The 116,904-nt window shown below is 41.1% G+C and overlaps 1 protein-coding gene across 1 annotated transcript; it reads right to left on the minus strand.

Moving 5' to 3' along the window:
• Positions 1 to 24,073: 24,073 nt before the first annotated feature.
• PTN (pleiotrophin) lies at positions 24,074 to 102,352 on the minus strand. The gene is made up of 5 exons (XM_030960616.1): positions 102,027 to 102,352; positions 48,810 to 48,919; positions 47,153 to 47,326; positions 45,941 to 46,102; positions 24,074 to 30,756 (listed from the first exon to the last, which is right to left on the minus strand). The coding sequence occupies exons 2-5, from the start codon at positions 48,916 to 48,918 to the stop codon at positions 30,704 to 30,706; spliced, it is 498 nt and encodes a 165-aa protein (XP_030816476.1). The 5' UTR covers position 48,919; positions 102,027 to 102,352; the 3' UTR covers positions 24,074 to 30,703.
• Positions 102,353 to 116,904: the final 14,552 nt, after the last annotated feature.

Below are 116,904 nucleotides of genomic sequence, written 5' to 3' on the forward strand. Positions count from 1 at the left end.
ATAGAGTGAACAAGACCTCTTGGAACTCTGACTCCCATCTCCTGTCATCACAGAGTTCATGTTCTTAAACTCCTTTAGCAACTTTATCAAACTAACTTGAAAGTTAGCATGGCAGTCTCACAGAAGAAGCAACGGTGTCTTCTTGAGTTAGGAATTCAAATATCTTCCCAGAAGGGGACAAGAGACGTAGGTGGTATATTAATGAAATCAACGTATAAATATACTTACATTTTAAAAGAAAGTTTTCCTTTTCCTCACCTAAAGATGGGGCGTTCCATAGCCTAAAATGTATTTTTCAGTGAGTTTTTGAAAGCATTCTGAAATGTTCTCACATAGGTGAGCTTGTTTATCTGCAATAAGAAGCAATTCTTGCCATCTAAATGTATAAACATTTAGTCTTGCTGAATTGTCTCTGGAGAGAAAACAGAGGTGCATTATAGAAGAATTTTGTGCAAAACAACTTGTCCTGTGTTTGTGAGGTGGCAGCATGTTAGAAAATTGGTGCCACAGTTTGATGGGTTTCCATGGAAACTGCTAGACTTGAATGCATGGGTGCACAAGCAGGCTTGCCAGGTGCCCAGGATTGGTTCAGAGGAAGGAAAAATCACATTTCCATGACAGCTATAGATTAGCTGAGCAAGTCTCTTTCCAAAGTGATGTACTTGCTGAAATAGATAAGCACCAACCAGACTAAAATTTGTTTGTGCTTTATACAGCAAACTGTGTAATTTGATCCCCCCTTGAAAATGACCAGATTGCAGTTTCTGCCCATTGAATGTTTGACCCAAGAGGCTATGGTCTTCTGCTGCAAGGTAATTTTATGGGAAAAAAAATTAATAACCCAGCAGGTAGAATGAAGAAACCAAAACTGAAATGGAAGAATTATTCCCTCAAAGATAGCCACACAAGCATTTCTAACACCAGTGAGATATGTAATAGAATAACCAAAAATAGGGCTTATTTGATATTCCTTTACATTCATTGCACTTGTCTGCTGGGCTGTTTCTAAAAATCTGAACATAACTAGGCCATCAGCTACTGCAAATCACTATTGCTTTGATGAAATGAGTGTAATACTGAAAGCTTCTTTAAACTGGAGATATAACAGAGTATTTTTCAATGGGCAGATATAGCTTAGGACCAGGGAAAAGGCTGAACTGTACCTGGTGCCCCCTTTGTGCTTTCTCATTGTGAGTCTGCTGGCTTTTTCATTTACTCTCTGAGCACAACTTTTGACTAAGCAATGCAAGTACCAGAATGTCACTGTTACACCAAGAGAGAGGTGATGAACAGTTCAGGAGATAATGGCAAGGAGGCTTAGAGTCCTGAAAAATTATGTAGGAATATACTTTGGGATCCAAAAGGTAAGAAGCCTTTCAGATACCTCTTTAAAAAGATTAGTGGTATCTGAACAAAATCTCACAGAAATCAATTCACCAGTTTCAGCTGACAAGGAATTTAGTTTTATATGCAGGGCAATACTCAGGGAGGAGAAAAAAGGGCTGTATAGAAGACATGTAAGAGGAATTATAGAGATCTTGAAGCACCTGGACTAAGTCCAAAGAACACAGTGCAAGGGTAAAAACTCAGATGTTTTGCTGTTTTGCCTAGATCCATGAGTTTCTTGCACAGTTGGAAGTGAAAACCTTGCCAGTACAAAAGATTCTTCTAGTACTCAGAGTTTCTGAGAAAACCAACTTCTCAACAGACTGCCTTCAGGTATTGTGCTCTGGGAAACAGCTCTTGTGTGTGCACACACCTGGAGGATGGAATTACATCCTTGAAGTTTGCTTCTCTGAAGGGAGTCTGCACTCAGGGAAGTTACAAAGACAACTCGGTAACTTACTGAGACCAAAGAAACCTTACAACTACTTAGCCTTATTCCTACAGGAGCCAGGACAGCCTAGTAAGTCACCAAGGTGTCCATCAAGGCATCCCTGAACAAAGCTAAAGAATTTTATGAATGGACCCTCTGAGCTCTGTCATTGCCCAGAAGGGCTACACTCACACAGCTGTTAGATAATGAGATCAGATTTTGGATCACTATAACTATCAATTAAAGCCTCACCTATAACAAGTCCAACAATTTGGAAAAATTTTTTTAATGGATAACTAGGCATATACATAAAATGGCTCTGTACCCTCCTCAGCTACAGTGAAGTCTATTCTTCAGTCACTTCGATTATTGATTACACTCAAATTCAGAGGTCTGAAGTACCACCTATATGGATTTACCTGTGGTTCAGATGTCTAAACTCCCAACACAGTCACTGGAGGGCTTTTCCATTTGTCCACACACTGCTGTTTCAGTTATCCTATGGTATCTTTCCCAACTTTCATTTATATGCTGAACAGCCCAGGGCTCCTTTGTGTCATGTGTCATACCTGCCAGTGCAATTCAAGTACCTTAAAAGAATTTCTGCTGGCTAGATATTTATAAAAAAGCTAAATAAAACACTGATTCTCCTCTGATTAGGATGGATACTCATGCACCCAATTCATACAAGACCTCTCATATTCCTAGTGCAGATGTCTACAATCTGAGCTGAATATCATCCTCACCTCTGTCACTGTGATATTTTCTGGAAAAATCCCTTCACCAGGATTTCTTCTCCTGGGAAGTTGAGAAGCCTCAGATAAAAATGTAAATAATAATTATCTCATTTGCTTCTCCTGTGTTTGGCTGCCTTGGAATGTGGTTTGGAGCTTGTTTACCAACAGGTGCATGTTGATGGTTTAATGAGAATTGTTTTAACTTAATGACAAATCACCATCAATGCTGGACTCTGGAGAGTCACAAGCTTCCATTATCATTCTTGTTAAGGCTTTTGTCTGTATCCTTTCTCTTTCTTTAGTATAGTTTTAGTATATTATATTATATTATATTATATTATATTATATTATATTATATTATATTATATTATATTATATTATATTATATTATATTATATTATATTATATTATATTATATTATATTATATTATATTATATTATTATATATCAGTCTTCTGAAAACATTGAGTCAGATTTCTCATCTCTCACCTCGTCCTGGGGACCTCACAAACACAACACACTTCCAGCCTCTCTTTCTAAACCATGCATAATCCTTATGGGTCTTTATCCTTGGCCACACACCAAATGGTATCTCCAGCATCAAGTGTTCATGTCAATAATAAGTAATTGTTTAAAGAAAAAATGTATTCCACACAGTAGTCTCCTAATTTTATGTGCATATGGCTTTATACTAATTCAATGACACCTGTGTAAAAAGACCAGGAGCAAAAAGATTAACAGCAATACTCAATGGAAGCCTCTCAGTGGGCTGAACACAGGGCAATGTAACAGCTTAAAAAAAGGCACAAGGAAGTGTTTGCTACACAATTCCAGTATTGCACGTCGTACTTTTCCATTCTTTGGTTTGACTAAATCACAGCTTCAGGATAAAATGATGTGACAAAAAGAACCTTGTACAAATTTATTTAGTATAATGGCTGAATGCAGCTGACTCTAGGAGAATCTTGCATGTTCGAGCAATGTTTTATTTCTGGCTTTTCTTGACACTAATTCTGTCTCTGGCTTCCTATAACACATAAATGATATGGAAATTAAAGTGTGAGTGAAGATCAAACAAAAAGTCACAGTATTTGAACGCTGTTATTTTTACTTTCCCGGATGAAGTAATTTGTATTAAATTATGCCAACTAAGTTACCTAAACAAATGTCAATGTTGAAAACTAAAGACACAATATTGGACAACAAGATGCTGGCTAAAGGATTTGCAGGACATTTTTCAGTTAATAAGACATATAAATATTTCCATATTTAGAAGACAAAGTTCAAATCAGGAAGCCTCAAGGTACAATATTTTTGAAAGGGAGCAAATATAGAAGCTTTCAGTGGCACCCCATAACTTCCCTTTTGTTTACACGCATGTAACGTTCACTATAGTTCTTATCTCTCTACTGATAAGAAGCCTTTGCCAAGTAGAAGACACTAACTTACCTGCTCTTAGCTGCAAACGACATCCTGCAACCCTTTCAAACTTATCAGAAATTGGTTGTCCCATAATGAGGTTTGAATATAATAAGGGCTTGTTCTATGCTGGGTATAATCATTCCCTTTGTGGAGTAAGAGTATCATAAAAGTATATGAACATAAAAATTATGAAAACAAGTAGAGAAACATGAAACGATTTTGGAAAAGGACATTGAACTGGGCAGTGGGCATCTGAGTTTCACACATTCTTACAAAATATTATCCAAATACTGCAGTCAAATGAGAATATCTCAATATATAATACCATTCCCTCAAGTTTTGTACAAGGTTACTCAAAAAAGACCCTTAGAAAAGGTTTCCACAGGCCTGGAACATGCTTTGAATTTAGGTTCTACACTTTTCACTCATACTGAAACAAGATACTGTGAAAAAATAACTTTTGGCCATGTGACAGCAAACTAATGAGTCCTATGAATAATGCATGAACCAGAGTGATAACATTCTTGGCTTTAGTGGAACAAGACAGGAATCTGGTGAAGAGCTAAAGCATGTCATGGACTACTTGCAAGCCCTCTTTACTTTCTAAAATGTTCCTCAGCTGTTTTGGGTGTATTTCACAAGGAACAGTAAACACTCCCAGATGAAATAGTTATCACTTCTGCAGATGTTGGGGGATTTTCCTTCTGGGAAGAAGTGGACACATAAGGTAGGAACAGCTTGTATTTTCATGGAAATTTCACTTGGAATGCAGATATGCTATTTGTGAACTGGTAACCTGAATAAGGGACACAGATGTGCTCAGTGTAAAATGTACGTTCAGTTTGTCTGACCTAATTCTCCAGTGTCAGCCACAGCTGAGGTACCTCTGGAACAGAACAGCCATCACACCAGGAGCCAGCTAAGGACTTGCAAATCCTCTTCATTATTCATTATAGAATGATGCACATACTTTTGGAGTTTAACCAAGCAACAAATAGATGCAATGGTTTAAAACAAAATGTATACTTACATGTTGGCATGTTCTACAAGTCTTCCAGAACTGGGCCAGAAGCCAGCAAGAAAAGTTGCCCTCACCAGAGACTCATGCTCTGGTGCAGCTTTTATAAACATGTGTAGCATGAGTTGGGAAAATAGATTTCTCATTGTCCATGAAGACAGGGCTCACTTCTCAGTTACGCTTCATAACTGCAGGCTGTTCAATTAAAGCTTGACTGCAACAGGATTCTTTTAGATTGGCTCACTGCATCCCTCAAATTCACACAAGCATTGGAGTGCTGGCTGGAAGGGATCTCTGGATGCCTCTGGTCCTGTTCCACATAAGAGGCAGGGCTGTGTCCAGCACTAGATCAGATCAGCTGTTGCTTTGCCTGGCTGAGTCCCAGGAACTTCCAAGGACACAGAGTTCCTGGCCACTCTGGGTAACCTGTTCCAGTGCAGCACCAGCCTCACTGGTGTGGAAACCCAGGGCACAGGGAATATTTTTCTGTCTGCTCTGGGGTGCCCTGACCCCCAGGGGAGGCACTGACTTTGATCCTCATTCATGGAGAAAGTTTCCTAGACTTCAAGATAGACTGGAACCCACAAAAGTGTGAAATAGATTATAGAGAGCAGTGTAGGTGTATCACTTGGTGAGAAATTTAGGGTTTGGGATTTTTAGTATGTTGTGGATGGAAGCAAGATGGAGGGCACAGGGTGTTGTCCTGGGTTTCTTCTTCATGGGTTTGGTGCCATTTTGTAATTGGGCAGAAAAGTCCGCATTGCAGCTCTTTGGGATCAGTTATTGGGTTAAAAGGGAAAATAATCCAGGTGTCAGTTCTTAATTGGATAGTTTAGTCTTAAAAGACCTTGCAACCAAGAGATGGTTGGCCATTTTGTGCCTTGTAATGAAAAGCTGCCAAACTCACAGTAGTGAGACTGTTTTACTGATAAGAAATAATAAACACCTGAGTCTGAACATGAAATACCATCTCAGGTGCCTTCAATCCAGACCCAGAAAAACGAACAACTAAAACCCTACACACAGTGAAGAAGTTTTTCCTAATGTTCAACCTGAACCTGCCAAGCTGCAGCATGTGACTTCTGTCCCTTTTTATACCGCTTGCACTGTTGAGAAGAGTTTGTCTCAGACAAGTTTCTTTGGATTGGAACTTTGCTGTTCAGCATGTTAAGCATTCCCCCAGTTTAGCATCATCTGCAAATTTGCTAAGGGTATGTTCTGTCCCCAAAGTTGAGAAATTAATGTTAATACAAGCTACAGGAATTAGTACTGATTAGAGTACTGATTTGAGCTCCCATAGCTCATGTGAGAAAAATGAAATGTCCCAGTCAGGATTTCTAGTTCTCAGGAAACATCCAAGTATGGAATGCCAGAGTCCCCAAAGCAGAAACATCTGCTGAAGAGTTCTTGCTTGTTGCAGCACATGTACTCAGGATGAGTGCAAAATGAAAAGAGAAAAAGACATGCTTAAAAGGAATTAGTGCCAGCAGAACACTAAACTGGCTAATAAAATGTGGATGAGAATCAGCAGAGTAGACAGCATTTGCCATTTTCATTTGTCTATATCAATTTTATTTATCTCCCCAATGAACAACATATCTTTTGGTACCTCAGACATAGAAACTGAAAACAAAAGTTTGCAGCATCTCCTACTTTAGCCATAGGTTTCTACACATGTGTAAGGAATCAGTTTTTCACTACCAGGACAATGCAGGTGAGTGATAGCTGATGATCTCCTGCTGGAGAAAGTGAGATTTCTAGGGACCAGGCTTACTCTGCACTCAGATGAAAAAGAAAGCAAACCACCTCTCATGCTGTGTGCAGCCTAATGTTTTCTTAGAGCAGTTTTCCTGATTCATTCTTCTTTTCTCCTCTAGAAAAGGCATCCAGCAGACTATTTTCACTTCTCACAGGGGATTGAATTACATTGGATTAGAAGATATCTTCCTTTTGCTTGACCCTACCTTTCGCATATTTTTCCTGAGGACAAGAAAGCTTCAGTGTGCACATCTTTGTTGCAGTTTGACCGTGGCAAGGGAAAGGAATATTTGAGATCCACAAGAGGGCAGTTCCTTTTGATAGAACTGAAAACTTACATGTCTCCAGAAACAAACTCATACATTTTTTTCTTCTGAAAGAGTGCATTAAAACTTAAAAAACAGGTCCCTCAAGAATGAGAACTTGGTAAGTGACCAGGATTTATTAAAAAGATTAGGGAACACGTTGATCCTAACAGAGCAAACTTCTTCTGTGCCAAAGTCCATCAGAAGGTACATAGCTTTACCACCAAGAGGCTCCCATGCATTCTTTAACAACCCCTAGGACTTGAAAATCAGTTTTTCTGATGTTATATGTTAGCCTGTGACTCTGCAGGACCACTGAGGAAGGACTGTCTGTTCCTCTGGTGACACAGTATCAGATGTTTCCCCGGTCCACCACTGTCCACTCTGCGCTTGCATGCTCAGAGCAGTGGCATAATCAGCCCTCCTTGCACTAATAAACAGTGAATTCACAGAACTGGAATAGCTACAGCCCTTGAGATTGTTTCTCTATTCAAATAATCTGATGCATGCAGAAAAACAGTTCACTCTCTGCTGTTAATCAAGCTTGTTTAGGCTCACACATGCTGGTGTTATAAATCACCTGACAACAATTTGCAGGGAAAAATACTTCCTTTCCCTTTCCCTTTCCCTTCCTCTGGTTTAGTTGCTCACTAAACCTGAAATACCTTTTGTGAAACATGTCCACTCAAGTTATGTTAAAAGGCTCAGTGAGCACCTGGAGGGAGAAGAAGCATGAAGTGATCACAGTAATTTAGCCTTCTATGTTAAAATTTGGCCTTCAATATAAAGCTTTTGACTACCCTTGAGCCCTACACATTTTCCATCAGAAATAGAACTACAAAAGCATTTTACCACAAAGAGCAAACCCAGCAAGTTTCTCTCCTCAGGATGATGTTTTTCCTTGCAATTCTGAGTTGAGGAGAACCTGAGAAGTTCTCCTTGGCACCAGGAATGCACAGATATTTACTCTCCCCACATATGGTGTCTTCACTCATTTTTCGTCCTCTCATCCCACAGAGTGGTGCTAAGCTGAGCAATCCTCCCTTGAAGAGAAGAGCATTTACTCAGGTGGGAATTGCACATGCAAGCAAGAGCTCACTACCAGAACCAGCTGTGCCAAAGGGTTGGTTTACACTTGTTTTCACTGCAGGCTCAGCTGGAAGAGCAGAGCCCCTCGTGCACTCCAGCTTGAAGGGCAGGGGGAATTCACCTACGTCCTCCAGGCCTGTGCCTCACCAGCTGCTGCCAGAGCAGGCTTTGTGTGTTTGATTTGGCCTTTGCCACCAATTTGTACAAATGGTTCCTGAGCGGAGTCTCAGTAATGCATGAACTCACTGGTCCATTTCCTTGCAGAGACTGGTCTCTAAAAGCTGCCATCAGCTATTGTCAAATCAGAAACCAGAAATGTTATTAGTGAGAATTGTGGTTCTTTTTTCAACTAGCTATCAATCAATGCTCCGTTGCTTGTTTATTGAGTTAGAGGATATTGGCAAAATGATGCCATTATGGCCAAGGAATGTTCTTTTTTTCCTTTTTTTTTTCCTATAATGGCACTGCATGCACTGTTATTTTGAAACCTCACTTCCTCTGGATTAAGATAACGTGCACTGCAGGGCATCTCACAGTTTAGGAACTAAAGTGATGAGAGTGTCTCAATACAATGGCCAGGCAGAAGGGAGAAATGTCCTGCTCTGAGAAGCTCCTGGAAGAACTGGTCCTTGTACAATGTCTGCCCTGCCACCAACAGCTCCAGGAGCTCTGAGCTCCTGGCAAAAGAAAACCAGAGCTCAGGAGCTGGGGACAAGCTTAGGGAATGTAGAAGAAAGGGAAGGCAGCGCTCATCTGGACACTAATTGACGAGAAGAAACTGTAGCTGATGAGGAGCCAAAACAAATTCTCCTGGTGGCTGTTCATCCAGTGACATGAAGGCTGCGTAAATGTTTGCCAGAAAACTGCAAAAAAATCTCTGGAGCAAGATGGCTCCTGAGTGATTTCCTGCTCCTAAGTGAATCTGATATAACCTAGGAGAAAGAGGAGTTCCTACAGCAGCTGTTTAAGAAACAGAGCTTGGCAGCTACTGAAAATAAGCTTGGCTCCTATCTGCCATCTAGAAAGGTACCAACTGAGAAAAAAGATAAAAGAAGAGACATTTTTCCAGCTGTGAACTCAATTGCTGATCCAGATAGTGGCAGAAGAAAGTCCCAGTTTAATCACAGTGCATTTGTATTCCCAGGTATTCTGATGATTAAATGCTACTTATTACTTGCTACCTTTGGCAAAATAAAAGGTGTCACAACCAAAGAGGCAAATAAGCTGAAATTTTGCTGTAACAAAAGCAGATTGCTTTCTGCAGATCTCTCTTTTCATCGTGTCTCTGCTCCCCACCTTGGTTGCATAGCCCATAAAACACCATCTTTCATCCTAAATATGCCAACAGTTGTAATTGCACCTGGCAGGGAGCTGGAGACCTGCACAAGGCAGTAACAAATCCAGAATGCCTCTACAAATATCTTCAGAGAATTTCCTAAGTTATATGAAAAGGTAAAAGTGACAAGGCACTGTCCTGATCTAGAGCTGTCCTGATGCACTGAACGCCTCAAAGACATCACTGGTGTAGAGAGGTCTGGTTCTGTTGCTGAGCACTGACCAACAAAACTTTCCAGCTACCAGGGCTTTGCATCTTGCATGGCAAAGGAGAGAAGCTCCCTTTCCTTCACTCACCCTGCAAATGGGAGTTTTTAGACTTGTTAAAATATTTTTATCTCAGAACAGAGCAGTCTCTGGTAGCGCCTGTTTACCAGGCAGATCAGGCAGACGATGCAGAGGAGCAGGCCAGCTGGAGCCATGGTATTAATAGTGGTGGAGAAAAGAACATGATCATGTCTAATACAGTTATGGACAGATGGCCTGCTTGTAGCACAGTAATCCTCCAATCCAGTTTCAGTCAGTAAAGTAAGTCCTCTGCCTCAAAATAAAACACCCCAAAGAATGACTCAAGGACCTCCTGCTTCCTTTCCAGGGGCAAGCCTCATTACCAAAATAAGTTTTCACTTTTTTGACTGTTTAAATCAGCAGCTTTTCTTACATTGAAGTGTATCAGTTTCTCTGAGTCTGGATTGAAGGCACTTGAGACAGTATTTCACGTTCAGACTCAGGTGTTGATTATTTCTTATCAGTAAAACAGTCTCACTACTGTGAGTTCGGCAGCTTTTCATTAGAAGGCACAAAATGGCCAACAATCTCTTGTTACAAGGCCTTTTAAGGCTAAACTATCCAATTAAGAACTGACACCTGGATTATTTTCCCTTTTAACCCAATAACTGATCCCAAAGAGCTGCAATGCAGGCGTTTCTGCCTAATTACAAAATGGCACCCCAACCCATGAAGAGGAAGGAAGAAGAAGCATGAAGAAACCCAGGACAACACCCTGTGCCCTCCATCTTGCTTCCATCCACAACATACTAAAAATCCCAAACCCTAAATTTCTCACCAAGTGATACACCTACACTGCTCTCTATAATCTATTTCACACTTTTGTGGATTCTAGTCTATCTTGAAGTGTAGGAAACTTTCTCCATGAATGAGGGTCAAAGTCAGTGCTCCCCTGGGGGTCAGGGCACCCCGGAGCAGACAGAGAAATATTCCCTGTGCTCTGGGTTTTCACAGAAGTATGCAATTTACCAGCATATTTTTCTACGGCTACACTGCTTTGCTGTTGAATGTGACTCCCTCTGCTCCATTTTAGCTGCCTGCCCTGCCTCAGTTGCAAGGTGTCTGAGAGAACCTCTGCAGAATGCAGCAAAACCCTCACAGGAAAAATTCCCCTGCTCCCTCCCACCATCATTCCCCCAGTGTCTGTGAAATCTCAGCAGTAAGGACTTGTCAGGCTGCACTAGAGCTTCACATAGCTCAGTTTGAAAGAAGACAGACGAGGTTAAAAAAGGGGAAAATTTTACCTGGTACTCTCTTTTTTGACAAGTTGATGGTTTTATATGGGAAAGATAAGAACACAATATTTTTTTTTTAAAGGAAGCAATAATTAGAGAGAATGTATGGGGGGGGTAATCACATGGCAGCTGAGAGGCAGTGAATCACTGCTGGCATGTGTCATGACAGCATCTTTGGACTGTGCTAAAATGCCTCACATTTAAAAGCTCTGTGTACCACCCAGTTGCTTGGTGATGGGCTGGGCACACTGGACATTCTGAGACAGGGCTGAAGGCAGCTTGAATGTTTTTAGACTGCTTTTAAATCTCACTGGCTTCCTAGCAAGTGCATTCACACTGCACAGTTTTAAATATGACCTTGGAAGGGCAAAATGTGAGGCACACAGTGGCAGGGTGCCCTCCCAAACTGGTACAGCTCCAAGTTCCTCCATGCATTCAAATCTGACAAACCAGACCCTGAATTCCCTGCTCTCCCTGCTCCACCTCTACAATGATTAATAAGAGCAAAAGCTTCTGTGCTGTTGTCTCTTTTATCTCTCACACAGACTTGTATTTAGATTGTTGCTAATGGCTGTGGCTGCTGTTTCCTCAGAGTCTTAGAAATCTCTGTAGCATCCAAAACTCACTTTTTCCTTTCTCTGCCTACTGCCAAATCCTCTTATTACTGCTTTTTTTGGCTGATACTGCACTGTAATTCAGTGACCTACTGTTTAGAGCAGGCTCACACCTGCATGGACTATAACATCTCTCAGGTAACCTCTAAATTGTGTAGTTCAGGTACCAGCAGCAGCCTTGCTATTATAAACAGAGTAAAATAATCAATACAATAATGTAGCTGAAGAACTGCATGATTCTTTGGCCAGTCTATATGATACTATGATTAAAATTATCTCAAATATCCACATGATATTTTCAAAGTACCAAACAAATATAATCCTAATTTACAAGGGAGCACCACTCACATGTATTCCCTCCTTCCCATTTTGTTTGGAAATAAAACAAAAATTCAGTATGTTAGAGCTGAAAAGCTAAAAACACTACATCAGAAACAGAAGCTATTCATCCCTTGACAAGCTGTGTCCATCTATGAAGAAAAATAGAGGTTTCATGTGCTGAAAAGTGCATGAGACTGAACTCTGCACTAAGATGGCTCATTTTCCTCTTTGCACCATCTCCTGGTGTGTTCTGGATTCATGGCTGGTGTGAGGATTATCATTTCAATCTCTTCATTTTATGACTACCACTTTTTTAAATCCTCATCTGGGAGGCTGCACACAACTTCATCTCTGCTCAAAAGCACAGCCCTTGCCTGCTGCCACCCAGAGCAGCAGAGTGAGGCAGTGGGGATGAAAAGCAGTGGGGACTCAGTGGGGACCAGCCCAGCCCTGTGCAGCTGCCATGCTCAGCCAGGTTGCTGCTGACAGGGCTCTGAAAGAGCTGCCTGGAGCTGGGACTAGAAGGCAGTCCAGTTGTCTGATAAAGCAAGTGGATGTGCTGCATGTTCCTGTAATCTGTGATGCTGGATTCCCCATCTTTCATGATTCAATCAATTTTTTGTTGCAGAGAAAAGCAGGTGGAGAACAGGAGGGAAGAGCCTTGATAAAAAAGCTCTTTCATTCTTCCCTTCTTTGGACAGTCTGGTTTGAGTTTTTTTATCTTGACTGTAGGAAAGGATAGAATAACCTGCTTTGGGACTTGTGTAAACATTATGAGCAAAAAGGTTTTGTTTGCTCTTTCCTTCATGATTGAAAGCTACAAGCCATTAAAATCAGCTGTCCATTTTAGAAATGCTCTCAACAGTACATTTTAGATACAGCTGTACCTAACAGTTGTCACTGTTCAGAAAAACAGGCACCAGCAACAACCTGGCCAAAGTGTACAAGAGTAACACTAAGCAGCAAATAAAATACTGCTGATTGACCCACACCACCCTTTTCCTTCCCTCTTTTCTTCTTTGTTCCACCTGGAGCTGGGCTCATTCCTGTTCCCTCCCTGGTAGCACTGAGAATCCCTTCCTCCCTAGAGATGCCCAGTTCCTCTCCTGTTGAGATCTCTGAGACTCTAGATTTTGTACTAAAAGTCACCAGTGACTTCTAGCTGTCACTGTGGTCTCTTTCCCAGCTAGTGGGACACTGACCTTCTTCATGCACAGCGTGTTTGCTTGACTATGGATGCTGCAGCCTCTGTTTCTGCCCCCATATAAAAATTACAAGAGGGCATTAGATACAGAATTAGAATTATTCCAGAATAATTCCACTGACAGAATATTTCTGGAGCATCACTTAGATCCCAGAACATTTGCTATTTAACTAAAGCAAGTTTTCCTGGAGTTAGTTTGTGCAGATGTAAACCTTTCCTCTATCCTTGAACAGTTATTGCACAAGTACTTTTTCTCAGTAACCGTTCTTTCAGTCACCCCACACCATCATGAAATAGAAAAAAAAAAAAAAGAATAAAATTGACCACATGAGGGAACTGTGGTCAGACTATTCCTAGGGGAGGTTGGATTAATGAAAAGGCCCTGCTCCAGCTTCTTTTTGCTTTGCTGCTCTTTGGAGAAAACTTCCAAATCAGAAAGTGTTTTATGGATGGCTTTCACTGCCTTGCTGCCAGGCTTGTAACTGATTCTACCACCTCATTAGCTAATCCATTGCCAAATTAAATATGGACTGCATTCAACAGGCACATATACAGGAAGGGGTAAAGTAGATGAGTGTAATGGAAGTGTAATTGGTTTTAATGTGATGTAATGTCAGTAAATGCTCTGCATTAATTAGTGTCCCAGGGCAATCTGTCTGGTCTCCAACCTAACTGCTCACAGATGATGGAGCTTGGGGAGAAATATATACAGAAAAAGCTTTTATGCTATTCCTCTGGTATAAATGACAAATCAAATGACATTGGGTTGGAAAAATGACACTGAATAAAGCAAAATGCCTAGAATGATAGTCTAGGGCTTTTCTACATAGTCCATAAGGTAGATTTGCCCTCACTTGCCTAAGGTTTTATCAGCTCAAAACAATGACTTGCAGCCCTGTTTTTCCCCAACACACTCTCTCAATCTTCACTTGATCCTTCAGTAAAGATGGCAAGGGCTATAACTGTGACAGATGCAAAAATGGGATGTAGGTCACCACATCACATGATGGCAAGGACAGCAGGAATTTCCTGAGGAAATTCCTGAGGGAAATTCCTGTGGCCAAGCAGAAGAGCTCAGCCACAGGTGCTGCCAGATTAGGGAGGACCAGAAAGGATAAAAGCAACCATGAAGTTGTCCCAGCTAAAAGTTTACCCTGCAAAGCACTGCACCATGTGGCAGGGACCCTTTGGAAAATCAAAATTAAGGTCTGGTGCCTGCACAACAGCCACAGTCTGTCTGGCACCAAAACATCTTCTCTAGTAAATGATCTTTTCTAGCCTTTTTCTTCTGTGGAGGAGAAGATGGCTGTGCTGGGAGAGCCAGTCAGCCCTTGGGATTCCTGCTGGATGCCTGGGAAATCACAGCAGAATGTCCTGGTGTCACTGTGTTTGCAAAAGGGACCATCTCCAACAGCAGAGACAGCTAAAAGCTGGAAATGTGTTCTCACAACTACAGCAGTGAGAGGGGATAAATTCATGGAGTTCACTCTGTCTTGAAAATTGCATGACAATGTAAAGAAAGAGAATAATTTAAAAAAAATCAGTAATGATATATTCAAGATGGAAATAAGTGAAGACCAAATCATTTCATTATAAGCTAATGATGTGTCTTTTGGTCGAGTTCACTTGCATCATTGGCCAACTGTGTATATTTTTAACCATAACTGAAGAGAAAAGCTTCAGGTTATTGCAAGTCCCCTGGATTGCCTGGATTTTTCATTTTTCTAGAAGGCTTTTGTTCTCTTCAGCAATGTATGGACACAGTAGTACAATTTTATGGTCTGCTCATGGGGTCACAGCACACACCAAGCCATCAGCAATGGCGGGTTTGCATTCAGAGTACACACCAGCACCTTACCAACAAGTTCAAATTGCAACTGCACTACAGGAAAAAAAATAGATAAGCACATTCCCTTGTCAGAAAGACATCCTTCCCATTTATGTTTCAGAGTATGAAAAATAATTATCTGTGCAGGAGTGTTCACCTGTTACTGAAATTTCACAGCTTCAAATAAAGAATTTTGTAACTGTTGAAAATGATGGCATGATGGTTCAATTCCTCTGATTCTCAGGCTTCCATGTAGCTCAGTGGAAATTTAGCCAAAAGCAAAAAGACATGGAGTCTCAGATAAAACCAAAAACTCATTAAATCAACTGTAAAATGTTTTCCACTAATAGTAATTCAGAATTTAAGTGGGCTCCCTCTGAATGCACAGATGCCCTTTTTCTGTTAGCTCTCTGGAAAGAACCCAGCAGTGTGGTTTGCTGACAAAAAATGTCAGAATAAATAGCTCATCTATGTCAATTTTTGAATCTGAAAATGTTATAATTTCTGCCAGCAAGGCAATTCTAATAGTTTCACAGACTCACTTAGGGACAGAGGCTTAGTTCATGCCATACTGCCAGTGCACAGCTGAAAAGCCACCAAGAAGTCACACGACAAATCCCTGCAGGAAAATGCTTGCAATTAATTTCCAGTAATGAAAGCACCCATGTAGAACATCATGTAGGAACTGTCCAGGAACAACAGACTTATAGAAGAATGGGACCAAAGGAAAAAAAAAAGTGAGAATTATTTGCTCATTTAAAAAATATTAGTGAGTATAGGATAAATATGACAGCTTAAAAGCATTAATATAGGACTGGTTCATGACATTTCAGGCTTTGCTCAATTCTGTGACAGGGTTCCAGAGTAGAGGAGGGAAGAAGACATGAAAGGATGGCAGCAGCCCTCACCTCTTGTATTTGCTGGGACCCCATGGCTGGAGGAAGGAATGATGAATCTGACTCCATGTTCTCAGAAGGCTAATTTATTATTTTATGATACAATATTATATTAAAGAATGCTATACTAAACTATACTAAAGAATACAGAAAGGATACTTGCAGAGGGCTAAAAAGATATTAATGAAAACTCGTGACTCTTTTCCAGAGTCCTGACACAGCTTGGCCCCAATTGGCCAATGAGTGAAAACAACTCACACCAGAATCCAATGAAACAATCACCTGTGAGTAAACAATCTCCAAACACATTCCACACATGAGCACAACACGGGAGAAGCAAATGAGATAAGAATTTGTTTTCCTTTTTCTCTGAGGCTTCTCAGCTTCCCAGGAGAAAAATCCTGGGAGAAGGGATTTTCCCAGAAAATGTGAATGCCACACTCACCTTCATGATGTGTAGCAGCAGGACACACTGCCAGGCTCCCTGGAGTGCCTCTGAGTGCTGAGTCCCTCGGGGCTCTCTGCTCTCTTTGCTCTCTCCTTGAGCTCTGTTCCACTGTGCTCACTGACACCAGATTGCTGGCAGGGAAACAGAAGGAAATGTTGTTTAATAGGAGTTGCAGTATGAGTACTATTACAGTTAAACACTGGAAACATTACAGAAAACACGAGGGCAAACAACCAGGTAGGTGGTGAACTCCAGCAAGCTCTGTGTGCTGCATCTCCATGGCCAGAAAGTTTTGTGGTCTCATCCCTTTCTCTTTTTCTGGTTGTTGTTCCACAACACTTTAGGTTTATCTGCTGTTTTTTGCCTTGTTTTGCCTGGTATTGTGAGGCAGTTTTAGAGGTCAAGCACCATCCCAGCCTTATGAGTTGTCAATACAGACAGGAACCAGTGGCATCAGGGAAAAGAACAAATTCAGGGCAAGGAAAGCAACCTCTGAACTCCTAATTAATTTGTACTGCCAACTTAACAGCTACCTCTTCCAGGTTTCTTAACTTACAGACAACAGCTCTGTATTTATCAGTCCAGAAAGTTTTGGGGTACTTTTCCTATTAATTTGTCCAATCATTATTTGAACCTGTTTAGATTTTTAACTACGATGGCAACCTGAATAGAAACAGTTCCACAACTTAAGCATACACTGGAGTTTTAACAGACAACCCACAGAATTCACATATAAGCCATGTAAAAATACATTTAGATATAGGCTATATGTTGAAATCCATGTATGTATATTAAAAAAAGTATGACTGGCATAAACATAGCGTAAAACAGTTGTCTCCAATGCATTCTCTACCTGGGACAGATAGAAAATGAACTTTGCAGGGCATCATTAACACAAAGAGTGGATAAGGGAATAAAGCAGGCTGAGAGCATCAACTGTGTTTCTCTTCACCATCCCACCTCATTTCTTTACAGCCCACTCTTGGGGGGAAGTGGAGATAAAAGCTGCTCCAAATGATGCTCGTAAACATGATGCCTCTTGCAGAGCATCCTGCCCTGGGATGCTGCAGTTGGGTAAAGGATATTCAGGATTAGGCCAAACCCAAGCATTTCCCAGAGGGCCAAGAGGGAAGATATCCATCTGAAGCAGGGCTCGGGGCTCTTCCAGACCAGCTCTTTTAAAAAGCAGCTAGTGCTAACTCTTCCTTCACTGAGTTTGCTTTCAGTTGCATAGAAAAGAAGTCGAGATTTCTTTCTAAATATTTCCAACATTCAAGCAATTAAAAAAGGAGTATGGAAGGTTCTAATTAAAAGAATTCACACACAGAAAGCTAATGCATGGAGAAAAGCCTTTAGCTCTATCCCATGACTGTTAAATATGTGTTTTGGAGCCAGCCCTTCTAATGAGGTGAAGATTAGAAAGCAAGTAGCTTGAAAAGGCATAATGTGCTCTGACAGAGAGCAGAGAGCCCAGGCAGAGGTCTCTCACCACAGAGGTGAGCTCAAGTCCCTAAGCTCTTGGCAAGATATGAGCATGGCATGTTGACATCTCGCTGAGTGTTTGCAGTGATGAATGATGCTAAGCAAGAGAGTTTATTTCAGCCTCTCATTCCAAGCCAAAAGGTACCTGCAATCCATTCTCCTGCCCTTTGGAACCTCTTGATGCAGAGCTGTTGACTGCTTTGAGCCACAGTCTGCCTGACTTTGTGAGCGCTGTTTTGCAAGCCTACCTGGCAGACTAGGGGAAGAAAACTTCTCTTTTCCTGGCAAGAGGCCAGGGTGTGCACTGCAAGAACTAGATACACGTAGGAAGAAAACTTATCCTGTCATCTCTCCAACTTGCCAGGCAAAACCTCCTCCAAACTGTAAACAAAGCTTAAAAGTTCAGTTTACTTGTGGCTCGTATTCTTTGCACACTTCACTGTGAACCTGCTGCCTTTCTTATCCTGTATTTATTCATAATTTCTCATTTTGTCCTTTCCTCATATAGTTCAAGCTGATTTTCTGGTGTAGAGAGTGGCTATCCCTTTTGGTCTCTGGGGTGGAATGACTGAAAATGACCAATCACATCCATGAATTGTCCAACTCTGTTCCCACAGCATGGCTGTGGTTCAATGCCAAAGACTTTCTTGTGAATAGAAAGTTGGGACTTGTAGGAATGTCGGTTTAGTAGCTCCTAAATTACAAGCTGGTTGGCAATACAAAAAATCAGATTCTTACACACACAGTTGTTTTTTTCCCCCATGGATATGTACAAAGTGTCTCTGCATGTCTAAATGCAGCTTCTTTTAGTTTAGAATCATTCCCACTTGACCTATCACTATCTGCCTGCATAAAAAGTCACCCTCTCTCTTTTTTATAAACCTACTGGGAGTATTAAAAGCACGAGGCAAATTCAGCACCCCAAGCCTTCTGCTCCAACTCATGGATGTGGCATTTCCAGATTAAACGGTTGGATTTGGTGATATAAAAGGTCTTTTCTAGCCTCAATGATTCTCTGGTTCTCTGTGCCTAATTCTGTTTTTCCAAGGCTCTCTGACACTGGCTGACCCTCTGGATCAATAGCACGGCCAGCCAGCTGCAGCCCCTGACTGCTCTCTCTGGTGTTCACACCTCCCAGCTGGCACTGGCACAGAGAGCTAAATATGTGATTTTGTGCTGGCAGAGGCTCCCACACGCCAGGCACTTGGCTGAGGGCTCCTGTCAGTGCAGCTGCTGATATGGGAGCAGGGGGAAGAGCATCGGGCTGGCGACAGCTCACCCGCCTCAAACAGAGAGCAAGTGAGGAACTGAGCTGTGCAGAAGAGGGGCCTGTGGGTGCCAGGATAATTGTGCTTAAGTTTATGTAGCTCCTTGCAACTGAAGAATTTAAAAGGTGTCCAGATGAGGTTTTGACAGAGAAAAGTAGTTCAGGTGCTAGTTTGAGGTCTTAGGAGATGTTGATCCCTTGTGGGACAAAGCCCTAAATCTGTCAGCGGGAAAAGCCAGATAAGGAGTGGTCCTGCAGAGCTATTCCCAAGCCATCCCCATTCTCACTCCATGGCCCCTTCCTGTGCTCATTTGTTTCCATGAATTCCTGGCCTGCTCTTGAGAAATGTGGCTTTGCCCCGGTTCCCAGCAGGGCCATGAAAGGGAGCAGGGTATCCATGTCCAGCCGCACATTCATCGGGACAGGAGCTGCCCTGGCACCTGCTGCGTGCCACAGAGTGCCTGCAGCTCACCGGGGACACGGCTCTCCCTCCCTCAGCTGGGCCAAGGGGAACAAAAGCAGGGACTTTGTCTCCCCTCTCCTCCATACCAACACCAAGAAGGAGGCAGTGAGCTCTCCACTGTCACCTCTGTCCCACTCTCTGGTCCCTCTCTGCTGTGCTGTGAGGGCAGTCCTTCCATCTGGCAGTGGGACTTCAGATAAATTCACTCACTGCTGTAATGCACACCTGTAATCCACTTGTCTTACATATATTTGGGTCCCTGTATTCAGAGCTATTAAGACACTTTAGTTTTTAAATTCCTAAACACTTTCAAAGTGTTGCCTTCCAGTTTAGCATCTTGCAACCCTATTGGAAGGGCAAACTACCAAGCAAAACTCCAGTCAGCCTCATACACTTCATTTCCCTAAGCTCCCTCAGCATCTAGCAAGGAAAGAGGCCCTTTGTGACATCTTTCAGATTTGCTAAACTAGCCCTCTAGTGTGAATCACCTTCTGAATGGACTTGTCATGCTCCATTGACTACAGAGGGAGCTTAAGGACAGCCTCTGAGATTAACCTCTGACCCCACACACCGGGGTGGTGGGTGCTGAGCGCTGCCAAACTGCATGAAAGCCTCTGAATCAAAGGTGTTAACTGAGAGTGTATCACTAAACTGCAGCATAAATCACAATAGTGGCTGTTACATCGTTGTTGTAATTGCTGCTAACAACAACAGCAAGCATATTTCTGGATTTTAGACTCTTTTTCATCTCCCTTGATGAAGTCTCTAGAGACCTGTAGCATAAATGTTACAAAGTAGGAAGGTGGTTGCCTTTTCCAGTGCCTTTTTCTTACTCTGTTGTACCAGTTTATTGTGACCCTTATGTGAAAGGTTGCAGGGCACCCTGCACTGAAAGAAAATTGACTGGTCTTTTTCCTTTGCATGTGAACAGATAGAGCAGTAGCTTATTTAGGGAGCTTTCCTGATAAGACAGCAAGCAGCAATTGTGATAACCCAGGCCCAGTTCAAATTCAGCTGCTTACAAAACAGTGTTTATCAGAGGGAGTGCATGCTTTGTCTCTGAGACACTCAGTTATACAGGGGGTGTGATGGACCCCTGTCAGCAAAGGAGGACAGCAGCAAAGAGAACAAACGTGGCACTTCATTCCCAGCTAAGGATAAATGGAGACCTGCTCTTGCCACCTCTTTTGGCACTGGGAAGTGTCCTGTTGAGTCAGTAGGACTACGTGCACAGCACTCTTGTAAATTGTTACAGGACTGAGATATTACATATTTTAGGATCTTTGCATATTATATCATGAGTCTCAACACATTTTTCCATGCTGAAAATGGGCCAGTTCACATTTGGAATATATCCAAAATCAGGTCCTGAATTCAACATAAATCCTTTTTAGTATATGTTGTCAGATACACTAAATAGATGTGTGTATATATATATTTATATATTACCTATATATTTTTATATGTCAGATATACTTGGCTTACCTTGCAGCCAGTTCCAGCAACCACCCAGGCAAACCTATATTTGGGACAGGTTTCTTCAGCGCCCCAGTCTGTGTCCTTTCTTGTGTCTTTTTCTAACACATGCACCCAGTTTTCTGTTGTGTTGATTTTTACACCAGGGATTCTATTCCCGCTTTTCAAAACCACTTCTCTCCAGAATTTCTTCCCATATCTTCTAGCCCCACAGAAGTTTTAAGACTATTTACAACAGTGTCTCCATGTAATTGCAGACATCATGGACACGTTTCTTCTCAGGTAATCACTTCAACCCTGAATTCCAGGTCAGCACTGTGAGTCCTAAGCCCAAGGAAAAAGTGGAGGAAAGGAAGAAAGCAAACAAGTAAGAGAGAAATGAAAAGAAAGAAAGGGGAAAACAACACAAGGGATAATGTTGCCTTGTTTTACATCTCTTTCACTACTACCTCCACCATAAATGCTTTGAGGAGGAATTGGAAGCTGGTTCACCCTTCCAGCTGGAGATTCCCACTGCATCAAGCACATCCCTAGGCAGCCACTTCATGCTACTGAGCCCCACTGTGCACCCTGGAGCAGCACCCACTGCACTTGGCCAAGGTTGAACATCTTAGATCCCATGAGCATCTCTAGTGAATTGTAATGAGTCATAAAAATTTTAAAAATCAATGGAATAAAAAAGCTTTCAGCCAGAAAGCCCCCACATAATTATACAGGTGCAGAGCGCTTTTATTAGGAATAGTAGGATTTTAAAATTGTATATCAGGGGAAAAAAATCTGTATCTCAAAATGCAAGGGTATTCAAGGTAATTATCATTATTGAAAGATCTTTACTTCTCCTGCATTCCCAACATAAAACACTTTTCTCTTGCTCTGCCTCCAGAAATTCCAGTAGTAAACATCAGTAATTAAAAACTCTTAAATAGCTGTTGATTAATTGAAAACAATATTTTTAAGACAGATTTTTTTGGTGTGTTTTGGTCTTGCAAGGCTGTATGTACTGAAGAGAACAAAAAAAAAATTGTTACTGACCTTTTCAGATCCAAGATCTCATCTTTTGCTCCTGTGGTAGAAATGGTGTAAAGCAGCAAATGAAAAGTGTTAACTAAGAAAGATACTAAATAAACACAAACAAAAAACATTCTTTGCCAATGGAGACAATAATTTCAGTGATGATTGTGTGGCAACAAAGCCTTCTGTAACTCAGGGTATCCAGTAAGGATGGAGATATTTTTCTGTAAAAGATATTCTCTGTGTGTATGCATATTTGTATTTAATGTCAAATCTCATTTGACTACAAATGTAATAATCTTTCTTCAGAAATGCTCCCAGTGAAGATTTTATAACAGAATTGTGTTTTACTACAAGATTACAGGGTTTTTTTTCTTCCTTTTGGGTTTCACTGGAGACAATTAATACCAGCTAACTAAGAAAAACAGAGAGAATCTCATGTAGGCAAATTCCCATATCACCATAAAAGATAACAATGGACAAAAACCTGGATTACTACTTTGTGAGAAGGTTTCATCCTGAACTTGAGGAGTTCATTTTGCAAATTCTCTGTTCTCAGTGAAAATCAGGTGCTGCTGCATCATCTACAAGGCAAGGGATGAAGTGAGTGTGTCTCTGCGTCTGTGTGAGGGCAACTATCACACATTTGAGTTTTAATTACAAGTCCATTCTGTGCAAGGGCAGAGGGATGACGAAGTGCAAAAAGGTTTTGAACTGCAGCTGTGGTAGTGCACCAGATTAGCTCTGGGGTCTTAAAGGCCCCAAAGAGGCTTTGTGCTGCTAGCAGATATCTGCCTGCAGACATCTCACCCCACTCACCGCTGGTGGTCCTCCCTCCATCCAGACCCACCTAATGAACCACCATTCCCAAAAGCTTGGAGCACGAAGTGGTAGTAGAACTTGGGCCTCTTCTGCATGAAGTCCTCTCTATTCATCCACTCCATACATAACAAACCAAAAAGGTCCTAAGACCCTGCTCCAGGAAAGCAACCCAACCAAAAAGAATGGGTGTAAAAGCTCTGTTCCATGTTCACAGCTCAGTCAGTATCTGAGCACAGAGGTGGGAAGGACATGAGAAATCCAGAACTGTGTCTCCAGCACGATGGAGCTTAGGGAAGCTAACCATGACTTGACACACTCCTCAAGCAGCTAACATTTCCTGACAGGATCAGATACTTCACATGGAAGTACAAGACCATCTTAAAACTCTCTCACTACCCTCTAAGCTAAAAATATGCCAAGCAGCATACTATAAAGGAATTCACATTTTTCTTTTGTAATTAAACAATAGCGAGTACTTGGTCTCCTTTCCAAGGATAGGATTTAGGTTTCTGAGTCCATTAGTGCTTTGAAGAATGTACTGTCAGTTTTTATACCTTACAATACTTAATTTTCTTCCAAACAATTTTAGAAGCCTATATCAATCTCCTTGTCTTGTAAAAAATGGGAAGCATCTCCCTCTTTTGGCAGTGACTGATGGAATAGTTTTCATGGAGTAATTAATTAATTATTCTAAGGTTTTAACTAATAGTTGGACACAGAAAAAAACACCCAGAGAAATTGGAATGTGGCTTCTTTGTTCTACTCTTGAGTCTTAATCACCTCTCAACAAACACACACCCACACCCACACATATTAAAGTGACTATTAAAGTAAAACAGCTGAGCATGACAGATCTAGGAATGAGGGTTTACCGCTGCTTACCTGATAGTGTAATTTTTTAAAAAATCAAACTCTTCATCTGTAATCCATCATTGTGTCACTATCAAACAGGTTGAAATAACTGTATACTGAAACAAGCTGCTTAAAAAACCGAAAAGTGCCAGGAAATTGGGACAGACAGGCTTTAGTGAGCACAAACCAAAGAAATGTTTCCTGCTAGATTCACTGTCTGGTATACCTCTCTTTACAGACTAAAACTTTTTCTGAATTTACAGATCTGTTTGTGTGACAAGCCACACCTACAGCCAAGAAAATCTAATAAAGATACACCATTAAATATTTAGAAATATTTTAAGAAACTCCAGAAACAGTTTCCACAACCAAATGAGAACACCATGTGTCTGTGTATTAGTTTATTTAATTCTTTATCGCCACTAAGAGCAAGTAAATTACGCTGATACAATTGGTAAACATATACATTCACTAGAGCCCCCCAAAATCCCATAGAGCTAAGGGAAACATCAAGGGATGTTACAGGATTAATGCTTTTGTTCTACAATATGGATATATGGCTTTCATACAAGTTTTAAAAAATTGAAAAGGTAACACACTGCTAGCTTACAAAATCAATATACAAACTGGAAAAAGAAAGGAAAAGGAACAGGAAAAGAAAGTAACCCATACGAAGATATCATATAGCACTGGTTTAATAGATATATACAGAATTAGAAATCCATTGAACATGATATTCAGGCTTTGTTATTTTGACTTTCATTTCTCCTTTCGGTTTATCACTCAAACTACAAGAATTAATATGATTTCTCTCTTACTTTTATTTTTCCATCTTATTTTACCCATTTTCCTCACTTTTTATTGGCAGAGAAAAAGACTTTTCCTGTCTGTGTTTATATGTTCACACTTAACTGAAGCAGTTCATCCACTTTGAACAAAGCCCTTGTGTGTACTTGGTGTGACAGAAGAGAACATCACTGTGACATTAAGTCCTTTTGGCCATTACATTGGCATGTGTTTTGCATTTCCCTTGGACACAGCTATCCTTAAACTGTAGTGCTGGCAAGTGGGAAGAAATCTAGCTCTTCATCCTACTTGTGTATCCTCACTTAAACAACAGCACAGGACAAAAAGCTCTTTCAATTCAACCACAGCCTGAAAACGTGGTAGCACTGGTTGTGGTTCACATTTAGAGTTATGCATGCACCTTTCTAGAGTTTTCCCCCATGTATGAATGTATATATAGTGTGTGTATATATATGCAATATGCATATGTGTGTACTTAGAGAGCTGCTGTGTCTGATGCTGACACCTGCATTAAGGTGAATTCTAGCTCCAAGCTGCAGCCTGTCTCTGCTTCAGGCCACCTCAGCAACCACAACACACTCTGGACTATCACAACCATTTCCTCCAGCTGTAAAAGTCTAGATGAACTACATGATTGTAATATGGGGAGTGCAATGAATGATCTAATAAGAAAAGTTAAATAATGTCTTCTTGTCAGATAGAATAGAGCGAGGGAGTTCAAACAGCAAAATTAATTGAATGAAACTTGCTGTAGGTAAAGCAGCCCTGCAGAGGCTACCCATTTTCCTAGGTTTCCATCACTGAATTCAGGGTTAAAGGTTTTGTACAGTCTTTAACTTTCAATGCAACGGGAACAGTTGTGTGCCTCTGTTTTTAACTCACTGATAAATCCAAATCCACTCTCTGGACATGTTTCCAGTTTTGTTGGAGGGTGGTTTTTTTTGGTGTTTTTCTTTTGTTTTTGTTTTTGTTATGGGTTTTTTAAGAAAGGAGTAAAATCTGTAGGTACAGCTTTTACATATAAAACTCACCCAAAGCCCAAGTGGTTTAAAGGCTAGGAGATACTTACAGAGTTCTTTAGCCATCTGGGACTCCAAGACACCAAATTTAAATAGCAAACTGCAGAAAGGGCTAAAGGCTTGTACAACCCCACCAATGAGATGATAGTAGCTGAATATAGCCAAATTCTCATGCTTTCCCAGATTCTTGCTCAGTTCAGAGTGATGAGGCCACAAGACAGACAGCCATTTGTGAAGAGTGGCAGAAAGAGGCCATTAGGAAAATGATTTGATTTTAGCATTGTTGTTTTGGTCCAAAAGCAAAGTTTGATGCTGCTATGATTGAGACTACCTACATCTTCTCCAAATGCAAACACCCATGGGTGGATGATGCTCTCTCCATGCTCTACACCTGCTTAGGCAAGTCTTTCACTATCCCTGAAACTCTATGAACCACAATAATTTGATGATAAAAGAGGACAGTGGTAAAGGATACAGCTGCTTGCCACTATTTATCCAGTCAAGGTAGTTTTCTGTTTTCTCTGGTTTTTTGTTTGACGACAGACACTCCTGCATCAATGTCTCTAATTTTTGAGATGATCATTTGATAATTTCTGCCCTCTGGGAAGCCATGACAAGGTCAAGTTATGAGCAAAGTTTTACCAGCAATCCATCCTCCCAGCAAATCCAGGGACTCTCTTTGCTCATTATTATACTTCCTTGTTCATTGTCATACAGTGATTAAAAAGTAGCTACTGTGTCTTAATTTCAGAAGGACACAGTTGGAGGAAATTTGTGGTATGGGCTTCCTGAGGCTGTTCTGCAACAATCCAGGAAGAAATGGAGAATATAGTCTCAATGATGAGGAAAGATCATCAACATCCACAGAAGTTTAACTGAGAAGTAGAGTGCCTTAGCAGAATTGACAGAATAAATGCCATCAAAATTATGGGTAAGTGTGGGAAGGCAGGCAACAGGTACAATCTGTCTCTGCAAAGGAGAGAACTCAGTCTCAACTTCAGAGAAGTGCTGTCCTAGAGAATTAAAACTGACTGAATACAAGACACCTACCCCCACTGACATACTGTTTCTCCTCAGGAGGATTTGGGAGACATTTTTCATGTGGAGACAGGAAATCCCATTGCTGTGGGATATCAAAAAGGTGTCCACCTCACCAATATATTGCTTTAGAAAAGTGGTGAGTTTAAATTGTTAGTGTTGCTGCAGTTCCTAGACTTGAGAGAAAATTAGGTTGTTGTCCCACCCTCAGCATTGACATTAGCCTGTGTACTATTGTCTCCTTTTGACTTTGTTTCCACTTGAACTCTTTCTTTTGAGGCTGAAGTGGGACTTCTCTGTAATGCTTTACATTTGATTTGTTTTCATTAAGGCACAAATCAGGGAAAGCATAAAAACAAATGTGCCAACCTGTAGTTCTGCCTTTTGCATATAAGGAAGAGGCAATAGAAATTTGTATAAAATGCTCCTGATTTCCTATCTTTCTCTTCTTAACTGACTCTCCAAAGCTGCCTGTTTATACATTTTGTAATTGTTATTCTTTCATTTCTTCTAACTTTTCTCCTTTGAAAAGCAGTTCAGCCCAGAATGTCATTATGGAATTAGAAGATGAAAATCAGTAAATTACAATTTAGTATCTACCTGCATGTACAACAAACATTTTCCCTTCCTGGAGCCTTGCCCAGAAATTTTGCTGCACTTAACAGACTGTTAAATAGGCCAGGCTGACCTGGGCATTTCTGTCAGAAGACATGTCTAGTCCAGAAAATGTCCCAATCCTCAAATACTGTTTTAAATCAAGATATAGACAGGCCTAACTGAAAGCAGCATTGCCTCAGCTTAGTTAGAGAAAGAGAAGGGAGATATACCCAAATATACCCAAATATATTCAGGTTTAAACTCACTGGAATCCAGAATCTGGATGCCAATTCATCCGTAGCTGATGTTCAGCAACTCACCCATCTCTTTTGGATGGATTTGAGCATTCAGAAAAAGGCTGTCATTTGGGGTTTTTTATCATCTCCCCATACTACATTACAGCTGTAGCAAATGAAGATGTAAACCACTCCTCGAGAGGGACATTTATGAAACAAATTTCTGTCCGTTAAACTAGGTAAGCAACACATCTATGCTAAGTCATTTTTCATTGTAATAGGATAGCACCAAGAGGGTAAACATGTTTTTCATCTGAAGTAGCTGCTCCCACAGCACTGTCGGACCAGCCTGCCCTCCCAAAGCAGGGAGGGTAGAAGATTAGAAAGCAAATACAGAGAAGTTTCAGAATGACTGAAGTAGAAACTGATCAGGATGAGTGGGAAGAGGTTTTGTTCAGAATCTTTCCTTTTGCTTTCTCGATAATGTCACTAGTGAAACAAGGGCTCCTTTTAGGTACTGGGAGCCTCCTTTTAGAGCTGACCTGACTGACCAATCTTCCTCTATGTTCTGCCATAAATTACTTTATCACCTCCTGCATAGCTAGACTTGCCACTGCATGTTTTCTTCTGGCTTATTGGAAATTTTCTTCATTCTGAGTTTATGAACTATTACTCTAATTGCTGTCAACAATAAGATGCCAATATTGATCTGAACATATTGGATGAGTCGCACATAAGAAATGTTCTCCTATTTCACACCCTTTGCTGAATTTTCATCTGGTCCTAACATGATATTTTTTGTTTTGTTTCTTGGTTTTCTGTAAACTCTCTCCATGAAGGCCCTATGCCACCACAGGAACCTGACTGGCTTCCTTCAAAATCTATTAGGAATGTTCCTTTAACAAGCCAGATGGGCAGTTAAACAGAGGGACCATGAGGTGTCAGAGGAAACATGGGGGAATTTATTTTCTTTATACTCACGGATGTGGAAATAAGAAGTCACATCTAAGTTTTGCTAAACGACAATCAAAGCATTGGTCTCAACATCATTCCCAATTCCTGCCAGCTCCCTATGAAACATGGACTAGATTAACCAGTGTGAGACAATGGTGCAACAGTGTTGGCACTCAAAGTTGAGCCACTTCAAGTGAACTGATGCAGTAGGTAGACAGACAAACCTTTGGTGAGTGAAAAAAAGTTTCCTTCTCCCTTTGCTTTCAACCAGACCTACCAAACCATTAGTTTAAGTCTGAGGCACAAGCACAGGTAGACCTGATTAGACCATGAATAAACCAAATAGCACCCAGAACCACCTAGATATGAGCCTTTATGATTTTAGATTTGGTCATTGCACCTCCACCATGTGTGGGGGACATTTTTAACTATCCCACAGACTCAGGTATGTCAAACAGCATGGTCAAAATAACGAGGACATCAACACAGACTGCAAAACACACCCAAGGAGTCTGGGAAAGAATTGTGAGGCTAGTCTACCTTAAGCTATGTGCAGCCCTGGCTAGGAGGCTTCAGGAGTGATTGGGAACAGAAGGAGTTGCCTCGCTGTGAGTCCAGATCAGCCACGCCCTCCGTGTGAGAAAAAAGAGGGCAAGCCCTACAATTGTTACAATTCTTTCTCATAATAAAGGGGAGTGATGTTAGTATGGAAAGAAAAAGACTCTCTGCTTGTCTACAAGCTAATCCCAAGAGAGAAATGTGATTTACTCAGGTGAACACAGCCTGCTGCAGCTTCACTGAAGTCAGTGGGTACCACGCAGGAGTACAGGGGAGACTGTTCCTCTTGACCAGCCTGCAGCCCACCCAAATGGCAAAGCTTATTTCTTGCTGCTGAGTTTTAAGATTTAGAATTCTGAAGCAATGATTTTGAACTTAACCTGGGCACTGAAATCCCTTATGTTTCCTCTAAAAAATTTGATCTGCTTGTTGTCAGCTCGTTAAACAACCCTTTACTTTGAGACAGACCAGCCATTTGTCAGAACTTTTTTCTACTTTGTGACTTCCCTCAGGATTCAGAATCATTTAGATTAGGTAAAACTGAACAAACTAAAAAACAGCTGGTTGTAATTTTTCTTTTTTTTCTCCTGCAGACTATATTTAAAAAAAAATTCACAACTAATTTTAGGTTGACTGAGCTTTTTCCAAGGTTTTTTGCATACATAAAAATGGAAGAAAGCAAAATATACTGGTTTTGTATTTCCCTTCTGTTTTACTGAAAGATAAACCCAAAGTTATTTCATTCCTATTGGTTTCAGGTCCCACAAATTGTCCCTTTTTTGGTCAAATATATGAACTATCTCTGGTGGTTTTCAAAAAGATTTCTGCTTTTATTTCCCACCAGACATACTATTTTTTAACCAGCTATAATTAAGATTAACAGGAATATTGCCACTGATACAAAAGAGAGCTGAGTTAGGCAGAACCACAACAATTTCAACTAGATCTTTTATGAAAATTATTTTCCCCCTTCTGTCAAAATTAACAAATAAAATACAGCATTTTTCAGCTTTGATAGGTGAAATGGAGGACACCATCCACCAACACTGATATGCTGAAAAGTGGAAAGTTTTGTCATCATTCCACTTTGAAAAATCATTGCTAGAAAATCATTAAAAATTAGGACTCTTTTATGACCAGTTCTTGAAAGATTTTAGATTTACTGCCAACATTCAAAATATGGTTAAGGAAAGGAGTGTTACTGGTTTTTACCTGTAGATGGTGACATTTTGGAATGAACATTAAGCACACATCCAAGAAAATCCCATACTTGCAAATACTCAACAAAATGCCCCCATCCTTTCCTTAAACAAACAGTTTCATACAGTTATGCGGATGTAATCAGATATTAAGAAACAGGCCTCAATTTTTCAGATATAAGGTCCCAATCTTAAATATAAATGCATCCAGCCAGAGTGCTATGTTCACACAGGGTACCACTGGCTTCAGCAGAGCCCCACACAGGCTCAGGTTCTGCTTGCATGCACTAATTACCAGACTGAGACCTATGGCAAGACTTGAGAAAAAAAAATTTAAAAGCTCTACATTTTCAATATACAATAGACATAATTTTCTAAATGAGTTTGGAGTCCTTTATTACAGGCCTCTAAAAATTGTTGTTAGGGTTATACATTAAAAATACTAAAGTAATATAAAAAAAAAGGATTTTTTTTCTGTGTTTGCTTTTTCCTTCTATGGTACCATTAAGCTATAAATAATTTTAGGATAAGATGCCTAGGTATAAATGAAACTGTTAACTGATCATGTTTGCTGATGTCCTTTTCTCACACTGCCCAAGTTGACTCCATTAATCCAGCATCTTCTCTTGTTTCTTGCCTTCCTTTTTCTTCTTCTTGGATTCTGTCAAGATATAACAAAAACAATAAAAAATTAGTGTCTAGCAGGCACTGCAATAAATTTCATTTATTTCATTCATGGAAGTTTTTTTTTCTCTCCATGCACTTAGGAATTGTCTCCTCATTTTGAACAATGGGAAAAGAGAAGAAAAAGAAGAAAAATAACAGGAAAAGTCGAGGCAGTAGAGAAGATGGAGAGGGAGTTGCATGTTCAGTTCAGAACCCTCCCTATCTGACGGGCTGACCCTGTTTGGCATGCAAAGCATTGTCTCAGGAACTTGCTTGGAAAATAAGAAAACAGCAGGCATCTCCTGGAGAAACCGGGTCATGGCTCAGCGGAGAGCAGGAAGAAAGCATTGCACACACTACCCACACATATACCCTTCCCCTGCTTCCTTTCTGTCTCATTGTGAGCCTTTGGCTTTCTCTGAATGTGTGAGCAGCTCCAGAGCAGGAGGAGAAAGCTCTCTTGTTTCTCCAGCTCCTCCACTGCCAACCCTTCCCCATTCCCCTGGGACAGACACCTATGTGCACTTGGGAGGCAACGGGAGCACGGCCTGTGTGGGATTCACATTCTCTGAAGCAGCAAAAGAAGCAGAAAAACGAATAATCAAAACAATTCTTATCTCATTTGCTGCTCCTGTGTTGTGCCAAAGTAGAATGCAATATGGAGATTGTTTACCCAGGGATGGTGTTTTGTTTCCTTGGCCTGTCAGGGCCAAGCGCGTGTGCAGACTGCCGGTCAGGGGACAGTCGCCAGATCCTGTGCAGTTGGGTGCTTGTGCAGATTCAGTTTAAACGTAGTCTAATATAGCATAAAATAATATAACAAAGTAATTAATTAACCTTCTGATATTATAGAATCCTCCTTGTCATTTTCTCCCCATCGTCGGGATTACCCTGCTTTTACCACAGGCCTGGGGCCCTGGGAGCATGGCCTGTCCAGCCAGCTGAGACTGATGGGATGAGCAAAGGAATAAGGAGCACCTGCTTCTCTAATTAATTTGGGGTACATAAGGGAAGGATGGGAAGGCACAAGCGAAAATTTGTGTGTTGCTCTACCACCTGCAGTAACTTTCACTGTACTCTAGCGTAGCGTGGTGTTTGACAGGTAAAGGAAATTCACAGAGGGACCTTGGAAATGAAAACAAATTAAGAGGATTAGGTACTCTTGTGTCACATGTCACCTTGTAATAGGGAAAATAAGAGCTTTCACTGGGAACATGAGTAAATCCCTGTTGATACCAGCACAAAACAGCACAACAGGTAGCACAGAGGGATGGAAACTAAGCTTCTGTGAAGCATCTCTCCTGGAACCAGAACATCAAGCAAGCAGACTCAGGTTTGCCTAAACCCAGATATCATTAACCAAACCAAGCAAAACTATCATAGAATCATAGAATATGGTGAGTTAGAAGGGATCCAGAAGGATCACTGAGTCAAACTCCTGACCCTGCACAGGACCACCCAAAAAAATCATGTCACGTTGCCTGAGAGGGCTGCCCAAGGACTCCTTGAACTCTGTCAACCTTGTTGCCATGAACACCACCTCTGGTTAAATAACAGCTATCACCTTGAATGAGAAGAAAAGCACTTGGCCCTTAAGGTGGAATTGTTATTTTTGAATATGATTCTTTTGCCTCTGACTCATTTACATAACATAGTCTACGAATCACCAGTTGTGGTAAAACCAGCTTGTTTTCATTAAAGCCAAGGCAACTACACCAACTTCTTTCAGGTATGGATAGGGCCAGGTACCTCCAGCAGAAGGCAAATTAGGCTACCACATTTCTCTGATGCTTGTCTTCCCTTTTTCCTAGTATTGCAAACCAACATTTTTTCTTCACCTGTTATAACAAAACAAAAATTACTTCCAATAGTCCTTTAGTCAAAGCAAAATAAAATACTTGTTTAGTCATATAACCTGCTCTAAAATCTCTTTCCCTTAAAAACTTTGCTTAAATTTCAAAGGAATAATAATAATTTAATTGCAAAGAGATAATTTAAAAGAAGAAGAAAATTTTTTATTTGGAAACTAATTTCTCCCCCCTGCTTTTGCATGTGTGTGTGTGCTTGCATGTGCATCTGAATGTCTGTAGTCACAGAATCTGAGACTATTTCATAACCTGTCATTAGAAAAAGTAATCTTTCATTGACTTAGTATCTAATTTGCTTTCAGCTACAGCTTTCCCCTCCACAAATTTCCTGTATCCCCCCTCAACCCCTTTTACCCATATCCTCCATTTCCTTTAATTTTGCCTCTCTATAAGACTGACCCTCCTGGATTCTGCACTGATTGCACTCTCCCTCATACTTTTTATTCCCCACACAACACCACTTTCTCTGAAAGAAACAGTGGCATTTTATCAATCAGACCAGCACTGGAATCTGCAACATTTATTTAGACCCAGCACAAGCAGCAGGGCACTATGCAGACTTGAACCACATTTACTAAGGGCAAAGGAGACACATAAATGCAGGCAGACTGCTAACAGGACTCTGCAGAAGAGTCCAGGAGAAGACTGTGATCTGCAGTCACATGAATGCACCAGCTCCCCATCCTCACTTGACCTGAGGTACCAGACAACCCACTGTTTATTCATCTGCACTTAAGGCCTGTAGGTCCACATCTCTTCCTTTCTCAATTCTTCCCCCTTTTTTGCCTTGTGGTAACTTGCACATCATCCAAACTGGCAAACCCATCTACCTCCAAAGACAAGTGACTCTGCTTTGGGCCTCAGCAGAGTAAAACTGTCATGAGCCAGATGGAATTCCTCCCTTATTAAAAGCACTCACACCACCACAGCTTCATGTTTCAGACAGGTATTCTGGATTGATGCATTGATGCACAGCGTAACTGCTCCATAAAATGACATGCATACACAAAATTGTGAGAATATTAAAAAAAAAAAAAAAAAAAAAAGGAAACTGCCCAAAATTTCCCAGCCCTTAGGCTCTTTTATAATTCCCACCACAGACACCAATACCCATGTATTGGAGACCTCTTAAAATGTTGATGTTCACATGCTCACGCACAAGTCTGCTCAGAGCTGCATTGTACCTGTTTTGATTACGATCAGGCTATGGTATGTCCATGGCTAACAATGTATAAAGTTGCTTTAAGATGCACTTTCCTCATGTTTTTTCATTTCTCTTCATACTCTTTGCATTTGTGTCATTCAGGCTTTTATTGTCCTCACCTCTGCTCACCCTACGCAACGATTTCCACTTTCATGACAACTGCTGTGTCACAGCCACACCGGGAACCACATCACCCTTAATCACCCTGACAGTGCTACCCTACCCAGAGTAACCAGGAATGACTGAAATCACCAAGCTCAAAAGGCTGACAAGTTCAAACAATGAGTTATCTGCCAGCTCATCAGTCCCAAATTCCAGCATTTGCCAGTTAAGTTAGGGGAAGATCCCCTAGGCACACTGTCCAAAGTCCCCTTCGGTTTCCTGTTCCATACATGAAAATGATCAAAATTCAATTCAGGTTAGCACAGACTGGATGTTGAGACCTTCAGTTCAGCTATTTCCTACCAGGCATCTTACTGTGGTCCCATCAGAAGTTCCAGTGCCTAAGCAGAGCCCACTGAGACTGCCTGTCTGATGGAGGAGCCACAAAGCTGATTCCACATCTCACTGGCACTGCAAAGCAGTGGGACCCCAGCAACACTCACCACTGAGCCAGAGGGGAGCAGGAAAAGCTGCCCAGTAAGCAGGGACTATTCTGAGCAGAACCTTGCCATTTTCAGGAGCTTTGGGCCTACAGCAGCCTCCTTCTCCTCACCCACCCCACTGAGTGCAGTATTTCCACAGGCAGAGCCACAGAGCTGTGCACCAGCTGTCCTTTGCCTCCAGGGAATGTGTTTGTTGCAGACAAGCACTACCAAAAATATAGAGAGACACTATGGTAAAAACACTTAACCAGATGAAACTCAGGTTCACACCAGCCCACACAGCATTTGAATCTAAATCTACTCACTGCCCTATTTGCTTTCAAGTTAGGTGGCCCACTTGTGCCAGACACCAGTTGGTGGTATCTTTATGAGCTATGTATGGTAGAATTCAGGGTCCAGAGAGGCAGAAGCAAAGCAAAAAGAAGGATGAAAATCCTGGATTTCAGAAGAGCAGATTTTGCTCAGTTCAGGGACCTGCTCAGTCAGGCTAAATACCCTGGAGCAGGGCACATGTAGAGAGCAAATTCCAAATGCCTGGTAGTCCCCGCAGTGTGCAACACCCAAGCATTGCACAGCCACTCTGCTGCCCCCTGGAACCAGGGCACTTCCAGCAAGATCAAAAACCAAACAGCCCTGCAGGAGCAAACTGTGTCAATGCACAGACAATGGATTATCCTACTCCTTCATTACCAGAATAACCCTACTAATAGTCACAAGACTTGGAACTATTCACAGGATTAAAAACTGGTCATGGATTAGCACTGGACCCACTTTCTGTGGGCCCAAGATAATCAGTAACAAAAATTCCAGTCAGGTTCTTAGTGAGTAAACAAGTTAATTTGATTAGCAGAACTTTCTCTATGCAATTTGGAATTGCAGCAGTCCTCTTTAAACAGTCATCTTTATTCCAGAATCTCATTCTTACTATGCAAGCAGCAAATGAAAGTAATTCAGTTGAGCAGGAGCCACACACCATTTGAAGCCACTCTTAATGCATAAGGCACAAAAGGGAGGTAATTACATTTTAATGGAAGTCAAGCTTTGTAAGCCAAGATTTGCAGGTCTTAATTTTCATTTGTTGAAAAGAAGGTAACTATTCACTCATGGCACTATTGAACTTCTGTGCATAAAAGTCAAGCAGTGTCCCCAAAAGCAATATAAATCATACAAAATAGCAAAAGCTATGCTGATAGAAGGTTAGAGTAAAAAAGTTGCACATCAGATTTTCAGGATACAATTTTCTCAGGGCCTAGTATTCACTCAGTCTTACCAAGCTCAGAGCATGTTACCAAGCATGTTTTAGAAATTCCTCTCTACCTCTCAATTGGAGCAAATTTTCCAAAGAACTAGGTTTCTATGGTGGTCAAGGGCAATGGTGCCATGGGGTTGCAGGGAGCTTCTGAATTTTGGGGGTGAAATGCCTGTCCCTGTGGAATGGAGAAGTCCTAGCTATGGTATAATCAAGGATTTTATACCTTGGGAAAAAAAATCTCACAGAGAGATTCACACTCCTGTTTAGGAACATAAACTCTAATATTTTGTGATTTCCAGGACTGTAAAAGGACTTGGATTTCTGAAAACCCTTTAAATGTAGTATTTCTTTTTCTTGTAGAGGAAGAGAACTTTTCATGGCTATCTAAATCCCTTTCTTCCTTTTTTCCTGTACTATATACAGCATTTATGTATTCCAAATGGTTTAAGAAAGAAAAACTATATTATGGTAGCAACTTTGCTCCCTAATGAATTCTTCTGAAAAGCCTCTTTAAGAAAAACAGCTCTACTGGGTGAGGGAGAAAAGCAATAATCCACCAGCTGAACAGCAGCAGAAGGCACCTCTCCAATCAATGACCCTGATGTAACTTTTACTTCATTAACAGATTAAAATTCATTGCATCCCTTATATTTTAACCTGTGCTCCTTACCAGCTTTCTCTAGTTCCTGTGTTCCTCAATTTCTTCACACTTGTGCTCACTCCCCTCCATCAGGTTTTGTTCTGCTTCTCAATTTGCTAAAGTTTTGTTTTGGATAGACTTTCATTTGTTCCCAGTTGAACACAAGAATTACTAGATTTAGACCTTAAGGCTGCAGCTGCCCCATTTAAGTCAGAAAGTGCAAAATGTGTTAGGAATGGGGAATAGTCAGATTTATGCTTATAACAAAAACTAACATATCTGACAAAGGAATGGAACCAAGTCACCACTCAGAGAAAAAAAAAATTATTTTCCTTTCTCATTAGAATTGCAAGAAAAAATAAATGTAGAGGAAAAATAATCCAATTTGTTCTAAAATGAGCCACAAAACCCTGAAATTATCTTAGACAGTCAGAAGCCGCTTCTTGAATCTGACATATTGATATAAGACATTTAAACCCTTTCCTTTAACATCCCAACTTAAACTGGTCAGGAATTACAAGGAGCTTTTTATTTAAGAGATAATTTGCTGAAACCAAGGATTTTCATCAGAAAGGTTTCCCTTTGATGATTTTCTTCCGTCAAATATTTGGGAGAAAAAGTTTCAGAGCTGCCTATGCAGAGGCACTCAAAAGACCACAAAGACACACTCAACTTCTGACACTGTTCAATGGTCTAACAGCCCGGAGGCAAAGAACATGAAAGTGTCATCTCATTTTCTTTACATCTATGTTAGACCTTAAGATGTTAGATCTTAAGAGTAAGTATTCAGAAGATTGCAATGGATAAACTTTTCAAACCAAGGCTGTTTTGCAACTGGAGCCTGCTACAGGGGTCTGGCTAACACCTTCAGAAGTAGCTCACTTTGCTCTTCCAGTTGGCTTCTCATCAGCCCCGGGTACATTCACACTGCTGCTTCTGTAGGGCAGGGACTTCCTCAGTGCTCTTCATCATGTTCTGAGCTCAGCACGAGAGGGACACAGTCCCAGCTGGCTCTTCAGCCCCCTCCCTGTCTACGCTGCACACAAGATCCCTCTTAGTGCCAGCAAGACAGGTGCAGGCACAGGCTGATACATTAAGGGTTTACTCGCTGCCTTCACATGTCTGCAGGAGACTGCTGGAGACAGAAAGCTTTAATAATCCATTGGGACTTTAGTATATACCTATAGAGAAAGTTATTTATGGTATAAATAGAGCACCTATTTTATTCAGTTAGCTCTTGAAAACCAGGCACATGGCCTGCTCAGCTGTGCTTTCTGCATCTGCCCCAGATGAGCTCTACCCTTGGGGCACAGGACACGGGGTTGGCTTTGATCAGTGCTCCCCACTCTGCAGAGTCACGTGCAAAAGTCTGGCAGTGAGCACAGACAGAAGGAAAGATAGAGAGATGGCAATGTGGAAAATGAAATGGAGGGATAAAAAAAGTGGGGGAAGAGAGCTTGAAAGGAAAGGAAGTGAAGAAATAGAAAAGGAAAAGAACAGAATGGAAGGAACAGGACTTTCTCTCTGTGTCACTGCTAGGAACAGTAATGAGGGTGAGCATTTGCTCATGGCATACCTTTTATCACAGCAAATCCCATAGCTTAAGGCATTTTCATGGCTCGAGGGCACTAACTAATGCCAAGGAGGTTGGGCTGCTCTTACAAGCCAAGAAAGTGAGGCAATGAGCACATAACAGAATTGACACACACAAGGCTATTTAAAGTTTCACCCACAAAGGTCTTCATTAAACCCTAAAAGAAACTCCTGCAGGTACAACAGTGTTAAATGAGAATTTGTCAAATCCAGTTTTTTATCTTTTGGGGCAACATAGAAAAAGAAAAAATGATCTGAAATGCAAACCAGGGGGTCAGAAAAACATGGAGACTAAGGTTTCCATGAAACATCCCAGTGTTTTTCTTTTCAAAGACACAAATGAAAGCTGCAGAACAACTAAAACTTGCAAAATATTTAGTTTAAAAATATATACCTTCTCTCCCTCTCCTACATGCATTTCCTTCTCCCTGGAATTACAGTTGTGTCAATCAGATTGATATTATGCTATGATCTAACAAGGCATTCAAATTATTTATTCAAACAGTAAAATTCTTCACCAGTACAAAAGCAATCTCAAGGGAAACTACAGCACAAAGCCTCCAAGAAACATAAGGAAATGGAAGCAGAAAAGCAACCATTAAAAGACATCCAAACTTTATTAGTCATGGGCTGCACCAGCAGCTTATAAGCAGCTTGAGGCTTGTCCACAGCGTAAGGACCTTTGTGTTCTGTTTTTCTCATATAGCTTATTCTCATTCCCACTGAAATTGAGAAACATCATATTTCCTCCTGTCACAGCAGCAAGGAGCCAAATGACAGAGTCATGTCTCAGAGCCTAAAGTTTCCAGGGAGTTTTACTTCACCTTGAAACATGAGCCTTGTCCTCAGACTGGCACTGGGAAACACAACCAAGCATTTAGTGCCCAGTCTCGCCCCTCTGGACCACTGTTTCTTCCCTTGGTTTTCACATTTCCCAGCACCATAAGGCATAAATTATTCATGGCAAAACTGCCTCTCACACTGTTTATGCAGTGCTTAGTACAATGGCACCCTTTTTCAGCTAGGGCCTCAGGGCACTCATGCAATACAAATAATCATGATGATAGCAACAATAATAACAGCCAGCTATGCTTCTCCCACTGGGCACACACTCCAGTGTCCTGTCCCACAGAGCTCAGATCACTGTATTCCTCTACAGGCTCCTGGTCAGTGCCAGGGGCCATTCTTCAGTAAACCTGTCTCACCCTTTAGAACAAGAGAAAAACCTCCCAGTTTTACCTTTCAGGTTTTTCTTTATCTATCACAGCTGTTTCCTAATATGAGAAAATCCCTCATTTTTATAACTAATTAGTTTGAGCAGATTCTATTATTCTGCCTCCTGTAATACTAATTATTACACTAGCTGCATGCCTGCATGACTAATGAGTTACATTAAAGCTGGGGAATTCTAAAACCTACAGAGGGAGATACAGCATGACTGCAAAGCCAAAACAGGAGACACCAGCATCTTTCAAACAATACAAAATCACAGCCCTAACAAGTCATTTCCTCCCAACAAGTCTGTGTCCCCTCCAGTTGGTTTGTGCTGTTGAACAAAGGCAAAGTTGAGGGAAGGGCACCCCAGAAAATGCAACTTGTCCAACATGCAAAATGAAGTTGTCCAATGTCATCAGTGCAGCACCCAGTTTGTCTGAGGAACTAATGGCTCAGGAGAGCAAGTCACTCATACACCACTGTCAGCTCCTTGTAGCAACCAGTAGCCAAGCCATCCTGCCAAAGTCCTGGTCAGTCTGCTCTGGCAGCACACTGCAAGTAAGATGTTCCCCCAACAGGTAGGAATCTGCCACTGGAGTGCTCAAAAACCACAGGCTGTTTTCTGTTCCTGCCAGCAAAGTAAAGACAGGAATACACCTTAACACAAGTCCACCTCTATGGGTTGACAAGAAGGTTCCTAAGAAGACCCAAGGTAAAATGGTGTTTAACACTGATGGGAGTCCACTGAGATGACTGACATAAAACCAAGGACCCTGACTAAAGACTGCAGTACAGCACTCACCTTGAAGTCAATTGTCACATTCTGATAATTTTATTTACATGATAAAAGTGATCAGCAGCTCCTGATAATTTTACTCGCACGATAAAAGGGAGCAGCAGCTACTAGCTACATGCCCGGACTGGCCAATGATACTTAGTCAATCTGGGAAATCATTTAGCCTTTCTGACTTTCAATTACTACTTTTCTTCTAATTAGACTTCCTGAGCTCTAAGGAGTGATAGCAAGATTAGCTAATTGCTGCCTGTAAATATATACAGATAAAAAAACCAAGGTAGGGCAGATTATTTATACTTCACTCAACTCTGAAGTAAAACTCTTCAAATTATATGAAATTATTAAAAATACAGAGTGCAGTCATTTTCTCCATGCAGTAGCATGCACGCTGTGCCAAACACAGGGATCTGTACAGACACCTTGCTAGGCTCTCAAATGCTAAACCTGATCAGAATTACACAGAAGAGATTACAGCCAGTAACAGCTCAGTTAGGTCTTGCCTTTATGTGGGAAATCTTTTCCAAACACTGCATGTTGGAGGATGTGATCTTTGGTTGGCACCCCAATTACTAAAGACAACAGTGGTGTGAGCAGTGTTAATATTTGCCAACCTTAGCACATATTTTTCTTTTGTGGCAAGGACTGAGCTGAGCCATGACAAAGTAACTCATAGATGTGATATACTGTAAATTGATAAAGAGTTGGGAAGGGAGAGTCATTAAAAAGAGCTAAATACAGCCAGATGAAAAAGTTATCGGAAAGGAGCACAATTCAAAAAAAATGAAGGGCACGTTGCAGAAAGGGCAAGCAAACTGCTTATTCTATTTAACTTTATCTTAATCAGAAGAATAAATATCTGAAGGTACAACAGTTATGGGGGGAGAGAGAGAAAGAGTGAGAGTGACGGAAAGAGTGTAGGAAGAAATAAAGCCCATCAGGCAACCCAGCTCAATGAAAAGAAATTCCTCCTCTCTTAGCAGTTCAAGCCAAACGTTTCCTGAATCCTGACAATCCTCCATTCTTCTGCTTTCTGGCTGGCTGGAACCTGAACAAGCATCAATCAAGTCTGGGTGGGTGTGGAGCTGGCCAGATGGAGGATGTCGGAAGCATTTTGTGCTCCTCAGCATAAGTTGGCCATTAGAGCAGCCACTCGACAGAAGCGCCTGAGTCTGTCACATCTGTCAGGACAGTTTAGGGAGACCTTCAACATCACCAGCCTTGCAGACACTGATTAGAATACGCAATTGTGTGTGCTAGAGAAGAGGTGCCTGCCTCCACTGGGATTTTTTGATGAAAATCATCCTTTCATCCTTTCTAGACTTCGTGACAGGTTTTCTCATGACCTCATTTGTGGACTAAATACACCACAAACTGTGGTGCCTGGGACATCACTATCACATTGCTGACAATCTGTCTGCCTAAATGCACAGTATTCAAGAAGGAAAGATGTTTTTCATCCCGTGTTACCTACACTTCAACCCAGAAGCCCAGGACCAAGCCACTGTCTTGCAGTCTGAGAACATGTGAGCAAAGCTATGGGGAAAAGAGCTTGTCAGGAAGCCAAGTAAGATTAAAATTCCTGGTTCATCATCTGTTCTCATCCTTAAATAAAGTTGTAATCCATAAAACAGCTGCTAAGAAGTAGAAAGTACTGACAAAGACCAGTTGCTAAGAAGAAAATATTTATTTTTTTAGTTTCCAAAATAATCGAGAGTGCTTAAAAAGGTCTTAAGCTTTTCTATGGATGCTTATTAAAGACAAAAGAAATCCATAAAAAGACTTAAGTTACAAGTTTATGAGGAAGAAATTGATTCCAAAAATTTATGAGCATCGCCTGCTTTAACTTGGCACAAGTTTTGTCAGAGATCATAGAAGTCCTGGAAAACCAAACTATATTTTATCAACAAATCTGTAAAATTATAAATCCTTAGATTTTTTTGCAGGCATGATTTTCCTTTCTGTTAAGAATAGATCCAACTCCTATGAACAACAGTTGTTCTTGAAATCATTAAGTGAGAGGAGTAAGACTCATCCTCTCAGCACAGCTGCCATATGTCGATGGGCTGGAAAGGTGGATAAACAACAGCAGAGCAGCATCTACACTTAAGATCCATCAACTGGCATTTCCTCAAAGAGCAGGGATGTCGCAGACATCTCTTCATGAAAAATCTTTTCTTTAGGATTTTTCCTTCTGAGAAGCTGAGGCCTCAGAAAGAGAATGTAAACAATGGTTATCTGCTGCTGTGGAATGCAACAAGTGTGTCTGTGATTGGGCCATCTTGAATGTTTACAATTAATGGCCAACCACAGACCAGATAGCTTGGACTCTCTGTCCGAGACACAGATCTTTGTTATTCATTCTTTTCTATTCTTAGCTTAGCTAGCTTCTGAGAAAACCTTTCCTTCTATTTCTTTTTAGTATAGTTATATAATATATATATATCATCAAATAATAAATCAAGCCTTCTGAACATGGAGTCAACGTTCTCATCTCTTCCCTCACCCAAGAACCCTTGTGACCACTGTCACACAGGGAAGATGAGGAGGAACTTCAGACACCACATCCCATGAAGGAAATGTGTCAGGTGGAATTTGATGCACAACGCTTCATTGGTCAGGCCTAGAAAAGATATCCTCTCTTACCCACACAATTCCTGGGGTTCTTAAATAATCACATTAATCAATTTTTTTTTAATTAGGGAGAATTTTGAAGGTCTCAGATACTCCCCATGAAAGCAATGATCAAAATTAAAATGCTATTTAGCTAATTTAGTGGGTGTAATGGACAATAAGAACAATGAACAATAAGTGGGTGAACAATATGAACAATGAAGTGGGTGTCCTCTGTAGAGGACATGCTTGGAATACTGTTTACATTCCAGTCTCTCCATAACAAAAACCCTTTTGCAATAATAGAAGGAATTTAGGTAAGCCCAGTAGTGAGTATTCTTATTGTGGATAAATTCTTACACCAAGAAATACTTAAGTCAGAAGCTTTAAAAGACGGCAAGTGACAAAAAATTAAAAGAAGATATATAAAAGTACCATTGACTGGAGAAGCTAAACAGGGGCTTTTACTGACCTCATTTACAGTATGAAATCAAAAGGAGAATGGATGTAATAGAGAAGTTACAAATACAACCTAATAGAATAAAAAAAAATCACCTCACTGGAAAGGGGCTAGTCAGGAAAATAAAGAAAAGAACACTTTTTTTTGAATATATCAGTATTTTTCAGTACAATGTTTTCTGTCTGCCTTTGGTGCTCTCAGCCTGTTGCTGTCAGAGAGGCATTCACTGGTGCACCTCTCGAAGCAAAGACCAGTCAGACAGGCGACTATTCACAGTAAAACAGATTGCTGAGCTGCTGAGCCACTGGCTGACTGCTCTGCTGCCAGAGCACCCAAATGCCAGCAAGCCCCTGCCCTGCTCGGCCAGGCAATCTCAGTAGGAATGGCCAGTCCTTGATCAGCACCCACAGATCTAGCTGGATACCAGTACAGACCTTCCACACTTCAGAAAATGACCTGCTGCTTCCAAATAATGCATCATGGGCTTTCTTTGTTACACTCTTGAGGCACTGATGCAAAGTTAGGGGTGAAAAAGGAGCCTAACGTGTAACTTTAGACTATTTGAAGTGCTCAGGCCATAATCCAGTTCTTGCCATTTCCAAATAAAGAAATTCATTAGTATTCTAGCTACAGATTGAATGCAGTTTAAATATTTTCCTTTATCTTAGTTGTGGGTTTGGACTTACCTCCAACCTGTCATTTCCTTCACCTCAGGAAGAAAACAAATACTCTCATTCCAGCCAACATGCCAGCACTCTGATTTTTAACTCAGAAATAAAGTTCAGTGGGGCAAAACTCCTCACACGGTACTAATCTGCTTGACCTAATTTCTTCCTCTAGTTCCTCCTCCTGGTGCCAACACACAGCCCAGTGTAGCTCCCGTGTAGTTATACCCACAGATCTGCAATATGGACTTAGCTGTGAGCCCAGGCAGGCTGTGTGTGTGCGACTCCCATGCCTGCTGCTCCTACTAATGCCAAGAGCAGATGAGTGAGCAGGTGGCATGCAGGAAGATTTCTAATGCAGATCAGGAGAGCAGAAACTGCCCACAGTTATTATGATTAAAAACCCACATTTGTACCCATTTCTCTTTTTGCATTCCTTCAAATCAAATAAAGCCGGGTTTCGTAATTAAGTCAAACCCCGTAACTGGTTGCTGCAGTCAGTCCCAATCCAATTTTCAGTCTCAGCTATAACTCATTCCTAGACTCTAGAATCAGTTAAAGTTGACTCCAATCCAGCAATTTCTCAAGCTCTGCCTTTAAAACTCTAACTTGAAAATGAGCCTGTACCACCCAAGAGCAGTGCTCTCACAAAACAATGCTGCATCAATGCTCTGCTTTGTCCCCCTCTCCCCCTGCTCTGACAGCCACTGACAGGATATAGATATATGACTCAGTGGCAGCAGGACAAGACAGAGGCTCCAGGGGCAGAGGCCTTCTGGCAGTACAATAGGAAGCCTCATTCAGTAAACTCCCAAAGGCTACTTAGGCATGGAAACTTAGTGAAATAAAGAAAACAGCAAAAACATGGAAAAAAATCCTGCCCCTCGAAGTGCTAAACAATAAAATCACACACCTCAAAGCCCTTCCTGCATTCCCATCCAATCACTTCAATCCCTAAATGATGTTTATTGCCACCAGCTCAACCAGATCAGGTGGTCTCTGAAAATCTGAAAATCTAGTTGTAACTTTGCTGCTCCACAGCCTGTCACTGTCTGCACAGGTTCTGGACTTGGCTGATAACTCCATGGATGGTGTGCAAGTAAAACCAGGCACATGGATGGATGGATGGATGGATGGATGGATGGATGGATGGATGGATGGATGGATGGATGGATGGATGGATGGATGGATGGATGGATGGATGGATGGATGGATGGATGGATGGATACACATAAACACACATAAACACACACACACACACACACACACTGCCTGCAACTTCTCTGGTTGCTCAAGCAGAGCAGGCCACCTGCAGGTACTCCTCTATCACTGGTGCACCACAGCCCACAGTATGAAAATTGCTTGTCCCAGGTGCACCTGTCACACTTAATCACATTTATTTGTATTGCTATCCAAGTATTCAGAGCCTGGAATGTGTCAAACCCTGCTGGTTTTAAGTAAACAAATGTCAGGGTAGCATAGCTTTTATAATCTACTTAAAACATATTACTTTTGTATCTCAAACAAGATCTCACAGTTTTAGCTCCCACTATAAATCATCCTATACACATAACACCTGCTCTTCCAACAAAAGAGTACATTAAAAGGTTTTAATGATTAGAAAGAAAATAAGTTTTCCTAAGGGCCACCTGGAAACACAAATGCAAGGCATATGTCTTTCTGTGTACCAGGAATTATACTGTCAGTCACATTTAAATATGACATATACATTCTGTACTGTTCTTCCTGCTATGTTTGAATAAAGAATAAACAGCCCCAAGGGTGCACAATATTTTCATATTTCAGCATGCAGTGAGAAGAATATCCTTTCAATGTTACTTGTCCAGAAGGAAAGCAGTCCTTTTTTCAACTAGTCATTATTCAATACCAAACAAAACCTATATAAAAGATGTCTTATCAAGGGATATTTTTTCATGCTATAATTATTATTCCGTTAACATCGATGAGTGAGTTACAAAAAGAATCTTTACTCTGGAAGTCTGTGTAAGCAAACTGATAACAGTACAGGTGGTCTAAAGTTAAAATGGGAGCTCTAATCTTCAGCTTACTTTTCAAGTGTGAGACAGCCTTGGCTGTGCAGCTCAGGAATATTCCCTGCCTGAGCCCTGACAGACAGGAGCAGTGCAGAGCTGAGGGAAGGCCATGAGAGTGCAATATCCTGTACAACTGTGCTCCCACTGAAGCATGCAGGACACCACAAACCAATGATATAAGTGAGCTATCATGCAGCTTTCAGCAAATGGAATTTACCTTGAGGTTTGGGTTTGGTAAGCTTCCCACAGGGCTTTGAGATTGTGACAGTCTTCTGGCAGTCAGCGTTATGAAGGGCTCTCTTTAGGTTCCCGGTCCGAGTCTTCAGGGCCGTGTTCAAGTCACATTCTCCCCAGGCCTGGAACTGGTACTTGCACTCCGCTGCAGCAAGGAAAAAAAGGGCAAAACTTAAAACACAAGGACTGACCGTGAAAACAAAAATGTTGTGACTCTAATAGGCTACCAGACGCAACTGGTGTTTACATACAAAAAGATGTGCAACTGAAGAAAAGAATCCCAAGAAAACTTTAAAGATTATTTGTGGGGGTAATTGCAGTCTCCCCCCTCTCCCCAGTGCTTTAAAATTTAATCCTCTTGCTTTCCCATGGATATTGCATTTTTTGGCAAATAAAGAGAAATCCATTCAGCTATGAGTATGAACAGCAACAACAACAACAACAAAACACAGAAACAGCAGAACAGCCGTTTGAAATGTCATTTACATTCCATATGGTTGTTTCTCCATTTGTGTGACACCAGAGGTTACCAAATAAAGCTTGAATTGTTTCTAGAATGTATGTGCACCCATAAACTTCTCAAGTCTAAAAGTGTAGCACTGATTGTGTTGGTAAGGTCACAATAATTTAAAAATCATGCAAGCTGTTTACTAGAAAGGAAAGCCAAGTTTGCAAGAGTAATCAAATTCGAGTTTTGGACAGACACCTTGTCCAGGACAGATCTGACCTATCTTCCCAAACTGGTACATACAAACCTTCTGAACTGAATGGTAAAAATGAAATACACTGGTCTGGAATGATAAAAATACACTGGTCTTCAGTCCCTCCTTTCACTGCACACATGGACAGCCAGCCCCCCATGCTCCACATCACAGGTTGTAAATCTGTGATAGCCACCGCAGAGGTTCACAGCTGTGAACTTGCACTGCTGCCCTGAACAGGGCTGAACACTACAGAGAGCAGATTCCAGCATGCAGCAAGACAGAGTTTGTAATAAGTAAGTTTTGGGACTCTCTGCAGAGGAACTCTGAGTAAGCTGCCTTCTGATGCCCTGCATGTTCTAGCTCTGATGAACCTGAAATGCAGGACTAACGCCCTCACCAAGACATCTGCAGAACTAAGCAGGAAAAACAGGCTTCCTGCTCCATACTCAAAATAAAAACCAAAGTAAATCCCTTAAGAGGGCGATACTGACCTCCAAATTGCTTCTTCCAGTTGCAGGGAATCTTACACTTCTGAGTCTTGGTGGTTTGTTTGCACTCAGCTCCAGTGCGGGTGCCCTCGCGTGTCCCCAGGCCGCAGTCACCGCTGGTGGGCACGCAGACACTCCACTGCCATTCCCCACAGTCAGACTTCTTCGCCTTTTTCTCTGGATGAAGACAAGAAACCAAGCCAGAGAAGTTCTCAGTACCCAAAGCATACAGAGAAGTTGCCTAAACTTAACCAAAGTCACAGCACCTGGAAGGGTGAGTAAGGAAGACATTTGTTACACAATGGCCTTAAAAGCAAAAGGTTTGACATCCTCTTCACAGTTCTGCAGAGGCAGGTCAGTCCCTTTGAGTCCAAAGCAGGATGATTACTCAAACTCAGTCCCACTGCCATGTTTGCTAGTCCATTCAGATATTCTCAAGTGGATTCTCATCTTCAGAAATGCAAAAACCCACAGGGATCACTGACCAAAACATGCAGCATGGATCTCACTCAAAGAGCTCTGCCTCCAGTAGCTGGCGGGATGCAAATATCCTCAGTTCCAGCTGAAGCTCTATACACTAAACAATGAGAAATCTATGTGCTGAAATTGTGTATCAGAGGATTTGAGCACCTCCAGGAAACAGCTGTGGGATGCAAATTTTTGATTTGTCACGTCACATTTTATAACAGAATACTTCAAAGGCAAAGGCGCTACAGAGAGAAGTTTACTCAAAGTGCTGTTAATTCAGGTGGGTTCGTTGCTCAAGGAAAAACGTAAGCATCATGATTTTATTTAGATCCTTAAACAAAAGTCCTATGAGAAAAGACAGCAATGTTATCAAACCCAAGGATTCACAAAAATAATTACTTAGGTCCCTAAATCATCACAAGTAACTGTAAATATATAAAATTTTTTTTCTTCTAGATCTTGCATGTTTATGCTTCCATTTTCTCATGTTTCCACAAAGCCAAAATGGTTAAAAAGTTCCTTTTTTTTACTGGGAACACTAATTCTGATGGACTCACAGTTCATATTATCTGGTATGTAATTAATAAATTTATGTAATTTATTATCTGAAAATAATAAAACCTTAAGAAAAATACTGAAAAATACGTTTTTTAAAAAATGTCAAAACTGAGTTTGACAGATATGAATTTTCCACTCTGGGCCAGTTTCTCTTATAATGAGGTCTGAGTTCATCACTGACAGAAAGCAACTACTGCTGGATGTCTGGCTGTCTGTGCAACAGCGAGTTAGTACAATTCTTTGTCAGAGGATTTCCACATCACCCAGCATTAGTGTAGCACTGTCATATATAACACTGAGCAAGTGACATAACTGCTCTTTCATCGCTCCTGTTTGGTTCCCCCTAAGTCAAGCATGAAACTATTCACAGAGCACATTTTAAGCTGCTTTGCACTATCCACTGCATGATAAACCACGGACTCCAGTCTCTAGGGCTGTCAAGCTGCCACTTGACATGGAAACCCCTTTCTGCTTCCCTATTTAACACAGAACAGCATGTCACAGCCAAAAATCCTACCCTGATGTCAAAAGGCTAACGAATGACCTGATTTCATAACAAAACCAGAAGCATTTGACATTCTCACACGCATGCAACCTATCTTGGGGATTTACTCTGAATCAGACTGGACCTTACCTGGTTTCTCTTTCTTGCCAGCCTCAGTGGTACTCACGGCTGCCAGAAGGAAAATGAATGCCAGGAGGGCAGCTGTGAGCATTCGACGTTGCTGCTGTTGCTGTTGCATTCTGCAGATCAATGACAGAGAGGAAAAAAAATGGTTAGTGAGACTGTAAAAAGTGGGACTCGAACTAAAGCATTTTTGAGAAGCTCTGCTTCAGGACCACAAAATACAAGCAGATAATTAGCTATTGCCATAATGGGCAACTATCTCCACTGCAGAGAGAATACGGAGATTTTTAACTATTTTCCAGCTTGTGTAACCAAATCCTTGATCTACAGCACTGATGTTATTGGAGGAGTTTTGCCACAGGAGGTTCTGTAACTGTTGCTTGTCTTCTAGGAACCTGTTAGAGAAACAAGAATCCTGACAGGTCTGGAAGTCCTCTCTTCTTTTCTGACCTCTGACTGTGTAAAAATAAGCAGAACATACACTTCATTTTTCAGTTTACCAATTCGTATGAAGTAGGGAACACTCTACTGTCCCCCTTGCAAGGGTTGAAGTTCTATTAGGCTTAGGTAACATCTGAAAAGAGCTTCTTTCACAAAAACTTATATAGGTGATACGTGATGCATTATCTTAATTGTCATTGGCATGTCGCTACATACCTCTTCCTTCTCCTCCAATTAGTGTCTCTTCATAATATAAATTAAGCTAATTGTTTGAAATGCAAAATAGGCACAGAGATAGGACTTGCACACACTGCTAGAGGCTATCCACAGCATGCTAATAAACCCGAAATCTGGATTTGGGAAGCAAATATTCAAATACAAAAAGGTATTAAATACATTTGCTTGGGATTGAAGCATCTGTCATTAACCAGTCATCAAAAGTCATTCTGAGCTTTCCCTTTCCCGTTTCTATAATTTGCATTGTCTCATTTTGGCGCTGTTTAACATAACACAGGGCCTTCAATACATATGTTAAAAATCAGAAACCTTCCCCTTTCCTAGAGACATCTCTCCAGTAGGCAGCCAGGTACCAAGATAGTGGACTAGAGATTGCTTGGATGAAAGGAAGTTTTCTCCAATATTTTTGTTTTGTTTTTCTTCAAACCAGGACCCATGATGTTCATGTTACACCAACCTCCAGAGGAGGGGTAACAGTGCCACTAAGACAGTCTTTAAAACTCAGCTAGACTGATATTTACAGAGAGTTTAATGGCAGGCTGATCTCATTCTGCTGAGCACAGCAGCTGTGGAGGAGAAATATTTCTCAACACGAACAAAGAACAAAATGTATTTGAAATTTAATTTGGCACTCCTCAGTATTCTCTGCTGGCAACCTCTTGGTCAAATGCAACATAATTATAACTGACATGGAAAACAGGAGAGGAATCTCAAACATGAAGACTTTTAAGTTTCTGGCTTTAATATCATTTGAGAAGTCAGATGAGACAACTTAATAGCTGTGTTGAAATAAAGTTCATTTGAAGACTGCAAGAGGCCTGGCATTCAAATGTCTGAAAGAGCTGTCATTAGGACCAGTTTCATTTACTTCAAAAGAAAGTATCATTTCCCATGAAGAAGAAGAAGAAAGCACCACCATTGTTTCCAGCAAACTAAGAGCCCAGAGTAGAGCACGTGAGTTGCCAGAGAGCTTGGGTTTGTTTTTCCTTTTCTTCTGCTGCATGTTTCTACTCAGAGCCTCTCATGTTTCACAGAAAAGTAATAAAATAAATGAAATAGATACATAAATAAATACATTAAAAAAGCAATTAAAAACTAAATATGCAACCTGCCTTTTAGCTCAGCTTACTTCAAATTGCTTTTCCATAATCAAATGAGCACCTCTATCATGAGGAAAGGCTGAGAGAATTGTGTTTGTGCAGCCTGAAAAAGAAAAGGCTTGGGGTGACCTAATTGCAGCCTTCCAGGACCTAAAGAGAGCTCCTGAGAAAGATGAAGAGAGGAGCTTGTAGTGACAGAACAAAGAGGAATTAATTCAAATTGAGAGTAAGGTTAGATTTGATATTAGGAAAAAAAAATCTTTACTGTGACCATGGTGAGGCACTGGAACTGGTTACCCAAGGAAGTTGTGAAAGCCTTATCCCTGGAAGTGTTCAAGGCTAAGCTGGATGGACTGCTGAGCAAGTGATCTGGTAAAAAGGTGTCCCTACCCATGGCAGGGGGTTGGAATTAAATGATCTTCAAGGTCCCTTCCAATCCAAACCATTCTATGACTCAAACACAGTTGCATACAATTTAAAAATGAAACTCCACACTCAGTTCCTTGTCCCTTTCTTTTGGGGGAGCTTCCCCTCCAGTAACACTGCACATCCCCTAACACCCCATTTTCACTATAATTTGTCTTCTCAGTTCATCTCTTCCAGTCAGCTTCCCAGAATCCTTTGTTGAAGGAGAGAGTTAATTTCATGGAAGCACATATAGCAGGAGATACAAACACTCTCATATCTCAAGTCACTGTCTGCTGGGTGTCAGAAGCTGAAGCAAAGGCAGCACTAGTGGTTTTACTCTGCAGGATGCCACCAAATACAAGAGATGGTCACAGTTTTGGGGCTGCCTCTACATCCCTGCTGCCCATCCCAGGGACCTGGGATGTGGTCACACACACCCCAGAGGCTCCCCAGTCACTGGGAGTCTTGGACGATTGTTACTAGGGAAGCTGCCTCATATTAAGTTGAAAGGGACTCAAATTTAAATCAGACTGACACTCTTTTCAGCAAAACAGATGGGGAAAATAGTTAGCTTTTGGAGTCTGAAACATTCCAGAAGCCCTATAAACAAAACCCCACAGAGCCTTAATATAGCATGTTTTCCTAAGACTCAAGACTCCCCTACAGCCAAAACACTTGCCAAATGTCTAATGCAAACACTAAACCTGCAGAGATATAGATATTTTGTCTCTCTGCAGAGACCCAGGCTGCTTCCTGAAGTGCCTTTCCTCTACCCACAAGTGAAAAGCCACGTTGTACAAATGGAGACTTTGCCTCACACCACACCAACACTTGAATATGATGTAACCAGTACAACAACAGAAAACCATTTAACTGTTTTGCAATTGTAAACAGCAAAGGTGGGTGCTCTCACAAAATTACAAGCAGCCCATATGTAGTACTCACAAAATAGTAGGGTTTTTTTCCCAAAAGGCTAGAAAATGCCATCTACCAGCAAGTATGAGAGTCCAATGTTCAGTTTTTCTTGCAAATATTTTAGTTGGCAGTTAAAAGATAGATTAGGATAAAAACTCACCAGACCAGACTTGTTTCTGCAAACAATATATTCTACTGACAATAACTCTGTCTTTTTTGGTTTACTTTTTCAAAATTCAAAGGCGACAGTTCTTCCTTTTTATTAGATTCTTTGATAATGTTTTCTGTTCAACCATTGATTTAAAGAACTGCCAGAACTGGTAACAGCAATGATATAAAAAAAAATAAATGATATAAAGTCCCACTATAGATAAAATGGACTCCTCCTGGATATTTTGATTTTTGTAATGAGCCTTCTGGCTACACCAAGGGTAACAAGTAAATCATGTGCATGAGAGGAAAGCATCTCAAAATCCCATATGACAGCCCCTAAACAGAGCAAGGTAGCAACACTTAAACAAATGGCAGGGGTATTTACAACCACAGAAAGACAAAGATAAAAGTGAAAGAAAGGAGATTTTTGAAGCGTGGGCTGCTACAGGAAACTTCAGAAGAGAGAAAAGGTAGAGAGAAAGAAAGAGATTTACAACAGTTTAAATGGGAAGTTGGAACAACACGAAGAAAAGAGAGTGAGCAATCACATAAAGAGCACCAAAACAGGAAAGAGAGAACAGAGAAGTGGTTAATGAGAGTTAAACACTAAACCAGAGAGTGTTAAAAAAGCATGAAGTGTAAAATGAAGGGAGATTTGAAGACCAGTTGAGAGACACCATAGCAAGCAGCTTCTTGCAGCAGCAGTAAGGCATAGGAATTACTTCAGGCTTACAGTTGATTTCACAGTCAATCTCTGCTTGGGAGTAAAAAATGAAAGGAAAATTTTAAAATGGCAGGCAATCAGAGAATTAATGGCTTAATCAACCATCCATCCATCCATGGTTTCAATTACATGTTGAGCCTCAGAATCAGGCAGAAATCACTCCATGGCTGCAGTTTAAGGGACTTTTTGAGCAGAGCTTGAGCCTCCCACTCTAAATCCCACACTAGCCCCAGCCTGATTTTACAAACCCACTGAAGTGGGCAACCCAAGGCAGCACAGGCATTTCCATGCTGTTCTTCTTAGACCTCTGGATCTCTGCTAGAGCCAGTCAAGCTTGCCAGAGTGACTCAATCTGCACTTAGACAATTAACTCACACCCAGGTACTCCTGAATCCGAACAAGTCTTTCCTGAACACAAGCATTCAGAACAAAGCAGACAGCTTTGGATGAAGCTCTATTGGTGAGCAAAAGTTTATTTTTCCTAGCCTGACTGAAGCTGGCATATGCAACACTTCCCAGGATCACATACGCCTTTTACAGGTGGCTTTTTTTGCTGTTAGTAACTTTTATGCACAAATCCTTCCCTTCATCTGTTCTTTCCAAAGAAACTGGCAAGGTCTCAGATTATAGATGAAAATATTTCATTATTAATCCATATGAATGCAATCTACTACTCTGAACAATCAGGTCTTCTTACTTTATTATAACAACCTGTCCATATCCTCCAGCTTTTCCAGTATAACGTTCCAAACACCAGCTGTGTTGATGATATTGTTAAGCTGCATCTATAGCAAGACTGAAGGTATTTCCATTGCTAATGATGGGCCATGGGCTTTGGAGTGAGTTTGCCAGGGCTCTGGACCAAGGCTTGATGGGATTTGCCCTTTCTGAGCATTCCTTGGCCTGTCCACAGCTTTGTCACGTTTGATTTAGCTGCAACAGCATTTCTTCCAATTGACCAACCAGCTGTGGCTGATTTGATTTGCTTTTCTCTGTCATTGTATGGAGCCACACAGGTTTTGTGACTCTATTATGATAGTATCTCATAAAGAAATGCAGGGCTGGTATGTTAGCAAAGGCCTTGAGAAGTGGAGATACAGGATACAGTGCAGAGGAATGCAGACATGGAAGATATGAGATGGGGCACCAGCTTATCAACAGAGACACAAACACTTGCTATAAACATCTGTCCCAAGGTCAGATAAAGAAATTCAAACATGGACCTGGGAAAAACTGGGTATCACACAGAATCACAGAATCACAGAATAATGAGGTTGGAAGAGACCTCTAAGAGTGCAACCTATACCCTAACACCTCAACTAGACTATAGCACCAAGTGCCATGTCCAGTCTTTTTTTAAACACATCCAGAGATGGTGATTCTACCACTTGCCTGGGAAGAGCATTCCAGTACTTTATTATTATTTTGGTGAAAATTTTTTTTTCCTAAAAAATATATAAAAGATATAGGGGTAAGAAAGAGAAAGCAGAAATAGTTTCCAATATACCTAAAAGGTGCAATCTCTAGGAAGTTTGGATATAACAAGACTGCAGACCAATGAAGACAGAGAAAGGTATCAAAGCATGCGAGCAAACATTAAAAAAAACCTCAACCCCACGTTGATCCTAGAGCAAGGAAAAAGAAACCAGCAACATGAACATCCTCCTGGACAAGGACCCCAGAGGATAGCAGGTCACCATAACAATCTCTACCACCCACACAATGAAATCACCAGCCTGAGGGCTAAGAAGAGCTGGGGAAGGGTCAGCATAACATCAGGAAAAGCAGTTGAATCTAAGTGTATTTATAACAATTTAACTGGTGGTGGCATTGTTGTTAACATTATTATAACACCTGCATAGATATAATCTTTTTCTGCAATAATTACATCCACACTAATAACAATCCTTGGATTAAACCATTAAGATTTAAATTATGCTAACAATAAATCTTTGGCTTAATATAACTATATAAAAAAGATATGGTTCCTCTTTTGCAGTAAACAATGTTTTGAGCTATGACTCCCAGCTTCACACACTATTATTTTCATCCCATGACCACAAATAAAAATGCATCCCAGGTGCAGACTTAAGAAGTTCCTGCAACCCATTATTTTTCTTCAAAACACTGTTCAATTTGAGTCCTCTTTAAACTCCCTGTCCACTTTAGAACTAACTTTTGCATTAATCCTTCTTTTTCCCTGCTTGAATGAATAATTTCTCATCAAGTCCCACAACAAATACTTTAATAAATTACAGTTTGATTAGTGCCGGATTAGTCACATCTACAAAATCAGTTTTTAAATAAGCTAGTTTGGGATATCAATCTCCTTTCAGTAAACACATGCTGTGTTTAATGAAACTTAATATTTAATTCCAGTTCTTAAATTATTCTCCTATTCAAAATGTGCTCTACTTTGCAGTCCATTGAGGGCAGATGTCTGCAGCTACCTGGATCTGCTTCTTTCCCTCTTCTTAAATGTAAATATTTCATTTGCTAAACTGCAGTTGTACAACAGCGGCAAATAAAATTTGATGCATGGTTTGATGGTCTTAATGAATCTGAAATATCACATGCCATTTTTTATAGTAGTCAGAGATGGAAACACAAGTTTTCTCTGTAAAAGAGAAATTAAGAGCAGCTGGCTCTTGGGAGTTTTACCACAGAAACACTTGAAGAATCTCACTTGAAGAGTCTTTTGCTTCTCCAGGTCTTTATCTCATTCACCACCCACTGCATGCCCCTATGTCCCACCTGATCCCCCATATGGAGAACTGAGGCAAAAGCTAGCATGCTTCTGGAGCCAGACCTTTATGAGCCATAATCTTACTGTTGTAGCACGCTCCCTCTTCCTTCACACTCATACACATTTCCTTTGTTGTCTTTATTTGCACTAGTAGGGAAATATAATTAAAAAGCTAGATTTGTTCTTCGCTGCCCTTGCAAGATTTAAGCCAGCTTAGTTTTTGGTGAGTCTCAGCAATCTTCTGTGTCTGGACTTCCAAGACACTACTTTATAGGATGATCACTGCCATTTTTTTTAATTTCTGCAAGCTCACAATAGCACTCCAGTGGGCTGATCCCCATTTAGATATGGAATTCTGCTCTACAGCTTTTTTTCAATAAAAAGCTGTAGAGCAGAAATAAAACTGAAATTGAATAAGCAGAGCAAGAATAAATTTGAAATTTGTTTTCTTGAAACAAATTTCAATTTTATTTCTAGCTTGATACAAATAAATTTTAATCAGTCCTTTATAAAAAATTTGCATCAGTCCAACATACCTCTGTGTTGAAATTCACAAAAGCCAACTTTTAAAATTTAAAACTTTAATCAGATCTATATTCATGCTCCTATGCAACTTAAAGCAAGTCAGCTTGCTAATACTTGATAAAAATGGTTATTTTTAGGGATAAACTTTAAGATTAGCTATAAGATCATATTGAATCAAATTCTAAAATAGCTCAGAGTTACAGAGTTCTATATTAGGTAGTAAAGAAATCACATCAACGCATTTTAGCACCTATTACTATTAGCACTTTTTACCTTCTAATTTAAATTTTGAAAGATAGATCTTTCTGTTATGAAAGATCTCCTTCTATTTCACCTCTGCATAATCACACAAGGGCTTCTAACTAGTTATCCACACCCAGCTTTGGGAGACACAAAATTAGTAGATGTTTTCCCATACTCCTCCAAGATAAGATTCACGTGACTGCCTTATGTGTCACAGAATCACAGAGTGTGCTGAGTTGGGAAGGCCCATCAGGACCATCAAATTCACCCGGCCCTGCACAGCACACCCAAGAACGACACCGTGTGCCCAAGAACATCCTCCAAACACTTCCTGAGCTCTGTCAGGTTTGGTGCTGACACCTCTTCCCTGGGAGCCTGCTCAGTGTCCAACCACCCTCTGAGGGAAAAACTTCATCCTGATTATCCAACCTAAACCTCTTCCAACCAACTTGAGGCTGTTTTGTCGAGTCCTGTCCCTGATCATGAGAGGGAAGACACATGAGGTATCTTGTCTCAGTACCTGCCCCTCCACTGCCCCTCATGGAAGACCACAGTGAGGTCTCCCCTCAGTTTCTTCTCCAGGCTGAACAAAACAAGTATACCAATAGCTTGCTTTTAATAATTTATTTAGTGTATATCATTAATTTCCAGCTATATTTCCTTTGCTGTGGTTTCTCTATTTTTGGAACCTTTTCTGGACCTTCAAGTTCTGTTAACCAGTCATGACTACCACTACAGAGTGTGTGGGGGCTAACCCAATAATTTTCATTTGCAACTATTACACCTCTTTCCAGCTTCTCCAACTAATTTCCCAGGCCACCCACACCTGATATTTCTCTCTGTTCTCACCCAAATGTATTTCAGTTTCCAACTTCTCCTTAACTGCTTTCTACTGTGGTTTATAATCTAATTTAGTTCTTTGCCTTGTCTACCCTGCCATTGTAGTGTAATTCCTTTATCCAATGCAAAATCTTTATTTACCTTATTTTTCCTTCCCTGAATATGAAAAGCAGACACAGCATCACATACATTTCTCTGTATACTTTTTGTAAGGGTAAAGCTCACCAAACTCTTCTCAGAGCTCAAAATCTTGAGTCTTCATCATTTTATCACACCTGCATGGACCAAAGAAATGCTGTGTTCATTTCAAACTATTACTATAGCCTTAGTGATCCAAGTCCAAGACTGAGCCAAGATTTAAAGAAAGAAAGAATCTTAAATTATAATAATTGACTGTTCAGCCAAATGGTCTCTCTCTGGCTAAAATAAAACACGTCTTAATCTCATTTATAACAATGGTGATCTTTCAGAATGATTTTGTCAAAGAAAACCTACTATGAAAATGATGAAACACTGAGTTTTCTTCTTTTGACGAAGTAATTAATGAAATTATATTTTACACTTGGGTAGGTAGGGGTGAATGGGTTGGTCAGTGTATCAAACACTCCCCCATCTTAATTCAGCCCCTGCACTTCTGCCCAAAGCAAAACCTGTGTGCTCATTTCTCATACTTCTGTGACTTTTCTGAGAGGGCTTGGTTTCCTCTTGGTCCATAGCAATGAAAATTTGGCAGCTCCATCGCTAACTCCAAACACTGGGTGCCAGTACTCTGAACCTGTGCGCTAACAAGACAGTTCAAAGCCATGCAGGAAACTGAAAATAAGCTCCCTGCGCTTCAGCTCTGGAGCAGAGCCAGCACCCAACAACAGCCTCCAGGTCCCCATTTCAAAACACACAACCCAGTGCAGCTGACTGGTCATCCTGCCTGGGAAAATGGTAAGAGAATTAATTAGAGAAATTCAACTAGCAGCCACTTTTCAGCTCTTCTTCTTCTTTCCTTCCTCTACCTTGCTTCCAGCTAGGGGTTGAGAGAGAGACCATCACACATGGAAGCAGCTCCAGCAATGCTCTCCCTCCACCCAGGAGGGGAAAAGCTGGCAAGCAGCAGCTGGCAGGGAAGAGGCAATTGCTTCAAGGTGAGCCAGTGCTGGAAAGAGTTGGGTAAGCAGCAATTTATTCTGCAGTACAGTGGCAAATTTGAACATAAAATTGAGTGTAAATATCTGTTTGTGGCTACAGATCAGCCAGGGAGATGTGAGAAAGCTCTAGAAGGCTGAAATTATATTTGGCAAACTTTCTGTATTTTTTAAACTAGCATTTATGCTCAGCTACAGCACAGAGTACCATAAGAACAAACAAGAATTAAACAGTTACCTAAAAAGGAAAAAAAAAATCATAGCATGACCCTTCTGATAAGCCCAAGTCAAACACTTCATTTCAAAAATTGCAGTGTGAAACTCAGGGACAACATTTTTCAGCATGTAACCAATTCTATGTCCTCTTTTCAACATGGACATTATTAAGGGCCAGAAAAACGAGCAATGAGGCCAGGGAACTATGCCAATGCCATAAAAAGAAGTAGGGAACCTAGAGTTACATGCCTGAAGAAAATTAGTAACATGCAAACAAAAAAAAAAAAAAAAAAAAAAACAAGGACCTATTAACACATCCCATCTAGTTTTGTTCAGGTAAACTAAAGTAATTAGTTCATCTGTGGATAACAGTTCCCCTAGTCTTTGATATTTGCTTAGCTGATTGCATATTTGTCTCTCACATCAGGCTAAGGCAAATACACACACTGTGGATATTTTATATTTCTAGTTCCCCAGACACAAGTGAATAGTTCAAGTTGATAACAGACACCCCTATGTACATGAGTTCTGCCTTTAAATGTTAAGCATCATTTAGACTGGTGCAAGACTCAAGAAAATGGACAGTACAAACAAATACAGATGGAACATTTCTTTCATTTTTCCAAAATGTTCCATGGGAGAGCATCAGTTTCCACAGGATAGTAAATCTTTGAAAGCATTCTTATGAATTAAAACAAATTTATGTGTGTTTTTAGAAGCTCACTACTATACAACTGCATTCCCTTCCATTAAAAAAATTAAACAAATTATAAATGTGTAAATAATTTTACACAAGCTATACAGAGGACCCTACTGCTTCTTTTAGCCGATCAAAGAATAATGAATCACCTATAAAAGGTGTCATTTTCAGGGGTCAAAATTTAGCACTCATGCAGTACAGTTGTGAACAAGACATAATGGTAGCAAATAGTTTCTTCCTCAAAGGAAAAGTGTAATAAGTGGAAACATAGTGCTAAACAAACACAACAGGCAGCATCTAGATTGAAAGGCCAAAGAATTAAAAATCTGGAGTGGAAATGGTCAAAACTTCCAAGGGGATTAAAAATGTTAGGCTTCTCTCTTTTCCAGACCTCCAACATGAGATTTTTAAAAAGTGATTTTATTTTTCAGAAAGCCTAGGGAACACATCTAATATTTCTGAACAGTAATAACAGAGAAAATACCCAATTAACAACAACAAAAAAACCCCCATTCAGTATCAGTTTATGATCATAAACTGATGTTAAACCAGCCATGTCTATAAAGGGATGAAAAAACATGCTGTGCTTTGAAAAAAAACATTACATTCCTTTAATGCAAAAGGGATGGTTGCTATTTTTTCTGCTGATCCACAGCGAGTGTACAGAGATCATTTTCTTAGCCCTGGACTTCAAAAATTGTCTTAGAAATGAGATTTTTGAAATGGACATTGCTGTTGAAATCAGTTTCCTCTCATTCCCTGAGCTCTTATTTTGTTCTCATCCACAACCCACACATTTTCTTTCTCTCTTTTGCTCTCTGTGGGTCTGAGCAACTCTGAATTGATAACTAATACAGTTCTGCAACTTCCTCTTCTATTAACCTTCCACTCCTACTGCTCCAGCTGCGAGGCTGGAGAAACAAAACAAAAACTCAAACTGACTCATATTTCAGTTCATTCTACTATATTTCCAAATCTTAACTGAAAAAGACATTTTAAGCCCTTGTTACTGCAATTTTTTCCCCTCCCCGCCCTTCCCACAACAATCACGGCTGCCGTCTCAGTACTGACAAAATCACAGTGGGTTTCTTAGACTTTCATTTCTCCAGGACTATAGATTAGACACTCCTGGACCTGCTCACCAGGAAGGCCACAGGACCTCCATTCCCTCCAAAGGTTTTTGTTTCAGTTACAGAGAGGCCAAGTTTCTGACTGAACTCTCCTGTGCATCCTCTGCATCAGTTTCTCTCCTCATGCTGTGGTCAGGAATACCACAGCGACTTGTAAATTCTCCCTCTATTCCTTTTCAACTCTGCTCTCCCAAGGTGCAAAAGATGTAATTGCTTGATGATACCAGAAGGAAAACAGGCTCTTAGTAGTTATTCTTTCTGCCTCTTTTCACACCTCAAACTACCAGTGGTTTTGCTCTTCCTAATGATCTTCTGGTTGGCTAAGACTGTTAAAATGCAAAGAATTTCTTCACGGTTTTTCAAGCTCTGATAAGTGACCAGATCTCAACTACTCCACTACCATGACACTACAAGACCAGAAAAGGGCAAATAAATACTATTACAGAGAGCCTTCTGATATAAAGAATATTGCTGACACCTCGTTGACTACCTAATGTGTTTTCATCGACTAGAGATTAATTTGGGTACCTTCTGAAAAATGTTAGAAAAAGGAGGGGCATATTCCCATTAACTTGCTGAACAGAATGTAGAAAAGAGTCTCTCACTCTCCTTGTCTATCCAAAAGAAAGTTTTCTTTACTCATATAAATTCATTTATTGAAACAGAGCAAGCTTATGAAGCCCCATTTTCCCATCCATTGCAGTTGTAACAATGCCCTGTGGGTATCACAGTCAGGAAGGGGAAAAAAAAGGAGCAATCAAGGAGCAATTTTTGTAACTTGGTCTAGAGCCAAAGATTATTACTGATACTGTGAGGACACAAACCATGTGCAGATATGCTTTGATGTCACCACAGTCCCAGTGGTCACACCAGCATTGTGAATAAATCATGGTTTGAGAGCTGTTTAAGCTGTGACATGATTTGCATAATGAACAGCTGTACTGTACAAGCCAAACAGATGCCTCCACTGTATTTTTATTTTCATTTTCTCGCTCTGCCCCAATGAAGACATTTTCAGCTCAATGGCAGTAGGCAAATCACAGCATCTGTCACTATCCTCACTTCTGCATCCATGGAACAGGGATAATAGCACTTGCCTCCCTTAAAAGAACACTGAGAAACCCATAATAAAAATGATTATGTGAAGAGGGGATAATTTTATTAGCCAGCATCAGCTGCAGCTTGCTCTATTTTCCTGCATCTCATGCCTCCATGGTTCCAGGTTCTGAGCAGGGTAGCCAGACTCCCTCAAGCAGAGGAGAGCAGCAGGAACACTGTGAAACTCCCAGTGGCTCAGCATGCTGCTAAAGGAAAGCTGCCAGACTCAGCAGAACCCCCTTATCTTTGTAACTACCTTTCCTCAAAAGTAAACAAATTTTGGCAAATATTTGAGTTTTGATTTGCCTGAGATGACTGTCAGGTTGGAGAATTTTTGTTTTTTTTTTTTTTTAATCTTCAAATCCGGCTCTGGGAAATAAGGCCATGCCCATAAAGAAAATAACCCATTTTATTTCATTTATTCAATATGACTCTGCCTTCTTTGCTGTTTGTCCCTTCAGATGACATTCCCAAATATGCAGTACAGTCAGAAAACTATCTAACCTGAAAGCACAGAGCCTCTCCCCAATGCTCTCTATTAATCTTCCCAAGGGACTCTATTTATACCTTTTTTTTCAGAGAAATTGTCTCTTTGCTTCAAGTGACAAACATCAGGGCATTGGGACAGCTATGCAAAGATGAATTAGGAAAAAATTAAATAAACTGAAACAGAGGCTATGTGAAATGAAATCTGTGTTTCAGCCTTGTTGTGACACTGGGCTAGAATGTATATTTAAATCCCTCTCTTCCAAAAACAGTGAGCAGAGGGCAGCAGCTGTGTGGCATGTTATCTCATCTCTGCCAGTCAGCAAACAGCATCTCCAAAGCACAAAGGCCCTCCAGTGTGACACCACTCAGCAAATAAAGCCAAAAGCCCAGACCCCATGTTCTGCAATTAATTCACAGAAACATTGAATATTTTAGGTTGGAAATACATTTAAGATCATCAAGTTCAACCACCAACCTAGACTGCCAAGACCACCACTAATCCATGACTCTCAGTGTCACATCTTCACATTACAGGGATGATGACTCAACCACTTCCCTGGGCAGCCTCTTCCAGTGCTTGACAGCCCCTTCAGTGAAGAAATATTTTGTAATATTCCATCTAAAGCTCCCCTGGTGCAACTTGAGGCCATTTCTGTTCATCCTATCACCTGTTACTTGGGAAAAGAGACTGACCCTGACCTTGTCACAACCTCCTGTCAGGTACCTCACAGCCCTTCCCATTTAGCTAGAATGTCAGGGACTGCCTGACTTAGTGCAATTTTAGCAACTAAGTTGGACCCTCCCTCAAATACATGAAAGATCATTCATCATATAATTTAATAGCAGCAAAAATGAGTTGGGATGCAGTGCCATTTCCTTTTCGGTTATTGGAGACAGGCCAATGCTCACTGTGACCTTATCAGGGCTAGAAAGAACCAATCTTTTCACAGCTGCAGTGAAGCAGCTTCAGGATGTTCACTGATGGTGTCAGCACCACAAGGTAGTGCCTCCATCCATAGGAGACTTCTTGTGTCCTAGAAACAAGCAAGCCAGTGGAAGGAAGGAAAGTACAATCAACACCACTTGGCAGATTTATGTCTATAAATCGACTTGCTTGTAATTATCCAAAGGATGAGTGTGACAGAGAGAACTTTTTCCAAAGAAAATAGTCTTTCACCTTAATGAGGGAAACATCCTAGACAGAAAATCCCACTTTCAAATATGCCCAGGAAGACAGAGTTGTCCCTGTCCAGTCTCTTACCTTATTGGAATAAGCTTCATTTTTCTATCCAAGGTAAAAAATGTCAAATGATACTGTAGCTATATAATTTCAGATGATGGAGGATGAAGTTGTACAGCATGCAACTTACCTGAGGTGAGACTTCAGTGCAGCCTTTTTGGCTTTTGGACAGTTGAGCTATTTTGTTACCTTCTATAAAAACCTTTTTATTTTGGAAGTCAATACAGAGCTGCATACTTCCAGCAAAATTTTGGTAGCTACAGAGTAAGGCTGCAGTCTGTATTACTATTGAAAGGACACTGTGCCTCAGCTACATTCCAGCAATGCAACAGGTCAAAATACATTCAATTCTTTAAAAGTCTATTTTCATCTACCCAAGCAGGGTGAAAACACATCTTCATGGCTGATTTGTCTTCTCTGTTAAAATCCTTATCTGATAGAAAGTTGTGGAAAAATTAAGAAATTTCATTCAAATGAGAAATTCTTGTTATCTGACATTCCTGCTCTTAACTGAAGGACACCAATTCACTCTGTCCTTTCAATTACCCTTCCAAGTCTCATCTTCTCTAATCACAGAAGTGCTCCCTTCCTCTTTGTTCCTTTATCCTTGTACACACATTTTTAAAGAGAATTTCCTTATCAGTTCTTCTGCACCTCATGGCTGCTTTAGGATGCAAAGTTCTCTCAAGACTACTCAAATAACCCTTTTAAAACAAATAAAATAAAATAAAATAAAATAAAATAAAATAAAATAAAATAAAATAAAATAAAATAAAATAAAAAAAAAAAAAGTCCTCGCTCTAAACTGGAAGGTAGCATTTACCAAACCACTGGAAGGTGAGAGCTCCTAAGTTCTTCCAAAACCAGACACATTCTATTCCATCTATGTCTCCGATACTAAGAATAATTTCTAGCATTGGGAGAACATAAAACAACACCACAAAGGGAAAAAAATTGCAGGAGTTATTTATGCTGTTATGTATTTAACAAATTCTTTGATAGGAAGATCATACAACAATAATCAGAAAACTGAAATTTCTTGCTAATGCGAAATTTGCAACACAAAGGTGAAACTCCTCTTAACATGTGGGCAGGCAAATACACATTTCACACTGCTCCCATTGTCTTCATTTTGCATCTGCCACAGATCTCAGTATTCAATGTGCAAGTAGGAGACAGAAAATCTCAGGGAGACAACTGGAGACTTTGGCAGATAACAGGGGGAGAACCAGACCCATTGTTACCCTGAGAGTCCAAACAGGAGAATAGATACTCAAAAAAGAAAGAAAAAAAGTATTAAACAGCGACATTTAAGACCACTATCTTTGGTGGAGAGAGTTGATAGCAAGCTGAGAATAACCAAATGACCCCAGAACTACTTTTCATTTTACTTAAGATTCACTTAAATAAAAATGCAACAGGTCACATGTGAAAAGCTTTCTACAGAGTTGTCTTTCCAAACCATAATGGCTAAAGAGATATTTTAGTTCATTTTTTCCTTTTTTTTTTTTTTGAATGATGTCCAGATTCTGCACAGACCTGTACAAGTCATACTAATGATATAGTGTGTCACCACAGTATTACAGAATCAGCCAGGAGATGCCAGAAAGATAAGGTTGCATTTAGGAAGGAAGAAGTTGGCATTTTTAATCTCCAAAGTGAGGCTACAGCCTGAAGGATGTTGATAATACTGCTGAAAGGCAGGTTTCATTCAAATTGAGTTCTTATTAACATATAAATAATGTAATTTTTTAAAGTTGCATCTATGCTACATATCCAAATGCAGTAATAACTAAAAGTAAAAAAGAGAAAAATACAGGCTGAGAAAAGCTCAGATTTCTTGATGATCTATTGATTGACTTTTTTTTCCCAGACAATATAATTTTCCACATCTTTCCAAACCAGACTGGTTTTCAGCAACCAGCTCTTGATGAAGCTCTTTGAGAACCACCCCTTTGGCACTTTGAACAATCACTTGGTTACACAAACTTCGTGCTAATTTGCTAGCAGAAAGTAAGACAAAAATCATTCATGGCTATGCTTAATTTAAAAACAAAATTTTAAAGCTTGGAATATCTGTCTTCTGTAATTAATAGCTGTAGTTTTGATTACTGTTTCCTGCCCCTCAAAACAGCCCCAGCTACAGCTCAACGATTTTTCAGGCAGGTATCTCAATCACCCATATAGAGAACTTGTTTTACTACAGATATTTCTGATGGCCTCCAAGGCATTTTCCTGGAAGGTGAGGTTATTATGCCCTAGAGAATACTGAAGTATTTTACACCACATGTTTAGCTTGCACAGGAGATATGGGAAACTACCATTATAAAGTGCCTCATAGGACAATATTTATGGCATTCATATATGCCAGTTTTGGGCTGAAAAGAAAAATATTTCCCAGCCCAATAGAGAAGTAATGTGAATCAGGACTCCCTCACTAAATATCATATTCAAAAGACTCCTAGAAAAGGGCAAGGCAGTATGATATAGAGCAGCCTCTCTTCCTTCTTGTATGAACAGCAGATATTCCATAAACTTTTAAATTTAACCTGCAGTCATGTGTAGCTACACTGTGTAACTGCATTTCTCAGTGAATAAAATATTTGCCGAGTGTTGATCAACAGAGTTTTCTTCAGAATGCATCTCCCAGCAGAGCTGCAAAACAGTCCTCTTTGTCATGAGTGAAAGAAACTGCTTGTAAGCACTTCAACAATCACAGAGGCAGGATTTTTAGGAAAAAAGTTCCGAAATTTTTCTGCTCTCTGCATGATGCATGCGGGGATACTTAAGAGATTCAAGTGGTAAAACTCCGTAGCCAAATCCATGTTTTTCAGACCACGTTCCTAAAGCTGAAACCCAGGTGGTCTCTTTAGAGCCTGCTGCTGAGTGGAGCTCTAGGGATCACAGTGTTTACACCATTTGGGATGTACAATTTTTTCCCTTCCTCATGCAAACTGCCACTTCTCCTCCCAGTCTTCTGCACTGCTAATACGTGCAGAAATTCAGTACTGTATTTCCCCATATGAAGAACTTGGCAAGGAAAGACCCTGTGCTCTTGGCAGAAGTTTATCCTGGGATTATGCCAATAAACAATCATTTTCTGGTTGCCACAAGCATCCCATTATTTCGGTTCAGCCATTCAGTCCACTCCAGTTCAGCTCTGTTAGTGCTTCCTTAATAAACCCTTATTATCAGGGGCTTAGGCCTCAGTCATTTGAATTCATGCTCAGCCGGGACTCGGTATTCAGAGACCCAGTCCCAATGTCCTTAAAAAAATATATAATTAAAACCCTTACTTGGCCACAGAGCAGAGACAATGAAATTTCGTTGGCTGCAAGCTATATTTGCACTCTTAAAGACTTGAGAAAAGCTGGATATTGAGACTTGTTTTATAAACAACACTTGGAGGTTTTAGTTCTCACTGAACAGAAATGCCATGGCAGTCTTTTCACCTTCAGCTCCTTTGTATGTATAGCTTTTGCATCTATGTTGTTTACTACACAAATAAATATTTTTTTCTCATCAATTTTAACACCTGTTCCTGGGGCTAGATTTGGTAGGAACAAACAGGACCCAAAAGCCAAAAGCACTTTGAAGCTCTCACTGGGGTAGGTACAGACTGGGGACAGCACCTGAGACAGCTCCTCCTCCTCCTGGGACACAACTTGGCTGCTCCAGGGGTTTGGTGCCTACTGAGGAGGTAGCTCGAGACACTCATCTGTACAGCATGGGATTTACAGCTCTGATCCAGGAACCCCAGTTCTCCTGGAAAGCAGGAGGCAGTCTGTCTCACTCAGGGCGCCACACACACACACACTGAATTTGTGAGGGGACTTGCTCCAGACTTTGAATTTTAGGTCATCTTCATTTCTGCACAGGTCAATTAAGAAAAACAGTTTGTCTGGAGACTGCAAGGTTTGTCGCTGAAAAACTCACAACTACCTCCCTCATGTAATCCACTGTCCTAAACCCCTTAAAATTTAATTTCTTCGTGAATTTCTATTCTTTACAATAATGGTGTATAAACCATCAATCACAGTGTTTTCCTGGTCCCAGGCTGGATGTCTCTGCGTGGTGCCTGCCCAGGACAGGAACAGCAGCATGAATCCCTCAGACAAAGCAAGGGGAGAATCTGTCTGCTCCTCTCCAGCAAGTTCTCTTTGTGCAAGCTGGATCCTCCAAGACACAATATTTAAATGCAAAAAGGTGTATCACCCATGGTTCAAATTAGTAAGGCATTACTGTGTTCCTTCCCTTCCAGTATATCCTCCCTCAATATCACACCATCCTTACCACCCTAGAGGTAAGCACCAGTGAAACAAATCCTCATCCCCTCCACCCTCTCCTCTCCTTTGCTCTCTGCAATTATAATCAAATATGCAAACCACAGAAAATGGATTCTCTGCCCTGCATCCTAATAAGGGTGCCTAGGTCTCCAGAACAAACTGGCTTGCAAGATGTGGAATTCACTGATGACTTTTGGAGTAGGAAACAGGGAAAAAATACAAAGTGTGATAAAAACACATACATATTTTGGACATCTAAAGTGAAATTCTTCTTCATTTGGTGCTTCAAGCCTCTCTGCAGGTTACTCCAGAGAATTGTCTGACCTGGGAGGATAGGAAAAGTACACAGGGTTTCTCAAAGAGACACTTTACTCAAGACAGACTCCCTTGTGAACACTTTTTGTTTCTGTTCCCATAAACTTAACTGCAAGTCTTTACTGCTACTGCTGACTGAGGAATTTGGAGACTGGCATGGCAAAAGCAGCTTTCCAGGGACTGTGCTACTACTGTGAGCCTCCAGAGTGGCAATAAAGACAAGTTAGTGTGTGACTGAAAGACCAATTTCATGGGCTCCTCTCTGGGCCCAGGGACCCTTGTCAGAGCAAAGAGCTCCCAAAGGCTCTGGATTCTTCAGCTAGAGCAGAATTACATACACAAGGATCCTGAAACAACAGCAGTGCCATCCACCTCAAATGAAATCAGTGTCATATAAACCTCTGAAATTGAAGCTGTCTAGAAATGCACTAGCCCTTGCAAGCTTTCCACTGCTCTTTATACTCTTCATGAGGGATTAGAGAGCTGAATATATTTGTAACTCTAAATGGCACTTCCATTGATCCTTTGTTTCTAATTTCTTCCCAGAGGTTTAATAAGCAGAAAAGTGTTGTGGTATGCATGGTTTTTACAATTTCTGTAAAAAATGAATTCCATTTCAATGAGTCTCCCAAGAACATAGTCTATTTTAATTACTGAGTTTTGTCATTTTTCAGTTTTGTGAATTTGCAAGAAATACCGATGGAGGCAAAAGGCCTTAATAAAACTGCAGTAGCTGAAGTTGATGGGCAGGTACTGAGGAGGGAAAGAAGAAAAGGTGAGGGATGTTAACTCTTGATAGCTTTAGTGAAAAGTTATGACAAGTCTCTACCAGTTTATTTCTGCACAGCTCAAACCTGCAGTGTAATCAGTCCATCCTTATACTGCCAACACACCTACCTCCAATGGGAGTGATTTTTCCAGAAACGCCTCAGGACTTTATTGCAAAATCCCAACCAAAGGTTGTTATAATCTGCCACTAATTAAATGCATGATTTCTCATTAGGGAAGATAACTCAAGGGTCCTCGAGGTAGATTCATTTGCAGTAGCTGTATAGGTGCAATACAGCATTGCCCTCTGCTGGATTTTAAGCTGTCTACTCATGCAAAAGGTGCCTCTGGCTGAGCTAGAGAGGATGATTTTTAAACCAACACTGTACTAATTACCTTGGGGGAATATCCTGCCACCAAATAAGGAATGAAATAGTGAATGAATGCTTCCTCCTAAGCATTTTTTCCCCCACTGGGCTAGCAGTGCTTCAGACAAGGGGCAGTGTTGACTTACTCAGCCCTTCCCCAGTGCAGCAATAGTGCATCCCCCAGAGCCCAAGTACTGCACACAGATACACAACATCTAAACAAGCCAAAACTGAATTTTAGGCAAACTCTGGCTGAATTCTGGTACCTACAAGAGCGGTCAGTCATACATGACTGCCACATCCAATGGGGTGTTACCCAACACACAGAATTCCTGCTATATGCAACTTCTACCAACTTCTTTCTGAGCATCTCCTGATGAAAACTCAAGAGCTGTTTCCAATCTCTTCACAGCTATGAATACAGAGTCTGTGGACTGATGGAGGATGAGTGTGACAAGAATGAGGAAGGATCTCCTGCTTTTGACTAGGAGAATTTTCTTCCTAGTAGCTGGTACAATGCTGCTTTTTGGGTTTAGTATGCAAATAATGTTGATAAAACACTGATGCTTACTTGTTGCTAAGTAGTGTTTACACTAAGTCAAGGACTTCTCAGGTTCTCATTCCCTGCCAGCCAGCAGGCTGGAGGTGTACAAGAAGTTGTGAGGGGACACAAACAGGACAGCTGACCCCAGCTGACTAAAAGCTATCCCATACCACAGACTATCATGCTCAGTATATAAAATTGGGATAGGAGGAGCCTACCCCTGCTCAGGGATTGTCCAGGCATCATTCAGTGGGTGGTGAACTACGGCTTTGTGCATGACTTGGGGTTTTATTTCTTTTTTTATTTCTCTCTTTTGTGCTCTCTCCCTTTTCATTACAAATATTATCATTGTTATAAGTATTATATTCTGTTTCAGTTCTTAAACTGTTTTTATCTCAACCCATGGGTCTTACCCTCTTCCCAATTATCCTCCCCTTCCAACAAGAGAAAAAGGCGAGCTACTGGCTGCATGGAACTTAATTGCCAGCTGGGGTTAAACCATGACAAAGAACAAACTGGATGCAACACAATGATATAAAGCAAATTTTTTTGTCAATTCCTGCTTTTCATCATCTATCATTTTCTGACTATTCCCTGTCTAATTAAATTTTTGGTATAACCAACCAAATGCACACACATATACAAGTATATAGGCACACCTACATATGTAAATACTTATTTGAACACAGCTGCCTGCAATGGGTTAATTAGACTCATATGACCTAGATAAAGACAACAAATCCCATCTCTGTGTTTCCTCAGCTATTATTCTTGCTGATCATCTAAAAGACACAGCAGGGCCTTTTGCATCCTGTAGCTTGATGCTGTACAGAATGGGACCCCATCCAGAGAATCAGGACATCTGCTAATTCAGACTAATATACAGGAAGCTGAGAGTTAGCAAAATAGTGTTTCAGATAAAAAGGAAGTGCAAAAAGAAAGCTCTTTTCCATTTATACTAATTTCCAGAGTCTACCCTTGCACTTCTTAAGTGGTCCTTTATTTGGTTTCTTCTAACTTTGTTTTTCCCACCATTCTTTCCCCTTTTCACTCTGCCTTATTCTCTCATTTCAGTCTCAATTTACCGTCTGACTTATTTTCCCTCTTTCACCAAAAACACAGGCAGCATATTCTCTTTGGAATACCTAGTCTGCAAAAGCAGCTGCTTATACCCCCAGTTTTCTTAGGATTCCAACTCTGTTATGTCACTAGTGGCTGTGGGAGAAACCCACTCTTTTCATGGGTAGTGATAAGAAAAACAATAAAAACTTCAGTTTCTAAAGATACTTTCTTGCTTCGTTGCTTAATGAGAATATCTGCACTCTAAACAGCCCTTTCAGCCTGTTTCTCCCTGCAAGGTATTCACAGTTCTCTGTGGGAGGCTTCTTCCCAAAAATAAATGTCATGATTTGTTTTCTTTTATCTTATAGCTAATTAAATGTTGCCACCATAACATTTCACCTTTTCATTGTGCTGCATTTCCAAAGTATCAAACTGTACTTTGGCCTTTTCCTGCTTCTTTTTTTCTCCCTGTATTGCCATGCCAAGAGCAATGGCTGGGGTTTAATTTAAAAATGTTCAACCTCAGCCACATGAAATGAAAAAAAACAAAAAAACAAAGCCTACATTGTTTGATCTCTAGAAATAAGTTAGCAACACAGGTCAAGGTTTGATAATCTAGTGATTTCAGCTTACAAACTGTGCAAAGGAGAATATTTAACACTGATTAAAGGTCTGCATTGGTACACATCAAAGCATTAAGTGAAGTTGCTAAGAATGTACTGAAAGGGTGACAGATGGAAGATAAGAATTATATACATAGTAAAAAAGAAAGGTGATAAGGTTCACATTATCTAGAAATCAATTCTTAACTGCAAAGTCTACCTAGATGCCAAAACAGACTTTTATGGACCAGGAAGACATTAAAGAACACAATTCACAGCATCAGCCCAATTTTTCACTGCTTTATGTGGTTTTTTTTTAATTATCTATCCTCATTCAAATGAGTAGCAAAATGATCCATTAATGTTTTATACTCACCTTGAACCAATGACTGGGCAACATGCCAAACCATAAAATCATTCTTGTAATGATGGGAGACACCTAAACATGCAACAATTCCAAAACAGTACCAGTTATTATCAATTGTTTTGGAACTGTCAATGGTCACTATGGCCAGTGATGCAGATGATTGCTCCAGTTTAAGACTGAGGCAATAAATCACAATGCAAATATTTCAGCAAAGTGATCCAAGGTGCAAGGCAATGTATATAAAATTCTCAATGTGTCACACTCAGGTTCATCCCCTACTTTACATTCCAAAGCACAACCATTCAAATGAAAAAACTGAAAAACAAACCCAAACACATTGCTGTTTAAAACATAAGTTACAAAGACAAACTTTACTTAAGACTGTTCTTGATCTTTGGGATCATGACTGATTGTATTTTTGATTAAATTGACCTTTTTTTTCCACAACAGTAGCCATTCATGCTTTATATTGGAAAATGCCTGGTGGTGATGATATATCAGAATGTGAAAAATCTTCATGTGACCACTGCCCTGTCCTGAACAGCCATGGGAAAAAAAAAAAAAAAGATTTTTCAAGGCTTTAGATGGCCACAAATATAATAGTGAAAGTACACCCCTGATAGTTTTCATAGCAATGTCAGAAAATCAATGCAGGGAAACTATCAAATGGCTGATCTTTCTTTCTCTCCCAGGGTGTGGGTGTCCCAAAAGGTTCTGGCACATTCCAAAGCAATATGCAGAGTCCCTGCAGGACAGGACTGGAGTGGGAGGACTCTGGCAACATGCAGCCTCCTTTTGAGTTAAATGTTGCCAATAGGAAAAGGGGGAAAAATAGTTTGTTCTCTTTATTATACCAAATAATTGCATTTGGAAATTATTGCCAACAAGAAGGCAGAAAACGTCCAGTGTAGTTTTCAAAATATCTTGCCTGAAAGAAACAGTATATTTAAGCTTTCCTGAGACTGACTTTTAGTCCCTATCAGAGAAAATACCTATGGGGATTGAGTTCAAATTACAACTGCAATAAGGCATGACTAAGGTAGCACAGTCCAAGCAGAAACAGAAAGACTTACATTCAACTCGGACCTCATGGCACCATAAATCCTGATGAAATTTGGAAAATGAAAGAGCAATGCTGACAGAAGGGCAAGGAACAACCTTCCACTGTCAAAACTTTCAGAAAATTATGCTATTTGTTATTGTTCATCGCATGCCAAGAGAAAGCAGAGCCAAAAACTGTTTCATTTACAGACAAAGCCTAAAGTACAGGAAAATTTCACGCATTCATTGTCCCTTCCCACCTCAGTTTCTACAAAAATAAAAATAGTAATAATCTTAAAAAAAATCAAGCAAAACAAAACAAAGCCCAAAACAATAAATGGACCCAGTATTGGATCTTTTCTCGCATTTAAAACTGCAAGATCATGCGTTCATGTCTGTAAGGCTGCATGCTTTAGAAAGTAAAAACCCACATTAAGTGAACTTGCTGCTTTTAATGAATGTGTGGGTCTCACAAATGCCATTATTTTTTTCTGGCAACTTGCTCTGCTGATAGGGTTAATCAAGCAAGTGCTTGCATGTTCAGTCCTAAGGGACTGGTGTGTGAGACACCTAGATTCACAAAATGTGCATCTTTTATACCTCTGCTCTGTGCCCAGCAAGTGCTGATAACTTCTCAGATAGCAGTGAAGTTTAAATACAGCTGAACATCACTGCAGCTCAGCTCCATCCTGAGTAGCTGGAATATTGGAAATCTCTGGCTTCACAGGGCTCATTAGAAGCTAACTTACCTCATTAACTTTTTTGCATTACTGTAGCCACACAATCTTCAGCAGCCAAGCTACCACTCAGTCAGCAGGCCTTTAAGGATCTCAGCCATGCACCCTTCATTCTCCCTGTACATCACCAATCTTAATGATTCTCAATCCCACTCCTGAGCAATTAGCTCACTACGGCTGAGGGCACCTTCAGTGATGTGTGCCAGCACAGGAGGCAAGGGTTCAAACACCAAAATCCAGCCTTGCCATCTCAGGTTTTCCCTTCTGGCTAGTTTGTGACACTGAGACCTGCTGCCTCTTCTCTACTTTTACATTTTGCTACAAAAGAGAACCTGTATCTGTTTGCATAATGGATGCATGCATATGAGATTGCTTCTGAGAACATTCCAGTCTTTCCTTGTTCTAGCAATAGGAGAAACAAAACGACACAGAACACAGAAAAAAGACAAGTTGAGGAAAGAGGATGAAGCATTACCCTGTTTTAAATTCATTAATATTTATATCTTCATCTATGATAGAAAGGAGGAAGAACAGCTTATACTGCCAAGGATCATAACACCAGCTTTCTCATGTATGGATTCAGGGAGGCAAGAGGGAGCGTTCCTGCAGGTAATTAGCCTTGACTGCTAATCACATCAACCAAAAGTGATGAGAAAATTAGTCTGATGCTCTTCCTAGATTCCCAGAGCAGCACTGCTGGTTACTGTGATGCTCTGATGCACAGGAACCTGCAATACATCCTCACTACCACACAGACAGGACTGGCTGTAACTGCAGCCTGCCCTTGGAAAGGATGGAATAAAGCCAGTGCCTCTTCTCCCCCTGCCCTGCTCTACCCCTAGGACCATGTTTCCTTATGGGTCAGGGCAGATAGACAGCTCCTGATTCACCCCATTGATCTGCCCTCCCACTACAACAGCACAAACCAAAGAACAGCAGTAATCATTTGCTTCATCTTTTCAGAGTCAACATTTGCCCATTTTGCAGTTTTCCAAAAAAGAGAAAAGTCATGATTCAGTCACAACAAATCCAGTGAGAAATGGCAAGGACTTGGATTTACATTTGTCTGTATCCCTTGTCTACTAATTCTTCTAAATATATATTTAAAAAGCAAATATACTACATCACTGCATTTTCATATGACCCGAGGTCTTACTCATTCCTGAAGGTAGAGAGTCAAGTCCTAGCACACAGATATTGCATATTCACCTTATGAGAAACAGTTCCCAAAAGCTGACAGGGATGGCACAAAAGCTGTATGTTAGATACACTGAGCACAGGAATCAGTCCCAACTCTGTCACTCAAGGAAAAGACTCTGAACCCTTTCAGGGTAGAGGACTGTGTCACAGATGGCAAAGGCCTAAAACAGATGGTACAAGAAAGGACTTGGAAGCAAATGACAGTCAGGAATGGGACGGGCCAGGAGACACAGGGACAAGCAGGCTGTGAATTGAGGAGGAAGGCTGAAACAGAAAGTCTGAATATGAAGCTCAGCCCAGCCAGCCAGGATGAGCACACTGGAACTGAGGTAGTAGCTCACCTGAGAGCAGGCAATTAGTTTGTGTGCCCTGAAACTCAACAAAGAAAATGGAGAAAAAATAAATCCTCCTGAAGATTGTCTTCTCGAGCCAAGATGATGAACCTTAATTATACCGGAACTTACTAAGTTTTAGACTTTAAAAAAAGCACCCTGTAAGATTTCAAAGGATGGAAACACAGAATTTAATAACTGTTACTACTAAACCTTATAGAATTTAAGTGAAAAGCAATTACCCGTGGATGTCAGACTTTCAACCGCTGGAAGATTGGAGTAATTTGATTTCCCCTCATATAAACATTTACATAAGCCAGAGGCTGTCAGGGGATTTAACCATGGGAGTTCTACGTCAGAAGAGTGGGATTTCCAGCATCTATTTCCAGATCTGTGATCCAGGCCACCCTATTTCCTCTCACTCCACCTCTCTCCCTGCCACAGCATAGGCTTGTTGTAAGCAGCTTTCTGCCAGAAGAAGGTTGGATGATTAAGGTAACTACCTCACAAGGCTCAAGGATTATATCTTCATCTTCACTGACCCAGAAATAACCTTAGAAATAAAAAGCAGGACTCTTAGTGAAAAAGTCTGGAGACTGGGGGCAGGAAGGAACAAAACCATCCCAGGAGTTCAAGCCATTTCAGGGGCCAGTTGACAGCAGACCATTCCAAGGCACTCCTACTAGTTTTCCTAGCAGCAATTCATGCTCACAGGTATCATGGAAGCTGTATTTAAACAGTTCAAGTGATCAGGACCTCTTCACACCACCCAGACTGCACAAATCATCAAACCATTCCTCCGCATTTTACTGGAGGTTTGGACTTGCCTCCAAAGCAAAGACAATTCTGATTTAGGTGGCTTCCTACCAAATTTAGCCATTATTAGGCTACTTTGGCTTCCTGGTTCCATGACCAAAGAAGACACACAGGATGCCTAGAAACCTTTGCAGTCTGAAGTGTTACTTTGGCACAAACCACCAGCAGAGGACCAATTTCCCTGCAGCTCCAGGCTGTCCTCCACAGCAATTAGGTCTCTTTGAAGGAGCAAGAACATTGTTCCTTCAGACACAGAACTGTATCAGGATGTCAGAGGCTGCACATGACTGACACAGCAGCTGAAGTGGCAATGTTGCTACTCTTAGTTCCTACAAACAAAAAGCTAGTTCAGCACCACTTGTCCCCCTCTCTTTTAAGATAACACACAGCACATGCCCTTCTCCTCACCTCACCCAGGCTAACAAGTTTTACAGTCAGCACCCAGCCAGGAATGGAGGCAAAAGTCCTGTGATTTAATGTTCTGCCATGTCTGCTTTTCAGCAAGACACACCTCTAAAAGGAAGGCATGATTACTACAGCTTGCAAAATGCTGTATTCCTGCATTTTGACTCTCAAAGTGGCTTGAAAGGAAAGAAAACTGCTTGTGCTTTACCCAGTCACTCCTACCACAGCTTCTGCAAGGCAGGGTACTCTCACTCCTCAAACAGCACCCAATTAAATCAGCTTCCTCTTAGCACTAGCCTCTCAAGGCAGAGCCAACATTAACAAGTGGGTTTGCTACAGAGAGGGGAAGAATGTATTCCAAGCAGATATGAAAATACAAAGAAATTTAATAAGACTGAGCAAGGCAACACCCTTGAGGGTGAAACTGTGAGACTGTCACATGAATGAAAGTGTACCTGGAAAAGGAGGATCAAAGATAGCAGAATAGATAAATCCAGTCTCTGCAGCAAATCAAATTTCTATTCTTTCTGTCGATTGTCTTCGTTTTTTGTTTGTTTCAGGTGAGTGGAATAGAGGAATAACAGAACCTAAAATCCTGCTGGAGCAGATTTGTTCCAAACAAACATCTCACTAACAAAAGCAGATTAAAATAGGACACAAATCTCTTAAGAGGAAAAAGAGAATAGCCCTGGTTCACCGGCCAGTACACTTGGTACAAGTGCTGCACCTGAGGCAGCTGACAGCACCCTTTCTCTGAGGTGATGCTGCACCAAACTCACCATCCTGCAGGTGCAGGGCCACCTCCCATCAAATGCCACAATTACAAACACAGTAGCAGCTCCCCTCCTATTCATGCGCTGCCAAACAGAGTCTGAGTGTGCTAAAGTAGGCCAAAATCTTCCTTATTAACAAAGAAACTCTACACTCTCACTCCCTGCACTGCCTCCTTCTACCTCTCATGTAAAAAGTCTTCCTATGCCTTTATTCTCCATTCACTTTGTCTCTGGCCTATTTCTGGGGTCCCCCTGGCCTGAGTTTGCATACCTCTGAACCAGTGGCTGCTGTTGCAGTTTTGATCCTTTCTTTCCCTGCCTGCTCTAGCTGCCTTTATGAGCTGCAGCATTTCTCCTAAGTTAGAGCCCTTTCTCTCAGCAGTCTCTCCTTTAGCAGGGAATAATGAATATTACAGCTGATTCTCTCCCTCATTAGAGGAATTTTAACACCTCTAGATTACGTTTGACTGGTAGGACTCTCACTCATTCAGTAATGCAAGCCTCCATTCTGCCTTTGCTTGCCAGTTTTAGAGTATTTCTGGCAAATCAAGCTATTCCTTCCCTATCTTCCCTAGCCCCCAAAACAAACAAAAAATGCACATGAACATCACACTTTTCTAATAACTTTCCTAGCACCTCATTTCTACCTCCAGTAGTTACTATATACAGCCTCAATTCTTACTTTTACTCCATTGCAAAGATGCAGGGTTTGTGCAAATGAGTGCTTCTTTTGCTACAAGTCCTTCATTATTGCTTTTTAAACAAGTGAAGAAATGCCTAAGGTTAAAAAATAATATGCTACATTACTAGACCAATTACTGGCTACTACTGTCTTATGTACCACATGTCAGTAGAAAAACTCCATGAACATACAGACTTGGAAAATAAAAAAGAATCACTAAGATAATTATTTTACAAGATTCCAGAATTCATTTTTGTATACAAAGGAATGCATAATAATAAAAAAATACAACAGCAAGAGTCTGTCACAGTTGACTTTTAGCCAAGAACCCTAACAGCCTCCAGCAAAATAAATCCACCTTTCTAGCAAAATAAAAACCTCAGCATCCTCCTCTACCTTTAACAGGTTAAGCTGTTCATTACAGGCCCACAGGGAAGCTCAGAGATGCTAGTGAGCAGCAAAATAAGCAGAGAAACCATAATTACAAGGAAAACCTATCCACAAAGTGTCAAGTACCCTGAATGAGAAGGAACTGAGTCTTTCCAGACATCCCAACTTGACCTGTATGCTGAAGGCTTCCTATCATGTATAATTCAGAGTACAGAGAGACTTTTATAAACTTTTGTTGCTGATCACTCAGCACAGTTTTTGACAGCAGCATACTCACGACTGGTAAGAATAGCATTGCTCAGTCTGGGATCTAGATGGATTTTGCAAACTGAGAAACACAATGCTGGCTCAAGGTTTCCAAGCCGGTTCCTCAAGGAGTTTAGCACCAAACATCTGCATTTTCATTTATTACAGAGAACTCAAGAAACCAAGCATGTCGATTTTTTTCCACTCTACAATCAGCAGGCTTTCCTGCTAGTTCATATTAGGCTCAGGTCATCATACAAGAAGAAATGGAAAGCTTGGAGATGGAGGGATAACAGGTTCTGAAACTCAATAGTATCAGAAGCAAGATCCCACAACACTTGGCAGCTAACAGAAAATTCTGCTTTGAACCACTGCCTCATCAGACAGAAGTGTAAAAAGGGGAATCTTAGCACAGACCTGATTACCACCATGATGAGACCAATCAAAGAGGGGATGTGAATTCAGAATGTAACACACAAGGCGTGAGGTGCTGGTGCCTCCTTCCAATTCCTCTCCTGCATAACCAACCTTCAGGGAAGAAACATCTGCAAATGTCAAAATTCAGCAGGTTTTACTTTGGTTTTGGGCTTCTGTTGTTTTATGTTGGCTTTTTATTTAATATAGGGATTTAAGAGTTTCCTAAATAATTGTGTTTAAAACACCTAAACTTTGGATGTTTGGAAACAGCTTGATACACTTTGCTGTTTCACATGCTGTCTTCTGGGACACAGATTTTCACTCAAGGACTGCTTGTGTGATGCCAAGAAAACATCCCTCATCTTTGTGGGCCAAGTCCTCCTGGAACCTCTTTGAAAGGAATGAAAAAATAACCTAGTGAGACGCCAAAGTAGCTGGGATTCTTATCTGCACTCAATTTCTTCCTCCCATTTCTCAGAGGAGAAGGGCTGTTAACTTAATCAGCAGATTACATTTGTTGATCAAAGGATGAGGGGAATCCTCCCTAGCTCACACAGCCCATCCACATGCAGATTTTGGAGCACGGCCTCACTGAAGCACAGTGTATGGCAACACAAATGAACTACCCCTATATTAAGTCACCAGATGTAATCCTGACAGCAGCTCCAAGCTCTTGGTTTCCTCCTCCTCCTCTGATCTCTCTCTTTCTGCTGCCTCCCTCTCTCTTTGCTTTGATGACTTTGACAGCCAAGTTCTTGGAGAGTTACTCCAGGTTACAACGTGTCACCTTTAATGGAATTCAAAGCTTTAATTCAGAAAGTGGCCACTCTTGACCTCTGGCCCCACTGCCACCCACTCTGCCACCCCCCTCCTTTCTCTATCGCCATGGAAATGAATAGCCGAGCGAAAAAATGGGAGCAGGCAAAGTCTAAAGCTTTTCACAGAGCCCCCAAAAGAAAGATGAATGAAACTCATTCATCACTGAGCAAGGGACCCAGAGAGCAAGCCAGAGGCAGAGCAAGCAAGGGAGAGAGACAGCCGAGATAGAAAAGGTTACCTCATGCAGGAAGTTATGTGATTTGAAAAAGAAAAGCACAGGAGGTGTGAGGGAACATAGTTCACTTGCAAAAACTATAGATTCCACCAAGAAAGATGCTGGTTTGGGGAGCAGGGATGGTTTCCTCAGCCTCTTCCCAAGACAGGATTTATTAACACAGGATTACCAAGAAAACATAGAAATTTTAGGGGAGAAGGGAGAAATTCCTGAAAAGAAATCTCTGTGAAAGTCTGAAGGATGGACCACTCATGGAAAGGAAACAATATAATTACAAACAAAGCTGTGTTTTTAGTGTTTAAATTCCATCCAGTAAATCTTCTACTTTAGAGAGAAGTCATCATTCTCCTGATGCATACACCTGCCTTTCCTCCCCATCATCTCTGCATCACATATCACATTGATTTGTCTTCATGTGTGCTCTCAATCAAATTCCAAAGCCATTTTTAGCATTAGGGAGTAAAGCACTCTAGAGGCAATAGCTTAATTCACTCAGACATAGCACTGGTTTTCCAGTGCGTTCCTCCAATTTCCCCATTTCTTACAACCTCACTGCAACTGCAAAGAGCTCCTTCTTTTCAGAGCATCTGAATCAGATGCACAGTGAAACAATAATAATTAAAAACACAGCCAAAGGACACCACATATCCCAACGTCAGATGAAGGAAAATGTGCTACTGCCTGCTGTCTTACAGAGCTGAGGGAGCTTACTGATGCCAGTGAGAGAGAGAGGGGACAGAAAGGAAAGTCTGAAATGCAGCAGCTCCAAAGAGCTTAATTTGCCTGCACCACTTGAAAAAGAGATAAGCAGGACAGAAGGAAGGCAACAAGCTGTGACAAGTGATTCCCTAAATCCAGAATCTTTTGCAAAGGTATTGGATAAGAGTGTCATAGATTATACTAGGATATTTATATAATTGATGACTTCCCAGAATAACCAGTCAAAATTCATCTCAAGCATACCAAAAATTAGGCAGAAGCCAGCAGGGTCCTTAGGGATGGTTATGGGAGAAAAGCTGTAAAGGGCAGATCTCAGTAAAAGGCAAATTCTTATCTAAGACTGCCTTCCAGCCTTATCCCAACAGAGAAATAATAATGCAGTTCTCCTTTTCAGTGAAGGCCAGTCCAAAGCTTACCCATTAAGCACAACTCAGAAGAGAGCCTACCTAGAGATTAAGTGATAACTCCAGGAGATAGCCGCCCCTTGCAGAGTGATTACCATTCTAAACCGTGAGATTCTTTTTCCTCCTTCCTAAAGCTAATCAGGCATGATTCTCTTTCATTCCTCCAATCCTTTTGCCACTATTTAATTCCCTTTTTTTAGCATTCGAGTGAAAAGGTATCACCCGAGAGGCAGGAATCATTAAACTTGATTCAGTGTTAATTCAGGGAACTGGATGCCAAGCCAAGCTTCCTGGGAATGATGTTAGCACCTCTGCTGGCCACAGAGCTCAGACCCAGAGCCCATACTCAAGCTTCAGCTTTTGGTTAATCTGTATGACCCTCCATGGTGGCTCATACCCTGCCCCAGCCTGAGCTACCCTGAGGATTTCTCAGGCAGGGAAATCCAGGCACACAAGCAGAAACACTCCCTTCAGTGAATATACAATATACAGCCTGGGAAGCACAGTAAGAGGGAGCCAGTATCTTCACAAAGCTTTTTGAATAAAGAAAAACAGAATTGGCAGCTTGTATACAAATTAACTGAAACTAAAGCTGGCATTCTCCATTGCTTCCAAATCTCTCTTCCATAGCTATCGAAACACATCTATCAAAAACAGAAGTAGGCACAGGTACAACTCCTTTTCACCTGCAGAATGCCTACTGTTGAGGTGTTGTTTTACTTTCGTGCCCTGTCACTGGGGATTCAATCCCTCCAAACACACAAAGGTTTGGTAAGACCACAGGTATTGCCCATTAAAGCTGATGAGGCATATCCCACTACAGAGAGATGCCAGCACTGAAGGAACAATGCAGAGTTGCTGCTACCCCTCTGTGCCTTGTCCTTCATGAGAAACAGCTCTGCTAAGGTGGAAAAGGTACAAGTAATGATGCAGACTCACAGGCTGAGGACAGAAGGGAGAGAGCCCTGCAACACAGCTGAGGGGGAAAGGAAAGAGACCAAGAAACCCAGCAGTGATGCTCCTCATATCCTCACACCTTGCCTCATCTTCCCCAGGCCCCTGACCCACAGACCTCTTACTGTCTCCCTACCTCCACGTAGCTTTGCCTATTCAAAGCTGGCTTGCAAACAGAAAGAGATCACTTAGGAAAGGTTTTTGCTAGTTGTAAAAAAATTTAAAAAATCACTGTTTATTTGGGGCATGGCAAAAGTTGATGATGGATGATGCTATTCCACACAGCTCTGGCATAACAAACCTGTGTAACTGTTAAGAACAGATATCAGTAATATTTTAGTGCTACCCTCTAAATGGTTCTTCTCTCTGGTGGCCTCAGGCTAAGGCTCTGAATTGTCCTGAATGAAGATGTGTCTGGTTGATTCCTGCTGTAGGGCAGCTCAGGTCAGCTCTGTGCTGCACATCTGTTTAACATCAACAGACAGATTTTGGAAGCAGCAAATTGTGCCACAAATGGCTCCACAGAGGTGGGAAGCCTCATTTGGTCTTCAAAGAAACTTCCTACAGCAAATGTAAAAACTTGAGTGCACCAAACATGAAGGACACCTGCATGTCATTAAGCGCTTACTGCTGAGCAGACAGCTTTCTGGGTCACCATCTGTTCATCAAGAGCACCAGCTCTGGCTGCCTCTCCCCAGTTCAGTGTGCTCCAGGCTTTGAACTCTCAGCCCTGGCAGCTCACAATTACTCAAAAGGTAACGTGGATGGTTCTTCTGTGTCAGCAGCACAAATCAAAACACATGTCCCACGAGGGCACAATTCAGCCAGGCACAGCTCAGTAAAGTTTAAGGATTTTAGGAGCTAATCTGAATAGCTCATAGTGTATTATGCCTCTGTTTGTGGTATCTACTGCTGCCCTTCTAATCTCATCAAGCTGCCTGTTTATCTGTAGTTACATGGCTCAGGTAACACTTATTGTATGTGTTGCTCAAACAAATGTCCTCTCCTGTGCTAGGAAGTTCCTACCTAGGCAACTGCTCACAGAAGTAAGTTCAAAATTAAGATCCCTTGGCCTAAACAACACAACTTGTTGAAAACACTTTCTGAAGCAACAGGAGGAGCTACCTGTGTAATGCTTGAGAATAAATACCTCATCAGCTCTAGAAATCCAAATTACCTTCCTGCTGCTCCACAGAACCCAGGTTGGCCCAATCCTGGCACTTCTATCCAAAGTTTTCAGCCTTAAGTTTCAGCCTCTTGAAGTTGAATCACCAGATAGTTCTACTAGATCAACACAACCATCAAGACAGGCAAAATTAATCAAATAAAGAAACAAAATGGTCCTAATGGCTCCTAATGCTCACTGGGGAGAATGGTCCTTGTGTAAAACAAAGCAGGACAAAGAGAACAGAGGCTGCTCCAAGGTCTGTGGAACCAATGTATAATCACCTTCCACATCACAGGCTGCCAACTTCTGCTCTCTTGCCCCCTGTCCTCCCCACCCAAGCTGTATTTCACAATTTAAGGACTGGCACAGCTCCATATTCTCAGAGAGAGGAACAAACAAATTTTCCCATTTGGGAAAATCCTGCTTGGTATTTGATGTTCCAGAGTCTTCTTAAATAAAGCCAGCAATTTATTATAGCTATAGCCAGTGCTCAGATTGAACTAGAGTTCAAAGCTGCTAAGCTTCTTTGTTCTTCTCAATGAGAGTAAAATCAGCATTTCCCTTGATTCTGGAAACAGAACTGGCTTATCCACATGGCCAGAAAAGCATGTGGTGCTCCCATGGGCAAAGGAAGCCTATAAAGCTGACACCTCCTCCACCCCACCAAAACACAATCCACCTATCTCAAAAATGCATGTTTTTCCTCATTCAGATTCACCTTTCTAAGAGGCTTCATGAGGGTGAGATTTGAAGAGAGGAAGATAATGCTTGGATGGAGACCTGCTGTGCCCAAGGACCTGGGTTTCAGGAATAAGGGCTGTGGCCTGCCTGTCTGCTGTCAAGAAAATATCTCTTGATTGGAAAGGAAAGCATGCACTTAGCTAGCACTCCAAAAAGACAAGGTAAGCAGGAGAAAAAAAAAACAGAAAGAAAACAGAAAAAACTACCAACGACCAAAATATGTCTAGAAAGGAAAGAGTAAGCAACTCTCTACTTTGCTGACCTCCCATCACGGCCCTTTTAGTTTCTATGATGCATGTTTCTCTGTTCCCTCTGCTTTCCACATGATGTTTGACTCTATTTCTCTAGGTTTACAGGAGCCAAGCTACAAATTGATATGATAAAGGGCAACACAAGAGGTGTGACTTGCAACATGTCACAGCCTTTGTAGGAAGCAAATTGGCACCTAAATTACAGTATTTGCATATTACAGTTAAAAAGGGAACTCAATTACTTGCTAAAGCAGGACACATTTGCTATCTTTCAAAACACAACTTCTGCTTCCCTGACCTACCCACATTTCACCCCTAAGAAGCTGAGAAAAACTCTTCTGTCAAGACAAAATGGATGTCCTTATGCAAAAGCCCCAAGTTAGCTCCTTGTACCAATCTTCTGGTATCCACAAGTCCACATTTGCCATTTACACTTTGCAAGATGAGAGATCCACTGCCTTCTAAGGAAAGCTTTTGTGAAATTATCATCCTGCCTTGCACCATCAACACCGTAATATAGTAAATTAGTTTGTAATTGAATTTTTCTTATCATAGCTTTCCCCAGCAAGTTAAGAGAGTCCTTCAGTACTTGTAATTTTTCTTCCCTAGGAGATATTTATAATGTGGTTATCTGTTCTTCTTGAGTTTGTCAGGCAGACTAAGCTCTTTAAGCTGCAGAGCAAACTTTCTCCAGGCACCAGTTTGCTGAAGAGTTTGTCCTTTCCTTTCGTTTTTTTCTTTTGCATCTTTTGAAAATGTGGACACCAACACAGGATGCCTTATCCTGGCAACCCCATCATCACCATGGTCTGACCCTCTCAGGCATATTCCTAAGATTTGGTTTTAGACTTTTCTCCACAGCACTACATTCAGAGCTCACCTGCCAATTCCTGCTTCCTGTGACCCCCTAAAATCCTTTTGAATCACTGCTTTCCAGAAATTTCCACTGCACAGGCTTCATTCATACATACAGAGATGGAAAGGACTAAAACATGCTGTGCTAAGCCACTTGCATCATTATTTTCAGCATTGAAACACGACAGGGAAAATGTCACCCAACCCCACGACACAGACTTAGACACAAAAAGGAACAGGTGGAAAGAGGCTCCCTGCCTTTTCCTGACATCTTTCCCTGTTTCCAGAAAGGTAGAAAGAGGTCCTCAGCAGCCTCAGACTGTTAATAATTACTCCAACGCTCAGTTAGTAATGACTTTTGCAATATTTAACATTTTCCTTATAGACTAAAGCCTAATTCTTCATTAATTTTTAAAAGAAAAAAATTAAAAAGTGTTTGCAGTCTTCAGCTTTAAAGGAAATACTTGAAAGCATGACCATCGGGTTACATTAAAATGATAAAAACCTCTGCAGAAGGCCAGAACAAAGAATCCCATCGTTGTTTTGGATTTTCTTCATCTAGAGATTTTTAGGCAAATATCCTGACAGGAAAGGGGGAGGAGTGGGGCTGTCAGCACTGTATTCAGTGAGTATAATTACACTGAATTAGTGCTAAGGGGTTTAGAGAGAGAGGGAAAAATACTAGTCCACAGAGTTAATATAAAGTGGGCTTTAATGTACATACAAACCCACAAGGAGCAAGCTGCTGCCTGCTGAGACCCATTTGGGAGCCAAGGGATTGATCGGCCTCGGCCAGCCCTCGCTGCAGAGAAAAGCTGCACTTGTGAATTACTGTAAAGCAGCACTCACATGATTGATGGGTTTGCCCCCACCACCACATTTGTTTCAAAGATCCATTTTGTCTTCTGTGGCCACGGTGTGAATTAACCACACTCACAATGGCTGGCTGCATTTCGCCAGACCGATCCAAGGCCCCGGAGTTCCACGGAGCTTTTATCTCATGCAGCCCTGGGACTGGGAAATGGGGAAGGGGTGCTGTTGAACACCCAGGCTTCTGAGGAGCACCAGAACATCAACCTCCTCTGCCATCAAACCAGCCAGCTCACGCCTGGGGAAGTCTCAGAAGAAGCTCTGCCTCTGATTTCCCCTGCAGTCTGGTACTACACCCACTTATCCTTATATTCCAGCGGCCTTAAGGTGCAATTATTTCATCTCTTGTCTTCTTAACCCAATATGTTTTCAGCAATAGATTTTTTCTCCTTTTTCTTAATGAAGAGCAAGAGGAAGCCTGCACTCTGTATCCAGTAAAAGATTCAGAGACTCCACACAATTTGTGATGGGATTTCTCCTCAAGGCTCAGTAAAAGTAATTAGGATAGCAAAGAGAACGGGAGAGAACAATCATACATGGGCCCAGATCACTACCAGCTTTTAAAAACGTCCTGAAATGTTTTAAATGGACAGTATGACACAAGAAGCTGGAATTTTTTTAAAGCCCAATCACATGCCTGCTTGGGGACTGTCCCATGGCATCCCAGGAACTGACTTTTCAGCCAGGGATAAATAAATCTCTGTCAACTGCAAACTGCACTGGACTCCTCCCCATTCCCTGCAAGGTACTACATATATGAAGAACATTTTCATTCTGTTTTCCTTTATGTGGTAAATACATTGAGGAAAAGAAAACCTCAAAAAACCAAATAATAGCACTAAATACTATTAACTACATCAAATTTGCTGCACATAAGCAAAATGTAATCTTCCTACACACAATTCTGCCAAAGTATTTCACAGGGCATCATTTCATTTCTCTTGTCCTGGTCTTCCATCAAAACATGTCAAGTCCTACAGCACTTCCTCTGTATTCACAGTCCTACTCTAGCCACAAGGATTTTAAAAAAAAAGATGCATGGCTTCTGCAGTCCTTGGTGTCCTGGCACTCACACCAGTTCTTAATCACTACCTGCAGCATCCACTGCTCCCCACAGACTGAGAGCCATTTTTTCCAGTTCCACCATCCCAACAGCTGTCCAAGAATGGCCCTGGAAAAAAGGGTCTAAGAGCATGACAATGCAGCTTGTTTTCCAATCAGCGTTAGGTCTGGGAGCTTCCCAGGATGTCCTGTCTAGGTTTGGCATAGCACATCAAAGTGCTCTCCTCAGCTTCAGAGCACCCTGCAATCAATCCTCTTGGTCCTTTCTTGGACACCATCTTCATCTGCCTTTGCAGCTATGGAAGATGTTCCAGGAATCACATCTGCCTCTTTGGGAGCCTCCCCAGCTCCAAACCAGCCCAGCCTCCGAAGAGGCAGATGCTGAAGTTGCAGCAAATGGGGTCAAAGCACATTTTAACTACTACATCCAACTCTTCACACCAAAACTTGGCAATTCTCACACCAAAACATGCCATAACTGGAAGCACACAGTAACTAGGTCAGTCCCTGTGCACCACACAACTCACACAAACCACAGCTAGAGCTCAGCTCTCCTGGACTGACTGGGTTAAAAGCTGAACACTCGGCATTCTTGGCAGCACATAGGAACTGCTCTCAGACAGTCTCCTGCTACCACAGATTCCAAATTCTGTATGTGCGCATTTTATTAACCCCAAAGAACAGTGTGTTCCATTTTACAGTGAAAAACTCTCTCAATTGCAGAGAAACTGAGTTGTCCAGACCCTTTTGACTTCTCCTGATCTCGGCTGCTCTGATTTGCCTGTTCTACACACATGCTGTGTGCTTCACCACACACAGAAGGAGAGAGAGGAGAATGGGATCAGTGGTAGGTTTCTCTGGGACCTCACAGAGCTGCTGGAAACCTGCAAAGCACACACATGGGAAAGCACACCATAAGACAATGTCATGGATGCTGCATGAGCTGTGGTGAGCACCAGAGTCAGCACTGCTGTGCTGACAGGGCCACCAAATCCCATAGACCAATCCCGCCTGAAGGCTCACTCCAGTCCCAGGAGGCTGGCCATCCTTGTTACACCTGTCATATGACAACAGCATTTCCACTGAACTCTGATCAGCACGCTTAAATTCTTCCTTCCCTCGCCCACAAATCCTCTAAGCATGCAGTTCAGTGCAGTGCTATCAGCAGCTGGATGTCAAACACAGGTGTGCTATTCAGAAAGGCCAAGTTATTTCATTTCCAAAGCCTTTGCACAGTGGAGCACCATTCAAACCAGGCACATTTTTCCTCAAGTTCCACCTAAACGAAGATTGACTTTAAATAAAAGCTATTTGCTGTCACTCCTTCATTTTGCCACACTCAGAGGCACGGTGGGCAAATGTTATAAAAGCTCCACCTCTAGAAGCAGGAGGTTATCTGCAACCTCAGCTGCCTTCTGTCACTCCTGGTGCTGTGCGTGTCACAGCAAAACCTGTAAGGCATTTAGTGACTCACATGGTGACAAGGAACACTAAGCCCTTGTGCCCATGCACAGCACCCTCCATAAAAACCACTTGAGCTCATCAAGATTAGGAATGAGCTCTTTCTTAAGTCCAGCCCAATCCAGTTAACAGGCTTATATGGAAATGCTGAGAGACAGGGCTGACAAGTGGCAGTGCACCCAACTTGCAAACTCCAGCTTGCTAAAAAGGAAGAACGTGTTGGTGCTGCCCAGCTCAGGCTCACAATTGGCTCTCTCCTCTTCATAAACTCCTTTACAGATGTTTTTCTCTAAAGATATGAATTTAAAATGGTTTGGGTGACCTTTGTGATTACTAATCACTGTTACAAATCTTGTTCCAGTAGCACAAAGAAAGAAAACCAACTGCTAAAGACAAGCCCATTTCCTGATCAAATAGCCTTTTCTTCCTGCTCTTGGCATATGTTTGCATAAGTTGATTTTCTTCTGCTAAAAAGATGCTGGCATGCATCAAAATAGAAAAAAAATTCACAGAGATGTTTTGAGACTGCTTGTTGTGACATCAGCTAGTGATAAGACACTGCTGTCCCATCTCTCTCATTCCATCTGTGCACAGGAATGCAACCTGGGGAAAGGGTTGAACATGACCTTCTGCTGAGGAGCAAGCACAGCGGCAGATGTCCAAGCCCTGCCCTCCCACCACTGCTGAGCGTGCAGGATAGCTCCAAAATGAAGGCTGAAACAAAAGCTTCCTCTCTTTCTAAAATGAGTTGCTTTGGGATTCCACAATTAAAAGGTAGTAACATTAAAGTACCCACAATCTCAACTTACTAAGACTTGATTTTCCATAATAGGAATGAGAAAGGGGAAAAGAGAAGAGAATAAACATCAATTTTGCAAATAATATAAATAATTCTAGGAGTTAATGAAAGACATTTTACAAGTGTTACTATGAGAAGTTAATATTAAAATAATTTTCTGTGAGATGCATGGAGACTAAGTCAGCATCAGATAAACTGAACACAGTGAGACTCAAGGGAAAATGGGAAGTTTGCACAGGACATTTCACTTCTGACAACATATTTGTTTTCACATAGTTATCCATTTGCCACAGCTGAAAAGCATCAGGGCAACAAATTAAAAAAACAAAAAACATCCCCCCCCCCCAACAAGGCAGGAGCACAAAAATTGTTAAATTATACAGCCAATCTAAATCACAATGAGCCTATATAAATATATACATTTACTTTTACATATATATTTAGTTACTTTGGTGGACCTTCAGATACTTCGGATCAGGCTTTTAGTTAAAATACTTAGAGGGAATTCTTCTGAAAAGGCAAAAACATACAATATTGCTCACATAGCAGCTAAGGAGGAAGAAGTCAGAAGGACAAATAGGACTTTTCGGGCTTTCCTTGCAGGGAGGTACAGGAGGGGAGAGTTTCCAACTAGAAATGTTGAGCTACAGTTGTGAGGATGATAATACACAAGCCTCCAGTTGAGATCAGGGCTGATCAATGTGAAATAGTTGGTGATCAAATGATGGCATCACCATTTATCATAAAGGTGGAAGTATGATAATTTTTATAAATGATTTCTTGTCAGTGTAACCAACTGACAAGAAACCATTTATAAAAATTGGTGGCAGTTAGTTTGAAGACTGCAGAAGGAAAATCTACAATGAGTAAGCCCCAAACAATGAAAAAGAATTAAGGAATTAGGGCTGTTTCTACACTTATTTCTAAAATGAGGACCGCAACAACTCAGATACATTTCCACAGGATGTAAACATAGCATTCTCTCACAGTCATTTGAAATCTTCACACCACAGTCACTGCCTAATTCTGGTGTATGACTGGGAGGTCATTATCAGTGCTAAGAGAACCAGGTTTTAAAAATCACAGAATCTGGGAGTCGCTTCTTTCTGTTCCCTGAGAGCCATCCTTTCAAAAAGCATGCCAAGAATGACACAGATATTCTGAAATGATGCCAAAGTGCAATCACTGATGATATTTCTGGTCAGTCAGAAAAAAAAAAAATTACTTCTCAAATGTAGTTTAAGAATTTATTCACTCACAGAATACCTTTAAGAGAAAGAAAATGGAAATGCAGCCCAAGTGAAACTAATAGGAGAGAACAACTTTGGCAGGTGAGATGTAAAATGGAGATTAACGGGTCCAGGAGCAGGGCTGAAGAACAAGGAAGCAAATGCACAGTGACAAGTAATAAGGCATTTCTTAAGCACAGGGGAGACTGGGACTCCAGAAGAGGCAGTGGGTCCTGCAGACTCTCCTGATGCAAAGTCAGTGAGGGCAGGAAGAGAGATTGCACAGAAGTTAAATGGCTTCCCCTGTTTTCACTTCAGAGCAGGGAAGGGAGATGCATGCCCCAGGGTTATACAAGTGCACAATTGCCAGACAGAGTTAGGGGAAATAAAATAAAGCAAATGAAAAAAAGAAACTACTTGAGAAATTTGATTGCACTAAACTGCATTTGCAGAGCTGAGAAAAGTCAGTTAAAGGCAAGTGTAAACCAGCTAGCCTGAAACAGGAGCCCCACAAACTGGAGAAGTCTAAAAAAGAACATTTTTCACAATGATAAATCATAACCTACAAATGACAACTCACTAACCTACAAAAATGTTTCAAAAACGTATCCTGGCTATTTTTTACCAGATGTAAATTGTTCAGATTTTCAAAGACTTTGAAACTGTTAGGAGGGCTTTGTCATCTTGGGACAAGAGGTAACTGTCTCTCTTTCAATACTAGCCAAGGAACAAAGACTCCCAGGATAACAAGAATAATTTTTTCATACAAAAGGGAGATGTTTTAGCACCCAAAGTCCTGCCTAGGATCAGTGTTGCAGAAGGCATTTGTGAAGTATCTGATAGAAAGTATGGAAAACAAGGCCACAAAACACACTGCCCATATAATGTGGTGTTAACCAACAGTATGGGGGTCCTTGTTCTCACAATCCAGACAACTGGACAACACAAACACCAGGTAAAATTCACCACAGACATATTGAAGTCTAATGCAAAAAAATTAAAAACACAAACAAACTATATATCTATATCTATATATGTGTATATATACATATATATATATATCTGCTTCCACTATACACCACTCACTACTGAACTAACTTCTAGACATCAAAAAAGGAAAAAGTTCTGAAGACAGATGATGTCACATCCCTGTGCTTAGCAGAAGAGTCATTTCAGAGTAGACAAAACTTTGGAATAGCACTTCTAAAATTGTAAGCTGTAATATGAAAAAAATGTTTGACTGTGGAAATTAAAATTATAGAATGCTGGGTTAAATTTCAACTAAGTGTGATTGCTAAAATAAGGGCATGAATTGTGAGCTTAGAAATAAAGAAACTGAAATATTCTGTTGATTTAGAACTAGGCATGGGGCTGTAAAGGGCTACTGAAAATGAGAAACATGAGAGAATGTGTAATATTTATGAAAGGTGACCTACTGCACTATTTAAATAGAAGAGAGATTAAAGAAGAGACAAGTTGAGGTTATGAAAATAAGGACATTATAGACACATGAATTCAAAATTAAGATTCAGGAAACCTCAGCTATTCAGAGTAATGAAAATACATCTTCAAAACCTAAACAGGTTGCTTGTGGCTTATCTGCCTAGGGGAAAACCCCTTCCAGATCTGTCCACATTTAAAGCCAAGGAAGATGAACACTATTTGCAAAGAGTTTTAAGAAATCCACATAAGCTTGGTTTTACAGAACTCAACCTCTGCTTGTCCATCCACTTTCCCATCTTTTATAATGGGACTGAAGGGAGGGGTCCATGCCCAGGGAAAAGCCAGGCCTAACTCACAGACTGACCCAGCTGCTGCTGCAGAAGCACTTTCTGTCTTCAGTGGTTCAGCTCCGCAAGGCAGGAGAGCTGGAACCATAAAGGAATCTGAGCAAGGAAACCAGAGTTCATTTGGGCTCAGCAGCTGCAGCTTGGAAGTTCTGCTACTCCAAAAAGTATTTAGACCTAGAATATATCTTTTAAATCTGAAGGAATAGAAGACAGATATAAATGAGATTAAAAAAATATCCCTTTCATTTCATACCAATCACACTTTGCATCAGGCAGTGAAAACCAAGCTTATTCTCTTCTCCTAAGGGCACTGATTAAAGGCTGAAATGTTTCTGCAACAGAAGTTGTGATTATAAAGGGAGAATAAAAAGAAAGAAAAAGGAAAAAAATATCAAAACACACTGTCCTGTGAAGAAATTGAAAAAGACATGCACAAGTTTTGGTGGGAAAAATGAAATAAAACTTCTATTTTTGTTGAATTCTATAATAATAGTAGGAATAATTGCAAATAAAAATTACAAATTATTTCAGCTGTTTCCAATTATTTTATAAATAGACAATTGTATAATTATTTCAACTGTTTAAAATGTTTACAAATACTACACTTAGATTCTAAATTTTCAAAGGTATGCTTTGAAGAAAATTTGAAATGGATCAGGAAAGGATAAACTTGAGAAAATGCTCCTTGTTGCCCGCTGCTGTATCCTACAGCACTTATTTCTGAGACACCATGACCATAAAAATGCCCTAATGATGAGCATGAGCTGGACATCACAGGGCATCACAAAGAGCTAACTGTAGCCAATGTGCCTATCTCACATGTAGGCTAAGTTCCTGTTTCCATTCTCTCAATGTCCTTTAAGTGCTGGAAGTGTTCAGATACAAACTGGAATTCCACTGACCTGAAATCACAGATTCAGTAACACAAAAATTTCCCTTTCAATAACCCTTAGATGAGATATTTCAACCTCAATTTTTCTTAAGACAGATAATTTACACTTCACAGACTTCTCCTGCTCTGAGTTTTTTGTTTGTTGCAGTTTAAATAAGACAAGAAATTCCCACCCACAATTACTTGAGAAATCTCAGTTGGTAAAATCCCAACTGGAATCAGAGCCTTATTGCACATGCTGAAAGTGTCAATGCATAAAGATGTGAACTTGTCATTTACAGTACATGTTGCACAATTGGTAACTCTAAAGTTATCTAACACATTTTTGCTATGCATCCCTACATTTTTTAAAGTTTCTCCCAGAAGAGACTTGCTTCTGGGGTGTGTGTAAAGCATGATGTCAGGGCAAAGTCTCTACACATCTCTCTGCTCCTCTATAAAAACACACTCCTGCCATACCCACTCATCCTACGGTTGTGGTTAGCACAGGAAAGAGGGGCTCTTATTTAAGGGACTTGCAGACAGAGTCATAAATTATTCAAACTAAAATATAGTACATAGCAACTAAATGAACAAAGTAGATGCTGTAACATGCCACCTTTATTTTTTAAGCCTTGTTCTTGTGTGGCAGTATTCAACCTACCAGTGCTTTCTAAAGCTCTCACCCTTTGGGAAAACCAGTGCAGAGATGCTGAATTTGGGCACAGAGAAGCAGCCAAAGAAAGGCCAGGAACATGTAGAACACCACGTGTTCCACCACAAATGAAGAGGTGCTTGTAAATGTTAATTCCATTGCAAAATACTGGAAGTGCCTATAAATGGTTTTGAAAGCAGCTTCAAAATAAATTTTCTGGATCAATATTATGAGTAAGAACAGGAAGTTCACTTTCCTATCCCTTTTTGAACTTCTGATTTATTTTTTTTCCATCATGAAAGCATGGAAAATTTTCCAGGTAGTTACAAACAGAGAGAGAAAATGTTCCCCTCTCTCCTGCATTTCTGATTTCAGCCAACTTTACAAAACTTTTCAGATGTCAAGCCCAGAAGATTTCTCCCTTCAGAGACAAAACCAAGGGTTGATCCCAATGGGAAGATGGAAGCCTCCACCTCTCATCAGGACAAGCTCAGAAGCTTCACAGCACTAGTCTGTTATTCAGGGACAGGTTTGGCCAGGGGTTATGCACCCATATGGCCCAGACCCTGCCTTGGAAAGGTATGGTTATTAACATGGACTGATAGAAGCAGTTTATCTTGGAAAGTGGAGGAGAAACCCAGCTCATCATTAGCTTGACTCTACTAAAATATAAAAAAAAAATTAATAGAAGAGCAGCTCATGCTTAAACAATTCTCCAGAAATATACCAAGTGAAGCTGTCAAAGGCTCCATGGTAAATGTATTGCTAGAAAACTTTTCACAAGAGCTTTCATCCCACCCACTCACAATGGGCCTGAACACATATTGTGTCATCAGAGAGTTTTATTTCCACTAATTATGTTAAACTTTTAAATGAAGTTTGCACGATCAAACGAAGATTTCACATGCACTTTTACATTTACTTTGTCTAAGTAAATCCCACTGTTCTCAGTGAGGTAACTCAGAGCCATAAAGATGTTCCAACAATGCACAAGACACACACAGACTATAGTTCAAACTGGAAGTGATGGAAAGAAGAGAACAGCACCTCTTAAAACACAAACACCTATAATCCTAATGACCACTCAATATTAATGAGTCCAAAATACAAACTAAAACCCATGTCTCATTTAATGACAGTCTCGAGCTAAACAAATATGAAGGGAGTGGAGCTTGCCTTTTCTTCTTTACCACCCCATAAATACAGTTTCCCATGGTATTTGCAAGCACAGCAAAGACCAAATTCAATGCAGATACCCCTACTTAGGCAGCCCATAATCCCTGCCAGCTCTTTACAAATCCTCTGCTGGTGGATGGTCTATTTGGGATTAGTGCTAGAAGGAAAATGAGAGCAACCTTCAGGCTCCCCTGAACTCTGCAGATCTCTGGTCACACTGGCCAGCGGATCATTGTACCGTAACCAGCACCCACATGAGTTTCTGATTTGGTTTGTGGGGTTTTTTTTGTCCTTCTGCTGCATAAATAAGCCTAGAAGAGGAGGAGGCCCAGAGCACAGAACAAGTATGCTAATGCCATATCATACCAACTGCCATGCCAACAGCAATCACACACACACACACGCCTGCTCACACGCTCCTGCCAAACAATCACTTCAGCAAACATCAACTACAGAGATTAGCAAAAGCGTCTGACAACGCGCAAATCGGACAAGAAACACGGGCTGAAGGGACAGCTTAGCAAAGTGAGGATTTACTGAGTGAAATGACACCAAGTTCCTGAATCAAAGCTTGCAGTATTTTTGGAAGACTGCTGAAAATCCTATCTGTTGGCTAGTAGATTTTTTTTCCATCCAGCCGTCCCTACTGCATATCAGCTGCAGCCAGACAGGCTGCTAATAAAAGCAAGTGACTCTTGCACAAAGGAAAATATCTCTCTGGCCTCTGGGAAGGCAGCAATCCAAGCAAACAACCAGGCACTCAGGTGGCACACACTATTGGGAAGCAACCACGGCATCTCAGGGGCTTTTCAGCACCAAAAAGCAAGGTAAATCCCTATAGTAAAAAAAACCCTACAGGTTTTCCAGGTGAAACCATCCTAGGCAGAAAAAGGACTTCAAATTATTTCTGTTCAAGGTGATGGGGGGGTGGAGGGAGGCTACTTTTAAACATGTAATTTTTATTATGCAAACTAAAGGAACAAAACTTTTTTCTACCAGATTTAAGGCAGAATACCAGAACAATCTATTATCTCTAATTTACTAAAAGATGCTTCACTCCAAAGGTACTTTCAATGAAAGTAATGAGATTTTGCTTCAAGAAGCACAAGAAGAGTCATAACCATTTAGCAGCATAATAGTGCATTTGTGTCTTATTTTGAAGAATTTGTTACCAAAACAAAGGAGGAGGTACTCTTTCTAAATCTGAGACTGAATTACATATTTCTTATTCTGATGAAGTTCTTGCTGAAGCATCAACTTTGCCTGAATAATGTTTGGAGGATGTGTATGTGTGCCTGGTTAAATATTAATCTCTTCTAGACAGGAAGAATATGATTTCTAGTGAGCTGAAAAAGAACTAAATATTGAAATGGAAGAAGCTTGGTTGTCTGAAAGCAAGTTGTGACTTTGTAGCACCATTGCACAGACACCACCATATCAGAACTGCCATTTTTCTACCAAGGCTATTTCTAAATCAATTCCTATCATACTTTCAAAGACAACAAACCTTCCTTACAAGATCCATCCCTTACCATCTGACAAAGTGCCTAAATGAGCCTTACAGAAATGTTAAAATGGCCATTTTGAGACAATGTTACTGCTCCCACTGCTGCTCACATGCCGTAAACCTGCTAAAAAAAGAACACCTACAATAGTTATCTTTAAAAACAAAGTTTTTGATACAACAAATACCTTTACACAATGTATTAAGCACATTTTGGATGCTCCTATCACAGAAGAAAAGATGCTACAGACTGTGGGCCTTCTGTTGTTGGCTACAGATGGGTGCATACATTTGCATGGCACTACTAAGGCTCCTTTGCACTTCAAGATACATGATGTGTGAGGAGTAGAGCTAAAAAAATAAATACATGCATAAATGAATCTGTTGTTCTACTGATCCAGTAGAAACAAGGAAGCCTTAAATGCAGGAGCCATATCATCTTAAATTGGTTATGAAACTAATGCCACTGTTTGCATGGCTCTGAGGGGAAAAAAAAAACACACAAAAAAAAGAGAACAAAACAAGTTCTGTGCCTGATATCCACGGGAACTGAATCTGAGAAGTTAATTCAGTTATTTCTGTGCAGGGACACTCTGGCTTCCACAGATATATGTATATTTACTGGTTGTGTCAATGCACAAGGAATTCAATTCCAACATACCCACGGAGTCAAATTATCTGGTATTTTTTGCCTTTTTAATCCTTAGGGACAGAAAAGACAACAAGTAGATGCAATTAGCAACGTCAGATGATGAACACAACAGCAGAGTTGTCTCTGTGCCTTAATGAGCTCAGAAGATGAAGACCAACTTTGCACTCCAGCCTAAGAAACAGTCTAGCTCCACCTCATAGTTCTGTGCCCATCTCCACTCAGCTGGACCAGCCTCCCTAAAATACCTGAGCATCAGCCCAGGTGTGCAGATGAGGCTTTTGGAAGGAAAGCAGAGCCCATCCAGTTTTGTCTTCCCCCCCAATTGTTCTGTCTGGTTTTACTCTTGAGAGAAGAGTTTTTGTAAAGATAGGGAATTCCTCCAAAAATATTGCTTGAAGATGGCAAAAATTGTGTTTCATTTATGGGGTTAGCTACCTACCTGTAGACCAGTGTCAAAATATGGATTTACACTGGGGTATAGAGAATTCCTCCTCTTTCTCTTCCCTCCCCACAGCCATTTGATGATGGTTTCACGCACAACTACATAGGGGATGTTTACAAGGTCCAAGCTATGCTGAAACTGTGTAGAAACTAATGAGGAAGGAAGATTTTTATAATGCTCTTGTGAAAGAGCATTTAATGAGCTCTGAAATAGTGCTGGCAGGCCTCAAAGGAGAAAGGCCCAGTTTAAAACTTTGCAGTTTACTAAATGGCAGCGTGCAGGAGCCCCAGGCACTATTTATTTTCAAAGACTATTTTTATCTGAAAATACCCAACTCCTGTAACCCTCTTCTGCTCTAAAAGTCTTTACCCCTCTGTTGCAGCTGCCATGCAATCAACGGCACTAGCCAAGCAATGTGCTCCTAAGGCCCAAAATAACACATAAATACATTTTTCTTAATGTAGTGGAATTTTGCCTCAGATATAGTTAGCTCATCTCCTCACCTCCAGAGGTCATCCCCATTGAAACCAGAATGTGCCATACTGGGAAGGCCAGGAAGGGCTCTTTGGAGTGGAGGGATGGTGAGGGTGAAAATCCCCTGGCTTTATCAGTAATACAGCTCTCTTCTATTACATTCCCACTCCCCCTTCTCATCTCCCACCAAACTGCCTACAGCTGTGTTCTCTCAATCTGCAGCCTGAAAGACATGAAAAAGCAGCCTGCAAGACGACTACAGTTTTGCAAAAGTCACTCCCACACATATAGACAAGGAAGCAAATAAAGTTAAAAAATAAGAAAGTCATCACAGTGCCACTGCAGAAGGTAGAGCCAGATATTTTGAAATGGCACAGTGGTGCTGTTCCTTGGAATAAAAGAAGGTGAGACATATTTGCCAAGAGTTTGGTGAGGTCCTGCTGACCCTTTCTACCATGGTAAGGTGAGCCATTGCTGAAAACAAACTGAACTACTTTAATACCACCACCTGCAACAGGTCCTTTTAAATCTTCAAGGCCCCTATTTTTCACTTGGGAAAAAACTGTAGGAGCCTGAAGAGAGTCTGAAAATTATTGATGAACTTGGCATCAGAAGATCACTTTTTCTGGCAACTCAGAACAAGAAAAATATTAAGAAGCAAATTCCATACTGGCTGCCAGCTCTTATTTCATGGGTTGGATCAAGCTCATGTTAAAGGTAGTGGGATCTTCAGCTGATGACCACTTCTGTTCAATCCAAAATTAACAGTCTGCAAAGCACATTTGAATTTTTAAAACATTGATATGTTCTTTATTTAGTGCTTAATACTGCTGACACGAGTAACAAGTAGTCAGTGCCCTGAAATTTAGGGATATACAGAAGATGTGCCTCTTCTCATCTGGTTTCCCTGCTGCTCTGTCAGACCACGGAGACACCACCATACCACTTCTTATGCAACAACTCTGCTCTGTGGGTTATTGTAGTAAAACAAAAACATCCACATTACAGAAGACATTGCTGGCTCCTCTAATTCCATTTTTCCACAGTGCTTCTGCTGAAGAAATTGATGTCAGACAAGCAACTCAAATTTCCCCAAACTCCCCTCAAACACACATTGAGCACTTGACAATGCCCACTTTTCTATTTTCCTCCCCACAGCTCCACTGGAGAGGACCCTCTGTGCATTCAGAGCAGCACAATGAAGAATGATTTCCAAAGCATTAACTTGGAGCCATTGAGACTTGGATGTTTTCAAAACAGCTCTATTGTGCTCAAAGGATTCTAGACTACCCCAGCTACTCTAGAAGAGAGTCTTTTTCCCCTTTCTCAAAACATCCATCCCTTGAGCCATCCCTGGCGTGCATTGTTGGGGCTGATTCCTTAGTGCAGCAAGTTCCATCAGTCAAAGCTCAACAGATACAAATAATATCAGGATATGGATATAAATTAGTGCGACAGACCCTAAATAGTTTTGACAGGTTTGGTAAGTATATATAGCGACACAGAATGCTATTCCTGCTGTCAGACATCAATATGTAGACAGAAGATTGGGGGCACCATGGAAACTCAGTGACATAAGAGTGGTATTGATTGGATAGAAAATGAGGCTGCAATTTAAGCTTAAGGCTGCCAGAGATGCCAAGAATGGAGAATGACCTCCAGCAGTGAATTTTCAGCATAAGCTCCCTGTGAACAAGGCAGTCCAAGAAGGATAAATCAGGGACAAGCTCACCAGGGATATGGCTCAAGCGAGTGTGGCTCCCCTAAGCAGATGAGAATCACTCTGCGTGTGCACGCGTTACAGTGACCTACTTCGTTCAAAGACAGCATTTTGTATGGTTTATTATGGAGCCCTGGAACAAAGAGATTTCCTCAATTAAAGTCCTGAAATGCATCCTCTAAATGAAAATGCTTTTGATACACTGACCAGCAAGAGGTTGTAAATATCCAAGCAAAGCATACATTGTTAAAGAGCAATTCCCACAGAAAACGCCACAGTTGGGAATGTAGGTAATGAGGGGGCCTGAACAGAGCAGAAGCAATGAGCCATGCCAGCTCCATCCCTAATGCCCTAGTCTTACACTAAAACACTTGTTATACCATAACACTAGATAAATTGTGCTTTCCTTGACAAAAAAAAACCCAACACACACAAACACACACAGAAAAAAAAAAGAGTATGAGTTAAATGAGTGCATTTTCAGAGCTCGTGTAAAGAATTATTTTTAATTGTTATCTAAGGAGTCAGGAACAAGCATTCCCAGAATGATCAAGAAGAAATAGAGGACATGTCAAGGAAGTACCTTGCCAAAGCCACGACGGCTGGAAGTTTGCTAAGTAATAATATTCACATTCGTGGCAGAAAGATTAATCTACACAAAACATCCACCAGTACAGCTGCGTCAGGAATAAGATAAGCTTCCAAAGTGTCCCCAGTGTCAGGCATATGGTACTGGGATAGCAGCACTATGTTTTGTAATTCTATAGTGAGACAAACCTTCTGCTGGCAAGGATGCATCAGCCACAGACTGCATCTCAAATAACTGGGGATAGACATCTGGATAACTGCAAAAAATCTGGTTTTCTTAGGCCACTTCTACACTATAAACGAATATTTACCATTTGTAAAGGAAAGGTTGGTTGTTGGTTTCTCTTTTCCCCCACCCAAGAGCTGACTCGGGAGTAAAGTCGGTGAGTTTGTCCTTCAGTTTCACCCAAAGCTTCAGCCATAAAAAATCACTGAAGAGTTTGGCTCAGCCTGGAGACAGTTTATTAAATCTCCCCTTTCCTTCTCTTTAGCAAAAGTTGCTAAATTATGCAGCGGAAATTGGTTTTGCTGCTTTTTGGGGTCAGTTATGGGAGTTTGGGGTTGTTTTTTTTAGTTTGATGAAGTACCCTCTCCATGCACTTCCAAATTTTCTTTCCTACAGCAAATTAACAAATTTTGTCACAAATACACTGGTTCCTTTTTCCCTTCAAACTATTTCTCATGATCAAAAGTTTAGGCTGGTTTTTTTTTTTTTAATTCTAATTCTTTTCCAGGGAGGAAACCAAAACAAACAAAGCAAAACAAACATGCAGAAGCATTAAATTTGTTTTGTAATCAGCTCAAGAACACTGCTCAGAACACATAAAACCACAGGTATTTCTTTGTAACAACTTTTACTTTCCTTCCCTCTTTCTCTCTCTCCATCCCTTCCTTCCTCTCCATAATACAGTCAGTCACACACATCGTTTATTTCTTGTTCAAAAAGTCGAGCTTTGCTAAAAGCTCAAAAAAATCAGTGCCCAGGGGGAAAACAAGGAAAGGACATCAACTCAAGAGCTGATGAGCCACAGGTAAAATATTCCTCTGCTGTAATACAAGTCCCTGCAAGCAAGCAGGATCTAGCTTAAACACCACTATCCATAGCTTCAGGGTTATGTGGCAGAGAAACAAATAACTCCTGTCACAGACGTTCCCCCAGAGCTCCCAAGAGCCAGCCAGCCTCTCAGGTGTACATCCTAGGAGCCAGCTCCCGAGGGTGCCGCCAAGTTAGAGCGCAGTGGCCATTCACCAGCAAGGCAAAGCCACTGGCAGCGTGGAAAAGAGGTGCGAGAGCCAAGTGCAAGAGGCAGAAGGAGCAAATAAGCTCACACGGGATGAAAACTACCTCTCCTCTAGGAAAAGTTGTGCTTTTAAAAAGGAGGGAAGAAAGGAGTTAGAAGCACCGAGGCTGCAGACCATGAAACACTTGCAGAATAACATATACGTTCAACAAAGAGGAAACTGTGCTTTCACCATTGTTAACTCAGATTTTCCCCCAGCCTATCCCTTCCGAGGAAGGAGAAGACGCAAACTAACGACGGCAGTTTTAGATAGATCTATCACTAGTCGTTTCACCAGGAGTAAATCAGGGATAAGAAGGCAAAGTCTCAAGAAAAATACCAGCGGAAGGTACAATTTAAACTCCCGAGTTCCAGCCGGGACGTTCCTGGCACAGGGTGACTGGGACCCGCAGGGGGTTTGCGCGGCGCTGCCCTTTTGTCCTCTCGGAACGGACCTGCCCGAACACCCCTGCCGCCCTCCCCCGCCGGGTCCCGTCACCCACGGCCACCGCTGTCCCTCGCACCGTGCGCTGGCATTTCAACGCGCCCCGGGACCGAGGCACGGCGGCACAGCGCGGTCCCGTCCCTGCTCCTGGGCACCTCACCCACCACCTCAGCCAGGTGTCCCCTCAGGTGCTCCCCTGCTCCCAGCCAGCCCCACGGCCCCTCGGCGGAGTCCTGCTGGGATAACTGTGCGGACCCGCGGCAGGGACGAGGGGAAGCGCTTCCCACCCTGTCCCGGGGGGACAAGCGCTGGAGGCTCCATCCCTCGGGCATTCCCCGGGAGCCCCCGCCGCTGCCTTGGACTTACTTGGGGCGGCAAAAAGCTCTTCTCCCGCAGCTGAAAGGGGCGAGCCGCGACCGTCCCCGGTGAGCAGCGGCCGCTTCTGCCGCCGCGCGTCCCTGCGCTCCTCACGGAGCTCCGCCGCCTCACGCCCGGCTCCACTCGCTCTCCCGCCGGAGCTTTCTCGCCGAGATTTTTATACTGCGGGCAGGGAACCTGATCCGCGCCTTGACTCGGCGGAGCCCGGGCTGCGGCGAGGCGGCGAGAGGAGGGAAGGCAGGCGGGCGCCGGGGCAGAGCGAGCGGCCGCGCTGCCCCCTCGTGTGATGCGCAGGGGCCGCGCCCGCCGGGCGGGTCACCCGCGGGGCAGCCTCGCCCCCGCCGCGGGCTGGGCCGGGCCGGGCCGGGCTGGGCTGGGCTGGGCTGGGCTGAGCGGGGGCGGGACCGAACCGCTCTCCTCTCCTCTCCTCTCCTCTCCGTTCAGCTCCTCTCCGCTCCTCTCCGCCGCAGCTCCCCCGGGAGGAGCGCGCCGGGGCTCGCCCGAGGGTCCCTTGTTAGCCCAAGCAGCTTGCCCTCCTCTCCATCACCGAGGCAGAGGCACCTCGCCCTACAGCCCGGCCGGTGCGGGGCTTCGGCTGCTTGTGCAGGTACAGTCGTCCCCCGCAGCTTTTTGCCCCGGTCGCCTTTGGCTGTCAGAGTTTGGAGAGCTCTGACTTCGGCCTCGCTGGCTTCCAGCGTGCCATTTTGACGGCGGGAGTGATAGGCTGGAAATACTGCTTGGGAAATCAATAAATAGAAAATAAATAAATAAAAAAAGAAAGAAAATAAATAAATGATTGAAAACCCACAGCCAACCCCTTCTCCCCCCTCAGCCCCCCACCCTCAGCTTTTAATTGCAGCTTGGCCTAAAAGCACGATGAGAACAACTTTTTCATGCCATTTCAACACTTTTGGTCACAGCGGTTGCTGGAGTTGTATCAGGGCTTTCATTTAGGAGAAGGCTTTTCCAACTTTTAGGTTCATTACATCCACTGAATAAGAGTGTTCCCCAATCCACAGCTTAATTTAAAACTGTGTGGACTTGTTCCAAACTCCAGGCAATTTCTGTGTAATTCCCTCTCCCCAGAGTAAGTAGTCTCTGCCTTCTCTTGAAAGACTGGGCCCATTCACTGCTTTGGTCTCAGCTGGGTTTGCAGCTTGCAGCTCCTGCTCCAGGTTTGCACAGAAATCCAGTTCAGATTCCCCTCCTGTTTCCAGAGAAATGAGCTAAAAAAGTAATTTGTCTGGCACCGTACACATTGCATCATCTAACACCTACCATCTGTGACAATGAAAAGCACTGTACAGCCAGTCCCAGAGCGGGCAATTGCACTCACCTGGAGTCCTTCTTAGTAAAGTAAACTAACCCTTTCCATCCACACCTTGACATCTTCTTTTCATCACGCAGTTATGTGCTCAATGCTGGCACGGCTGTTCGGGATTTGCACCACCAGCAGGTTTAATGACAGTGATGTAATTTAAAACAACAATTTTGATTTGCAGTGTAAAGTGATGGCTTGAGGTGGAGAGAATATCCTTCCTAGCAGCTGGATGAGTGGAAAGGAGCACTCAATGGCATTTGTGTTTCAGAGCAGGCAAGGCTGAATGAATGCTTGCTAGCCAGCTTGCACCTTCCTGAGGTCTTCTCAGCAAAATCCTGGCAGCGCGGTGCTAAGCACGACAAGCACCTAGGGAAAGAAACTTTCCATCAAAAAACACCTGGTAGTGGTTGACACTTTGCAGACCCAAGAAATTCTCCATACAACCACCATAGCACGTTTCAGATGATCAATCCTTTCTGAGTAACAAAGTAGGCAAGAGAACAATGGCTCTAAGTCCACCTTGATCGAAACGAAAACAGATTGCTTCAGAATGGGCCAAGAGATTTCACTGAAATCTGAGTGTTAGCCAAAGCACTGCAAGCTTAGCATTTTCATAAAACAGTGGAAACTTTGCAGAAAGCAATTGCTTTTCACAAAGATGCATGATGTTAGAAGCCTCATTTGGCCTCTAAATTTGGAAGCAATGTCAAGAGTTAATCTTCGACCAAATTTGCCCCCAGATTTTCTCCATACCTAGTTTTTCATGGCTCCAATGTGATTTTCCTGAAACTGAGTTTACATGCACAGAAACTAGTTTTGTGTGTTATTTGACTCAGAATCTCCAAAATTAAACTGCTAGCAAGGTTAGCAGAGTTTCTCAGGGGATAGATCGTTGTTTGAAGCACCCATGACTGAAAAAGGGTGTATCTCACTTTTGGATTGCCAAAAAAATAAAAGTTTTTTAATGTTCATATTATTTGTTTCAATGGCACCTTGAGGCTTAACTGAGGTTTCCATTGCAACAAGCACTGTGCAAATACAGGAAAAATAATCTTTGCCCCAAATGGATCTCTCTGTTGGATACATTTGATATTAATGGAGCATAACACTTGAATTTCTTGACTGAACTTTTGCTATTGAGATAGAACCTGTTAAGACAGAAAAGACAATGAGACAGTGAATACAGCAGCCTTGAGAGGACAAATGTAACTTCTTTTGCCAAGAAAAAGGTCACCAACTATGTTATTCACAACCTCAAAGATGCCTGTGGCACTGGTTCCCAGTGGAAAACAGCAGTACAGCATGGAGAAAAGGGATGCATGGAAGATAAGCCATGACCATTTACTTTCGCAGAGATGTTTTCTTTAATAAAAGGATATTAAGGCTGGAGAAGCTTATCTCTAGATCTCTGCTGTTTTGTCTGTCCTGAGGTTTTTTTTCTCAGACAATGATATAATTGCTGCATGATCTCTGGAACTGCAGACCAGTCAACATTTCTTGTGACATATAGGAAAATCCCTACTGAAAAAAATACTTTTCAACTGTAACTTTTCTATTCTGAACACAAAGGTAACTGAGAAAAGAGACTTTGCTCACGAAGATTGTCAGGGATCCTTATCTTTAAAATCCTTAACATTAGTTTACAGCTGCTGGTTCCACTCAAAAAACAGTGGTGAGGAATGGACTGGCAGCTGAAGAAGTCCAGTTTCTGTTTTCACGTATCCTCTTTGCTACCAGAAGCAAAAATGTACAACCTAATGAGTGAGACAGAGGTGAAATATCTCTTAAAAAGGAAAACTGAAGGTTAGGGCCAAAACAAGCTGTAAAAGGACCTTTGATTGATGCCATAGGCAAATGGTCTCATAAGCAATCCAAAAGTATTAGATCTTCATTAAAATCTCAATTCAATCAGTTAAAATTTATGACAATTTTGGGGAAAGAATCTCCTAACTTTAGATACAATTTTTGCCAAAATACAGAAAGCGCCCCGTAATAAGTTCCTGTTAATTAGGTGTGGTTTTCCCTTTGAAAAAAACATAAGCACCAAATTTTCTCTTTGGAGCTGGGGTTTTTTATTACTCTTAGGTAATCATTTCACAACCCACCTGAAGGGGATAGTTGGAACTTCTAACAGCAGTTTGCACATTTTTTCCAAAGATGGCCTTAAAAATTCTGACTCTAAAGTTCAGAGAGCAAGTCAGAGGACAAGGCTTTATGCAATTTTCTCTCAAGAAGAGCTTCTCTGTTTTTGGTCCCACTGCTGAGCAGGTTAGAAGGTCAGCTGGAGCTGAGCTTGCCTTGTTTGTTTCAGCTCCACTGTAAATATCAATTTCTTTCCCTGCTCTCCCCAGCCATCAGCAACAGCAGCACCAGGAAAATGTAACATGATTCCAGGAAAGCAGAGAGGAGAACCACACAACAGTTTAAAGTTTTTTTCACCTTTTGCTCCATTGTTGTTCCCAAGCTATTGAGCTGCCAAGCCCGGACAAGTGAGTGCCCTGCATCCCCACTGCTGTGCTCAGATCAGATTTCCATTAGTGATACTGAATTATTTAGTGAATGCATTGAGGATTGAAATCAACTACTTCTGAGCTGTGTACCCTCTCACTCTATCTTTCATTCCAAGCCTGCACACTCTCATCACAGAGACTATCAATCTTATAATTGGAGTAGAAAAAACCATGGAGTTCAGAAATAATAATTCATACCTCACTCTCTAATATTAAAGTAATCCAGAGTATAAAAAATCAGATTTCCCAGAGGCATGTGGAAGACAACAGCAAGAGCATGAACCCAGAAGAGTTATTCTTTCATGCACATATGCTAAAAACTTAAGATATTTGAAAACAAAGTCAGTGGCCCAGAACTTGATCTTAAGCTTCAGTCACCAAACCATGAATACGTGTCGTAACTTTACACATTTGACTGACTCTATTTTCTACAAGGGGATTAAAGTACTTCTGCTCAAAATTATTCATGTGCATACATCTGCATGCTGCAGTTTGAAATCCACAAATATAATGCAACACAGCAGGCCTTTGCAGATCCCCAGCATTTAAAAGGCTGCTCTTCATATGTTGGCTTCTCTCACTACTTTCTTCTTTTGTTTGTGCTGGCAATCCTGGGAATGGAAGTCCTGCATACACAGGATTTGAAGTCTACTGCATTAAAAATAAAATACCTTAGCTATGGTGAAAAAAAATTGCTTTGAGTACATGATCACTTTTTTTTCCCCATAAACGTGTTAATTTCATTCTAGTTTTGCAGTTTTGGGAGAAGTTTAAACCAAAAGAAAATGGCATTTTATTATGAAGGGATAAGCAACAGCTACCACTTCTGTTCTGTGTTCTGGGGGTTTGTCACTATGCATTGTAAAACCAAAGCAAAATGCAGAAACAACATGTTTTTCCTTTGAAAACGAACCAATAAAATTGACATTTTTAATTGATTTCAAACTTATGGCAGAAAATTGCTCCACAATTAGAATGCAAATGTCCCTTTCAGTTTCTCCCAGGAAGAACCTGATTTGCTAGTACCTATTTTTTCACAAGGCACTATACCCACGTGCCTAAATATTCTATGAAAGGACTGGCTTTAGAAGTAGAGAAGATAGCATCTATAATTCCACCAAATCCGTCCTTGATGCTTCATTAAGGCAATCAGCTAGTATCAGACACAGTACTAAATAGCTTTGCCCTGGGCACTGGACTGAAATGGTCAATTTTACTCTCTGCCAAGCTAGCAATAACAGATTAGAGGCTCTAACTCTATAGCAGGAAAGTGATTGGAAAATTAGAAGTATTCTGATCCTTTCCCTACGAGCTAAATCATGACACACAACATTTTCCAGTTAAAACTCTAGTAACCACGTTTTGAAATACATAATCACTAGCTTTCAATTCAATTGTGTCTATATAATAAAGAAAAAATATTTCTTACTATATTCCCTATAGGGTGAATTGTTAGTGTTTTGGGAGCAACCATTACAACACCCTTTGCATCCACAGTATGATGCAACCAGCACAACTCTGAACCTGAATGCATGAACAAAGAAGAAATCCCACTTACCAGAATGTTCTCTTGCCTTCTGATTTGTTTGTCAGTTTGCAAAGAGTTCACCTGTGTAATTATAATGATGCTAAACTTCACATTTAAAGACAAATATAAGTGGTTTTAACAAGTTTTTCTTATGCACAATCAAATGATAAGAGTTCTCCTTCAGAGCAACTGCAGAACAGGCAGCTAAATCCTTGATTACGGATCTGAGTGAAATCACAGCAATAGAAGGAACACTGAGAAAATAATATTGACAAATAATTATCAAACATATTCAGAAATGCCATTACTGAGAGTTCTTTATAGCTGTTTTTCGCAAGACTCTGGTGGCTTGGTTCAGCTTTCAATGGTTACAGTACAAGCTTGCACATACTAACAGAGGGGTTTTTCTTCACTTTAGTTAGTGGCAGTCACTGTAGTAAAGGCAAGCATGCACTGAGACTGAGAGTTGTGGAAGTGACAGTAACTCATCCATTAAGCAGGACATAATAAAATTCAGGCCCTAAAATGGTTGCTTCTGAGGATGATAGGGTTGCCAAGCACTTTAAGAGCTAGCTAAATAGATATTTTCACAAGAGAATAAAATAAAAATTGTATTAAGGTTATGTAGTATTCTTTCCCTGCTACCATTTTTTTAGAAACAGCTGTGGCAAATGGGAAATTTGGGTGATATCACATCCAGAGATAACAAGAAACCTTCATAAATGTCTGTTGTTAAAAACATAAGAATTGGAGGACGAGCAGCTACAACCTGCACATGTGCAATACCTCATTAGTTAATGTAATGGCCAGGATTTTTTTGCCCATAAGAACAAAATTAGGTACATCTGTTCTTAACTTACTGGCAATTTCTTGCTGGAGATTTGAGCCAGTTGCATGGCCCTCATAAAGCACAATGCATCTTTGATGGAAACTCCTGTGGGATGCTGTTGGCTTCCACGTCAGCTTGATCTAGGCTTTCATGCTCAGGAGTTTAACAAAACGTGGCATCATCATTCACAGGCCTAGACCTGGACTGGCTGGTATTAAAAAAAATGTGCACACTAAAACCTTTTAAAAACATTAAAAATTTCATTCTGATATCAAATTATGGGGATTACTGTGGGCAGTGTTAACACTTCTTGCTAAATGATGTCAGTTTTTTCCCCAAAGACCTGGTTCCCAGCATTATGTGATTGCTTTAGACATGCAGTTTTCACTGGTAAAAAGTGCAAACATAGGGGAGAAAGTCCTGATTCTTCCACTTATGCTTTACGGGAAAATCTTGAAACATAAATGTTAAAACATTGCTAAAAAAATCCAGAGTCAATAAAAATTCTCAGAATATATGTCAAACTGTATATCATAAACTTCTATAGTATAATATATAATACATATAAATGTTTAACACTTGGAGCCTTTCTCACAAGAGTTGGTGGGAGTTTTTTCACATTTTTAATTCTTGGAACCGTCAACATAGTGAGAAAGACTCGATAAAATAGCCACACATGTTGTTCTTTTGGTTATTTCCTCTGGTACATCCTTCACTTCAGTAGTTTACTTTGCATATTGGGAGTTTGAGGGGGGTAGAACACAAGGCAAGGTAGCTTCTCATGCAGAATAATTTCTGACTTCACTTAAAAAAATCCTAATTTTAGGCTTATTTCAACAAAACCACTACAGCTATTGCTTGTAGTAATTTTGCTTTTACCGTTCATTTCTACAGTGAAATTATGGAGGTTTTAAAAGGAGTTAGGTCTGAGCAAAGATACTTGGTTCTACTTGGAGGAGAGGGAACAATCAGGGTAATGCTGTACCATCCACAACTCTTCTGGTCATGAGTTTTATTATTTCTACCAAGAAGTGGATAGGAATGGGGTCTCATCCTGTTTTCTAAGATCCCTCAGGTACTTTAGGCCTTTTGAAGATACCATGTTTTTTGTAGTATTTATGCAATGTTTAAAACAGAGAAATGCAATCTTAGCTAAGGTTCCCTTTGTCCTAATTTTAGCATTAATGCTAAAATGCTAATTAATATATGACGTTGTTGATGAAATTATATTCAGAACCTAAGAGGATATATGTACTTATACTTCAGTAGCAATATTTTTGCTTTTTCAATTTCCTTTTCAATGCTACATGAGATTATTCAGAATTGTTTTTACCTCCCCAGGCTACTCTTTTTCTAATTATTGTGCCTAAATGTTAAGATATTGCAAAGTAGACCTTTCCAAACAGTTGAGTTCTGTCTCTTCAACATTTATCCCTCTCTCTTTAAATAACCTGCATCCTTCTCTTTGTCTAAATGATGCTAATATAAGATCTGATTAGGACAGCATAAATAATGCACATCTAGAAATTGCAAGGAGTTGAAAGCAGCAACACCACCAGATTTGTCTTAGGAACCACAGTTAACTGCCTAAAGGCAATACTGTATTTATTGGAGTGCTCCCAATATTTAACAAAATTCCCATGCTTCTGGTACAATTTGCCTATCTCCATTTCCTTCATCATATCTTTGCAGGAGGTAGAAAAACATGAGTCTTTAACAAGGAGTTCATATGAGTGTGTGACCTGTATCACTGTTGCCTGAATTCTTTCTTTGGTGACATATTTTAGATTTTGATTAATTTTTTCCCCTTTTGTGTGTGTGTGTGTGTGTGTGTGTGTGACATCTGTTTTGTTTCAGCTGTCTGGGATAGGAAATGGGGAGCATTTTGCTAGCTGTGTTGCCTGTCTTTGCTCCGGCATCTATGGGTACCATTCATTTTCCAGATGAAATATTGTTTTGGAATGTTGTAAAATGATACTCCCTTTATGTTTCAAATTATTCCTACAGTGTTGGTCAAAAAAAATGAAAAACACCTAATTTTGAAGCATAGGCATAGGACCAGGTCACAGATGTAATTCAATGCTTTTTATATAGTGTTTTTCCCTGGTTGTTCTGATGATGAAAGAAGTGCTGGGAATCCATGAGCTTGCTTAGCAAGTGTGTCTTTTTGTGGGTTTGTTTACTCATGAAATTGAAAAGTGAAGATGGGTGAAATCCATGCAAAGTGATACACTACCTGATCTGGACAGGAAAACTCCATCATCCTCCATGGAATCCTGGTTTATTAACAGGGATAACCTTCTAATTAAATCCTAGATGAAGCCCCCCACTGGATTCCCCTGCTGCCCCAGCCTGGCTAGGAGGGAGATATATCCTGAAGGAATGCCCAGATCCATGCAGGCTCTCCTCACTGTGGAGCTGATTCTCACCTGTGCTTTTCCCCACAATAAGCCAGCTGTGTGACTGAGTCTGAAACATTACCCGGTACTTTGCTACAAGAACTGTTCTAGGAAGGGGATTCAAGGCAAATTGTGCTGGGCTTACTGTTATTAAAGGAAGAAAAAAAAAAAAAAAAAAAACCCAAAACAAAACAGAGCAGGTAAATTCACTGGAATTTGCACATCCTCAGGCTGCAATAATAATATGTTTCTAAAACTTCAGGATCACAATTCCCGGGACATCAAGGTATCACCCAAGATGTCTCAAAACCATCAGACTTTCCTCTGATTACAACCATTCAAAATTCAAATCCCACCCACTAAGATCATTGAACAGAATTTGAGAGAGGCCATCAATATTGTTTTAACATTCAGGTGCTTTGTATTGCAGGATGGTAGAGACGAGAAAGAGTGTTGGATTTGGAACCTCTTCAAAATTCAGACCATTTTTAAGCTCAGGCTGTCTAAAAAATGAAGATAAATTAAAGAAAATGGAAAGTGATTTCCTGTTACTCTTGTGCAGAATTACTTGACCAACTTGACTCTTAAAATTCTGGCATTCATAGCTGTTAAAGTCATTAACTAAATGTCCTCCAGCTTGAAGAGGTCTTGTTTCATACATCTCTCAATACTTGAGATGCAGGGCAGGACTGAACTGCTGGTTTTGACCCTCATTCTTGTGCCAGATTTTTCACTATGAACTCTTAAAAGCTTTTGTGTAATAAAGATATGAAGGGGATTAAATTAGTCACTTTTGGTCAAGGTCTGGGGTTTTTTTTGGTGTAGCTTTTTGTGTTGCTTTTTTCCTTAATTAATATTTCAGAGCAACAGCCAAGAATGGGCATTATTGTTTCAAAAGGTAAGTTTGAAAGATCGAGGCAAATTAAAAAAGAGGGCTTGGAACAGTAGTTCTACCATAAGGATAATTAGTTTTCTTCATTTTTTATTAAAAACTGTTGCACATTTCATCTGAGAGCTCAAAGCTTCATCAATATTACTGCATGCTCTATACTGGTGCTTATCCCAATGGTTAAGGTAAGTTAAAGTTTTTGGTTTTGTTTCAATTAGTAAGGAAAATAAATGCTAAGTTCAAGCCTCTGGATGCTGGCTGGCCTCTGTGTGTGTATGTGTGAGACAGGAACTGGCCCCTCTGCCCCCCCTGGCTGGAGCTCCAGGTGCATTTTTCCCTCTCCCGTACCAGGACAAACCATGCTGGCACTGGTTGCTCTTTGCCTTGGACTGATTTAAAGGTCTTTCCCAACCAAAATGGTTCTATGAAGGTCTTGGCTCCAAGGACTTGGGAATGGTGGACAATTCAGGATCTGGCTGCACCAGATCTCATCAGATTCCCTTTCCTCATGGCTACTGAAGAAAATGGTGACAAGAAGAGGACTGGAAGACAGTGGTCACTGAGGCCTGAGCCAGTTGGCTGAGCTGTGTCTACATAATGACACCTCCGTGGGAGCCTCCACCTCACACCCTTGTGGCAGGAAGATGAGCAATGTCCTACCTGCTTACCTGGAAATTCTGTGTGCTGCCTCCGGTCCAGCACAGTGCTCCTCCATGGCCGTGTTTGGGTAAGCATGAACACAGCTGTGCCCTGAACAGATCATTCTTTAGCTGTTAGGCTCAGCTCACACTGAGATAAAACCCTCTTGTTGTTGTTGTTGTTGGCCAGTGCAGTGGTATTTGAACCTGTGGAGTGAGCAGCTCTCTCTTTTTCCACTGACTAACAGAGAACACAACTCTCAGACCAGGCCCTGTAGTGCTTTTTACTGCCATGCTCACATTAAGATGGACAGAAGAAAAACTAAACAAAGGGAAAACATTTCCATATCTATTGTTTTAGGGGATCAGAATCAGACTTTTTCCTGGTGTCCATGTGTATCAATGGAAAGAATGTGACAGGGCTGCAGGCTGTCCCCTCCTTCTCCTCCCAGTTTCCATTTAAAGACCCAACACATTTGAGAAGAACAAATCTGTTTCCTATTTTCTGCACAATAGGGATGCAACTTTTAGCTTCAGGGAACAAAAAAAAAAAAAAACAACCCACAACAAACCCAACTGAAAGAAAAGTGCATAAGTTCATGAAAATACCTTTGGCACAAGAGACTGCAGAAATGAGAAAATTCAATGGGAGACTCACAGTGTAATAGAATCTGCCAGATGTGAGGTTAACACAGTGGGAGTCAGAGGACTTGCAGGTCTATTCTTTACACCCACCAGTGATTTCCTGGGTGACTCTGAGAAAAGGAGCCTCTCTTTAGCTGTCTGTAGTGTGTTCAGCACCTGATTCTGAAAATCATACACATTTTGTGTTTCCATTTGTCAATTCATATTCGCTGATCCTTATAGCAAATACTTTTTTCTTTCCTTCTGCTTTTATAAAAATCCAAGGAAAGACTTGGTATGACCTAAAATAAGGATCCTAAATGCAAGGATCAAACCCTGATAATCCTGCCCTAACCTCAAAGTTGACCCTGGTTTGAGTGCAAGACTGGATGAGATATTCCCACTAACATAAATTAGTCTACATTTGTATTGTACAATTTTTATATATGTATAGGTTATATAATATACACAAATTGTTTCTGTAACCTAGTGAGGAAATGTAACAAAGAGCTTCCAAAAAATCTCACATTGGTTAGGAAAAAAAGGGCAGCAGCAATAGGAATGAGGTTCAACATGCCTGGGTAGGACCAAAGTTCAGATCTGAGACAGCTAGAGCTGGACATCTCAGTCTGCAAACAGAATTTTAATTTCTCACGCCAGGAAATTTTGTTTCCCCAAGACACAGGTAGTAAGAAAGAATCTAAAGCAGAGAAACCAACTTTGGCCAATGACATTGAAGTTCCTGAATTATCCACCATTTCCAATTCCTTGGATCCAAGACCTTCCTAGAGCCACAGAATCATCTGGGTTGGAAAAGACCTTTAAGGTCAGTCCAACAATTAACCAAACACTGTCAAATCCACCACTAAGCCACATCACTAAAAGCCACATCTACACAGTTTTTAAACGCCTCCAGTGGCTCCAACACAACCACTTCCCAGGACAGCCTGCTCCAGTGCTTGTCAACCCTTTTGATGAAGAGGCTTTTCCTAATATCCAATCTAAACCAAACCAGGCACAGCTCAAGGCCATTCCCTCTTGTACCATCACTTGCTTTCAGGCAATGGTAGAGAGCAATGAGGTCTCCCATGAGCCTCCTTTTCTCCAGGCTGAACAATTTCAGCTCCCACAGCTGCTCCTCTAAGGACCCTTGCTCCAGACCCTTCACCTTACACATACATATTGCCATTTTTACAGATATCTTTTTTGTCAGATGACTGAGCTGAGACATTGGAAAAGGCTGCCAGTTAGAAGGAACTGTGAACCGATACCCTGGAAAGATTAATCTCAGTGTTTGTTATTAATAATAACAAAAAAAAAAAGTGAAGATAATCAGATCCTGTATTTTTGGATTTTCAAAATTAGAGTACAGGAAATTACAAAAACTTAAAAAAAAAGAAATCTTAAACAAGAAGGTCAGAAAGTATTGGCATTCTAAATCAAAGAGTGCCTCATAATCCTAGTTATCCCTTATTCGCTTTCCCCCACATAAGCACAAAGGTGCCTCATTTCTGGCTACAGGCTGGACCTCCTTCATTATTAAAAGGTGATAAAAAGCCATAGATGATCTCCAGAGCACTGCAATACTGACCTAGCTCTCCCATTAGCAGGTCACTTCTTAGGAATGGGCACTGCAAGTAAAAATCAGCTTGGCTGCAAACCCAGTATAAGAATTTCAGGGTGACTTATGGAGTCAGACATAATGCTCACTTGGCTTTGTATTAGTGAAAACTTCAAGCTACAAAAAAACCCTTCAAGTGACTGGAAAGACTAACAAGAACTTTTAATGGCAGTGTTGCATGGAGAAACTGCTGGTTATGCAGTGACCCCTTACTGTACAACCATCTCATTCAGCTGGACACCACTGTTCATATCTGCCCCTTCGTTGTACATTTCATAGAAGGCAGAAGGGAGGAACAAGGAAAAAGAATGAGCAGCCAGAATAATAACCCCTAATATTTATGTGGAGCCTTGCATTAGGATGCATCCATTAGGATGTACCTCAGGGATGAGAGTGAGACCCATTAGCAAATCACAGATGCTCCTGGAGCTAAGAATGTATTCATAAATGGACTGAGAAAGACCAGAGCTTGTTAGAACATCATCAGCTCTGTCAGTGAAGAAATTTATGAGGTACATACATGCATTAACAAAAAGAGAAGGTAATCATACCCTGTTTAAAGCAAACACAGTCCTCAGCCTGTTGGCTGATTATATCAAGAAGAAAACTCCCAAAATCTAGACACCAAACACTAGTTTGAATCACCTAACACCATCTTTGACTCAAGGTCACTCAGGTTTGATGAGCTGCATGATACAAAATATTCAGAACTACATTTTTAATTTTATTCTTTCCTTTTTAAGTCACTTCTCCATTCCCTTATCACCCTTAAAAAAGCCAACCAACCACCACCAACAAAACAGATTCCAACTACTCTGTGCCCTCCATGTTTTGTGGAGAGTAACAGAACTTCCTCCTGAGCAGGTCTACACCCATGCTTTGGTGAGAAGCCTCCTCCTCCCTCTAAATTTCGCAGATGGTTTAATCCAAAAGCTGAAACCTCTGTCCTTACTGTGAGGGTGCTACATGCTTTGGAGGCAAATGGAGAACAATGGAGGCTGCAGCCAGAAGTTCCTCTGACAGTCAGTCCTACTGATTTTTGTTAGTTCCCTGATAGCAAACAGTTCATAGGAGCCAACCAGACAGTGCTTCAATCTCCTGGCTTCCTGTCATCTACAGATTGTCCATCTGAATTAACACCCAGCAGCCAACTGCAGTTTCTTACCCACAGGAAACAAATCCTTTCTTTTTTGGGGTCTTGGAAATCCCAGCTCACCTTTAATACCACAGAACTGCTTGCCTTACTGAATGAGAGCAGCAGAATCCATGCACTTGACCCACTAATACTTCTAACTTCACCCTGCCAAACGCACACTCACACATCCCTGGTGCCTGTGAAAGTTGTGGATAGATGGGGCAGAAACAGAGGGTGCACCTCTGAAGGTTTTCTTGTGATGCTGTGGACTAATACAGCTGCAAATGCAATACTCATGTAGCAATACCAAGCCTTGAATGTGAGAACATGAGATCAAACACCTTGAAATTATGAGACTGCTTCCAATATTTACCTATTTTTAGACTTAACAACCTTGGCAACATGTCTTACAAGCATCACTACGTAGTTTAAAAGGTCCCTTGTTAGGGAGAACCACATTTTAACTGCAGGGAAATGCTGAAATCATTTGGCTGCAGTGAAGCTGCCAGGCTTTTGGGGGGAAAAGATTTCAAAGCAAATGATTCCTGTCAGGATTGGGGTTTTTTCCTCCCAAGAATGGGGTTTTATTGTTTTCATTGTAGTTACATTCCTACTATGAAAGCTCTAGCTTTTTAAAGAAACATTATTACATTTCATATGTAAAGAAAGGTTGCATGAAAAAGGGTATTCCTCACTTGAGTCTATTAGCCTATGAGATAGATATTTTAATATATATATGTGTGTGTGTGCATATATAGTTATGAATTGCACCAGCTGTATTAAAGAATTTTGTAGGGAATGTTAGCAAGAAACAGCCCTGTGTTAGAAACAGTTAACAGAGCTGAAATTACAGGGCAAATTACAATGGATGAGAAAAGAGCAGTTGGACTCTCTTCAGAACATGTGTAAGGCCACACACATTCAAGAATTTGGGGTGCAAACCCAGCAGGATGAGAAGCTATTTTCTCATATTTTTAGCTGCAGCACTGAGCAGCTCAGCCTGCAGGTGGTGAGCACCTCCAGAGGCTGCTGTGGGGGCAGCCCCGAGCGCATCCCAAAGCTCCTCTCCGGCACAGACACTTCCAGAGAGCAGCTGGCAGCCATTCGGTGCAGCTGGTGGCTGAGAAGGACCCCAGAGGAGTCAGGGCTTTGTACCACAGGGCTCCTGGATGTCAGAGCAGCCCTTGGTAGCTGTTCCTTGCTGTGCAGGGAGCTCAGAGCTAGGCTACATCCTCGTCCAGCCCCAGCCAGTCCTGCACAGGCAGAGCAGTCAGTGCTTTTAGCACTACTCTTATTAATAATGATAATATTCCTAAGCTGTCTGAGACAGCAGGAAAAGGGAGCTTAAGGCATCCTTTAAAAGACAAGCACA

This window comes from Camarhynchus parvulus, chromosome 1A (assembly GCF_901933205.1).
Source record: "Camarhynchus parvulus chromosome 1A, STF_HiC, whole genome shotgun sequence".
NCBI lineage: Eukaryota > Metazoa > Chordata > Aves > Passeriformes > Thraupidae > Camarhynchus > Camarhynchus parvulus.

Bases quoted from the DNA above. Each gene is read 5' to 3' on its own strand.
- PTN (XM_030960616.1), bottom strand. From the start codon at position 48,918: ATGCAACAGCAACAGCAGCAACGTCGAATGCTCACAGCTGCCCTCCTG. The intron at 46,103-47,152 runs GTCAGTATCGCC...TCCTTGCTGCAG, and splicing joins CTGGAAGAAGCAATTTGGAG to CGGAGTGCAAGTACCAGTTC. The intron at 30,757-45,940 runs GTAAATTCCATT...ATATCTTGACAG, and splicing joins TACCAAACCCAAACCTCAAG to AATCCAAGAAGAAGAAAAAG.